The 144179-nt window shown below is 41.8% G+C and overlaps 1 protein-coding gene, 1 non-coding gene and 1 pseudogene across 4 annotated transcripts; all 3 read left to right on the top strand.

Annotated features, from left to right (window-relative positions):
• Nucleotides 1-44417: 44417 nt before the first annotated feature.
• Nucleotides 44418-45975, top strand: LOC109025164 (thioredoxin-like; annotated as a pseudogene).
• A 7429-nt stretch (nt 45976-53404) lies between these two features.
• Nucleotides 53405-53508, top strand: LOC115932402 (small nucleolar RNA U13). The gene has a single exon (XR_004068686.1). It is a non-coding gene; the product is annotated as a small nucleolar RNA U13 (small nucleolar RNA).
• Nucleotides 53509-73549: 20041 nt separating this feature from the next.
• On the top strand, nt 73550-143959 carry CTTNBP2NL (CTTNBP2 N-terminal like). Of its 3 annotated transcripts, none has more exons than XM_055354959.2 (6): nt 73550-74042; nt 94614-94737; nt 98555-98662; nt 131741-131971; nt 137253-137360; nt 138728-143959. In XM_055354959.2, the coding sequence occupies exons 3-6, from the start codon at nt 98564-98566 to the stop codon at nt 140207-140209; spliced, it is 1920 nt and encodes a 639-aa protein (XP_055210934.1). In that variant the 5' UTR covers nt 73550-74042; nt 94614-94737; nt 98555-98563; the 3' UTR covers nt 140210-143959. The 3 variants fall into 3 exon arrangements, with proteins under 3 accessions (XP_055210934.1, XP_030857966.1, XP_030857970.1); XM_031002106.3 differs by lacking the exon at nt 73550-74042 and adding an exon at nt 78546-78694; XM_031002110.3 differs by lacking the exon at nt 73550-74042 and adding an exon at nt 78679-79007.
• Nucleotides 143960-144179: the final 220 nt, after the last annotated feature.

The following is a 144179-nucleotide window of genomic DNA, read 5'->3' as shown; positions in this document are numbered from 1 at the left end:
AGAGTGTTGGTCTGAATTTATTAAGTAATTTCTCAGCTTAAAATATATCTTTCCAGGCTGCTGTCTGACAACATTTACCTCTAATGGAATTTTATCCACTCTTGATCACTAAACTAAGCACACTCCTATCCCAGAGTGCAGATTCCTGAGCTCTTCCTATTCGGCTCTCAGTTAGGTAGGTTTCAGACACACTAGCCGTGCCCCTGCCTTTCAAAACCACTTGGAGCTCTAAGTGCCCAGCTATTCTCTATATCCGAGGGTGCCAGCACGCCATTACACCACATGTACATGGATGCCACTGAACTTACGAACATGTTAATAACATCCACATTCAGCACTCGCCAGAGGCGGAACCAGGAAATGTCTCAGAGAAGGTTCTTTCTTCCTGCCAAATCTCCATCAGCTCCCAAGCTACCCCAAATAAACATACTTTTTAAAACAAAACCATAGTTGACTGTACAAAGTAACTACAAGACCAGTTCTGTTGCCTGCCTCCTCTTTTCTCAACCAATTGTCATCTGTAAGCCCCTCCTTGGAGAAATGTTGGCACTGTCCTTGGGTCATTTTGAATTCTAGTTTCAATCAGTCAATTAAACAACACATCTATAAAGAGCAGCTGCTTTGTACAAAGTTGAAATTAAGTGAGGGAATGAAGAGGCTGTCAGCTTATGTCTTTCCCAGATCCATCCTCTTTCTGTGGCCTTGGGCCTAGTTGGTTCCAGGACTCATCCTAACCAGGGCAAGAAGCCGTTTCAGCAACACAAGCCCAGCACTTGTTGGGGCCTGGCATGGGTCATAATACTCTAAGCCCAGAGTCCAGGCCTTGTTACAACTCTGAATGTCAGTGTCCCCTACCCTGTAATACACAGAAGATAGTATAACACACTGGTCAAAAAATCTTCATCGTGGAATCAGACAGGGTTGGAATCCAAGTTCTGCTACTTACTAGCTGCGTGGCCTTGGAAAGGTTGCTTAACTACTCTCTGCTTCAGTTTCCTTATCTCTATAACGATGATAATATTATGCCTGCTTCATAGGGTTATTTTCAGAAATAAAATTCTAGATGTAAAAATGCGTAAAATAATGCCTAGATATTCTTAAATAATGAACCATTAATCATAATTAACAAAAAGTCATTATTAGTTATCATTATTAAATGCTTCCTACCACTTTATTGTTTGGCTGGCAGTGTACCCTTAGCTTCTTGTCTTCTAATTAGACATACCAGTCCCTCTGTGTCTATAAACCATTTACTGCCTGGTGACTGGAGAGAGGCTCAGGAAGTGGCTGCCCAGGCTGGATATGCCCAACACTTGCCTCCAAATATGGCTCTTCTCCTGGTACTGCTTTGAGGATGCAAGAACACTTTCAGCTCTCAAGAGGTTTGCATTTCTGGAACTGAAGGTAAAACTGCCCACCCTGCCTTCTTCCTGAAAGACTGCCAGGAGTCCCCTCTTCGTGGCTAGGCCAAAAGCTCCCTAGTGGCAAGTGTAGAACCAGGGCAAAAGGAATTGAAGGTCTTAGTGGAAAGTGAAACTGGTTTCAATAGCCAATCTTAGAATGGAAGTTTAAAGCAACAGTTCATCAGAATAATCATAAAAGTGCCAAAAAAAAAACTAGTAAGAAACAAGAAATCTGAGGCAAAATATAAGTGAATGAAAACCATAAGGCCAGGTTAAGAAGCCAAGTATAGAACTGAAACTTTGAGAGTATTCCTATTAAAAATGTTGTCTTGTTCTGGAACATATGTTCTGTTTGAACATACCCGTTCTCTGTTCTAAGAATATACTGACGAAATAGATGGAAATCGCAGGTGCATGTGCTGGCAAATGTTTATTGGTGTTCCTTTTTATCTGGACTCAAGACAGTACCCAACCTTCTGTTTGACAACATCACCTCAAACATGTTACAATTAATTATACAACTTTTCTTCACATCACATTTTAACTTGGAAAGACGTGGGAGACATCTTTGTTTCTTAAGGAGATTTGCAAATTAATCTAAACTCACTGAAAATACATTTACAAACTCACAGTGGGTTAGTTATATGTATTCTAACCTCGTTCTCATTTTTCAACTTCAAAGGATGGTTTTCTAACTGTGTGTCTGAAGTCTAGAGGATATTTTGAGTCATTTGAGAGATGAAATAAACTATACATTTATTTGTTTACTTTATACTTTGGATTTTTAAATAAGCGTAAAGAATATGACAATTTAAAATGTTTCTTCTATGTCTTCAACCCTGATTAAAGCAATGGAGTGAAAGAATGTTCCTACATGTCAAGACAAGCACTCAGGCAGTGGGTGGAAGGCAGGACTCTGTGCTGGGCATGTCAGTGAGCAAGCCTGACCTGGGAGTCCGTGTTAGGGCTATCACATCCAACAGTTAATAAGTAAAACTACAGAAACAACAGAGAGCATGAGGACAGGTAAGAAGGTCAAATGCAAACTTGTCAGAGCTGAAAATAAACCTAGGATTAATTATAAGTGAATTAAACCTACCAGCTCAAATGAAGTAGCCAATTTTGCATTTGACATGTATATTTGTTAGTATCATTTTTATAGGTGTGTGTGCAAAGAGAACTTATTCTATTTGTACTTTGTCAACTTTCATAGGAGACTTCCTATTCTTTAAAAAAAAAAACAGTATTTTAAAAATTCATGTGATATTTCTTGTCGGTAGGGTTGGTTTTGCAAGTCATACCCCTGGGAAGTTGTTTTCAAATCTTGATCTGCATCAGAATTACTGGGAGTCTCTGAGGCAGGAGGGCCAGGTGTCTGCATTTTGTACACATTTCTCAGTTGAGTCTAAGGACCAGTAACGCTTAAAAACCATCACCCTAGAAAACAGCTCTGTCTTCCTCTACAGCACGTGAGCTACATGACTAATTGCTACTTAGTGCTTTTATTCTCTCACTTCTCTCTTTCATTTCTACTTAGGAACTCATTAGAACATAAGGAAAGTTACCTGGTTATTAGGAAGAACCTCCTTGAGATGTTATCCCTACCTTCCAGTTACTTACCAGGAGAACCTAGTAGGAAGACAAAGCATAGACATGGAAGTTCATTACTAATATAAGCAACCTGGGATGGGGTAAGGGTGGGAATGTTCTGTTGGCACATATCTAGAAGTTTAGACAAGCAAAAGATAGGGGTACTGTGACTGGAGATGACTTTGTAATAAAAATGAGTCTTGGGAGTGCTAAAGGATGGGTAGGGTGTACTGAGACAAGTACTTGGAGGAGTGTTGCCGGGTGAGAGAAGGCTGCAACTTGAGGTTGCCGAGCAATTATCAGGGTTCCTCTTTGCTGTGATAATATGCTAACTAAAATTGCCTTCAGCTTCCACAGGCACTATCTAGTTAATGCTCAAAAAGGAGGAATTTTTAAAAAATGAGTCCATAAAATTTAGTACCAACTTAATTTTTATTCATTGTGAATCAATGCAGAAACCAGAATAGACCTAACACATCGTTGTTGAGTGTGTTTTGGAATCACGACACATTCTTGGCTGGAATCAGAAAGGTGTTAAAACTAAAGAGAAGGTCCCAGGTCTGCAATTCCACTTGTGCTTGCACTTCTGCCCTTGGCATCTTCTAATAGGAACATCTCCAGGAACAGGAAGTCAGCAAAACCCATTAATGGGTATAGGGTAAAGCTGCAGGGCATATATACAGTACCACCCTGGACCTGGGTAACCAGGACCTCTGCCCTTGGCTCCACAGTTTAGAGACCCCTGTGGTCCACCCCTCTTCCCTCTTATCCCTTCCTCAAGGGTTATGAGTCCACAGGTGAAGAGACATGCCCTCCAAGAGCCTATGAACTCCCTTGTGGATGACACTCTGGGTACTTGGGACACTGGAATTCCCTGCCCTTCACAGGCCACTTCCACAGGTCCATATTTCCAAGGGCAGTCAGTGCCAAAAATATGCGCACCCCTCATACCCACTTGTACAAACATAGCTTGGACAAGTGGGTAAAGGCCTTAAAGGATGGATGGGTGAGAGCTGAAGTCAGCAAGGGAAAGGGCTAGGAGATGGGCTGGAGGGACCTCAATTTCCACCCTTCCCTGGACCATAGTAAAAATATTAAGGAGGTCACCAAAAATCCCAACCCCTTGGGATTTGTGACAGCCCCTTTCTATTTCCTGTCCAAAAGTCAAATATTAGGGGGCCATACCCTACATCCTATGTTTCCATGGGGAAAGGGGCATGCCACTTCATTCCCAGGGAAAGAACAGTAAAACTCTCTCCATCCTCTCTCCACTCCCTCTGGTTCTCCCCAAAGGAGAAGAAATGACCTATCTGATTGGCGAAGTTGGAGAAATGTTTGTGAATGCATAACTCAGCCCTTCCTGCGTCTTATAGACCCTACCTGCCTGTAGCCATCACCTTTTCTCCTCCATGTGGGGATTAGGTCCATGCAGGGATTAGAGGGAGGCTCAAAACTTTTCCATTCTGTGAATGATATATTTGTAGATCCAATTCAGGGAGGATGAAGTAGAAAGCCTGTATGTGGCCACAGATCTGACAGCAATCGTAGCTGTCTCCAGCTGCAGACTCAGCGTCATCTTCTGCATGTGGAAATGGACCAGCAGCTCCACAATGCCAAGTCTGAGATAAGCCACGAGGGTTTTGATGGAGAATAAGACAGTAGTAAGTGAGAAGGGGAAGGAGACAGGAAATGTCTTATCAGTTTAGGAGGGAAAATAACTAGAACAAGGGATGATGAACCATGGGGAACAAACTGTAAAGGGCATTCGAGGGCAGTTGAAAGAAATAGCTTTGTCTGGATAGAGTAGAGGAAAAGGGGATTGAAAGGGAGATAGTAGGTAGGGGACATAGCATTAGTGGAATTTAAGTAGGCCGTGAAGCAAAGGATTTTTAGGTACAAGAGAACCTAAAAGGGCTCTGGAAAATGCAGATAACGTGCATAGGAGTAAAGGCCTGGAATCTAGTGATCTTAAGGGCCAAGAATGACTGCAGGATGTAAAAGTTAATCTATGTTAAGCTTGGTCAAACTGAATCTAATGAATGACTAAGTTGAATGCACATAATATACCTATTTCTATCTGTGCATGCCTTGAAACCTGGAGCTCCTCTCACTATAAGGAAGGAGTTTGTACAATGAATAGCTGATTGAACAGAAGCATGCTTTTGAACCTGGATGAAACCACAGTGCAGAGCTCAGTCACAATTTCAAAATTAAAGTTAAAAATGACAACAACTCTCCAAGTTTCTGTAGCTGGAGGTGATGGAGGTGGCCATTGGGGCTGCCAATTACTGCCAGATGTCCTGTTCTTTTATGCATACTTTTAGTTATCTAAATTAAATGATGGTTTGGCAGGGAGAGATTATTTCATTTTGTGCTGGAGTTTCCTGTCCGTACCTTGGTTTAATTGAAGACACCATGGGCTGTCATATAACTAATACTGGAGTTCATCATACTACACATTTGGGATGGTATGAACCCAAAGCTAGAGACAAATTAATATACAAAGGCTTGGATGATGTAAAAATGGAAAACAAGGAGAAATAGCTAATAGTTATTTCAAGAGAAGAAAATTTAGATGAAAAAAAGACACAGAAACAGAAGCAGGAAGATTTTTTTAGTTGGAAAGAAAGAAGGAAGGGAGGAGGATGAAGTAGAAAGGAGGCAAGGAGGAAGGGAAGCAAATGATTGGGTAGATAAACAAGGAATAGAGAAACGAAAGGAGAAAATAAATGTTCTGTAAGTAAAAATATACGCATGAAACAAGGGTATTTTCGCCATTTCATTCAACCTCTTTGTGGTTGTTTTGTTTTTCAAAGCAGCAGGGAACATCAAACAGCTGTTTTTATAGCTTCTGTCACTTTGTCAAAGCCGGCCTGCACACTCTGACTGCCAGGCACACCCAGACAGCATGCTAGTGGCAAGGCGCTCTGGTGAGCAGATGGGCCAAGCCTGCAGCCACACAGAAAGGTCGTGCTGATGCCCATCAGGCCCCTCAGGGCTAGAGCCGAAACCAAGACCCTGCGAACCTGCTGGAGAGAGATAAGCAAACACTCAAGGCAGCATTTCTCTTCCAGATTAAAAAAAAAGAAGAAGAAAGAAAGAAAGAAAAAAAGAAAGAATTTGCCTGGAGATAATCCTCACTCAGTGCAAGCAGCAAAAAACTCAATGTCAGATGACATGAACTTAGGCCCCAACTCTGCCATTTCTGACCTATGTGGCCTCAGGCTGTTTGTTTCGCCTCTGAAAGTCTCAGTTTCCCCATTTATGGAATAAGGATAATACTTCACAGGGTTTTCACAAGGATTAAACAAGGTAATAATATGGCTCACAGCCTAGAAAATAAAGGCCGGTGGTCATTATTTTAAAAACTCATGTTTGGAAAAAAGAAACCAACAAATATAGATGATAGACAGATGGAGGGAGGGTGAGAGATTAGATAGATAGGTTGACTGACTGATAGACAGGTGACAGATACATAGATGAAGGAGATCCAGGAAAGTCTTTCAAATAAATTTTTGGTTTCTGATAAATGTAAGAAGGGTCTTCTACTCTCTTCCTCTCCTCCCATTCCTGCCAGTAGCAGCCAGGCCTCTTGGAAATCACAAAGGTGACTCTCCTTTCCAAGTCCCTTCCCAAACAAGCCCTCCAGTAGCACTGCTCATGGGGAAACACTGCCACGTCCAACAGAGGTCTTTATCAGAAGCCCTCAAGGAAGGGGCTTCCTCCCCTAGTGGTCTGTTCCCTCCTAAGAGTTATTGCACTACTTCATGATGTATCTGTGATGGGATGGGAGCAGGGGACACATAGAGATAAACAGTAGGAAGAAGAAGAGATGCGATCTCAAAAGCACCAGCATGAGAAGGCAAGAGCAGCATGTCTGTCTCTCCCCCCACAAGCTGGTGAGGTCGAGGGCATGGTCAAAGGTCAAGGAGGATGTGCCTGGAAGAGGGCCCTTTCCTCACAAGACCACAGCTTACCCAAGTGCCTCTTTACAGGGCTCCTGCCAGCTCACCAGCACCATCATCTTTATCATTATCTTCCCAGAGCAGAAGATTCCAGAAGACAAATGAGCCTTTTCTGCAGGGCCTGGAGAAGCACGCAGTGTCTACCTCCTCACTGGGCACTTGGCTTGCCAGTCTGAAAGCATGGCCCTTGGCCTGGCCTCTTTGAGACACTTAGATGATAAACAGAGCCTGCTCTCACCACCACCTGCACCTGGGGCCACCCCAAACACTTACCCAGGAGCACGATGATTAAAATTATAAATCAAGTTAACAAACTGTTAAGAAAAATATACTCTACCCTCCTACCTTGATAAATATACCTTCATAAGCCTGGAAAGTTTAAATTTAGAATTTCCAGGCTCCTGGGAGCTTGCACTGGCAAATGGAGCTATGGAGAAAGATGACTTCCCACCCCCAGGCTGCCCCCCACCTCTTCCCACACTGGGCTCTGTCTTGCCCTTGAGGGACCTCACACACATGTGGACACCCAGCCCGCATGTCCAAGCTCTGTCCACAACCCCAGTGGGACAGTCCATTCTCTAAAGGAAGTACTGAGAAGAAGCTTACACAGACTCAGGAGCAGGTGTGGAGCCATTTGGCAGGGAATTGCAGGTTCTCAGGTACCTGAAGTATGGTGTAGAAAGAAGGTCACCGTCCTTGGGTGGGTGTATCCTCCTGGCCTTAAGGATTTATTGCCCTTTGGGGAGGAATATGGCTGGAAGGGGATTACAGCGGGCAGATCCAAAGCAGAGGTCCCTATGTCCAGATCCTTGCTGTCAGCATCCTCATCAACATCATGCCCTACACCCAATAGCATGCTCATTCCCATCCCAGGCAGTGTAGAGAACATTACCATTGGATTTGCTGCCTGCTTGGGCCCTTGCTACACCCTTCCAGCCACAGTTTTACCAGCTTCAGCCAGGAACTCGAGTTTCTCAAGCCCGAAGCCCTTTTGGGAAGAGACTGCAGGGGCAGAGAGAGGAGAGCCAGGCTGGAGACTGAGGCAGGTTTGAGTGGAGTGATGACTCCTGGGGCGGGTCCCATTGTTAAGGAGGCCCCCCACCAGATTTAATGGAGCGTTTCTGCTGTTCTTTTCACAGTGTTGTGGCTCTTAATAGGCTCCCCTGGCGGGCCGTTCAGAGCCCACGCTGCCTCTGAGCAGCTGCTGTGCTGAGTGAGAGAGCAAGCGGCTCGTTTGCAGACCACGTGCCTGTCGCCTTCTTAGGAAGCCATCACGGCACGTCCTGGAACAGGCTCCCGAGGAGGCATCACAGTTTAGCGTAATTCGTCAACTTCACAGCTGCTGCTTGGGAGGGAGGGGGCCAAAGAAGCCAGCGCCAAGCCACTCAGGAATCTCAGTAGCATTCCCCAGGCCCGCAGAGAGAAGGTAAGCCCCAGCAGGAGTGGGCAGAGCTTCCAACGTGCTGCTAGCTTCACCTCCAGCCCTGGCCAAGATCTCTACTTTCCCTGAGGGTGCCAGCAGACTGGAAACTGAGGGAAACAGCTGGGTCTTCAGGGTCAGAGAGAGTGGATTCAAGCCTCCTCATCATCCATAATCTATGTTGTAACAAGCTTCCGGTGATTCTGATGCACACTAAAGTTTGAGAACACCTGGTCAAGCCTCCCCCATCCCCATCCCAGTGGTCTCCCCATTTCTCCACCTTGGCCTCTCCCTAGGATTACCCTGACCTCCTGACAATCTAGCAACTAAAAAGTCAGCGCCTGGCACAAGAGCAACCTCCAGGACCTTGCTCCAGCTGCCTCCATTCTGTTTGGTCAGTGCCCATTATTATACCATATGAGGTCTGCCTATCCCATGGGGTTGTTGTGGGCATTAAATAAATAATGCCTGTAGGGTGCAAAACAGAACACCTGGCATAAAGAAAGCACTTGACTGGTGGAAGATACTTTGATGTTATTTTAGGGGTCTCTTACTTTCTTTGCAACCTCTGGATGCACAGTTCTGCCCTGGGCCAATTTCCCCTTTCTTGTCTTCCTTCCCTCTGCTGCAAAGAGCCAGCCTGCTTGCTGGCTTCCAGTGGTCACCAGAGCCTCCTCAGCCTAACCCACCTAGGAACATCACAGCATCTCTGTTTTCCACCCCATCCACCCTATTCCAAAAGAAAACATGTAACCTCAAAAAGTTAATTTTTTTGGATTTGTTTTTTTTGTTGTTTTTTTTTTTTTTGAGATAGGGTCTCACTCTGTTGCCTTGGCTGGAGTACAGTGGCACAATCATGGCTCCCTGCAGCCTCCATTTCCATCACCCGGGCTCAGGTGATCCTCCCACCTCAGCCTCCTAGGTAGCTGGAACTACAGGTGCACACCACCACACCCAGCTAATTTTTTGTAGAGATGGAGTTTCACCATGTTGCCCAGGCTGGTCTTGAAATCCTGGGCTTAAGCAATCCATCTGCCTTGGCTTGCCAAAGTACTGAGATTACAGGTGTGAGCCACCATGCCCAGCCTGGTTGTTTTTTTAATAGATTGTTTTTTAGAGCAGTTTTAGGTTCACTGCAAAATTGAGCAGAAAGTACAGAGTTCTCATGTATTCCCTTGTCTCCACACAAGCACAGCCTTCCTCACTATTGTTTTAATCAATCAACCTACATTGACACATCATTATCACCCAGAGTCCATAGTTTATATTAGGGTTCACTCTTGGGGTTGCAGATTCTATGGGTTTTGACAAATGTAGAATGGCATGCATCCACCATTATAGTACCATGGAGAGTAGTTTCACTACCCTGAAAATCTCATGCTCTGCCTGTTCATCCTTCCCTTACCCCAAACCCTGGCAACCACCCATTCTTTTACTGTCTCCATAGTTTGGCCTTTTACAGACTGTCATTCAGTTGGAATCACACAGTATGTAACTTTTTCAGATGGCTTCATTCAGTTAGTAATATACATTTAAGATTCCTTTACATCTTTTTATGGCTTGCTAGCTCATTTATTTTTAGCACTGAATAATATTCCATTGTCTGAGTGTACCCATGTATTCATTCACCTAATGAAGGATATTTTGGTTGCTTCTAAGTTTTGGCAATTATGAATAAAACTGCTATAAACATTCGTGTGCATGCTTTTGTGTGGACACAATTTTCAACTCAGTTGGGTAAATACCAATGAGTACAATTGCTGAATCATATGGTTAAGAGTATGTTCAGTTTTCTAAGAAATCACCAAACTGTCTTCCAAAATGGCTGTACCATTTTGCATTCCCACTAGCAATGAATGAGAGTTCCTGTTGCTCCACATCCTCAGCAGTATATGATGTGGTCAATGTTCTGGATTTTGGCCATTCTACTAGGTATACGCAGTAGTGCAGCTCATCATTTTAATTTGCAATTCCCTAATGACATATGCTGTTGAGCATCTTTTCATACGCTTACTTGTCATTTGTACATCTTCCTTGCTGAGGTGCCTGTGTGGGTCTTTTGCCCATATTTGCTTTCCGATTGTTGAACTTTAAGAGTTCTTTGTATATTTTGGATCACTGTCCTTTATCAGAAATATCTTTTGCAAATATTTCTCAGTCTATGACTTGCTTTCTCATTATCTTAAGGTTCATTGATTTCTAATGTTTTTTTCTCTTCTGTTTTGTTTTAGTAGCAAAGAGACAAAGGGAAAAATAAGAAATATTTCGTAAAAGTGAATGTTACAAGCACTCTAAAAGGCCTCACAGTGGAAGTTCTCCTGAGGTCTAGGGAGAGAGTGCAAATGTCTTTCACAAGTCCCCCAACTCCTGTCCTTCATTTCCATTCATCCACACCTTGATTAAAAGCTCCATCCTTAGATAAGGAACTCCCCAGGCAAACTTCCTCAAAACAGTTTTTTGTTCCAATAGACAAATGATTAGCATTTCTCAACACCTTCGGGCCCACTGGCCTCTCTGAGAATCTAATCAAAGCCACAGGCCCATCCCCATTAAAATGCGTATAGACACATAAGCCCACACTCTTACATGCCCTCTCAGGGTGTTCACAGACTTCCCGAAGCCCATCCAACATTTGGTGCCACCAAATTAAGGGACCCTGCTGGAGAAGAATAAAAGAAAGAACAGAGCTGCTAACAGGCAATCAGGCAGGGCACTAAGGAGCAAAGTTAAAGGCATTCTCTTTTCAAAGAAAAACCCAAATTCACAATTTCTGATCTTCAAAGCCCCTGAGACCACTCTCTTGTCAGCGCCTTGCTCTTTTGAGATTTGGGGAGGACACAAAGAAATGCAGTCCTCCTCCCGCTGCAGCAGCACCGCCCCCTCAGCTCTGCCCCACAAGCCCCCCTAGTGGGCCATCAGTGGGCTTGCTGTCTGGGGCCTTCGTGGTTGACACAGGAGGCAGGTTAGGGCTAGGGCAAGGTGAGTAAAAAACTCATGGTGCAAAATGTAAGGGGACACTCACTCTCTGGGCTCTGCAGAGAAGTCCATCTAGGAGACATTTGGCCAGTAGCCTTCACCATCTATGGAAACAGTCAGCTGCCAGGAGGGTAGAAAACTTTGGCCCAACCAAGATAGAGTTGGTTTGTACCAACCACAGCCACCTCAAAGCAAAGCTCTCTGGCATTTCACCAGGTCTCAGACCACCTCTGGTGACCTTTGAAAGTGAGGACAGTCCAGCTCCCACATGGGAAAGAGAGCAGGGACCTAGTTATCACTTGACATGGAGCCCCAGAGAAGCTGGCTGGGAGCCCTGAGGAGAGGGTCTTTCTCCATCCCCCTCCTGGGGTGGTGGCAGTCACGCTTGCTGGAGTGGCTCCTTCCCTGTGGTGAGATGAAGGGACCACCTCCAGGAGGTCTGAGTGTGGACGCTGGGGCCTGGTCTTCACACACAGTCCTCTTTCTCTTCAGCACCATTCACATGCAGCCTCCATGAGCTCACCCAAGTCCTTCCCATGGCTCCTGGGCATTCACACCACCCCTTTCCGTCTAGAAATAGATTCCACTGCCCCACAATCTTCAGCTCTGGGCTCCCTCCCTCTCCTCCCCTCTCCCCATCTGTCAGCTGCCTGAGGCTTCTCCAGTCTCCCCAGGCCTGGAAATACCAGCCCACCAGAGGAGGGGCAGAGCCCACCCACCCACCTTCTGCCCCAACCCTGTGGCTGCGGTGGCTGAGGATCGGGGAGGGAAGTGTTGTAGAACAGACAGTAACTGAGAATGGCAGGGGAAAGGATCATCAACAGCTACTCAGGTGCGAAGCTGGTGAGCCCTGGAAAGTTAAATGGGGTGTGAAATTCATCCTTCCATGTCTTCCAGAAGTGGGAGTCTTCACATGCTGGGTGCCCCAGCCCAGTCAGCCAAGGAGGCAGAACAGGTGAGGCCGGCAAATCCTCACTTAGGGTGAGACTCCCCCTTCCTCTACCACGCACCTCTTTGTTCTCCTAACCTTCGCCCCATTACCCAACTTCATCCCATTCACCTGTCACTATTGTTATGTCAGGCCTTGGAAAAGACTGATGCTGAGGTCACTGGAGGAGATGGGGGAGCACACATGTGCCCCCCCTACACACACACGCAGACACACGAGTAACCTAGAACTTGAAGGGTTTTTTCCTAACCCCCATCCCTTAAGGAAGGCGGTTTTAGGATTTTCAGAATTTTCAGGGATGGGAGAGTGAAGGCAATGAGCCTACACAAAAGTTGTTCTATGAATGATGAGACTATAAATAATTTAAAGTCTTCTTAACAAGGACTTGTTGTGCCATGGAAGGCTTGAGGAAGACAGGACAGGAGTCCAGAAGTCAGCTATGTGACTTCATGATTCTCTGTCGCTCCTCACTTGGAGGCATCTCACGGTATGTCTTGCCTTCCTGGACCTCTGGTTCATGACATAAATATTTATTGAGCATCTTCATTGTGACAGGAATTGTGCTAAGTATTGGAGATCAAACTAATAATAGCTACATGCTTTTTATGTATGGGCATAAAAGTTCCACGTGTTCTAAGCACTTTGCTTATGTTATCTCACTTAATTCTCACAATAACCCTAGGAGGTAGACACTTTACGGATGAGGACTCTGAGGCACAGAGAAATTAAGTAAAATGCCCATAGTCACCCAGCTAGAAAGTGGTGGAACAGGGTTCGGACCCAAGTTGTCTGATCTTAGACCATGCTCTTTACCACTATTGTATACTCCCTCTCAGACAAAAACAGACACACTCCTTGCTTCATGGACCTCACAGTCTAGTGCAAAGTATGCCCCAGGGGCCAAATCGGGTCCACTGCCTGTTTTTGTAAAGAAAGCTTTATTGGAACACAGCCACACTTGTTTGTTTACCTATTATCTATGTCTGCTTTCATACTACAATGGCAGAATTCAGTGGTTGTGACAAAAACTGTATGGTCCACAAATCTCTAAAATATTTGCAATATGGCCTTTTGTAGAAAAACTTTGCAACTCCTGATCTAGTGGAATAGAACCGTCTTGCCTTTCCCTGGGACATCAGGAGGACACGTGAGGTGATGGTAGAGACATCTTGAGCTCATTAGTCTGAGGAGTCCCAGTGAAACACAGCCAGAGTATGCCCAGCCTATTCATCCAACTACCATTCCACCTCCAGGATGGCCAGCCAGGATGTCTCGGGAGCAGCCTGCTCCTAATTGTTCCCACTATCACTCAGTGCCTAAGCCCAGGGGAGAAACACCAGGCATTGGCTGGCAAGAGTCATAGCTAGCTACAGTCAGAGGATCCACCTAAAAGAGGGAATCAATACATTCTCTGGGACCCAGACACTGCAGGCAGCTTGGGAGACGGTGAACTCTGCCTCCACCCAGTGGGTTGCTCATTGATCTACCTAATCATTCAACATTCAATAAGCATTCACTATGGGCCAGGTCCAGAGTGAGTGCTGTGCTCACAGGGAGTCATGCTACGGATATGGCTCAGACAAAATCACACATTGGACAAGGATTAGACAAAAAACACCATACTATTCCTCCTAATTCTCGATGCTATGCTTTGATGTTCTCCCAGGGTTTGCATCTTTGCAAGGAAGGCCTCCAAATTTAGGTCTCAGGTGGTACACAGGAGAGGATCAAATTTGAGTAAAGCTGCCCCACTACTTTTCTCGCTTCCAAGGCAAGCTTCCAGCTTTTTCCAAACCTACCCCATTAGATTGCAGAGCAGCTCTCTCAGCAAATATTACAAATAGATATGGAAATATATATTTCCATATATATTTTTCCACATATATATTCCATATATATAGTGTACAATAAGCCCCAGATTATTCTATTCAGCCATGATTAAATGGCAGCTAATGAAAAAAACATTCAGAACAAACATGAAGTAAAGAAGCTGTTGACATAAGTGCTTTGAAGATGTGAAACCTCAGGCTAGCATGGGACTTTGCTTAGACAGATGAAAAAGGTGAGAACATATTTACATATCTGATACAAAATTTAGGCTAAATGCATATTTTTTCTGTATCTTGTCATTGTTGAGTTTCCATCTAGGTCTATTTCTAAAAAAAATGCAAATAACTTTTCTACAGTATTGAATGGTTTAAGAGCTCTAAGATGTGTTGACTTATTAACTAGTAGACCACTGAAGTTTGCTATAGGAGACAACATGTGTAAAAATATTTGCTGTAGAAAATTGTTCCCTGAAAGTAGCTAAGCTGTGTTTATCAAAGCAGGTTAAATTTTCTCACCAGCCTTGCCATCATTAATCTACTGACTACGACCTCCCTGGTCTTGTTATAATTCAACCAGTGAAAACGACTCGGCAGAGCCTCTTAAAATTAGGAGCATGACTAAAGGCATTCCTTCCCTAAAAATGGGTTATTTTGAAAGTAAAATAAACAAGTGTTTCTAACAGATTAACTTTAAAACACCACGTAAAATCTCGATTTTCCATGACAGGGGAATTCTCATGTAAGGAGGTTTAATGAGACTCTGCCTAAAGAATTTTCCCTTTCTAGCGCCAACACATTGGCAGATCTTTAGGTCACCAGGGTATATTTCTAGAGGCCCAGCTGCTGCTCATTCCTCCTACTTCATTCCAATTCTGAGAAAAATACACAAAGTGCATCTTTTCCACAAGCCACTAGCCAGAATCCTCATTACCTTTCCTGGAGCTCATCACCACAGAAGACTCTGGGAAAACTGGCAGGGAGGCTGGAGCATGGAGAAGCTCCTGGGAGGACTCTCGCTGTTCTCTGACCTAGCCCAGAGCCTTCCTGAGCCAGAGACCTGGGACTGGAGAAGTAATTTGCTTTTTAATATATTTCTCCCCTCAAACAGGATCAGAGAAGTGGTGATGGCTGTTGCTGAAAGCTTTATGGGTTAGACACAAACATTAATGGAATGACAGCTGGAAAGAGACAAATATAACATTATTATGCCAGGCGTCTCTCAGGGGAGCTGGTTAGATGGCCACAGCAAGCATACCAGAAAACCATGTGGTGGCATCCATCAGTGGCCTCCCAGGCCAGGCATGTCCAAACTAGAATGAATGACTTCTTCCGGATATATCCTGCACACATTCCAAGAAAAAGCAGGGACATGCTGAAGGTGTGGCTTGCATGGCCCAAGAAAAGATGCAGAGGAGGGCTAGGTTTTGAATAATCAATTGCTCAGGTGAAAACAGCTGAAACTGTTCTCAGTTTCTGGGAGAGGCTAAACTGGGAAGTAGCTATGTACCAGAGAGGCATCAAATCCTCATCTATTCTCAGGCGCTAAAAGACACCCAGGCATCCCAGGGGCAGCCCACCACCTCCCTTCCCACAGAGAAAACACCCAACTCAAGACAAAAACCCCCAGGGGGGAAGTGTCTTCCTCCCACCCCTTGCTTTTCCCTTCCTTTCTGTGTTTTGCACCATCTTAGCTGCTGCCTATCTCTCCTTTTCTTCCTCTCCCCTTCACTCCTTCCACTTTCCTTCTCCTCAACACCCCCCTGACTCCCTCTCTATTCCTTTAGTCTGGTGACCTCTGCCTGTTCACCAGAGGCTTCAAATGCTCACAGACAGGAGTTTCTCCCAAACTCAGGAGAAAAAGATGTTTCTCAGTAGACAGACTTGCTAGTGAAAAGAGCCAACACCATGAGGAAGCCCAGGGCTGAATCAGGGGGTCTTTCTCAGCCTTGACCTCTTCTTTGCACCTCTACCTTGTTGGGAAGGCTGCAAGATACAGTGTCAGGACACGGGCTTTTAAGACAGAGACACTGAGGCTTGAATCCTGGCTCTAATATTTACAAACCGTGTGGTCCTGGACAAGTGACTCTACCTCCCTGGCCTCAGTTTCTTTATCTGTAAGAGTGAGAATAATACCTATCTCAGAGTTGTTACAAGGATTAAAAGAGTTAATGTAGATAAAGTGTTATGGCCTATGACTGGCGATCAATAAAGTGAGCCCAGCCCTTTTCCTTCCCTCTTCTTTCTGTGATTCAAAAGTGTGGTCCCCTAATTTTTCATGACTTCCTTGGAGAAATGGCCCAGAAGACTGGTGTTTGGATCCATCCATATCACACCCCACTCCTCGCCCACATCACAGGACAAGTCAGTATCTCCAGGGTGTTCTGTGTCTTCTACCAGACCTCTGCTAGGCCAGGCCAGAAGGCTATGGTTAAAAGTCAAGTGTGATCAAACACTGGGAGCAGCCGCGTACCATGAGAACAGAACTCTGGGTGGCTCACATGATCAACAAGGCTTCCCAGGTCCTGTTAACAATTGATCCAATTTCACCTCCCTTTTTTAGTCCTGGTGTAGCTCAGCCCTCAAGCAGTCACTTTTAAGACAGCCAGCCCCGGGCTCTTCTGATGGCCCCCGGTGCTGGATATTGCCACCCAGTACCTATTTTGAGATATGGCTACTCCTCCACGAATGGGCTCTTCTTCCTGCAAGGAGTCTTTCCCCTGACACCCACTCATGCACACGTATGTGCAGTCAGACCACCGCATATTATCCAGTGGCATCTGCTCTCCATCCTTGAGAAAATGCAGGGACTATATGGAGCCCTCCCAAAAAAAATCCCTAACTGTGCACACAGAAAGTTTTCTAGAATGAAAGCCGTAAATGGTGCAGTGGCCATTTATGGCTGTAATCCCAACACTTCGGGAGGCCAAGGTGGGAGGATCATTTGTGCCCAGGAGTTTGAGACCAGCCTGGGCAACATAGTGAGACTCCATCTCTATTAAAAAAAAAGTTAGGCTGGACTCAGTGCTTCACACCTGCAATCCCAGCACTTTGGGAGGCCAAGGCCAGTGGATTACTTGAGCCCTGAGCAACATGGTAAAACCCCATCTCTACAAAAAATAGGGAAATTAGCCAGGCATGGTGGCACACACCTGTAGACTCAGCTACTTGAGAGGCTGAGGCAGGAGGAATGCTTGAGCCTGAGAGGAAGAGGTTGCAATGAGCCAGGATGGTGCCACAGTACTCCAGCCTTGGTGACAGAGTGAGACCCTGTCTCAAAAATAAAACATAAATAAAAATAAAATAAAAATTAGCTGGGCATGGTGGTACATGCCTGTAGTCCTAGCTACTCAGGAAGCTGAGGCAAGAGGCTCACTTGAGCTTAGGTGTTCGAGGCTGCAATGAGCTGTAATTACACCACTGTATTTCAACCTGGGCAACAGAGAGAGACCCCATCTCAAAAAAAAAAAAAGCTGTAGTAACAACCAGTATCATTTTGAATAACCAGTAGCATCTTGAAATTTGAAACATTTTATCCATTTAAACTCTGTCAGAGTAGGCCAACTGCTGTAAAGAATGACCTGCAGATTTCAGTGGCTTACCATAATGAAAGTATTTCTGGTTTTCATCACAATTCAATATAGGTAGGTAGAAAGGAGAGGAAACTCTGTCCCTCACAGACATCAGGGACCCAGGCTCCTTCATCTGTGGCATTGCCATCCCCCTAAGTCTTCCTTAAAGTCGGAGCCTCTACGTCTTTTTCTCACAGTGCATAGACCAGGAAAGAGAGAGCAGAAGATCCCGGGGGATGTTTCTATGAGCCAGGCCTGGAAATGGGGAACATCAATTCCACCCACATTCATTTGCCAGAACTTAGTCACACGCTTACTTAATCCTGAGGGAGACTGGGTGCTTGGAACAAAGGAGACCACATTTGGTAAACAGGTAGTACTGCACTGTCTTTGCTATAAAACCATTAGATGAGTATTTTTCCACAGAGCAGGAAACTATGGCTTGACTCACCCAAGACACCACTGTTAGTAAATGGACTTGAACCCAAGTCTTGAACCCAAATCTTCTAGCTCTGATGCATTCTTTAATTCATGCAGAATTTCTTCCTCCTGTGGGTACATGTTGCTGAGCAAGTTACTGAGTCTTAAGAATGACCAGGCCCTGCCATGTCATCTCCTTTTCTCTTTACCTCCAGGCATTTGAATAGCCAAAGAGAAACATCACTAAATACCTCCCTTCCACTCGCTCCCAAACAACCCTTCCTTCTCCTGCATTATAGGAGTGGGATCCAGCCCTCTCCTACTGACATAGCCATGAAAATAAAGATGCTTGAGCACATCTGCATCTTTGATCCTGTTCTCATCCTTGGCTTAGAAGAGCTCACAGTCTAATGAGATACACAGAAATGTTAGAAAAGCTGTAACTAGTCTTGATTAGACAATAACAGAGGCCTCTACAGTGTTGTACAGGAACACTCTGAGCAAGAAATTGATTTATTTAGAGAGTCAGAGGAAGTTACTGAGAACAGGTAATGTTTGTCCTGGGCCATGAGTCGGGAATAGCCTAACAGACAAGACAAGTGAGGCACCAGAGCCCAGGGAAGAGCATTTGCACAGAAACAAACAGGGGAAATGAGATGTTCAGGTAAGTCCTTGACAAGGAGAATCCCGGAAGGCTCCATCCAAGGCCCCTTCTTACCTCCTGGTTCTTTTGGAAGCCTGGGAAGATGGGAGACCTTGAAGAAGGTCATAGTCTGGACAGATTCCCAAGGTATTATGATACAAAACCAAAGGATAATATCTCCACGTGGGGCCCAACACCTGCAGTAGAGTTAGCTGTCACTTACACAACACTAATATTTAGAGGCACTTTTACACATTATCTTATTTCACTCCTTTTTTTGCAGAAAAGGAAAGCAAATCTTAGACAAGTTAAGTTACTTGGCTAGCAGGCCACAGGACTTAGAACTCAACCCCAGATCCTGGACTCTAAAACCCAGGGATTTTCCACTGGGACTTTTGTCCATAGGACAGGAAGGGGTACTATAGGGAGGGCAACCACAGGGGACTTTTCAGGGTCCCTGTCAGGGTCCTTCCTAAAATGGATAGCTTATTTCAATTCTTTTTCCTTCCCTCCTCACACACGGAGTCAAGAGCTAATCCTGAGAATCTGCTTCTAGAGAGATTTCCTCATCTATCTCCCCGACCTAAGGAATAAACAGATCTCCAGAGAGCCCTAGCTTTCCCATTCCCAGGTCATCTACAGTTCCTCTGCCTTATCCTGATCATTCTTCCAGAAAGCCACCAGAAGACAGAAGAACAAGAACAGAAGCAGAACCCGACACGGAAGACAGCTTCGTCTTCCCCACAGTCTGTGAACCACACAGGCCCCCTTGTGACCTCCACAGAAGAGCACCGGAGCAGAAACAACTTTCTCTGCAGTGTCAACTCCACTTCCTCCCACCCCAGTGCCGAGGGCCCCTCCATTTCTCTTTCTCCTAATCCTGCTGTTCTTTATTTTCTTTCAAATCAGAATTAGATCAAGAGAGCAAAGACTGATGATGCTGTTTTTGATGAGGTTCTCTGACCTCTCTGGAAGGTGACCAGGAAGGAAGTATCCCTTCTGAAGTTGATCGGGGTTCTTCTCTTCCTCTGCCAGAGAACAGCCGCTAGGGGAGAACATTGGTGGTCACGAGAACCTGGTGCTCCTCCCACGGAACCTGAGGGCTGGGCATGGTGGGAACTGCTAAATACAGCTAGAGGCACAGATTCTCCTAGGAGTAAGCAAATGTTCCAGGGTAGAGGCTACTTTCTTTCTCTCTTTTTTTTTTTTTTTGAGATGGAGTCTTGCTCTGTCACCCAGGCTGGAGTGCAGTGGTGCAATCTCGGCTCACTGCAACCTCCGCCTCCCGAGTTCAAGCGATTCTCCTGCCTCAGCCTCCCGAATAGCTGGGATTATAGGCATGCACCACCACATCCAGCTAATTTTTGTATTTTTAATAGAGACAGAATTCACCATGTTGGCCAGGCTGGTCTCGAACTACTGACCTCAGGCCATCCACCTGCCTCGGTCACCCAAAGTGCTGGGATTACAGGCATGAGCCACTGTGCCCAGCCGAGGCTACTTTCTATCTTTGTTCACATATAGGAGCAGCCAGATGTTCCAAATCAAAAAAGGGGATATAGTCTACTCAAGGGAATTTTTTTCTCATTTATTATATTTGTTTATATGCAAATCCCTATAAAGGTATACAAATTAAATCACATGAAGTTATCTGTTAATTGAATCACATTTACTCAAAAGAATAATGCTATACATAGATGTAGGACTCCCCCCAAATCCAGTGTGTAGTGCTGCCAGGGGTACTAAAGAACATAATCCTTTCTGTAATCTTTTCTTCCCTGCAATGGTTCACAAAGAAAGAAACAGGAGGAATGTGGTGTTCAAAACTGAATAAGGAGATTTTGGAGCAGGGCTCCTCAGACAGCGCCTAGGAGAGGAAAGAATCTAGAACCTTCTTAACTGTGTTGAAAAAAATCCCACCATTACATGCCTCCCTGATTGTATTTATCACATTATATTGTAAAACTTTTCCCACTTGTTTTTTGTATACACCAGGAGTTCTCTGAGGCCGAAGTCTTCACTGTGTTCATCTTTGAATCCCCTGCGCCTAATGCAGTGCCTCACAAGGAGCTCAGTAAACACTTGTTAAGTGATTCTTCTATGAACTGGTAGACTGTAAGCTATGCCAACCAGGAACTAATGCTCTCTAAACCCTTTCAGGTCTCAACTTTTAAATTTGTTTTGTTTCCTTGATTTCAAAGTAAAATTTCTGTTTTAAAAAATCCAGGCCAGGCACAGCACAGTGGCTCACATCTGTAATCCCAGCACTTTGGGAAGCTGAGGCTTGGTTGCATCACAGAGGGATTTTGTCCATGCCTACGTATAGTGCCTATGTGTAATGAAAGTGAGATCAAGGTTCATTTTAAGGATAGATGAAGACTCCACAAGAAAAAAACTGTTAAGTCTCATGCAAAAACTCTTAATAGAAACAGAATAAACAGTGTGCAATTAAGCCCCAGGCTATAGAAATGTTAAGGGTCATTCAACACTGAGGAGCCAGAAAACCAGTCTAAGAGTGGAGATATGTCAAAAAAAAAAAAGAGAGTGTGAAACAGTTGGGCCAGGAAGATCTGGCATCAACCTGCTAAGCTGAATGTCCATCAAAAGAGTCCCTAGAAATTCATCACAGGAATCTTTTATAGATGCAGCCAATTGTGCTGTAGCATCTATCTCCAGGGTGTCTTAGGGGCAACACAGATCAAGTGGAAGACCATCATGGCTGCCTTTTGCTGACCGTAGGGATCTCTCACAGACTCTTCTTTGCTTGTGACTTGCAAGTTCGACCCCTGATAAACCCAGAAGAGGGACTCACACACAATGAGTTTGATGACCTTAGGGAGTTAAGAAGGACATGAGTGCTATCTGGGCAAATAAGGGAAAGCAGCTGGTTCCCTTTAGTTATTTACTACAGTTCTGTCCCATTTGCAGGAATAAACAGATCTTCCTCACCAGAGAACTCAACAAAACACTTATAGAGCACTTTCTATATATTAGACACAGTGGATACAACCATGTATTAATTAGTGCAGGCTTAACTTTGGTAACAAACACCAAAAGTTTGGTGACTGAAAACACAAGAAGTTGGTTTATTTTTCATGTGACAGCCCGGGGAGAATGCTTCAATCCTCCACAATCCTCCACAGAAGCCTCCAAGTCCACTGTGGCTATCACCAGCCCTTTGGGCCTTGTCGTCAACTGCAGAAAGCCACAGAAGGGGAAAGGGAACACAGAGGGGCTCATTCATTCGCACCACCGCACTCCAGCCTGGGCGACAGCAAGACCCTGTCTCAAAAAGAAAAAAAAATCATTAAACAAATAATTTCCAAGAGCAATAAGATTTTTTTTAACCCTCCCAAGTTCAAGCGATTCTCATGCCTCAGCCTCCCAAGTAGCTGGAATTACAGGTGTGTGCCACCACACCAGCTAATTTCAGTATTTTTGGTAGAGATGGGGTTTCACTGTGTTGGACAAGCTAGTCTCAAACTGCTGACTTCAAGTGATCCGCCCACCGTGGCCTCCCAAAGTGCAGGGATTACAGGCATAAGCCACTGCGCCGGGTCAGCAATAAGACATTTAAGGGAAATAAAACTGTCACGTGAAAGAAAGGTCCAGGGTCAGAGGACTCACTTTAGCAGAGAGGCTGGAAAAGCCCTTTCTAAAACCCAGCAAAAGAGAAGGAGCAGCCATTCAAACACAGGGGGAGGCTTGTGCCAGGCAGCAAGTCCCGAGTCCTAGAAGCAGGAATGGGCTTGGCACGTCTGAGGGTCAGCTGGAAGGCCAGCATGGCTCATGCCCTGTGGGAAGAGGAGTAGCCTGAGATGAGATCAGAGAGATCGAGGGATCTACACCACAAAGGGAGAGCTGGGGTAAGGTCATTCAGTCACTCTGCAAACATTTATTGAGCACCAACAAGTCCAGAGACTGAAGATACCACAGTGAAGATAAATCCCCAGGACATGGGCATGGGCAAGGACTTCATGTCTAAAACACCAAAAGCAATGGCAACAAAAGCCAAAATTGACAAATGGGATCTAATTAAACTAAAGAGCTTCTGCACAGCAAAAGAAACTACCATCAGAGTGAACAGGCAACCTAGAAAATGGGAGAAAATTTTCACAACCTACTCATCTGACAAACGGCTAATATCCAGAATCTACAATGAACTCAAACAAATTTACAAGAAAAAACAAACAACCCCATTAAAAAGTGGGCAAAGGGCATGAACAGACACTTCTCAAAAGAAGACATTTATGCAGCCAAAAAACACATGAAAAAATGCTCACCATCACTGGCCGTCAGAGAAATGCAAATCAAAACCACTATGAGATACCATCTCACACCAGTTAGAATGGCAATCATTAAAAAGTCAGGAAACAACAGGTGCTGGAGAGGATGTGGAGAAATAGGAACACTTTTACACTATTGGTGGGACTGTTAACTAGTTCAACCATTGTGGAAGTCAGTGTGGCGATTCCTCAGGGATCTAGAACTAGAAATACCATTTGACCCAGCCATCCCATTACTGGGTATATACCCAAAGGACTATAAATCATGCTGCTATAAAGACACATGCACACGTATGTTTATTGTGGCACTATTCACAATAGCAAAGACTTGGAACCAACCCAAATGTCCAACAATGATAGACTGGATTAAGAAAATGTGGCACATATACACCGTGGAATACTATGCAGCCATAAGAAATGATGAGTTCATGTCCTTTGTAGGGACATGGATGAAATTGGAAATCATCATTCTCAGTAAACTGTCGCAAGAACAAAAAACCAAACACCGCATATTCTCACTCATAGGTGGGAATTGAACAATGAGAACACATGGACACAGGAAGGGGAACATCACACTCTGGGGACTGTTGTGGGGGAGGGGAGGGGTGAGGGATAGCATTAGGAGATATACCTAATGCTAAATGACGAGTTAATGGGTGCAGCACACCAGCATAGCACAGGTATACATATGTAACTAACCTGCACATTGTGCACATGTACCCTAAAACTTAAAGTATAATAATAATAAAATAAAAAATAAATAAATAAATAAATAAATAAAAAGAAGATAAATCCCACGCTGGTAGAGCTCACAATTGCCAAGGAGACATAAAGTCAACAAATAAATGAATAAATAAACCATATCGCATCAGATACTGGTAAGAGCTCTAAAGGAGAAAAAGCAGGATAAGAGAGTCAATTGCTATTGTAAATGGGATGGAAGGCGAGTCCTCTGGTGAGGTGAGCCAAGACTTGGAGGGAGAGACGGAACAAGCCACATGCATACCCGAGGGAGCAGTATTCCAGAGAGCCCTCAAGGTCGCCAGACAAAGCACGGGATGCCGAGTTACATTCGAAATTCAGGTGAACAAATATTGCATGGAGCATACTTATACTAAGAATTCTTCATTGTTTCTCTGAAATTCAATTTTGACGGGGCATTCTGTATTTTTATTTGCTAAATCTGGCAACCATTGGAGAGAGGGAACAAAAAGTATGAAGACTCTGAGGCAAGAACATGCGTGGCACATTCAAAGCACAGCATGGAGGCTCCTGTGGGGCATGTAGTAGGAGGGGAGGCTGGAGAGGGAGGCAGAGGCTTGAGCACACAGGGTCACATGGCCCTTGATAAGGACTTTGGATTTCATTCTCAGTGGGATGGGGAGCCTGGAAGAGTTTGAGCAGCTCTGTGAAGGACAGCAACAGAAGACACAGGGTTGCTACCTTAATCATCCCCCTCCAGAAGGGCCATATGGAGAAGTTGGAAGTGCAGGCTTATTCCACATCCAAGCATCCCACTGCGCTACACCTGCCACCATGTAGCATAGAGATGGGAACTGAGGAGTTCCAACTCGAATAGGTACCTCATTCCATGAGCAGTGATCTGGGGCACGCTCTCTCGACTCGCTTTTCTGTCATTCTGCTTGAGGTATCTTTGAATCAGCAGGGATCAGAGAGTTAATCAGAGTGTCCAAGGCTCCAGGCACCACTATTTCATCATCCTCTAGGGAAAGTGCCATTAATGCCGCTGCCCACTGGCCTCTGGCCACAGCCGTGGAGCCCACTGGCACCAGCCTCCATGGAAATCTATGCCACTGCTTATCTCCATTCAAAATGGGGCAGAGAAAGTTTCCATCCTGGGAGAAAGTTGCCTTAGATGACCCTCCTCCTCTTCCCTTGACCTGACTCCTTTTCTGTCAAGTCTAGGGTTGTGATCATGGGAAAGAAGGGACCGGGTTTCCTTTGGTCTAGCTACTGCCATTGACTCTTTCGCCTCTTGTCAGCAGTCCTGTGACTACAGCCTCGGCTCCTGGTGCTCCAGCTGTCGGCTTTAATAAACAACAAGAGTAAATACAGGCAGATGCTGCCTGTTCCCAGGATGCTCTGTAAAGCTTGTCACACACAGCTTGAAAAGCAACATTTTCTGGGATTGATTTAGGACATGTGACTCTATAAGCATCCAGATTCCTGCTGAAAGGGGACAAGGAAAGAGCTGGGGCAAGAAGGTGCTTCCCTTAAATAAATGAAGGAAGGAGATTTCTTTGTGACTTCTTAACACACTCTAGACCTCAGTTTCCAATAGCAGCATCTGATTCCAATTCCAGTGGTTGAATGATCCCCTATAAAAACTGATTTAGGTACTGACATAAGAGCCATAGATCTACCTAGAAGGGATTCTCCAGTGATTTGTCTCTGTCCTTGGCTTTGTCCTGTAAAATATCTACTTCAGCAGCTTAAATTCAACCATGACAGTTAGGTTCACAGAAAACCCAAAACTAAGACGTAGTGTGATGTAGGGGGAAAGTGCTGAGCCATCTAAGCAACCTTGGGTGATTTGCTGAACCACTCTGAGCTGCAGTTTCTGCATGTGTAAAATGGAAATAATAAATCTTGCTTCTATAGCTTGCCCTGAGGATTAACCAAGAGGCCCTTGTCAAAATCTGGCACAAAGGACTCACTCAAGAGGTCATAGTTTCCTTCCCTCAGTTTTGTCATCTGCAAAACAGGGGCAGTAGAATTACAAATGTCGTTAGAACCTGAAACCCAACTGACTCTCAAAGGGAAGACTTAGTTGTTGGATAACTACCACAGGCTAGAATACTAGATCAGAATCAAGGCAATGAACATTAATAAGCCATGCAGTTAAAAACTAACAATAGCATGGAGAATGCAAGCTCGATAACAATTCCAATGAAAAAGACCCAAGAGTTTCAATTAGCCACGAGCTCAGTTTGAAACAAGAATGGGACACATTTACCATGAGAAGCTGTGTAACTATATATTACATCGTAATAATAGTTAACATATATTGAACACATACTATGTCCCAAGTGATACTCTAAGTACTGTACTCGACTCATTTAATAACCCCAATAATCCTATGAGATGCTACTTTTATCACCAGTTTACAGGTGTGCCAAACTGAAGCAAAGAGAAGTAAATTGCCTGTATTCACAGAGTTTGTGAATAGCAGAGCTAGGACTGAATAGCTTCACTCTGTGCATGGTTCACCTGGAGCTACTGGGTTAGTTCTGAGTACCATGCTAGGTACAGCCATACTTTCCCTACCCTGGTGTCACCCCTGCCTTCAACTGTTCTAAGCCAACAGGCTGAGGAGGATGTTAGGGATGGCACTGCTTGTGATTAAGCCACCGACCTAGGCCCAGGTTCTAAAGGCCAAGCCAAGACTTCAAGATGCCCACATTGTTCTCCATATCATCTCGCTGCAAGGTACTCTGTGCCTCAAGGAAGGACTCTGGGTGCCCTTATTGCCTCTAAATTGTCACTTAACTCTTCCCACCTCCTCTTGCACACAATCTATTCAAATGATCCCCATAAGTTAATGGCTACCTGCCATAAAAAAAGATACAAAAGAATGAGTCAAAGGATATTTCTTTGAAGTCTCATATTTTCTCCTAAAAATTCATGTAAATTTTGTACTCTACTCTACACCATAACTGGGTTGGTTTTAATATTAAAATAATATTTTAAGCAACTTAGCACTGAATAAAATTGATGCTCTAGTGTGATGAACAACAATTTTCCTGCAGCTGATAGAAACCCTGGCACACTGCTACATGTCCCCATTTGAAAAGCTCAGAATTACAGATGCATATTTCATAACATGGAAAGATGTCCAAGGCATATCATTAAGCAATAAAAGCAGGTTACCAAACAGTACGGTTCTGTTTTTGTATACATTTTGGAAGGCTATATATGTATACCAAAATATTAACAGAGGATATCTCTGGGCTGTAGGAATCGGAGATTTTTATTTTTCTCTTTTTCCTTCTCATATCATTTAATCTTTCTACAATGAGCATACGTATTGTTTGTGGAGGTAGAATATAAGGTTTTGTGATGATGGATTTCTTTGGGGAGGATGTGGTTAGTTTTGCTTCGTAAGATTTAAGAGTTCATGGCTGCCTGAATTGTGCAGATGCCTACTTTAACAAACTACACCTTTCACATCCTGAGACCCTCTGAAGCAGGGAACCAAACCACAAGAAAACGTCATACACAAGAATGTCATCAGGCATCCTCCCTGGCTCCCCATCTTGTTGCTTTGTTAACTCTGCCAGTTGTGACCTCAAATTCCTGGGATATTCACACAAATCCCTCTCACCTCCAGAGTTTTCTGTGGCACACCCCAGTGGCCAAATCCCCAACACTGCTTAATCTTTCGCCAATAGGTTTCCTGTGTGCTGCCCACACTCTCCTAGCAGCCAGCTCCAGGATTTACCAGGTTTTGCCTTTCATCTCGTCTTAACACTGACAGTTTGCATGCTTCGCGCAGACCAAAAAGTAGAAGCTTCCCCAGATTGGACTGGTCTTCCTCACACTAGATACTGCCTGAATCTTGTTGCAGCTCACTGCACATTTGGCACTTGTGGCTTGACTCTCACCTTATTCCCCCAGAGGCTGTCCCACTGCAAGTTCAGTTTCCCATCCTTCTGCCACTACCTAGACCTAAGGTCTCAATCCAGATCACCCTTCCTATCTCACTCGTGAGGTCATTAATCATAGTTAATAATTTGTTGCCTAATTATTGTGCGGCAAGCACATGCTAAGTACTTTTTATGCATTGTCTTTTAATTTTCACAGTAATACTGTAAGGTAGACTTCATAGTCCTCATTTCACAGATAAGGAAAACTGAGGCTTGAGAGCTCCAGCAAAGCCTAAGATCGCTGTTCTGATGATCTATTGCTGCGCAGTAAATCACTCCTAAACTTAGTGACTTAAAACTATTATTTTATTCTGGGGCTAACTGGGCTCAGCTGGGTGATTCTCGCCCGAGGTCATTCATGGTGTTGCAGTCAGATGGCAGCTAGGGCTGGAGCCATCTCAGTGATTTCCTCACAACGTGTCCAGTGCTTGACACTAACTATAGATGAGGACTTCAGCTTGGCTATTAGCCAAAACACCCACATGTGGCTCTCCATGGGTTCTCTCCACCTGGGTCAGTTTTGGCTTCCTCGCAGCACAGTGACTGAGTCCCAAGGGTACACAACTAAAGAGGACAAGGTGGAAGTGCATGGCACTTCTATGACCTAGCCTCACAGCACCCCTTCTGCCATCACTTACTGGCCATGTAGTCACAAAGGTCAGCCCAGGTACAAGTGGAAGGGACATAGACCCCACCACTTGATGGGATGCGTGTTACTACACTGTAAGAAGAATATGCGGGATAGGATGTATTGTGGTAGCCAACTTTGGAGAATGCAATCGGCCACAATCACACAGCTATTAAATTGGGCAGGGCCAGGATTTAAACCCAGTTCAGCCCAACTGCAAAACCTGTGCCCTTAAATCATGGCAGTACACCGCCAACAGAGATTCATAACATCTCAAGCACTGAGCCTGAGATACAAAATGCATCACATCAGGGAGTTATTAACCAACAATTCGTCCGGGAAAGGGAGGCCAAGATGTTGAGATTCCTGGAAACAATGTCATATGATTTAACAAACAGTTGAGGATATTTAGCTGGAAGATGACAAAACTAAAAAGGGACCTGACAGCTTTCTTCACATATATTAAGGGCAAGTGTAGAAAAGGGAAGATGTTGTGTATTGCAGCCTCCAGCAGACGAAAAGAGGCAGGGAGGCAGACAGGGCTATCAGCTCTCCCCACTACATCGAGTCCTCTGTTAGACAGGCATAAGGACTCAGGATCCACCAAGTGTTGGGTACCAGCTCAGAGCTTTAGGATCCATTGATTTATTTAGCTGCAGTGGGGGTCTATGTGCGAAAAGTATTCTGGCCTGCCTTGGGCAGAACGGGCCCAAGGGAGGGATGGGTCAGTCAAATCTCAGGATCACAGCAGGGTCTCAGTGCCCTGCCAGGGACAGCGTCCCCAGGGCAGGACAGCAGTTTCCTCCCCCTAACCTGCCACTTCTCCCCTACCAATGCAGTCATGCCTGGGGTAGGTGTCACAGTGATAAATTTCACTCTCTGATGGTAAAACTCCAGGGCTCCATCCCTGTCTGCCTGTTAAGCTGCAAGACCTTTCCCTGGCTCACCAGGGAAAACCTCAGAGAAAAGGGAAAAAGACTGGGTTTCCAGAACATTAAACTTCCATTGCCACTACTGCCTGCCAATCTCCCTGCTAATCACTTGGAGAAAAGAAAGCCAATGTACCTCTGAGGGAGTCAGGAATGGGGCCCTGCTCTCCACAGCAGTGCCTGCTGACAAATCCTTGTCTTTTCAGCAGGAAGAGACCTTGGAAGGTCAATTCATCTCTTCTTCTGCCCTGGACCAGACTCACTTCATGCAGTGAAAGAAGCCTGGCTGAGCCAAAGGGACAGTTTTCCCTCCATATTTGGTGACAAAAATATCAACCAGAGTTTACTCAAGAGCCAGCAAATATTTAGTACTTGCCACGTGCCAGACACCAGGCTGGTTAAATAGGCATCCAACATTCCGTCTCCAAAGTTTATAATCAGGGGCTTAAGCAACAAAGTCCAAGGAAGGGAATGGTCCTCAGATTTGAGGATATAAATGTTGAAAACCTTTCTTCTCCACCCCACTCTACCACCTCCAGCAACCCACAATGTGCACATTCTTCCTGCCTTCTTTTCTGACATGGCTAGACTAGGAAAGATTTTTATGTGCAGCAGCACACTGTTGCAACACACAGGTTCAATGAAGTTTGGCCAGCAGTGAAATATAGCAAAAAGACCATGCACTGAACATAGAGGCAAGAGCCTGGACCACAATGTGAGCCTGGACCACAGTGTGAGCCTAGACAAGTCACTCAACCTCAGTGATTTTCAGTTTCCTTATAGGAAAAGTGGGATTAATTATAACTCCTGCTTCATAAATTGTTCATCTCATTCCAGTCTCTTCAAACAAGCCTGGCTCACCATGCTGGCATACATGATTGGAGGACATTTTAGAAAACATGCACAGAAAGGGTGTAGGGAAATGGGCCTTGTTAGGCATTGTCAGTGGAAGTATAAGTTGGTGCACCCTTTGGGAAGATAGGTGACAAAGTTTCAAAGTAAACTTACTGCACTCACCCTTTTCCTCAAAATCTTTCTAGGAATTTACTTTGTATGTGAAATAATACATGCTGCAACAATGATCATCACAACATCATTTGTAATTTGTCTGTTTTTATTATACCATAGAAAAAGTACATATAATCAATATTTACATTTTAAAGAATAGCCATATATAGGCCAGTAACCATAGGCCGGGCGCGGTGGCTCACGCTGTAATCCCAACACTTTGGCCAAAGTGGGCGGATCACGAGGTCGGGAGTTCGGGAGTTCAGGAGTTCGAGACCAGCCTGACCAACATAGTGAAACCCTATCTCTACTAAAAATACAAAAATTAGCTGGGCGTAGTGGTGCTCCTGTAATCCCAGCTGCTCGAGAGGCTGAGACAGGAGAATCGCTTGAACCCAGGAGGCGGAGGTTGCAGTGAGCCGAGATCGCACCACCGTACTCCAGCCTGGGCAACAGAGCGAGACTCCATCTCAAAAAAAAAAAGAAAAAGAATAGCCATAATGGGCTGGGCTTGGTGGCTTATGCCTGTAATCCCACCACTTGGGAGGCCGAAGTGGGTAGATCACCTGAAGTCAGGAGTCAGAGACCAGCCTGGCCAACACAGTGAAACCCCATCTCTACTAAAAATACAAAAATTAGCTGGGCATGGTGGTGGGTGCATGCAATTCCAGCTATTTGGGAGGCTAAGGCAGGAGAATCTCTTGAACCCAGGAGGCAGAGGTTGCAGTCAGCCAAGACCGTGCCGTTGCACTCCAGCCTGAGCAACAAGAGCAAAACTCCATCTCAAAAAAAAAAAAAAAATACCCATAATGAAAAAAATAAGCAGTCAGTACCCAGCACCCACCTTAAGAAACAGAATGTTTAAGATACTTCAAAGCCAAGCCCTCTGCATGCTCCAAATTTTTTTTTTTTTTTTTGAGACGGAGTCTTGCTCTGTTGCCAGGCTGGAGTGCAGTGGCATGATCCCAGCTCACTGCAACCTCCACCTCCTGGGTTCAAGCAATTCCCCTCCCTCAGCCTCCCGAGTAACTGAGACTACAGGCGTGCACCACCAAACCCAGCTAATTTTTTGTATTTTAGTAGAGGCGGGGTTTCACCATGTTGGCCAGGATGGTCTTGATTTCCTGACCTCGTGATCTGCCTGCCTCGGCCTCCCAAAGTGCTGGGATTTCAGGAGTGAGCCACCGCACCCGACCCACTACCCCAATTTTGTACTAATCATTCCCTTTCTTTCCTTTATAGTTTAATCACACATCTATGTATATCTAAAAAAGAAGAAGTTTCATTGTTTCTGTTTTGATCTCTATTCAAATACGGTCGATTTGTGTACTTTTGTCCACGATTTTAGTTCTAACTTGATTTTTACTCTAATAATTTCAGTTTAATAATAATAAATTAGGTATTATTATTATTATTTTATACAATCAATATTTATTTATACATACAAACATTTACTATTTTCTTCACCATTTCTTCTTGCACTTCAAACCTCCTTCTGGGAACACGTTTCTTCTTCCTGTTATGTATCTTTATACATTTCTTTAGTGTCTCTTAGTGTCAATTGTACCAATTCTGTTTGTAAAAACATTTTTAAACTGTCCTTATTTTGCCCTCATGTTTGAGAGATAATTTTGGTGGGAGTAGAATTCTAGCATAATAGGTATTTTCACTTAACATTTCAAAGCTACCATTCCATAGTCTTCTGGCTGCTGTTGAGAAATAAGCAGTGGATTGAATTATTATAGCTTTGTAGATAATCTACCTTTTCTCTGCTGCTGTTGAGAAATAAGCAGTGGATTGAATTCTTATAGCTTTGTAGATAATCTGTCTTTTCTTTCTGACTTATTTTAGGATCCTCTCTTTATCTTTAGTGTTTTCAGTTTGTCTTTTCCTTTTTTTTAATTATACTTTAAGTTCTGGGATACATGTGCAGAATGTGCAGGTTTGTTTCAAAGGTATACACTTGCCATGGTGGTTTGCTGCACCCATCAACCCATCATCTACATAAGGTATTTCTCCTAATGCTATCCCTCCCCTGCCCCCCAACCCCCAACAGGCCCCAGTGTGTGATGTTCCCCTCCCTGTGCCCATATGTTTTCAGTGTTCAGCTCCCACTTATGAGTGAGAACATGCGGTGTTTGATTTACTGTTCCTGTGTTAGTTTACTGAGAATGATGGTTTTCAGCTTCATCCATGTCCCTGCAAAGGACATGAACTCATTCTTTTTTATGGCTGCATAGTATTCCATGGTATAGATGTGCCACATTTTCTTTATCCAGTCTGTCATTGATGGGCATTTGGTTTGGTTCCAAGTCTTTGCTATTGTGAATAGTGCTGCAATAAATGTACATGTGCATGTGTCTTTATAGTAGAATGATTTATAATCCATGTTTTCAGTTTTTCTATAAAATATGGGTTTATTTTCCTTTATCCCACTTAGGATTCACTGAGCTTGTTAGAGCTGAGGACTGTTCTTTCATTAGGACTGGATATTTTTCAGTCATTATCTTTTCAAACACTTCTCTCCCACTCTCACCATCATTCTTCGAAATTCCGATTATATGTATGCTGTATCTCCCCACTATGTCTTTTATATCTCCTAAATCTTTCATATCTTTGTCTTTCTATTGTGTTCTAGGTCATTCTTCAGAGCAACTTCCAGATCACCAATTCTCTTTTCAGCTGTGTCTAAGTTATTCTCATATTTATTGAGTTGCTAATTTCAATGATTTTTTTTCCTAAAAGTTCTATTTATTTCTTTATTATATCTAACTAGGTTACCCTCAGTCTTTTGTTTCCTCATTATACTTCCAGTACTCTCTTTTATTGCATAAACAAATTAAATATATTTATTTTTTATTCGATATTGGATAAGTAAATCAAGATCATTACAGTCTTCCAGAAACATGCTGCTCTCACTCAGGGTAATTTATTTTCTTACGCATTTGTTGAATTTTGATTGGGAAGTCCATGTCCTCTGGAACGTTATCTGTGAGAATTCTCTGAGACCAGGGTTTAAACTATGTTCTGTCTGGAAAAATGTGCTGCTGCTGTTATCGGAGCCCTAGGGACAGTACAAATCTAGGAGACTTCAAATTTTCTAATGGTGTCTAAGATTAGAAATTCTCCAAGAAAGACTTTTCTTTGTTTTTTTCTTCTATTCCATCAAGAGTCAAGTATGACAACCAAATATCTTCACCAACTCTCTTTCTCCCTCTGGGTGTGTTTTTTCTAGTTCATCTACTGAAAATTTCACCCCTCAGAGATCCCAATTTTGTATATGGATTCAACCTGCTTGATCCCTGGACTATATCTCCCATCTCTCATGTATATGACCCATATTACCACTGAAACCCAATTAGGCCCCAAGACAAAGTCTAGCTCTACAGCTCACTTATTCTTTCCATTTAATGTTTTTTTTCTTGTTTCTTATTCCCCTTGGCTGGGTGTGGTGACTCACATCTGTAATCTCAACACTAGGAAGAAGGAACGCTTGAGCTTAGGAGTTCAAGATCAGCCCAGGAAACATTGCAAGAGCTCAACTCTACAAAAATAATAACACTAGCCAGGCATGAGAGTATGCCTCTCTTTGTTATGCACCTGTAGTCACAGCTACTCAGGAGGCTGAGGTGGGAGGATCGCTTGAATCCAGGAGTTTGAGGCTGTGGTGTGCTATGAGCACACTCCAACCCGGGTGACAGAGCAAGACCCTGTCTCTAAAATAAATAAATAAATAAATAAATAAATAAATAAATAAAATTTTGTGCCAACTCAAACATGCATTCATGTATTTTTAAAGGTGGGGCAGGAATATATATATATATGTGTGTGTGTATATGTGTGTGTATTAGTCTCTCTCTCTATTTATACATACATGTATGTATATACAAACATACCATCATTTGGAGGCATACTGTCCCTGGAGGAGTTTCATAGAACATCTATTCTACTGTATTTCATGGAAAGATACATTTAGTTATATTTATTGGCAAGGGAAGATGTCAATATAAGGAGCGAATGTAAAAAAATCAAGTTATATAACAGTGTTCTCTCTGTATTATGGTTTAAGTGATGCTTTTTTTTGTCTTTGTATTTTTCCATATTGTTTTACTTTTTTGTAATGGGAATTTATTATTTTAACAAATCCCATTGTCTCAATTCTACTCATATTATTATGCAAATATACAAAACATTTATGACTTCTTTATTTCTCTGTAACATGCTTAATTGTGCTTCTGGAGTCTCCATCCTAGTGGAAAGTACAGTACTATGGAATAGGAGTCTACTGTACCAGACAAAGTATATGGGTCTCACCAGATTTGCTCCACTTGCCTCTCCCCTCAACCACATACTCAATGGATAGTCCCAGCAACTACCACCACAGCCTCATCTACTGACACTGTATCTATCTCAGCCTTCTCCATGATGAGGGCTTCAGCAGGTACTTGTGGGTCTCCCATGGCAGAAGACAAGGCTCCATTGCTCAGGTCTGACTCAACAGGACTTATGAAGGTTCAAGTTCCTCTCACCACTTCCAGACTCAGATAAAGGGTGTATTATTACCTATTGCTTTTTAACAAATTACTTCAAAACTTGTGGCTTAAGCAATAAAGATTATCTCACAGATTGAGTTGGTCAAGAATCTGGGAGTGGCTTAGCGGGATGGTTCTGGCTGAGGGTCTCTCATGAAATGGCTGTCAGGATGTTGACAAGAACTGCAATCATCTGAAGGCTTGACAGAGCCTGAAGGATCCGCTGCCAAAATGCCTCACTCTCATGGCTGTTGGCAGGAAGCTTTAGATCCTCATCATGCAGACCTCTCTATGGGCTGCTTGTGTATTCTCACAAAAGAAGCTGGCTTCTCCCAAAGCAAGGACAGTTGATCCTTAAACAGCATGGGTTTGAACCAAGAGGATAAACTTACATGTGGACTTTCTTCTGTGTCTGCCACCCCTCAGACAGCAAGACCAACCCCTCCTCTTCCTCCTCCTCCTCAGCCCACTCAAGGTGAAGATTACAAGGATGAAGACCTTTATAATGGTATACTTCCACTTAATTAATAGTAAATATATTTTCTCTTCCTTACAATTTTCTTACATATAACATACAAAATATGTGTTAATCAACTGTTTATATTAGCTATAAGGCTTCTGATTAATAACAGACTATTAGTAGTCAAGTTTTGGGAGGAATCAAAATTATACTTGCATTTTTGACTACACAGGGGTTGGCACCCCTAATCCCCACGTTGTTCAAGGGTCAGCTGTTGTTAAAGAGTAAGGAAGAAGACACAGTGCTTTTTATGACCTAATCTCTGCAATCACACAATGTCACATTCACTTTATTCTATTTGTTAGAAGCAAGTCTCTAAGACCAGCCCACACTCAAGTAGATGGGAATTAAGCTCCACCTCTTAAAGAGAGAATTATGAGAGCATTTGTGAACATATTTTAAAACTACCGTAAAGGAATATGCCTTGAGCATTGGAACTCTAACTTCTTCAGAATCCTACCATAGGGAACAGGTTATATAACCTCACAGTGTAATAGAGTTGATATACCATGGGGCAAATGACGATCACTGAAAGACAAGAAAGAAGAGAATGCAACAGAAAAATTCAAATCACCCCTCCCCACACAGACTATTTTGAGGTATGATGATCTCTCATGGCCCATCTGGAGGAAGTCCCATATGTCTGAAACCAAATGGGCTTTTTGTGAGACTATGGCTTACTTCTCCCCTTCCCTGCCTCACTTTTGTTTTTTCCCTTATTTTTGCTGTCCTAGGCCTGCACCATTCAGTAAAGCTTTAGCATATAATCTTTATCTCAAATTCTGTGTTCTCAAAACTTGACTTAAGAAGTTAATCTTGAAAATTACTAGCACTGACATAAACATGTTTTCAGATAGTTCAGTTTCTCCAGGGTAAATGTTCAGACTTCCAAATTTCCTCCCTAGACACTCCACCACTACCCTGACTTTTCCTTAATGGTAGTAGGCACATCATGGATCCTACTTCACCTTGTGGTAATGGAAGAGAACTAACCTCTGGTCCAAGCTGACGTCTGCCTGGGTTATTCATCTAGTCTGTTTCCTAGACTCTTTCATAACTGATTCTGACTTGTCAGAATGATGCATGAGCTCCCACCACTAAAAACCACAGGTTTGGTCCTTTCTTTCCAGTTGCGAAGTCCCCTGTTCAGTGAACACTTTGTTCCATCCCCAGGCCTCTGCTGGACTACAAGCTCTCCCAGCACCTCAACCAGGGCACATTAGAACTCCTAAGTTCCAGTGCACGACATTCCCAAGCCATGGAGAACAGGAGCACTGCCTCAGTCTCATCTAATTACCCATCTCCTTTCACTTTAGCTCCTGTGCTGTGTTGAGGGGAATGTAAGGCTGGAGACATTAACCCCCATGTTCTTAGCTTCCTTCATATCTATCTGAATATTTCTTTTTCTTTTTTTTTTTTTTTGAGACGGAGTTTCACTCTTGTTGCCCAGACTGGAGTGCAATGGCATAATCTTGGCTCACCGCAACCTCTGCCTCGTGGGTTCAAGCGATTCTCCTGCCTCAGCCTCCCGAGTAGCTGGGACTACAGGCATGCACCACCACACCCGGCTAATTTTGTATTTTTAGTAGAGACAGGGTTTCTCCATGTTGGTCAGGCTGGTCTCGAACTCCTGACCTCAGGTGATCTGCCCGCCTCAGCCTCCCAAAGTGCTGGGATTACAGGCATGAGCCACCGCACCTGGCCTCTATCTGAAAGTTTCTACTGTGTTCAGTGATTTGGCCTACGGGAATAAAAATGACGACACAGCACTCCGACTCCATTGTCCTTCCTCCACCTCTCCCTTCTTTCTCCATGCCCCTCAGGTGAGAAGGGGTGAGCTTCCCAAGTGACTTCCATCACACCATAGTCTGAATTATCTCTACCCTATTGTTTACAGGGAAATTCTATGATCATATTACTGGAAGGTTGCTGAATTTAGAAATTTATTTGCTTTCTACACAAAATCTTACTTTCAAGACTGTTTTGTCTTGATGGACTCAAAAACAAGAATGTGGCACTGAGATTTAAACTGAACAATAACCTCTGCGTTGAGGTGGTTGCTGCCCTTCCTAAAGCACTAAAATCTATTGCTTTCATAGGTGGAGAACCCCAGGAAAACAAAATGTACAGGATATGGATACACATCCAAAATACATTTTAAACATGCTATCTCTGTCTATTGCCTTAAGCAATTGGAGTATTTTCTCCAAAAGTACCATTATTGTCATCAATTCTTCATTGAGATCACCTCCAACTTGTCTATTAAGGATACCCTCCCCCTTCCTCCAGACCCTAGTCCCAGCTACTAAATCCCTCTTTATAGACAGCTCAGTTTGGACCCATTGTCCCAGCTTTGAACTTAGCCATTCTTCAAGCTTGTGAGTTCCAGTACTAACTCTTCTTAACCCAGGGTAAGAAAGAACTTACCCAGCCCCATTTCCTCACCTCACAAGAAAGATCAAACACAATGATGTTTTAAGACATGGAAAGAAAAGATGTATGTGAAGTCACTTTGCAAACTGTAACACACTGTACAAATATCAAGTATTATCTCATAAAAGAAGCCTTCTCAGGCAACTGTGAATGGTTCTTTTCATATTTTGAACCATAACAGTTGTCTCCAGGGTCCAGGAAAGATAAAGCTAGTGTCAGAAGGGAGGCTTAAGTCATTGAAGAAAAAGGATGAAGGAAAAGGGCCACCTGTGGAAAGTCAGTTTCAGATGCATCTTATCTGCCCAGACAACCACTGGCTTCAGGCTTCTGCTCGCAGAGCAGTATTAGAAAACACAATTTAGGGATGGCACTGAGGGAGGTCCAAGTCACCATGTTGAGATGGTGGCAAACAAGAACATCAAAACCTTCAGGCTGGCGTCTTCCGTGGCCATGGGCAGAGAGAGATCTGCTCAGGCTGCTGTCCAAATTCACTCTGTTGGGCAGAAAGGAGCTGATTTATGTCTCCAGCAGGTATGCCAGAGAAAATTCAAATTGATCAAAAATTAAATATTCATAGGACATTATTCATTAAGATTCATCTCACCGAGTGGATGAAATGAGGCAAGGGAAGAAATTAGCTTGCTTGAGAGTGTCAAAGTGATTATGTGATTAAATTGCAATTTATAATTTCTCCTTCAAAAAAAGCATTACTTCTTGATTTGTGTTTCTCCTCTTGCTGTGCCCCCTTTGTTGTCTAGGCCTGAGCCAAGGACATACAGGGTTAATCGGAGACAGGAAGGCTCCTAACACAGTGCCTGGTCTGCTTCCCCTGTCCTTCCCTATCCATCACTGACTCCGAGAGAAGGGCCTTTCCACCCAGCCTCAGGGCTCTGCTCTTGAGGCTGAGAACAGGGCTTCCAATAGCAGAGGCCAGACAAATCCCCACAGTGCCACTCAGCTGGGGGATTTTCCAGCCTCAGGCCACTGCCCCTCCTTCCTCTACAAGAAAAAAGGTACGAAGTACAATTTCCCAGTAGCTCACCAGTCATCCCTGTAGAGCATCACCGAATGGTCTATAGGGAAGTCCACCCTGGCCACCTTCCACACTTAAAGAGAAGGGAGATGTTCTTCCTGTACTCTTGGCCTCCCCTCCTGAACTTGATGTGGAGCTATGACAAGCCTCCTCCAGGCAAAGTCTGGATCAGGTGGTTGACTCTTGAAGCCCACCAGCTGAGATGCCATCCTTACCTCAAGGTCAACAAGCCAGTACCTCAGCTCCTTCCAACAAAGATCCCCAGGGAAAGTGAATATCAAAGTTCAAGAACCCAACAGGTTCAGGGCAAGAGAGTAGGTGTTCCCTTGGGTAACCCACCTCCTTCACCAACTGGCATATCCACTCTACCACACCCCCTTTCTGGGGGACTCTCAAATTCGGCTAAGCCTGAATCCAGAGAAGAACCAGGAACACTCCCAAAGGCTTGCCACCCAGAGGCCAAGCAGCTTTAATTTTCCAGCTGTGCTCTCCTGAGCCCTGAAGACCCAGAAGACACAGGGCCTGCCCTGTGCTGGGAGAGGGGAGGGGCTTGGAGGAGCAGCAAGCTCCAAATGGGGCAGCTCCACTTTCATCTGCTTTATACATGGCACTTCTGTGTATGATTTCATTTCAGGAAAAGGTTTTGCTGCTAAAAATAATTCTGAAACCACTGAATTAGATGACCTCTCACAAGCCCCTTCCAGTCCAGGAGCCTCTGATTCTCTGACTTCAATGATAGGGAAGCAAAATGACAAAGGCTCTGTTTTCTCCTATCTCTCGCTCTTAGGAGACACAATCTGTCTGTATCTCCATCTGTCTGTCTAGGATCCAGAGTATAGCTAAGGTGATATGGATGGGTATGGAGGCAGATGGCTAGCTGTGTTTATCTTCCTCTGTCACTCTATCTCCTTCCATCTTCGCCTCTTACTGTCTCTATAACTCTCTGTGTCTCTCTCTTGCTACTACCCAATAAAGATTTAGAGGCTGGTTCCAGCAGCTGAGAATGGCGATATTAATTCCAAGCTTGTTTCCAAACACCACGGAGGCCTACCCGGGTTAATTAGTTGTGCAGGCTTTTCTACAAGTAAGCCAGCCGGCAGGGTTTTTTACAGCTCTGTCACTGTGTTTATTTGTTCGTTTTCTGTTTTGTTTGGAAATACATTTATCTGACAATAAATAACATCCGCCATGACTAGAGCCAATAAAGGCAATGAACAGCCCCTTCAGGGCCTTGGGGGCCATAGTGAGAAGGCTTCAATATTGGGTCCCCCTACTCCAAGGGGCACTACCAGCCCTTGAGAAAGATGAAGAGGATGTGGGTAAAACCAGTGGGGGGAGGCTAGAAGAAGAGACAGGATCAAGGGCCGTGGACATGGCTAAAAGTGAAGAAAGGAAATGCCCACTGAGGAACAGAGCCCATAGCAAGGAGTCAGGAGCCTGAGGCTCTTGGCAAATGGCAGTAAGGGTACCCCTTTGGCATGACAGAGGGGAGGCAGAAGATTTGGCTGTGGATCCCAGTTCCAGCACATACAAGCTGTGTAACCTCAGACAAGTTGCTAACCTTCATGCCTCCATTTCCTCACCCATAAAACAAGAGTGATATTAACACCTTCTGCTCAGAGTGGTTGCAAATATATCTAGGAGACAATGAAAGTAAATGCACTATGCAAACAATAGAGATTCTCATTTTTCAGATGAAAAGTATTTCTCAGGCGTATATGGTCAAGATTCTAGGCCTCCCTGGGAAAAAATTAATCTAAAATGTTAGAGCAGGATTTGTCCTTGTGTCCAAAGGCTCTGTGCTAATGACTTCAACATGACCACACAGCTTGGCCCATTTATAAGTTGACCACAGTCTCACCAGGGCTAGTTCAGCTCTTGCACAAGCCCCAACTGGGAAGATTCCGTTAGTCTAAACAAAAAAATATTATGGGGAGTACTTCACTGTGAACCACATATACTTATTTAAGGCTTTCGGGGTAAGGGATGAGGAGAGGCGAGGAGGCAGAGGGATCACAGTACGAAACCAAGTAGGCAGAACAGAGTATCGGTAGAGAGTAGAAGCTCCGAGTTCAGCGTGCCTCTTTACATCACTTTCTGACTATAAACCTTAGAGATGCTATTTAACATTTCTATCTCAGTTTTCTCATCTGTAAAATGGGGACAGTGACGGTACCTAGCTCATTGGATTGTGGTGTGAGGAGATGAGATGAAGTATGTGACGTGCTTGGGACAGTAGATGGCACATGGAAGAGCTCAATAAACACTAAGTATCCTCAAAACACATGAAAACTACTCAAGAGACATTTCACTTGCGGGCACATGAACTTACCACCAATTGAGAGTCTCAGCGCTGAGGTTGTGCAGTGAAGGAGCGTGTCAAATGGTGGGAATTAATCAAGAAATCCTTTCAGGAGGAAGGACAACTTCAACACAGGTTAAAAGAGAAGAGACAGGATAGCACTGCCTGCAGCTGTGCATGTCCTAGCGTGTTTCCCCATTATGCTAGACCCACAGCCAAGACGAGCCAAGCAACCCCACAGAATTACCAGCAAGCCGCCAGCAGATGGAGCCAGCCACCTCCACACACTGCTGTTCAAGGCACCAGCACCCTCTAAATGGACCGGCACCCAGCCCACCTCCAGTCAGGAGCAGGACTGAGAGAGACCAAGGGAGAGTCACCCTTCACGCCCCTGTGGAGATGATAAGGGTGCTTTCCTGCCCCAGTGTGAGGGGAGAGGGAGTCCAGACTCTCCCTGATGCCTCAGAGGCACAGCTCACTGTCAGAGTCCTTGCCATCCTGGAAGCCTAGGACTGCAGCCCAGTGCCCTTGTTGTTCACCTACCCCACTGTGGGAAGGAAAAGCAGGATGCCTGATGAACTTACTTTGAGGGCTGGGACTGCACTTGAATGTAGAGGCTGGTAACCATCTGAGTCCGGGAGATTCTGAAAGCAAGAAGCCCACTACAGTAGCCCATCCGGCAGGGCTCGAAGGACCCTGGGGCAGCATGACTGGGAAGAAGATGGGGGCAGCTCTCCCTTCCCAGGTCTGTGGGGCCCTTGAAGGATTATGGGAGAGGATTCCCGCAGGCCCTGTGGCTCTGCATGGAGATGCACGGAAGTCAGTGGAAGGGCAGGAGCTGAGGGCTTGCCCAGGTACCCATGGCCAAGTCAACAAAGGGTCGTTGGGCGCCTGTACCACTGTTGAGGCTAAAGGGAGGTGCATCTGTGTGAGGGAAGGAGGGGGAAAGGGTAGTTTTCAGTGATGGAGGAGGGTGGGGTGAGATCTTCAGCATCTAACAGAGCCACAAAGAACAGGAAGGGGAAAAGGACACTCCTGTAAAGAGATCTCTTATTCTCCATCCTGCCTCTCTGCCCAAATACAGATGCTGAGGCCTCAAAGAGGGAGGAGGTGAGGCATCTTCAAGCCAGGCCCTACTTCCCCTCCACTGCTCCAAACAGCCAGGACCCAACTCTCACTTGTGCTGGAGGGAAGGGGAGAGAAGAGCTCTGAATCGAGTTTGCGATGAAAGTTTTAAAAATATAAGAGGCTGAGTCTTAATTACTGGAATGAGACTGTTATAGTAACCGAAAGTGGCTGAAAAGTTATGGAACCAGACCAAGACGTCGTTAAGGGAGCGGCTCCTCAGCAGGAAAGAGAGATCTGGCACAGCACAGCCAGGGCAGTTACTGGAAGAAATAAAATCTTTTCATGTTTATACCCCAACGAGTTGAGACTCCCCAGTGAATCAGACACACAGGAAGTACCTGGGCCTTGGACACCAGTGTCCCTGTGGTCAGAGAACCCCATGAAGGATGATGTCACGCGGAGCACAACCTCCTCTTCCCATTCAGGTGCTGTCTCACCTCCCAGGGCAAGAGAAGCAGGAGGAATGTGTCCTCCAGCTTTAATGAGGCACTTAGAAAGAGGAACAGGATGGTTTCTTCTTACCGGAATCCTCGATGGAATGCAGGCGCAGGCAGCTGAAAGAGATGGTGCAATTTGCATACTTCTGGTGGATTCCAGGAAGCATCAGCCCCATTTCACCCTAACAGCCAGTGGACTCTGCCTGGGAGGGCCAACAGCCAAAGAGAGCTTTCAGTCTCCAGGCTGAGAAAGTCAGGAGAGGAACAAGTCAGGGGACACCACCAGCCCTGGGACGGCGTGGCAGCATATCCAGAAGATCAGGAAACTGCCGCAGAGGCTTGGTCCCCTACTGGAAATTGAAAGAAAATGAAGTTTAGAAAGAGCAGAGTGGGAACTGGTTTGCAGAACAGAATGTTCCCTTGGCTTATTTTCATCTGGGGGAAAGGGAAGAACTAATACTTATTGAATGCCTGTGCTGTATCAGGCACTATGTTCATTCTTGTCTTGTTTAATCCTCCCACAACCCTGTAAGGAAAGCATTTTCTCCATTTTACAGATGAAAAAACTGAGGCAGAGTGGTTGCCTAAGGTCACATGTTGTTGGAATTTGAACTTCATGTTTGTCTGTGTGGTAGACAGACACAGAGATGCCATGCTTACATTGCCCCTTCAATAAAGGACTCACTCCCCTGCTACCAAGAATGTTGGTTTTATTTGCCCCCAGCAATTAGTTCCTTCAAGGACCACCTGAGTTTTTAAGCCACAGTCACTCTCTTCTTAAGACAGCCCCTAGCCAATGGCTGAGCAAGGTGGTAGTACAAAGGCCCATCCCTCTTCTACCAATGTGGAACTCCTCTAACAAGCAATTTTTGCTCGGAGCACCCTGTTAGACTGGCAGAGGCTTTGTCAAGTCTGCATCAGAAGCCAAGAGCTCCTCCTGGCCAAACTGCTTCCTCCCTTTTCCATTCACAGGTGATCCTCCCCTTTGCACTTCTACCTCTGTTGCAGCATCTAGTTCCAGAGAACCCAGTGGAGACTCCTAACAGCCTGACTGCAAAGCTTTCCCTTTTTCTGACACTTTATCTTCATTTTCACTTGTCCTTAGGTAACATTGCTGCAGTGCAGAGAGTGAGCTCCTTCTTGGTAGCAGGGGCTTCACCCCTTCCAGAAGAAAGCTACTGAAGGTTTAGTGATTAGGGCAGTTTCCAAAGAGTTAGTTATCCTTGATGATTATGTGCTCAATGCTCAAAGGCAGTTGCTAACATTCAGACTTTGAGGTCTAAAGTCCGAGTAAAGAGTCTACCCCCACCTTCTCCCTCTCCCTGACATCAATTCCACCCCCTTAAATTGCTACAACACAGAATTAAGATATATAGTTTTATTATTTGTTGTGCTTAATGGAAAAGCTTTAGGATTTCTGAGTTTAATTTAAAAAGCAGATGGTCATAAGCAACAAAAGAAACAAATATATAAATTGGACTTCATGAAAACTAAAAATTTTGTGCTTCAAAGTACACTATCAAGAAAGTAAAAAAATAAGCCAGCACCCATAATCCCAGCTACTCAGGAGGCTGAGGCAGAAGGATCACTTGAGCCCAGGAGCTCAAGCCCAGCCTGGGCAACACAGAAAGACCCCATCTCTAAAATAATAATAATAACAAAGAAAGTAAAAAGACAAGCCAATTAAATATGGGCAAAGAATTTGAATAAACATTTTTTCAAATAAAATATACAAATAGCCAATGTGCACATGAAAAGTTGTTCAACATCATCAGTCATTAGGGTAATGCAAATCAAAACCAGAATGACACATCACTTTATATCCACTAGCATGGCTATAATTTTTTAAATGGACAATAACAAGTGTTGAAAAGAATGTGGAGAAATCGGAACTCTCATGCATTGTTGGTAAAACTGTAAAACAGTATGGCTGCCTTGGGAAACAGTTTGGCAATTCCTCAAAAAGTTAAATAAAGAGTTACCATATGACCCAACAATTCCACTCCTAGGTGTATATCCAAGAAAACTGAAAACTTGTGTCCACATAAAAACTCATACTCAAATGTTCATAGAAGCATCATTCATTATTTCCAAAAAGTAGAAAGAACCCAAATGTTCATCAATTGATGGATGGATAAACCAAATGAAGTATATCCACACAATGGAATATTATTCAGCCACAAAGAATGAAGTACTGAAACTTGCCACAACATGGATGAACCTTGAAAACATCATGCTAAATAAAGAAGTCAGATATTAAAGCCCACATATTGTATGATACCACTTATGTTAAATTTGCCAGAATAGGCAAATCCATAGAAACAGAAAGTATATTAGTGGTTGCCTGGGGCTGGGAGGAGGGAAAAATGGAGAGTGACTGCTTAATGGGTATAAGGTTTATTTTAGGGTGGAATTAGATAGTGATGATGGTTTCACAACTTTGTGAATATAATAAAAATCACTGAAATGTGCAACTTTAAAGGGTAAATTTTATGATATGTGAGTTATATCTCAATAAAAACATTTTTAAGCTGCTGAGTTGAATATTTTACATTTCCCTAAGGAGACCAAACCACTTCAATTAAGGTGGCTTATTAAGTGACTTTTGACTGATTTCCTCCCCCCACGTCCATGGTCTTTGATAATATTAAACTGCCTATCTTTGGTCTAAGAGGCTCATATTTCAGATACTTCAGGACAGAGACTAGATTAACTAAAGTCATTGAAGCTTTCGTTTAGGGGAGAAAAGAACACAGCTAGTTGTGACCCGGTGAAAAGCCAGATGTGGCATTAAGGACAATCAGGAGAAGAGATCAGTCAACCAGAAAACAGAAATACCAGTCTGTCCTTCCTGTTAGAAAATGAGTTCAACATCAGGGCTTAGAGGACAATCCAAAAGACAAAGGTCCTCTGGCCAAAGCTTGGTCCAGCACTTTGGATCCATTTCCATCGGTTCTTACAGTCAGTCATCAGACCCCAACAGTCAAAGTGGTGAAGCAGAAGAGCAAGTTTGCTTTTCAGGAAGGCTCGGATGCTACAAGGGATAAACTTGTAGTTGACTTCTCAGCCACATGATGTGGGCCTTGCAAAATGATCAAGCCCTTCTTTCATTCCGTTGCTGAAAAGTATTCCAGCGTGGTGTTCCTCAAGGCAGATGTGGATGACTGTCAGGGTAGGATGTTTGCTTCAGAGTATGAAGAAATGCATGCCGTCTTCCAGTTTTTTAAAAAGGAATGAAAGGTGGGTGGGCTCCAGTTTTTGGAGCTAATAAGGAAAAACTTGATGCCACCATTAATAAATTGGTCTAATCATGTTTTCTGAAAACATAATGAGCCACTGGCTATTTAAAACTTGTAGTTTTTTTATTTACCAAAAAAATGAAGTATGGAGACTGTATACCCAGCTGCCATCTGATTATAAATGACAAACAAATAATATTAATTCTACCCTTTAAAACAAAAAAAAGTTATCTGGCCTTATAGGAATAATTCTATCCTGATCTGAGGCCAGTGCCTAATCCAAGTTGTCAAACTAGATTAAACCACAAACCTCAAGAAAGGATCCAAGACTATGAAGCATCACGTCTTCATAATGAACAACTGATATGGCTCATTAAGTTTATGAAATGGTCATGTCTTCTTTAAAAAAAAAAAGAACTAATGATCCACACATATATATACAACTGATTTTTGACAAAATTGCAAAGACACCTCAGTGGAGAAAGGATAACTTTTCAACAAATGGTGCTGAAGTTATTGGATATCATATCAAAAATAAAAATAAGAAGTCTCTCTGAGCATGCTCTGGCTTAAGAGGCTGGCCAAAGATTAAAAGATTAAATTAAATTAAAAATAAATAAAAATAAACTTCAATCCACACATTTTACTACATAGAAAAATTAATTCAAAATACATCATAGATCTAAATGTAAAACCTAAAACTATAAAACTTCTTAAAAAATAGAAGAAAAATTTGTGTGAACTTGAGTTTCAGGTAAAAATTTCTCAGCTAAGGCACCAAAAATACAATCCATAAAAGAAAAAAATGATAAATTGGACTTCATCAAAACTAAAAATTTTACTCTCTGAAAGACACTGCTAAAAGAATGAAAAGACAAGCCACACACTTGAAAAGACTCTTTGCAGAAGACGTTTCTGATAAAGGTCTTATGTCCAGAAAATATAGCAAACTCTAAAAATCCAACAGAAGAAAGCAACCGATTTTTCAAATGAGCTAAAGGTTTGAACTGACACTTCAACAAAGAAGATAGTTGGAAAGTAAGAACATGAAAAGATGCTCAATATAATTAGTCATTAAGGAAATGCAAATTCAAACCATAATGAGGCACCATACATACCTATTGGAATGGCTAAAATTTTTTAAATGGCCATACAAGTGTTGGCAAAAATGTGAAACAGGTGGAACTTTCATGGTACAACCACTTTGGAAGACAGTTTGGTAGTTTCTTTAAAAGTTAAACACATACGAAACATATTCCAAGGTATTTACCCAAAAGAAAAGATAGTGTAAGTTCAGAAAAGATTTGTATAAGATTCATCATAGCAACTTTATTTGTAATAGCCAAAAAATAGAAACAACCCATTTGCCCATTCATTGTAAAATGGAGAAACAAATTATGGTGTATCTATACAGTGGAGTATTATTCAGCAATTAAAAAAATGAACTATTGATATGCAGAAAAATGTGAATGAGTCTGTAATTATGCTAAGTGAAAGACTCTTGAAAAAAGGAATACATATTATATGATTCCATTTATATAAAATTTTTAGAAATACAAACAAATGTATAGTGACCGAAAGCATATCAGTGGTTGCCTGAGGCTGGGGGAAAGGGGCAAAAGTGGGTAGGAAAGACAGACGGCAAAGGGATACAAAGAAACTCCAGAGGATGATGGGTATGTTCACTGTCTTGGTTTTGGAGACGATTCTGGGGATGTGTTTTAAACTCATGAAATTGTAAACTTTATGTGTAGTTTATTGTATGTCAGTTACACCTCAATAAAGCTAGAGAGACAGAAAAAAAAAGAAAGAGACAGAGGGAGAGAATTCATGAGTAAATATACAATGTATCATTAGGCCGGGCACAGTGGCTCACACCTGTAATCCCAGCACTTTGGGAGGCCGAGGTAGGTGGATCATCTGAGGTCAGGAGTTCAAGACCATCCTGGCCAACATGGTGAAACCCCATCTCTACTAAAATACAAAAAAATTAGCAGGGCATGATGGCAAGTGCGTATAATTCCAGCTACTCAGGAGGCTGAGGCAGGAGAATCACTTGAACCCCGGGAGGCTAAAGAGCGAAACTCCATCTCAAAAAAAAAAAAAAAAAAAAAAGGCCGGGCGTGGTGGCTCACGCCTGTAATCCCAGCACGTTGGGAGGCCGAGGAGGGTGGATCACGAGGTCAGGAGATCGAGACCATCCTGGCTAACACGGTGAAACCCCGTCTCTACTAAAAATACAAAACATCAGTCGGGCATGGTGGTGGGCACCTGTAGTCCCAGCTACTTGGAAGGCTGAGGCCGGAGAATGGCGTGAACCCGGGAGGCGGAGCTTGCAGTGAGCCGAGATCACGCCACTGCACTCCAGCCTGGGCGGCAGAGCAAGAATCCGTCTCAAAAAAAAAAAAAAAAAGTCATTATAATATCCTACGAAATGGAAAAAATGTGACAGAGACTGCTGCTCAGATTCTGTCCCACCTAAAAGACGGTGTTTCAGGATGGAATGATCCCAGAAAGCCCAGTTGGCTGACACTTCCCCAGATCTTTTACACAAACTTTTCCTTTACTAGAACACCTTTCTCTCACCTTATTGCTGTTGACTATCAACATATTTTTCAAGCTCAGCTCAAATCTAAACTAATCCCTGAAGCTTTCCTTGTCTTCTCCAGGCAGAGTTAGTTTGTGGCTCAGTCTGCGCTTTCCCAGCAACTGGGAATCCAGTAATATATCCCCCTTGATAATCTAGGATGTAAGATTTGTGGTTTTGGCTGTTCCCAAAAGACCATAAAGGTCCCCCAACTTGTACTGATTTGTCATTTTACTGAGGCACAAATTTGATTCCAGCCAGCTATGAAGTCCCTACAGAGAAGCAGTAGATGAGATAGTGAGTAAGACGAGCCCCCACCTACCCCCAAGACTTCATAACCCAAAACAACTTTGTTGGCATCTACTTAACATAACAAATTTTAATTTTTCTTTTATGAAGAATGGACTGCCCACCCCACCCCCAACGAAAAAAAAAAACTATCATCTGGTGATGGAAATGATGAGTGAGTGAAACAGTCCAAAAATGGAATGGTCCTTAGCCAGAAAATAGCTTTATAAATTACTTTAATCTTGTATTAAGAATCTGGAAGGATCACTTAAAAATCTTAGTTGTACTTCACAGCATTTTATGGGGAGAAGTTATATACTACAGTGAAGCTAACTGGATTAGAAATTTGAAAAGGCTTTGGGCCTTGCCCCTCAATAATGTTAAAAGTTCCCAGTAGCTCTAGTGAGTACTCATCACATTGCATTATAATTATGTGTTTAGCTATCCATCTAGCCTAAGAAGCAGTCATCTACACCCTAGAGCTACATCATCTGGGTTCAGATCACAGTTCACCTAATAACCAACTTGAACAGGTTACTTAACTTCTAGGTGCCTAGATTTCCTCATGTTTAAAATAGTAAAATAGTACCTAACTAATCACATTAATTTTGAGTATTAAATATGGCAATACATAAAAAGCACTTAAACCAGAGTCTTACCCATCAAAAGTGATTGATAAATGCTAGTAACTAGTTTAAGAGTTTGCTCAAAGGCAGAGTTTATGTCTTAGGGAGCTTTTTTAAAATGTGTAGTTCTCCAGCGGCTTAATGCAGTGGCTTATGCACATGGTACGTGCTCAATGAGAGCTGAAAGAATGAGTGAATGAGTCAGTGATAAATGAGTTATGGCTCTGCCACTTTGTCCGTAAAGTAGAAATTGCTTTATTCTAGTATAATAGCGGCATTTTGGCTTGGCTGGTCTGGTATTCAGACATAACTAATTCTGGCCAACATTCTCACAACTATCAAATCCACTACTGCAACCAATGTGCAACTTTTGAGAAACATGGTGCTATGATTGAGAGTGAGTAAGAGGAGCAGAAAGGACTGACGGAGGGGCAAAGCTTGACCTCTGACATGGTTTGGATGTGTGTCCCCTCCAAATCTATGTTGAAATGTGGTCCCCAATGTTGGAGGTGGTTCATGGCGGAGATGTCTGGGTCATGGAGGTGGATCCCTCGCCAATGGCTTAATGCTGTCCTCACAGTAATAAGTGAGTTCTCACTTTATTAGTTCACATGAGAGCTGGTTGTTTAAAAGAGCCTGGCATCTCTCTCTTGCTCCCTCTCTCACCACGTGACATGCCTTCTGCCATAAGTAAAATCTTCCTGGGGCCTCACCAGAAGCCGAGCAGATGCCACCACCATGTTTGTACAGCCTACAGAATCATGAGCAACATAAACCTGTTTTCCTTATAAATTACCTAGTCTCGGATATTCCTTTATAGCAATGCAAAATGGACTAACACCTGTTGGCCATGGTGGAGAGATGAGGAATAGAATCTGCCAAAACTGTTCAAGAGATGCAGACAGACAGAGCTGCCTTGGTATTCAGGTAGCACCCTTGCCCCCTGAAGTCTATGTTCAACCCAGCACCCAGTGTCATCCTTTTAAAATGTAAATTGGATCATGTCACTTTCCTACAGAAAACCCTCCAGTGGCTCCTTGGCTCACTTGGAACAAAACCCAAAATCCTCCCAATGGCCTGGAAGGTCATGATCCAACCAGTGGTGCCTCTCCCCTCCCACCTCCTACCTTGCTCCTCCTTGCACTCTCCACTCTTGCCTTTCTGCTGGACGCTGGCCTTCTTGGTGTCCCTCAGACACTCCCAGGAGACTCCTGCTTGGAGTCTTTGCACTTTGCTAGTCCCTCTGCCGGGTATGCTTCTCCCCAGAAGTTCATGGCTCACTTTGCCACTTCATTTGAATATCTGCATGAATATCCGCTCCCTTCTCTGTCCACTTACCTAAAACTCCATAACTTTTGTGATTTTATCATATGCATTGCTCTAGCACCAATACCTGGCCTAGTGCCAGGTACTCAATAAATACTTGTTGATTGATGTAGGTGAATAAAACCCCAGGAATCCACTTGGTTTTTGCTTCTATCTCCCTTCCAGGGCTAAGTCCTCCCCAAGTAGAAGCTTCTCCCTAGTAGTGAACTATCTGTGTCCAAACATAACTTCTGCACCCCCAGCAAAATAAGGGAGATAAAAATGTGTTATTGAAACAAAAAGGAGCTGCTGATTGTATAATCCTCTGGTGGGGAAACTCAGGGATCTTTGGCTTGACAAAATGAGTTTGCATTAGCCATTGTTTTCAAGGAAAGGTGTAAGGTATAAGGCGTTCAAAAAACAGAACTCCTGATTACTGTGACTGTTCAACAACTTAAGTAATGGAAGGGAATGTGGCATGAAAAGAGAGAAAGAAAAGGAAAAGTCTAAATCATTCATGAGGCTCTCCCAGGGTGGGGTTCAAGAACATGCATTTTAACAAGTTCCCTGAGCGATTCTTAAGCAACCAGCTTAAGACAGGTCCTTGGAAATGGGCTTAGAGATTTAGTAAAGGATGAGTTCACACATTATGATGGGAAAGACATGAGCCATTAAAGCCAAAAAGGCCTGGGTTCAAATCCTGCCATCATTGCTTATTACGTGTGTAACCTTCTGCTATTCATACCTCTCAGATGCTGATGTTCAATTTCTAGTTACAATAGATAAATACATCTATCCTATTATACTGTTATGATGACCAAATTGAATAACATATGCAATGTGCCTGGTATACAGTAGTTATATAGATGGTAGTTTATTACTATTATTTTTATGAATTCTGTTTTCTGAGCGCTTACAACCTCCCTAGAATGTTCTGTGGCAAATTGGCATTCTTACCCCTCACCCCGCTATGTGACCTGACAGAAGTGAAAACATAGAGTCAAAAGGACCAATTCTTCTGCGAATAGGAAAATCTTCAGCCCATACCTTCCCTAGAGTTCCTCTTCTCTAGAATAGATCAAGGAACATATTTTTGCTCTTAACTACCCATTAAGCATTAATAATAAATCCTTATATTTTTAGAGTCTTCACTCTACCAAGGCTTTCACATATATTTCCATTATTACTCACTCTCAGAGGTCCAGCAAGTGGCCTGTGTGCCCACAGCACTGGGACTTAAAACTCATAAACCCTGCGAACGTTCCATTAGATGACATTCCCCATCATCAAGACCTTCCCCTCCCCAGAGACAATAGGGCTCTGGAGTAATGGTGGAGAATGAGAAGGTAGCAAAGTCAATCTCCCAAGCTTGACTCTCCATGAGAAGGTAGCGAAGTCAATCTCCCAAGCTTGACTCTCCATGAGAAGGTAGCAATCTCCCGAGCTTGACTCTACATACCGCAGGGATTATTCCATGTAAATCAGAGGGTGGCCGCAGCGCCGCGTTCCGCTCAAGGCTGCCAGCCTTCTGCGACTCCACAGCCCCACCTGCTGGAGGCTGCCTTGCACACAGCCTGACAGTCCAGAGCCCGCCCTGGACTACTGCTCTCCCTGAGTCCCAGACGCCACCCCTCTGGTAGGTACCAGTACAGGCTGGTAGCCTCAAACTTTGACTGAGAGAAGCATCTTTATTTCTTTCACAGTCTATGGTAAATCTTAATCTATTCTGTTGAAAGAACTCTTTGCTTTTTCTGAACTTCAGCTTCTCCCAAGTTGTAACCAGAGAGAGATTTCAGCTCTGGCTTTCCAGGCCCTCCTAGGGTGTTACACCACAGAATAATAAGGCACTGACCCTGCCAGACGGAAACAATTGGGACTTTGGAGAGAAAACTGCTATAAATTTCAGAACTAGGGGGATAAAAGCAGCAGCACTCCCCAGGAAACAGATAGAAAAATGAAGTCTCAGAGAATCAAAGTAAGAAGCCACAGAAATGGATTGTATTCAGCCATTCACTTGGCTGTATTAAATGAGCACCTACTATGTGGCTGATACTGTGATACATGGGTGAAACAGTCTCTGCCCTTTAAGTCTTTTCACTGGGACTTTCACTGTCACTGGGACACCACCTGTCTCCTAGCCATCTTCCTGTCAGTTTTCCTTCTGTGTTCTTGATAACCTCATTCCACTAAAAACAAATTCTTCTATATCCACAACAACCTGCAAGAACTTTCACTATACCTTCCTCCTCCTTACCGTAACTGAAGCCTGGCCTTGCCCCCAAGGACACTGGTTCCCTTGCAGCCCTCTTAAGGGAAAGCTGCTCTTCCTCCCACGAGTTCTATTTTCCAGCCAAGAAGGGGGCACTTGGGGTCAGCAGTCTCCCAGCTTCCCCTGCCAGTTCTACATGATTACTTTTCTACCTTTGTCAAAGTCCCCCTCATACCAAATGGTTCATTGCCCTCTACTTCTTCTGGCTGTCATTGACCCTGGCCCACAGTGGCTGAAGACTCCCCCATTTACCTTACACATTAACTCCCACCATCATCCTGAGACAAATTGCTGAACCCAATCCATCCCACACCCTAACCTTCCCCTAATCATTTCAAATAACCTTCTGCTCTACTTACACTTTTCAAGGCCACAATTAGACCATTACTACCACAGCTCCACTGCCTCTCAAAAAAACTTTGGATCCTTTCGTAGTTCATAAGCGTGATGACCGGGTTTTCACTTTCATGTGTAAGATATGCCTCCCTGAAACCTTGTTACAACATTGGCACATTACCCATCTGATGTGGAAAAAATGAAACTTCAATATCCCACTTGAACCACAATCCTCCCAGCTCTATTCTCTTCCTCCCACTTTACCACTCCTTGGCCTCGCTGAGTTTCAGCCCTTTAATCCCTTCGTGGCCTCACAGTTTATCTTTACTTTCCCCTCAATTCCCAGGCTTCAGTCTTTTAAAACCCAAGCTAGACCTCTGGCCAACAACTTGAATTATTTCCCGCCAGCTCCCTCAATACCCGTGCTCCCTTTTCCCTCCACTCATAAGTCCTGGAAAACCCTGACTACAGAACCCAGTTCTACAGCTGCCCACCCCCGTCCTAAACCTGGAGCTCCAAGTCCTGATACAGAAAACTGTACACTCTGCCACAGATTTGTCTTTTGAGAGGTTCATGAAGGACTATTACAAATCCACCTCATTTTCCCCACCCCTCATCAGATAGCCTGTCCTCCTGCTTCACTGAGAAAATTAAATCCAAGAACTCTCAACTTATCCCCTTCTTTCATAAGTATACTTGCATTACCCACCACATAGTCTTCTTGAACCCAGTAAAGACATCTACAAGCTGGGCACAGTGGCTCATGCCGATAATCCCCGCACTTTGGGAAGCCACTTGAGCCTAGGAGTTTGAGACCAGCCAGGGAAACATAGACTCCGTCTCTATAAAAATAGATAAATCAATAACATCTACAGTGCCTTGTCTGGGTAAGATAATGACACCCTACAAAAAATAAAAAATTAGCTGGGTCTGGTGATGCACTCTTATAGGCCCAGCTACCCAGGAAGCTGAGACGAGAGGATGTCTTGAGCCCAGGAATTTGAGGCTGCAGTGAGCCACATTCACGCCACTGCACTCCAGCCTGAGTAACAGAGCAAGGCTCTGTCTCAGAAAAAGGAAAAAAAAGCAACCTAATGCTTACATCATACTTCATGGTGAAAGAATGAATGCTTTCCCTCCCAAGATCAAAAAGAAGGCAAGGAGATAGCTGCTCTTTCTGCTTCTATTCAACAATGTATATAGCATTTCCAGTACAGAAGGGAGAGTGACAGAGATAATACAAGTTGTAAAGGAAGAAGTAAAACGTTCTATATTCACATATAACATGATTGTGCCTATAGACACTCCTAAGGAATCCACCACAAAAAAAAAAAAATATATATATATATATATATATATGAAAATGCCAGGCATGGTGGCTCATGCCTGTAATCCCACACTTTAGGAGGCTGAGGTGGGAGGATCACTTGAGCCCAAAAGTTCAAGACCAGCCTGAGCAACATAGTGAGACCCTGTCTCTACAAAAAATAAAAAATTAGCTGGTCATGGTGGTGCACATCTGTAGTCCTAGCTACTTGAGAGGCTGAGGTAGGATGATTGTTTGAGCCCAGGAGGTTAAGGCTGCAGTGAGCCGTGATCACGCCACTGCACTCCAGCCTGAGTGACAGAGCAAGACCCCATCTCAAAAAAAAAAAAAAATTTATATTTAAATTTTTAAAAAAATTCCTTTTGATTGGGCACAATGGCTCATGCCTGTAATTCCAGCACTTTAGGAGGTCAAGGCAGGCAGATTGCTTGAGCCCATGAGTTCAAGACCAGACTGGACAACATGGTGAAACCCTGTCTTTACAAAAAAAAAAACCACAAAAAAAATCAGCTGGGCATGGGGGCACGAACGTGTTGTCCCAACTACTTGGGAGCCTGAGGTGGGAGGATCATCTGAGCCCGGAGGTCGAGGCTACAGTGAGCCAAGATTGTGCCACAGTACTCCAGCCCAGGCAACAGAGTGAGAGACCCTGTCTAAAAAGACAAAAACAAAAACAAACAAACAAACAAAAATTTAAGTGAAAACTAATATGTGAATTTAACAAGGTTACCATATACAAGGTCAAATATCAAAAATAAAGTATTTCTCCATAGACTATGAATAAATAGTTGGAATTTTTTTAAAAACTTTAATACCATGTAAAAGAGCATCAAGTAAGGAAAATGTTATACACACACACACCATGTAATACTACTCAACCATAAAAAAGAAGGAAATCACGTCTTTTGCAGCAACATGGATGGAATTGGAGGTCATTATCCTAAGCGAAATAACTCAGAAACGAGAAGTCAAATACCACATGTTCTCACTTAAAAGTGGGAGCTAAACAATAAGTACACATGGACATACAGAGTAGAATAGCAGACATTGCAGACTACAAAAGGTGGAAGGGTGGGAGGGAGGGTGTATTAGTCCATTTTCACACTGCTATAAAGAACTTCCTGAGATTGAGTAATTTATAAAGGAAAAAAGTTTAATTGACTTACAGTTCCACATGGCTGAGGAGGTCTCAGGAAACTTACAATCATGACGGAAGGGGAAGTAGAGATGACTTACATGGTGGCAGGTGAGAGGGAGAACATGTGAGTGAAGGAGGAACCTGCCAAACACTTATAAAACTATCAGATCTCATGAGGACTCACTATTATGAGAACAGCATGGGGGAAACTGCCCCCGTGATCCAATCACCTCCCACCAGGTTCCTCCCTGAATACGTGGGGATTACAATTCAAGATGAGATTTGGGTGGTGACACAGAGCCAAACCAGATCAAAGGGTGAGGTCTGAAAAATTCCTTATTGGGTACAATGTGATAGGTACACTAAAAGCCCAGACTATTTTTACTACGTAATATATGCATGTAAGAAAGCTGCACTTGTACCTCCTAAATATATAAAAATAAAAATTTAAATAAAATAGCATCAGGGCTTCTAATTCTGAGCAACATGGAGTAACAGGGACCAATTAAAACTCCAGGCACAACATATGAAACAACAGCTTTCAGACATTAAGCATCAGGCAGCACAGACAGTGAATTCAGGAAACAAGCAAGGTGTGTTCTATGATTTTCGCAGTCTGTGATAGGAAAGGGTTTCCAGGCTTCAGCACAGGAAGGAGGAATGCAGGCAGAGCCCAAAAGTCTCCCTCAGTTCAGGAGAAAATGCTGGGAATCTGAGGAGGCCAAGCCAGCTAGAGTTCACCTGGCAGAGCACCAGAGCTGAGAGAGCAGCACAGAGAGAGAGCTCCAGGGATCTGTGGAAGGTCTGCAGCTGAAGGCTGATCTCCACATTCGTGTGAGGAAATTACCACAGGCTAAGAAAAATTACACCTGAAAAAAGTACAGGGAAAAATCTTCAGCGTTCACCTACTAGCCACAGTAGAAAACCTCATAATTAACAGGTCATCAGGTAGAATATTCAGAAAGGCATTGCTGTAGTAGTGGGCAATATTAGCCATACACCAAAGAATTCTGGTCATGTCTAACAAAGCAAGCCTCACAAGGACCAAACAGTTTTCAAGTAACTTAACTACATCACAGAACAACGCTCAAGAATATTAGTAAGAATACAAAGGTATTCAGTACCCAACAAGGTAAAATACATGGTATTTGGAATTCAATAAAAAATTATAAGACACACAAATAAGCAAGAAAATACAATTCGTAATGAAGAGAAAAATCAATGAGAACTAATCTAGAAATGATATGGATGATAGAATTAGTAGAAAAAGTCATTTAAGTGGTTATTAAAGCTATATTCATATGTTCAAGAAGGTAAAGGAAAGATTGAGCATGTTAAGTAAAAACATCAAAGATATTTTTAAATTACGAAACTGGCTGGCTGCGGTGGCTCATGCTTCTAATCCCAGCTCTTTGGGAGGCCGAGGTGGGTAGATCACTTGAGTCTAGGAGTTCAAGACCAGCCTGGGCAACATAGGAAGATCCCATCTGTACAAAATTTTTTTAGAAATTAGCCAGGCATGGTGGTATGCACCTGTAGTCCCAGCTAGTTGGGGATGAGGTGGGAGGATCGCTTGAGCCCGGGAAGTCAAGGCTGCAGTGAGCCAAGATTGGGCCACTGCACTCTAGCCTGGGTGACAAAATTAGACCCTGTCTCATATATAAATAAATAAAAATAAGAGGCCCAATTGAACTTGTAAAGAGAAAAATTAAAATATTTGAGATTAATAACAACACATTAGACATTGAAAAAAATTAGTGAAGTTTAAGACAGAGCAATAGAAACTATCCAAGATGAAACATGGAAAGAAGAAAGACTGAAAAAAAATGGCCAGAGCATTAGTGAGCTATGAGGCAATCAGACTCCAAAGGGGGGGAAAAAAAGAGACAGAGAGAGTGAGAAGGGAGGTCAGAAAAAAAGATATGAAGAAGTAATAACTGAAATTTTCCAACTTTTATGAAAATTAGATGTCCAGAAACCTAAGAAACTTAGTAAACCCCAGGCACAAGAAACATGAAAAACCAAAGCACATCATAGAATTGCATCAAAAACATAATATGCTTAGGAATAAATTTAACAAAATATGTGCAAAATCCATACATGAAAAACTAGAAAACATTGATGAGAGAAATTAAAGAATACCTAAATTAATTGACACATATATTTTGTCCATGGATTGGAAGACACAATATTGTTGTCCACTCTTACCAAAATGATTGATAGATTCAATAGAATTCCAGTAAAAAACCCAACATGCTTTATTTCACAGAAATTGACAAACTGATTTTAAAATTTATATGGAAGTTCAAAGGACCTAGAATATCCAACACAGTTTTGAAATAAAGAGTAACAAAGTTGGAGAACTTGTATAACCTCACTTCAAGGCTTATTATAGAGCACCCTAGATAATACAATGTAATATTAGGGTAAGGAAAGACAAATATACAAATACAACCAAATAGACCAGAAATAGACCTCATGCATGGCCAATAAGCACATGATAAGATATTTAATCATTAGCCATCAGGTAAGCAGAAATTAAAATCACAATGAAGTACTACCACACACCTACCACAATGACTACAAATTAAAAATTGTAACGATACCAAGTTTGGTGAGAAAATAGAGCATCTAGAAATCTCATATATTACTGAGGACAGTATAAAATAGTTGAATCCATATCTTGGTTATTGTAAATAGTGCTGTAATAAACATGGCAGTCCAGATATCTCTATGATGTACTAATTTCCTTTCTTATACCCAGCAATGGGATCGCTGAATCATACGGTAGTTGTATTTTTAGTTTTAGTTTTTTGAAGAATTTCCATACTGTCTTTCATAATGGCTGTATTAATTTACATTCTCACCAACTGTGTGCAAGAGTTCCCCTTTCTCCACATCTTCACCAGCATGTTATTTTTTATCTTTTTGATAATACCATTTTAATTGGGGTGAGATAATACCTCATTGTGGTTTTGACTTGCATTTACCTGATGATTAGCGATGTCAAGCATTTTTTCATATACCTGTTGGCCATTTGTATTTCTTCGTTTGAGAAGTGTCTATTCAGAACATTTGCTCACTTTTTACCTGGATCTAATTTCATTCTTCTGCATATGAATCTTCAGTTTTCCCAGCACCATTTTTTTTTTTTTTTTTTTTTTAGTTTTCTGACAGAAAAGTCTCTCTCTGTCACCCAGGCTGGAATGCAGTGGTACAACCACAGCTCACAGCAGCCTCAACTTCCCAGGCTCAAGTGATTTTCCCATCTCAGCCTTCTGGGTAGCTAGGACCATGGGCACAGACCAGCACATGTGGATAAGTTTTTTATTTTGTAGAGTCTTTCTTGCCAAGGCTGGTCTCAAACTCCTGGGCCCAGGCATTCCTCCTGCCTTAGCCTCCCAAAGTGCGGGGGTTACAGGTTTTAGCCACTGCACCTGGCCCCCAGCATTATTTATTGAAGAGATTGTCCTTTCCCCAGTGTATGTTCCTGGTGTCTTTGTCAAAAATGAGTTGGCTGTAAATGTATGGATTTATTTCTGGGTTCTCTACTCTGTTCCACTGGTGTATGTATCTGTTTTTATGCCAGTACCATGCTGTTTTGGTTACTATTGCTTTATGGTATAATTTGAAGTCAGCTTATGTGATGCCTCCAGATTTGTTATTTTTATTCAGGATTACTTTGGCTATTCAAGGTCTTTTGTGATTCCATCCAAATTTTAGGATTGTTTTTCTGTTTCTGTAAAGAATGTCATCAGCATTTTGATAGGAACTGCATATAATCTATAAGTTGCTTTGGGTAGTATGGACATTTTAAGAATACTAATTCTTCCAATCCATGAACGTGGGATATCTTTCCATTGTGTGTGTGTTTCCTCTTCAATGTCTTTCCTCAGCGTTTTATAGTTTTAATTGTAGAGATCTTTCACTTCTTTGGTTAAATTTATTCCTAAGTATTTTATTATTAATTTTTTAGCTATTGTAAATGAGATTGCTTTCTTGATGTATCCTTTTTCAGATTGTTTGCTGTTGGCATATAGAAATGCTGCTGATTTTTGTATGTTGATTTTGTGTCCTGCAACTTTACTGAATTCTTGTATTCTAACAGTTTTTTTGTGGAGTCTTTAGGACTTTCTAAATATAAGATCATGTCATCTGTAAACAGGGACAATTTTACTTCTTCCTTTCCAGTTTGAGTTCCCCTTATTTCTTTCTCCTGCCTAATTGTTCTGGCTAAGGCTTCCAGTGCTATGTTGAGTAAAAGTGGTGAAAGTGGGCATCTTTGTCTTGTTTCAGATCTTAGAGGAAAGGCTTTCAATTCAGCATGATGTTAACTATGGGTTTGTCATATATGGCCTTTATTGTTTTGAAGTATGTTTCTTCTATACCTAGTTTGTTGTAAGTTTTTATTATAAACAGATGTTGAATTTTATCAAATGCTGTTTTATGCATCTATTGAGATGATCATATGGTTTTGTTCTTTATTCTGTTGTACAATTTGGTGTATCACATTTCTTGATTTGTATATGCTGAACCATCCTTGCATCCCTGGAATAAATCCCACTTGATTCTGGTGTGTTATCTTTTTTTTTTTTTTTTTTTTGAGATGGAGTCTCGCTCTGTCGCCCAGGCTGGAGTGCAGTGGCGCGATCTCCGCTCACTGCAAGCTCCGCCTCCCGGGTTCACACCATTCTCCTGCCTCAGCCTCCCAAGTAGCTGGGACTACAGGCGCCCACCACCATGCTCGGCTAATTTTTTTGTATTTTTAGTAGAGACGGGGTTTTACCGTGTTAGCCAGGATGGTCTCAATCTCCTGACCTCGTGATCCGCCCGTCTCAGCCTCCCAAAGTGCTGGGATTACAGGCGTGAGCCACCATGCCCAGCCGTGTTATCTTTTTAATGCATTGTTGGATTATGTTTGCTAGTATTTTGTTGAGAATTTTTGCATCCATGTTCATCGGGAATATTGGCGTGTAGTTTTATTTTTGTTGTTGTTGTATCCTTATATGGTTTTTGTATTAGAGTAATGCTTATCTTATGGAATGAGTTAGAAATAATTCTCTCCTATTCATCTTTTGGAATAGTTTGGAAATAATTGGTGTTACTTTGGAGGGAGCTTTTAATACAAAGGAAATGTTCTATATCTTGAGTAGGGGCTACATGCGTGTATATACTTGTCAAAACTGCACCAGAACTGCCTGTCGGCTGCTCAGGTGGTAGCATCTGATGGTGGCATCCCTCTGGGAACTGTACATTCAAAATAGGTGCATTGGTTGTATGTAAATTACATCTCAATAAAGTTGATTTTTTAAAACGAAGTAGAAAAAATATAATTAAATTAATCCCTCTCTCCTGATTGTCCACCAACATCTCTGGAGAGTACTCCTTAATCTTCTTTATAAATTCTTCATATTTCCCTTTGAAACTCAGGGGTTACTTGATGTTCCATTCTTGATCCTCTTCTTCTCCCTCATATAACCATAATTATTTCACTCAGTATTCGTGTTATAACTACCACCTATTCGAGGATCGTTCCCAAATCTACATTTCTTGCACAGACTTTTCCCCTGAGCTCCAGATAGCTATATCCAAATGCTTAATGGAAAATCTATATCTCAAGCTCAACATGTCCAAAACTAAGACAATTACCACACATAGGCCAGAAGCAGTGGCTCATGCCTTATAGGCCAGGAGCCCAGGAGTTCAAGACCAGCCTGGGAAATATAGCACGCCCACATCTCTACAAAAAAAAAAAAAAAATTGTTTTAATTAGCCAGGCATAGTGGCATGTGCCTGTAGTCTTAGTTACTCAAGAGGCTGAGGTGGGAGGATCGCTTGAGCCCAGGAGTTCGAGGCTGCAGTGAGCTATGACTGTGCCACTCTACTCCAGCCTGGGTTACAGAGCAAGATTCTGTCTCTAAAAAAAAAAAAATTACCACACATAACTTTAAGCCTAGCTTTCATACAATATTCTTTATTTTTTTTTCTTTTTTACTTTTTCTTTTTTTCTTTTGAGATAGAGTCACACTCTGTTGCCCAGGCTAGAGTGCAGTGGTTCAATCTTGGCTCACTGCAACCTCGGCTCACTGCAACCCCCACCTCTCAGGTTCAAGTGACTCTCATGCCTCAGCCTCCCAGGTAGCTGGGATTACAGGCATGCACCACCATCCCTGGCTAATTTTTGCATTTTTAGTAGAGACAGGGTTTTGCCATATTGGCCAGGCTGGTCTCAAACTCCTGGCCACAAGTGATCCACCTGCCTCATCCTCCCAAAGTGCTGGGATTACAGGCATGAGCCATTGCGCCTTGCCCTATACAATATTCTTCATATGCATTGATGCTCTGTGGCTGACACATAGTAAACACTTTATATATTATCTGTTGAATGAATGAAATGTGAAATAACTAACAGCCAAATATGTCTTCAATTCTCTCTCACTTGCCTATATTATTAAGCACGTGACCAACATGCTTTGTGGAAATTATTTTCACAAATGTTAGTTCATTCTCTTGTTCCTTTCTCCTCCCCACTACTACCTCTACTCCCACCCCAGATGGAGAGAGGGTGAGAATGGAGTTGGCACACATCTCTGAATGGCACCTGCTCAGATTGACAGGCTTCAGTATTTCAAGATAAGAAAAGCTGCTCTCCTCTTCCCCTTCTTTCCCCCTTCCAACATCGTGGTCACCACCAGAACTGCCTGCAATTGGTATTCTGGGCAGATGTAGCCAGCTGCAAGGTGCGTTATCTGACAGTGCACCTGTCTGGAAAACCTGAAAAAGGAAAAGGAAAACTGTGTTTAGAAGGTGTATTTTTCTCTTCCCCAGGTAAGCAGGAGAAATAATAGAATTCAAATTGTAATAACCATGCAACAAAACTTCTGCACACTAGGTGTTTATCCCAGTTCATAAAAACAACTATTTTAAGGTAATGAAAAGAACTCCCTGTTGGGGAAGCAAATGGAACTACATGTTTCTGAAACAGTTTGAAAGAAAACAGCAAACTCAATGACCAGACAGCAAAAACATGTCAAGCAGATTGGCACAGTTTGCCTCACTCACAAAATTTCCCCAGACAAGGCTCCAGGAAAGGCTGGACCCCTTGAAATCATACTACACATCAGGAAACCACGTGACCTTCTATTGTCAAACCCATACAGCCTACTCAGCTTCAGTGGGGTGTAAAGGCTCCCCTTTTTTTCTATACTCAGAGCCTAAGAATGCAACTTCATTTCTGTTTCTTTAATGGTATCCTACCAACTCTGAACCTTGGGACCCTGTCCCCCAAGTCCTTTTCTTTGTTGTCTCTAAAGACAAACATACAAGCTTTTATGGTTGGAAGAATTAACTGCTAATCACTATAGGAAAATAGACATGGGAAAACAAAAGCAACAAAGACAAAAACGTTTATTTACCTAAGAGCTCTTATATACAGGGTAACCAAATGTCCCTGTTAGCCCAGGACGGTCCCAATTAACATCTATTTTCCTGGCATAATTACTAATTGCAACTGTTTCACTCTCAAAAGTATCATGTTTGGTCATAAAGTAGAATAAGTTATCCTATTTATATGGCACTTATTTTATGCCAGGCATATAGACGTTAATCTATTTGATCCTCAAAGCAATCTCATGAGCTAAGAAATGTTTTCAAAGTAATCAGACCAAAGCAGGAGAGGTTGAGTAGCTTGCCCAAGGGTACACATATATATATATATAGTTAGCATCTGAGCCAGGATTTGCCAACAGAGGCAACTGGCTTCAATATCCTTGTCCTTAACCATTGTGGTAAGCTATGATAAAGCTTTAGGAAATCAAGTGTTCTTTCATTTAATAAGTATTATTAATGCCTACTATGTGCCAGGCACCATGCTACAAACTAGGAATACAGAATGAAACAGACAGAGGACATGCCCCAAGGAAACTTTCAGTCTGAGGGAAACAAAGATACAACTAAAAGGACAAGGAGTACAGGTACAGGGTGCATTGAGAACAATTGGTATAGAGGTGGGGGTGGTATCTAATCAGGCATTAAGAGATCATAGAAAGCTTCCTGGAGGAAGTGACATCTGAGGAGAGTGCTGAAGAAAGAGTATTTTATCTAGACTGGAAGGACCAGGAAAATCTGGTTCAGGCAGAACAGCAAATCAGATGGTCCTAAGGCCAAAGAAATCACAATGAATTCACGTAGTTCAGTAGGGTTAGTGTTGCCTGGGGTCAGGGAAGGAGCAAAACTTGGAGCTAGAAATATATACAAAGGCCAGATCAAGAAGGGATCTTGCTCACTGACATGCTCACATTTGCACTTTGTCCTGAAGTTAATGGGAAGCTCATGGCTTACTAGGAACTTAAGCAGATAAGTGACCTGATCAAATTTTCACTTTACAAAAATCGTTAGTGCTGCCATGCAGAAATGGCTTGAAGAGGCAAGAGCCAGAGCAAACACAGGAAACTCAGACAGAATGCTGTTGCCAGGATCCATCAGAGGGAGGAAGCAGGCTCGAACTAAGGTGGTGACTAGAGATGCAGAAAGACTTGGTATATCAAGGAGGTAGAACAGGCAGAACTTGGTGATGGGGAAGATGTGGTGGGTGAGGGGAAAGAAGGGTCATGGATGCCAGAGAGATGTCCTATCCGAGTCTGGAGCTCAGGAGAGAGACGTGGGCAAGAGACATAAATTTGGGAATCACCCATGTAGAGATGGTAATTAAGCCAGCTGGTTAGGTGGCTTACCCAGGGGAGTCTGTAGAGTGGGAAGTGGAAGAATTTGCAAGACCAGGCACAGTGGCTCATGCCTGTAATCCCAGCACTTTGGGAGGCCAAGGTGGGAAGATCTGAGTTCGAGACCAGCTTGGACAATGTAGGGAAATCCTGTCTGTAGAAAAAATTTTTTTTTTAATTAGCTGGGCATGGGCTGGATTCAGTGGCTCACGCCTGTAATCCCAGAAATTTGGGAAACCGAGGCAAACAGATCACCTGAGGTCAGGAGTTCAAGACCAGCCTGACCAACATAGAGAAACCCCATCTCTACTAAAAATACGAAATTAGCTGGGTGTGGTGGCACATGCCTGTAATCCCAGCTACTCAGACTCGGGAGGCTGAGGCAGGAGAATCGCTTGAACCCAGGAGGCAGAGGTTGCAGTGAGCCAAGATCACACCATTGCACTCTAGCCTGGGCAACAAGAGCAAAATTCCGTCTCAAAAAAAAAAAAAAAAAAAAATTACCTGGGCATGGTCGCGTGCGTCTGTGGTCCCAGCTACTCAGGAGGCTGAAGTGAGAAGATCACTTGAGCCCAGAAGGTCGAGACTGCAGTGAGCTATGATTCCACCATTACACTCCAGCCTGAGTGACAGAGCAAGACCCGGCCTCAAAGCAAAAAAATAGAAAAAAGTAAAGAAAAGAAAAAAAGAACTGGCCACATCATCCAGTGTTAGTGTCTCTCCTCACAAGAAAATACGAAGAAAAATACTGGCCATGGGCTGGGTAGGGTGGCTCACGCCTGTAATCCCAGCACTTTGGGAGGCTGAGGTGGGTAGATCACCTGAGGTTGGGAGTTCGAGACCAGCCTGACCAACATGGAGAAACCCCATCTCTACTAAAAAAAAAAAAAAAAATATATATATATATATATATATATATATATAAAATTAGCCAGGCATGGTGGTGCATGCCTGTAATCCCAGCTACTTGGGAGGCTGAGGCAGGAGAATTGCTTGAACCCAGGAGGCAGAGGTTGCGGTGAGCCAAGATCGTGCCATTGCACTCCAGCCTGGGCAACAGTGAGACTCCGTCTCAAAAAAAAAAAAAAAAGAAAAGAAAAAGAAAAAAGGAAAAAAGAAAAAAACAGGCCACAAAGAGTTGGAACGAGCAGAGATGGGAGAGACTGAGCAAGAAAGCTTGATGTCATCATGGCCGCCAAGAGAAAAGGAAAAGATAAACAGTGTCTAAGGCTTCAGGGGGCACAAGTTCGGGGCCAGGCGTATCTACACAGTTTATTAACAAGATGGTGTTTGCAAATCTTAAGGGTGCAGTTTCACTTGCAGGCAGGAGTGAGACTGCAAAGGGAAGAGGAGAAGCTGCAAGGTGGGAACAGGGAGCAGGGAGTGTCTCAGGGAGAACTGTGCAGGAGGTGGAAGTAGAAGTCATGTCCCAGAACAGAGGCATCCAGCACCCTGCTTTTGTGTACGTGTGGTAAGAACACTTAAAATGAGATCTACCCTCTAAATAAATGTTTAAGTATACAGAACATTACTGTTGACCATAGGTATGATATCATACAGCAGATCTCTAGAGCTTATTCATCTTGCTGGACTAAAACTGTATGCATGCACATTGATTAGTAACTCCCCACCTCCCCCTCCCCTCAGCCCCTGGCATTCCACTCTTTGCTTCTATGAGTTTGACTCTTTTATTTTATTTCATTCCAACAGCCTGGGAGAGTTTGACTATTTTAGGTGCCTCATACAGGTGGAATCATGCAGTATTTATCTTTCCATAACTGGCTTATTTCACTTAGCAGCTTGTCTAAAGTTTGGTCAAGGAGAGAGTCTTTGTCACCAGTTGGCTGGGGCACAGAGAGTGAGGGGGCAGATCTGCTCTGGCTTATTCTGGAGAGATAAGCAGCAGTCAAGGCTTTGTAAATCCAGTTATCCTAAGAGCACTGAGAAGTTCTAATTGGGAAGGAAGTGATATGACATGATCAGATTGTGTTTTCTCAAAATCTACTCAGATTGCTCTACAGAGAACAGGCTGGAGGGGGCGAGAAGGAATGCTGGAAGACTAGTTAGATTGCCAGTGCTGTCGTCATGATAAGAAAATGGGCAGAACAAGGTGATGGTGGTGGTAGAAACAGACATAGAGGGATTTGAGAAATGTAAAAGGTGAAACTGACAGGACTTGGTGATAGATTGGTGGCAGGGAGAAAAAGGTATCAATAAATGGCTTGGTATCTCATTTAATCTTTACTACAACCCTGTGAAACACATTATTATTTCCTCCATGTTATGGATAAGGGATTTGAAACTCAAAGTACTTGAGCGACATGCCCAGATCACACAGCTGGTAGGTCTGGCTCTAAAGTGACGCCCCCTCCACTATGTTATACAACAGTCAAGCAGTTCTTCCTTAAAGAATGGTCTCTTTCCTCTTACACCACTGAAGGCTATGCCTAGTCAATACTTCTACTAATAGCATGGTACTTCACCTACAATATTCTCATTATCTGTTTGCCTATACAACAGGAAAATAAATAAGAATATTATCACAGAAGCTGGCCGCAGTTTAAGCCAGCTGACCTCCAAGGACAGTACAAATCAATTCCTTTGCTGAAGAAGGTGACGTCTTGGGCTTATCTGGCTATAAAAATTGAGGGCCCCTGAAGAGAGCTGAGATAAGATAGGTTAGGGCAATAAGAAATTAACTTGCTCTGCATGACAAAGTTACAGGAATTTTGAAGAAGGAACCATAGCCATTAATATAGTTTGGATGTTTGTCCCCTCCAAATCTCACGTTGAAATGTGATCTCCAATGTTGGAGGTGGGGCTTAATGGGAGGTATTTGAGTCACGAGGACGGATGCCTCATGAATTGCTTGGTGCCCTCCCCATGGTCATGACTGAAGTTTCATTCTATTAGTTACCGTGAGATCTGATCATTAAAAAGAGCCTGGACCTCCTGCTCTTCTCTCTTGCTCCCTATCTTGCCATGTGACATGCCTGCTCCCCCTTTGCCTTCCACCATTAGTAAAAGCTTCCTGAGGCCTCACCAGAAGCTGAGCAGATGCTTGTGCCACCCTTGTACGGCTTGCAGAACCGTGAGTCAAATAAACCTCTTTTCTGTGTAAATTACCCAGTCACAGGTATTCCTTTATGGCAATGCAAAATGGACAACTACAACCATCATGCTCACACTGTAACCTGTGTAACTAGAACACAGGTACTCAACATATTTTGTTGAATGAATTTGCTTTAAGAAGGGGGTTATCTCTGGAAGAGAAGATGGGAGGCAGGGTCTGGAGAGAAGCGGCGCTAGAAATTAATGAAGAAACAGGAGTGGCCGGGCACGGTGGCTCACGCCTGTAATCCCAGCACTTTGGAGGCCGAGGAGGGCAGATCATGAGGTAAAGAGATGGAGACCAGCCTGGCCAACACGGTGAAACCCCGTCTCTACTAAAAATACAAAAATTGGCTGGGTGTGGTGGCCCACATCTGTAGTCCCAGCTCGGGAGGCTGAGGCAGGAGAATCGCTTGAACCCAGGAGGCAGAGGTTGCAGTGAGCTGAGATCGCGCCACTGCCACTGCACTCCAGCCTGGGTGACAGAGACTCCATCTAAAAAAAAAGAAAAGGAAGAAAAAAAGAAAGAAAGAAACAGGACTGATGAAGTCAAATGGAATTCCTTGAAATGGGATGGTCCATGGCTTTCTACAAACAGTATTAACTGATATTAAATTTTAAATTTTCTGTTTTAAAAGAAACATTGTTATAAAACTGGACTGGAACAGAACTTTGTATTACATAAATCATGTAAATTTCCGATCAAATGTTTATACAGTTGTCTGATATACATTAAAGGCAAACTCTCTCTTGTGGGTGATATTGATGTCAGTGGTGGGCCATCTGGAGCAGCCACTGCCACTGCGCCAGCTGCTGCAGGGAGGTGAAAGTGGTGGTGGCAGAAGTAGCTGTGAGAGCAGCAATGGTGGTGGTGGGTCCCCTGTGCCCCATGTCTGGAGACAGCTGACTGCACCCCCCCCAACCCTTGCATGGCCAGGTGGGACCCACTCCCAGGCCCGGAGCTTCTGTAACTCTGGACCCTGGCACTGCATCACGGCTTTTGCGTGGCGCCCCTGCAGGAAGGGTAGGGGGAAGAGGGATAGCTGGGCCTGGGGCAGTGCTGTGCTCCAAGGGAGTCAGCATGAGCCAGGGACAAGTGGGAGCATGCCCAGAGCCCACTGTTTGGGGGCTGCCACAGTGAGGCCAGCCGAGCCACCCACTGGCAGGGGAGGAGGGTGGTTGGGCATGCAGGGGTGGGCAGAGAGGGGTCCAGTGAGGACCTGGAGCCCCCCACCCCAGACTGCAAGGAGATGCCACCGGAGCTGCGTGCATGCTCCAGGGATTGGGTGACAGCCCCGCCCTCCCAGGCACAGGACCTGGGTGTCTCTGTACTCTGCACCCTCAGGGGCCCAGGAAAGCTCCTGCTGCCTCCACAGGCTCGAGGGTGTCTGCTCCCACTGCCTGGCCTTTCCCCTCTCCTGGTGCCCACTCTGATCTCAGAGCAGGGTTGAGGCAGATTGCGGGGGGCAATGGGGTGGGGGGAGCTGAGGTGGGGTAGAGGGCAGGTTGGAGCTGGCCTGCAGGTGCCCCTTGGTGGGAGCAGCCTGGTCACCATGGATGGCAATAGGAGGCAGATAGGCTCCTGGGTGGAAGGGGGCAGGTCCCTGGTGAGGCCTCACCTTTAGGCCAGGGAGGGCCTAAAGGCTGGAGGCCAGCCTACCAGTCCCTCTGACCCTAGTGGGGACTTGTGGTGCCTTTTCCAGGCTGCCCATGGACCAATTGACATGCACTTCCTCCCCTCTGAGGCCAGTAAAAGCCCCAGGCTTAGCCAGAGCTGGACAGATGCCAGCTTAAGCTGACCTGTGAATGAGAGCAAATGTGAAACAAACTCTCAAGTACATAGTACATACTATTTTCTTCCCAAACATCCATCCCCACTTTTTCCAGTAATAGAGATAGATAGATGATAGATAGATAGATAGATGATAGATAGATAGATAGATAGATAGATAGATAGATAGATAGATGATAGATGGATGGATGATAGATAGATAGATAGATGATAGATAGATAGATAGATAGATAGATAGATAGATAGATAGATAGATAGATAGATATACAGATAACATTTGAGGCTATAACTTTTCCCTACTCTTCATCCATGTCTGCAGGCACATGACCTAGATCTAGCCAATAAAAGCAGCCTATCCCTGGCCACGATGACTGGTTCAGGGATGAACACATGGTCCAAGCAGAGCCAAGGAGATAGTGGGATCTTTCTCCCACTTCTGGAAAAGAGCAGGTGCTCTTTCCTGTTGAATATGACAAGATATGAAGCCTGAGCTACTGTGCTTATTGCCAGCTGAGGAAGAATGCCTGTCTAAAACAGAACCAACACAGAGGAAGCAAAGTTGAGAGACACAGGGATAGAAACCTGGTCCTGGCTGGGTACAGTGGCTTGCCCCTGTAATCCCAGCACTTTGGGAAGTGGAGGTGGAAGAAGCACTTCAGGCCAGGAGTTCGAGACCAACTGGGCAACATAGTAAAACTCCATCTCTACAAAAAATTCAAAAATCAGCCAGGCCTGGTGGCTCACTACCTAGGAGGCTGAGGCAGGAGGATTGCTTGAGCCCAGGAATTGGAGGCTGCAGTGAGCTATGATTACACCACTTGCTCTGTCACTCCAGCCTGAGTGACAGAGCAAGACCAGAAAGAAAGAAAGAGAGAGAGGAAGGAAGGAAAGAAGGAAGGAAGGAAGGAAGGAAGGAAGGAAGGTAGGAAGGATGGAAGGGAAGGAAGAAGAAGGAAAGAAAGAAGAAGGAAAGAAGAAAAAGAAAGAGAGAGAGAAAGGAAGGAAGGAAGGGAGAGAGAGAAAGAAAGAGAAAGGAAGGAAGGGAGGGAGGGAGGAAGGAAGGAAGGAAGGAAAAAAGAAAAGAAATGAAACCTGGTGGTCCTGGTAACATTTTTGAGAAAACTGATCAAGCCTCATCTGAGGTCAGACTATTCCTGGACTTTCCTACTGTATGCGCCAATAAAAATCCTTTTGCCATTTTGGATAACGATTTCTGTCCCTTACATCTGGAGTCCCCACGATGATGTAAGATAGGGATTTGAGTTATTTTATTTGGAAAGCATGGCTGCAGAAAGCAGGAGTACCTGGGTCCGTGAGTTATGCAAGTCTACCTCCATTCAAGACTGAGTGCCCTGAGGTCCAAAGCCTGTGTTAGTTATCACTGCAATGTTAACAGGCATTCAATGATTATTTTTAGGAATAAAATGAGGACAAGAAAAAGGCAAGTGGAAGAAAGAAAAGGGGATGGGAAATGTATAAACTCCTCCCAAGAAAGCGGGTCACCTGGTCACTTTGTTCAGGGCAGACTGGTCCTGCAGGAGCCTAGCAGGAGCCATGAAGCAGGAAATGAGGGCACAGAAGCTTCCAGCACCAGACTGTTCCAAAGGGCCATTTACCAGGAAATTGCCTAGAAATGACGGTGCAGCCATAACCGGGTCATTAGTTTCCCTACAAATATTTCTCCCTTTTGTGTGCAACAAGGACCCATTCAGCCAACTGTGTGGTGCTTCAGCTGAAATAACAGACCAGAGGAAATGTGTAATTGGCTTTCATCAAATTGAAACTGTAAGGCAGCCTAGCCAAGCTGAAGCTCTGTCTCTGGCCCTAGCACAGAAATTATTTTCTGCTTCATGTGAGGTTATATGTGGGAAAGAAGGGGGAATAGAGGGGAAAAAGAAAGAGGACCAGCCTTTGGGTCAGCTTCAGCCCTTCTGGCAAGGCTACTCAGAGCTTTGTCTTAACAGCCAACGAGGACAGAAAAGGAATCTGGCTCCAGACTTTTGGAGAGGAAGGGACCTGGGACAGAGGAAGAGAGGCAGTAAGGGGAGGGGTGGGAAGAGAGGGAAGGAGTTACTCTTTAATGAAATAACGTAACTTACAAATTAGTTTTTAAAAAATAGTTCCCAACTGATATCTTTTCCCACCAGACTATTTATGTGAAATTTACACCTCGAAATAACAAACATAACGTCAACCAGTTTGCCAACTTACCACCTGGCATATGTGATGGTAACACATTTAATAATTATTTAATAATTTTAATAATTTAATAAAATGTAATCATTATTTAATAATTTAATAGAGAAAAGTGAAAAAGAAAATTTGTGACTCACCCAAAGGGACATAAAGCATTATTCCAGGGACCTATGACTAATCTATATTTTGGGTGTGAGGGGAACTTTGTTGAATGATTTGGGAACTCTGTGGTATAGCTTATATATTTCCAGTAATTTTTTTTTTTTTGAGGAGTCTCACTATGTTGCCCAGACTGGTCTTGGACTCCTGGACTCAAACAATCCTCCTGTCCCAGCCTCTCAGGTAGCTGGGACTACAAGCACACTCCACCGTGCCCTGCTTATTTCTGGTAATTTTCTATCTGGAATTTTCTCTCATCTACTTCCAGGAATTTTCCATCTACCTTTCCTTTTAGGTCCCTTTGAGCTTTGCATTTCCCGTCCTGGCCCACCAGCTTCAGGGGAACGTGTGAGTTCCACACAGAATTACTGGAGGGAGACAGGACTCAGCTCCTCTGAAGGCCCTCCCCGGGGCCCCTGACAGCAATATTGTTGTGCAGTTCCCACAGTGCTGCTCTGGTCATGTGCTTCCCTGAGCAAATTGTCCCCAGGATCCTTTGGACTTCTGCCTTGGTGTTTTCATTGCCATCATCTCAGGTTGAGAACTCCAAAAGACCACATGACCCTGGTTTCCTGGTCCTCAGGAAGAACTGCCGAGCAGCAGCAGTAATGGAAAGAACATTGAGTCACACAGGCCTGGGCCCGAGTCCCACCTCTACCACCCACCAGCTCCATGAGGCCATGGCGGAATGGAAACAGTGTGGGACTGGAAACGGGAGGACCTCGCTGTGTGACCTCAGGCAGCTTCTCAGTTATTCCTTTCTTACACTAAAATCTCAGTTACCTCATCACTAAAATGAAGATTATGATCACCACTTTAAAGTGTTGCTGTGGGGATTAAAAGAAATCATATGCCTGGTGTGGAGTAGGCACTAATTAATTGGCTAATGTTGCTATCATATTGTTATTGTTATTATGTGACCTTGGGGAAGACACTTAACCTCTCTGAACTTGCTTTCTCTTCTGAAAAACTAGAAGTAATAAAAATTACCTCTCAGGATTGTAGCAATAATTATATATGCAAAGGTTACAAGGATTATTTATGTCACATATGTACCTGGTAGGCACCCAATGTTAGATTTCTATCCCTCTCACTTCTGGACTTCCCCTAATGCAATCTAGGATAAGAGTTTAAAGCTTCCGGCTGGGCGCGGTGGCTCACGCCTGTAATCCCAACGCTTTGGGAGGATGAGGTGGGCAGATCACTTCAGGTCAGGAGTTCGAGACTAGCCTGGCCAACATGGTGAAACCTTGTCTCTACTAAAAATACAAAAATAAATTAGCTGGGCGTGGTGGCAGGCGCCTGTAATCCCAGCTACGCAGGAGGCTGAGGCAGGAGAATCGCTTGAACCCGAGAATCGCTTGAAGCAGAGGTTACAGTGAGCCGAGACCGGCGCCATTGCACTCCAGCAACAGAGCGAGATTCCGTCTCAAAAAAAAAAAAAAAAGAGTTTAAAGCTTCCATCATGGCCAAGCTGGCCCCTACATTTTGCCAAACACCAAAGAATCTGTCTGTCCCTGAGGTGGATTTTTGAGCTGCCAGTCCTTGGAATCCCCACCTGCTGTGCTGTCAGCCCACACCCATAAAAGGAAAAACTGTGTTGGGCGGGAGGCATCAGAGGGACGGTCAGAAAGGAAGCCGACGGCTGCAGGATTCACTATTCGACACTAGGGGGCACAATAAGCTCGGGAACACTTTAGGGCCACACCCAGAAATCTCGTTTCCTGGTGCCCGAGTCTCCCCAGATAGGGCAGATCCAAGCAAGAAGAGAACGTTTAAGGACTGCCCAGAAAATCCTTCGTGGGAACAAATGATGGGAGAAAATGCAGAAATGCAGGGGGCAGTGGAGGGCACACCTTGCCTTCGGCTTCAGCCTGGTCCGGGGCTTGGAGAGCCCTCTCTGGCTTTCAGACTTCGACCTCCTCATCAACCCCGGGGAGAAGGGGTGGGGTCGGGAAGCGTGAGGAAAAGGAGATAGTGAAGACAAGCCAGAAGAAAGAAAGCATTTATTTTCATCACTTTTCCCATTCATTTCAACGTCTACATCTAGCTCACTCAGCACTCAGCATCTTAATAAGTCCCAGTCCAGTGGGCCACAGCTAGAAGGAGCCTTATGGAGTCCCAGATGTTTAGTTGGAGCCTAGGACTCAGAGAAGAGGATTGAGCAAGATCTCCCAGGTAGTTATACTTTCATGTACATCAGATCGCTTGGATACTGACAACCACCTGGTCTTGTAGACAGGAGCTATTATCTCATTTAACAAATGAGGAAACAAGTTCAGGTAAGTGCCCATAGCTCTCCTCCTAGCTACTAAGCCTTCATTGCCACCCACTATTCCCGCTTCTCTTGCTTTCCCTTGTTTTAAAATCAGTCCAGGCCGGGCGCGGTGGCTCATACCTGTAATCCCAACACTTTGGGAGGCCGAGGCAAGTGGGTCATTTGAGGTCAGGATTTCGAGACCAGCCTGGCCAACATAGTGAAACCCTGCCTTTACTGAAAATATAAAAAATTAGCCGGCAGTAGTGGCGCGTGCCTGTAATCCCAGCTACTTGGGAGGCTGAGGCCGGAGAATAGCTTGAGCCTGGGAGGCAGAGGTTGCGGTGAGCAGAGATTGGGCCACTGCACTCCAGTCTGGGCAACAGAGTGAGACCCTATCTCAATAAATAAATAAATAAAATAAGTCCAAACTTTACACATAATTCCAGGAAATTGCTACTCAGCTCCAAATACTCTATAAATCAAAATTGAAAATATTTGTTGCATTCCCCATCTTCCTAACCCACTTAGCATGATGGAGAGATGATAGAGCATAGTAATTTTGAGGGTGCACTTTGGAATCAGATCTAAGTAAATATTCTGTGTTCATCACTTATGAATTCCATGACTTTGGACCTCTTTGTGCCTCAATTTCCTCACCTGCAAAAGGGGACTGTTAATATCTATCTCGTGGAATTCTTTTAAGGGTGAAATGAGATGTCATATAAAAAATTGCATAATGCTTAGCACATAATTTGATAGCTTGATTAATGCATCTAGCATATATCATTATGTTAAATCATAGGCTGAAATGATCTTTAGGAATTATTCCACTACTTTCATGCCTTTTATCAATGAACTTAAATGGAGTTAAGTGAGAAGGTTACTTTGCCAAGTAGGTTTGTGTATCGGGTCGAATGATGTCCCCCCAAAATTCATGTGCACCCATCTCAGACTGTGAATTTATTTAGAAATAGGGTCTTTGCAGATGTCATGAGTTCAGATGAGGTCATGGTGGAATAGAGTAGGCTCTAAGTACAACATGAGTGGGGCCTTTATAAGAAGAGGAGAGGACATACAGAGACGCTGAGACATAGAGAGAAGAAGGCCATGTGAAGACGGAGGCAGGTATTGGGATGATGTAGTTACATGCCAATGATCACTGGGAACCACCAGAAGCCAGGGGAGGGAGGCATGGGATGGAGCATCTCTCAGAGCCCCCAGAAGGAGCCAACCTTGTCAACACCCTGATTTTGTTTGTTTGTTTGTTTGTTTTTTTGAGACAGAGTTTCACTCTTTGTTGCCCAGGGTGGAGTGCAGTGGCGCGATCTCAGCTTACTGCAACCTCCACCTCCTGGGTTCAAGCGATTCTCCTGCCTCAGTCTTCCGAGTAGCTGGGATTACAGGCACCCGCCACCATGCCCAGCTAATTTTTGTATTGTTAGTAGAGATGGGGTTTCACTACGTTGGCCAGGCTGGTCTAGAACTCCTGACCTCAGGTGATCCACCCACCTCAGCCTCCCAAAGTGCTAGGATTACAGGAGTGAGCCACTGCACCCGGCCAACACCCTGATTTTGTACTTCTAGCCTCAAGAACTGAGACAGAACACATTTCTGTTGTTTTAAGCCGCCCAGATAGAAACTACTATAGTTGATGACAGAATGAGAACTAGACTCCAGAGTTTTTAACCTCTAGCCTAGACCTCTTTTACTCCATTGCTGCCTCCCCAAACCAGCAATAAACATTTATGGAAATTTACTTATTTGGAAAAAAATTGACACAATCTATAATTTTTAATCACTTTAAGTTGTTGCCTGACACAATAGGCATTTAATAAATATTTTACTGTCCAGTTGATAAAATGATAGACATTAAAATGTTATATTTTGTTATACAAATCTAAGACATTGTTATGAACCATTTTTTACCTCTGCGTACACCTATGCACCAGACTCTAAATTTATTTACAAGGTTTATGTATTGAAGAATCACAAACCTCCATAACTATCTCACTGCTACAATCTGAAAGATACACGAGGTTCACAAGCCCTGCCTGTTCCCTACTTCTAGGGGTGAAAAATTAAAAGGAAAGCAATCTGAACACCCTCAAGACTCTGAATCCTACAAGGCAGGGATGTTCTCATTTTTGCTGAGTCCTTCTACACTCATTTAGGAATATGCAGAAGGGAAGCCAGGAAATCAGGGGAGTCGCCCATTGCTCTAAAGGAAGTAGGTCACAGAGCACTGCTCCCACCCAGTCAGCCAGGGAAAAGAATGAGTGGTGGTGGGTTAACAGCTACAAAGGGAATGAGGGAAAGAAAGGAGGACCTGCCGGGCATGGTGGTTTACGCCTGTCATCCCAGCCACTTTGGGAGGCCAGCGGGTGGATCACCTGAGGTCAGGAGTTTGAGACCAGCCTGGCCAACATGGCAAAACCCATCTCTACTAAAAATATAAAAATTAGCTGGGCACAGTGACAGGCGCCTATAATCCCAGCTACTCGGGAAGCTGAGGCAGGAGAATCACTTGAACCCAGAAGGCGGAGGTTGTAGTGAGAGATTGCGCCATTGCACTCCAGTCTGGGAGACAGAGCGAGACTCCATCTCGATAAAAAAAAAAAAAAAAAGAAAGAAAAGAAAAACAAGGGAGGAGCTGATTCACTAGAACAACTCTTAGAGTGACTCAGAAGCCAGCAGAAAATAGCTTGTTCTCCCACATCTGCTTCATTGTCAGGCGATGAGGCACTTCCTCATTGCATACCCATAGGCAGAGCGAAAGGGAGGAGGAGGAAATGGGATTTTTCAAGTTCCTTTGCCTGCTCCAGCACCTAACACTCTGTATTTGTAATCATTTCAGAAATTTTGTTTCAAGTCAGTATTTATTGAGTACCTACTCTGTGCCTGGCCCTTCATCTTAGCTTTCAGATTGTCAGTTTTCAGAACACAAGGCATAATGCCTTTCTGAAGTTCAGTATATCCTGCATCATTACTCCAGATTCACTTACACTGCTATCGAGCACCTTCACTCATAGTCTTGCTATCCTTCATATATAGAGATGACCCTCCCAAGCCTAAAATCAACAGGGGGAGGCATAGAGCTGTCCTTCTGGCTCTAATGTTTGCTTTACCATCATCCACGCCCATTCTTAGTCCAGCATGTGAGAGCCAGTGTGAAGTGAGCAGAATATGGCATAAGTATGGAGTCATACATCCTTACTGGAAATTCTTTACCATTTACTAGCTCTATGACTTTATTTGACTTCTCTGAATCTCTATCTTCTCATCTGTAAATTGGACACAGTGATGTCTATCCTACACTGTAGGATAGATTTCTCATATAGCACTGAAAATGACATCAAATACCATTAAATGAAAGTACATGGCACAGTGATAACATGATAAATACTTGTTTACTTCTTTCAGACTATAATCGCACAGACTGATCACATCCCTCAGTCAGACTGTAAACTGCATGAGGCAGGCTGCATCTGCCTTGGGGACTGGCTGCCTAGGCAAGCACTAGGTCCCTAATGCTGTCTTGCGAATTATAATTGCTAAGTTTAGGGATAATGTATTAAGTGTACTACATTATTTATGCATTATGAATATTCGTCTCAAATATTTATTATATTGTATTTAAAATAATGTGGTTATTATAAATGTAACCAGCTGAATCAATCTGTGAGCTGACAGCCATTCTGTGGAAAAGGAATTCAGAAGCTTTGACCTTAGGTAGGGATACAACTAGTTATACATCCACTCCCCTCTCTGAGTTATTTGGTCCTGCCTAAGACTTGCTGCCACCAAGATCTGCATTCCTGTGTTCACAAGGCAGACATTCCTTGCATCCTCTGTACTCTCCATTGTTTCAACTTCACTGCAAACACCATTCCCCACAATATAATGAGGCCAAGGACAGAAAAAAGTCGCCTCAGCTGGCAAGCATAGGGTGGAAAAACCTGCCACACAAATTTGCAATTATTTGACTTCCGCCTGGAAGGCAGGTCGGCTGGGTTTATGTCCCCCAAAGTCAGTATGCTCTTCTGTACAAAATGTGGTTGAGAGAAGGGTGATCTCCAGGTGTTTCATCTTTGCACCCTTGCTTCCAGCACCACGCCCACAGGCGCTTCCAGAAAAAAGAAAAAAAAAAGGGAGCAAGGAAGCCAGGTTTTTCAACAACGAATTCATTCTAATGCAGACACCAAAGCCCACTTCATTTATTCACATTCTGGATAAAATCCCAATCGATTAGGCCACCAGAGCCCTCCATTCCTAAACTCCCCGTACAGTCAGGGAAAAGCACGAAGCACTAGTCACGGTCCTGCCCAGAAACCACGCAGAGGTGGAAAGTTGCAGACCCCGAGCCGGGAGGGGCGCCAGCCCACCCTGAAGCCCAGGACCCAGGAGGGCGCTTCCTCCCGGAAGTGACGCGAGCTCAATCCCAGCCTTGCTCTTCCCAAACAAAAGGGATCTTGGGGCCCCGGGAGGAGCCTGAATGACTTTGGAGAAGCCCCGCCTCCAGCCGGCGCGGATTGGGGCCGAGGCTAGAGAAGCAAGGAGGCGATTGGCGCTGGTGAATGCCAATGCCCCCGCCGGGCGGCTGAGGGGGCGGAGCCTCAGCCGCTGTAGATGGGGAGTGGAGGCGGAGGGGAGCGGAGCCCGGAGCGTCGTGGAAAGGTAGGAGCAAGTATCCCTGGGGCTTGGTGATGGCTGGGAGGCCGGGTTCTCAAGAGCAAAGCAAGGATAGGGGCACCGGTAGCCTCCCGCCGCCGTCCCAACGGCCTCTGGGCCCATCCCCTGAGGGGGCGGGGCCGTCTCCTCCACCTCCCGGTATTCCCCGAGGAGGCGGCTCCTCATCCTTCGAGGGTCCTCACAGCTACTTTTTGTCCCTCGTCGATTTCCAGCTCCTCAGAAGGGGCTTCCCTCTGACACCACTCATTCAAAGGCGCCTCCCACCCCGCACCTCAGCGTTGGCGGAGAGGACTCACAGGTACCGATTCTCTAGGCTGCCGCCCCCAACCCCGTTTTGTACCCCCGGAAGGCCAGACATCCCTCCCTACACCTGTCCCTGCTCGCCAGGGTGGGACTGGAGCTGCTTTCCTCCGTAAGATAAAATTGGTGTTTCCCAAAGAGGAGGGATGGGGCGAAGCAAAAATCAAAGACCGACCTAGACAGCCAGCTTTACGGAGGAAGCGGCTTCTCCCACTTAAGTTCTTCCCATCCCCCATTCTCTGATGCTCAGTCTTCCTCCCGCAGCCCCTCGCATCCTCTGGCCTCTTGTGAGGAGTCGAGAGCTCTCCTGTTTTGGGACTTCTTTGGACTGTGAAAGAGGGAGAACTAGGACCTCCTCTCCTTCACCCTTTGTACCTTCCTTCTACTTTCTGTTCCTTCTGGGAGAACCCAGCCTCTAAGGGTTTCTTAGGTTTGAATTGCGTTTCATTTTTCCTTTTCCACCCTATTTCCTCCCTGAGAACTTGATGAAAAGCCATCTTATATTTCACAGTGAGGTGGGCGTGTTGGATATCTGCAGAGTTGGCTTTGTGTGGGCAGGAATGCAGTATATGTTGCTTGACAGTCAATGAATAACACCATGTTTTCAAATGAAACAGTATACATAAGTAAATAAATAGCGGTGGATTAGGAATGAGTATATCCCAGTCTAGGGTGGGCTGGTCCATTGCTCAGGGAGACTGCAGTTAACCTTGAAGGTATACTGCAGGTTGAAACAAAAGACAGGAAGTGTTTGAAGAAAATTCAGGGTCAGTCATCTAGGTTTATGATTAATCTAGTCCTGTGTCCTTTGGTAACTCTCTAACCCCTTTTTTATAGTGTCCTCCCCGCCCCCAGGAAACATTCATATATATTTTGATTGGTTTTACGATCATCTATCAAAATTTAGAGGATGAAAAGTAAGAACAATTTTTAAATCTCAGAGATAAGAGTAAATAAAGGCAAGGTATTCTAGCTATTCATGTTTACCAAAAAGTGCCTCTCTAGTGTGCTCCTAAAGGTTTTGTCAAGTGGCCTTCATTTCAGCAGGTGCAAAGTGTTGATTTTTGACCTTATGTTAATGTCGTTGAATCCCCAGTAATCATCTATTGCTAGCGCTTTTATATATTAAAATTTACCATATTTTTAGCATAGTTTCTTTTGCTTCCAATCTCAAGTCTACCTCCCCACTGTCAGCTATAGCCAAAGCTGATGGCAATAAAATGCAAGGAGTTGGAATCACAGAGGGTGATTGTAATGATTGTTGTCTTTTACCTTTTTGATTAGACTTTCTGAAGGTAGACTTCCTAAAGATAATTATTTTTGAATAGGTAGGTTTGAAGGTTTCAGAGCCACTCAGTGCTCACAGGTCTTCTCAGTGATTGTTTCCAAATCTCCAGTAAGAAAGTACAAAGAAGAAACTGGAGGGTGTCTTTAGCAAACGCAATGTGTGCTGCAATAGAAGGGTAAGACGTGAGCTCCCAGCAATAACAACAGAAAAAACTAAAAGCAGAACAGAAAATCCCAAAAAGATAAGTTGTATTATATCAACAGAGAACAGAAAATAAACTAAGGTAAGAGACTAAGCAAACCAAAGTTGTGATTGCCGAGGTTTAATAGGAAAAAGCAAATAATATTCTTTTATTATTTAGCACAGTAAGCAAGATCTGTTTGTTACACTTTTGGGTCTTGAAAATCTTTCCTTTAAGCTTTTCAACACCTGTTTGGTCATGCTAGATGAAGAAAAGCATAGTATGCAGAGGATATATGTCTGATCTCTCTCCTTGAATTATAAATTCTTTGAGGGCAGATAGTAGTATTTTTTGTTTTTCATCTTTGTATCTTTCACAGTTCGTAGTATATAGTATGACTTAATGAGTGTTTGTTTAACTTAGTTTGAAGCTGTCACCTTAGGGTAGACTGAAAGGCAATGTACTGATTAGATTTGGCACAATTTGTTAGTATAAACGGCCTACTTGTTGTCTTCATTTAATTTGATTTTCCCCATCTTCTGTCTTATGAAATTCCAGTGTCTTAAGTGACTAAAATTTTGAATTTCTTATAAAGAAATATCTGTGAGGCAGGGTGTGGTGGCTCATCCCTGTAATCCTTGCTACTTGGGAGGCTGAGGCAGGAGGATTGCTTGAGCCCAGGTGTTTGAGGTTACAGTGAGCTATGATCATGCCACTGCCCTCTCCAGCCTGGGCAGCAGAAAGAGACCCTGTCTCTTAAAAAAAAAAAAAAAAAAAGTTAAAAAAATATATATATAATCTGCTAGTTAGAAAATACTATTTTATTGTCATGAAATTTGAACCAGACTTAAGAACGTAATGAGTGCTAATCATTTTAGGATTTTATTGTTCTAAATATCTGACCTGATAGGAATGAAGTGAATTTAGGAGAGCTCACTAGGGACTGATTGCTGATTTTTGTTCAAGAATAGTTTCTGAGGCCAGGCTTGGTGGCTCACATCTGTAAACCCAGCACTTTGGGAAGCTGAGGCGGGTGGATCACGAGGTCAGGAGTTCAAGACCAGCCTGGCCAACATGATAAAACCCAGTCTTTATCAAAAATGTAAAAAATTAGCTGGGTGTGGTGGCATGCACCTGTAATCCTAGCTACTCAGGAGGCTGAGGCAGCAGAATTGCTTGAACCCGGGAGGCAGAGTTTGCAGTGAGCTGAGATTGCACCACTGCGCCCTGGCCTGGGAAACAAAGTGAGACTCTGTCTCAAAAAAAAAAAAAAAAAAGAATAGTTTCTGAGTGTTTGGTTTTGACAAGTTACTGATCTACTTTGGGACTTTTAAAATGGATTTTTAGTTGATTTTGTGTTTTTAAAGTAACACTAAAAATAGGAATGGAGCACAGAACAGCCTTGGGTCCTTAAGTGTAATTATACAGGCTGATTATTGATTGTGGTGGGCATAATACAATCAGTCTTCTCTGGATTTGTATCTTGGCAGAATCACATTTGCAGTGCTACCAGTTGATTTGCAGCGTAGGATTTGAATTCTTGGTTTTTCTGAGTGGAGCAGAATGGTGTTTCTTGGGGGTTTCCATCTAACTGGTGTTTGACATCATGAAGCAGGAAGCAGAGATATGCTTCTAGAGGAAATTTGTTCAGTCTATGCTGGTTGGCCCCAGGAGTGGCTTATTAGCATGTTTTCTAAAGGCCATTTTAAAATTTCTGAATATTTGGCCGAGCACGGTGGCTCACGCCTGTAATCCCAGCACGTTGGGACATTGAGGCAGGCAGATCACCTGAGATCAGGAGTTTGAGACCAGCCTGGCCAACATGGTGAAACCCCTTCTCTACTAAAAATACAAAAACTAGCCAGGCATGGTGGTGGTCACCTGTAATCGCAGCTACTCGGGAGGCTGAGGCAGGAGAATGGCTTAAACCCGGGAGGCGGAGGTTGCAGTGAGCCGAGATCACGCCATTGCACTCCAGCCTGGGCAACAAGAGAGAAACTTCATCTCAAAAAATAAAAAATTAACAAAATTAAAATTTCTGAATATTTGCTGCTAATAACTAAAATTTAAATTTTCCAAAGTTCAATTTAAAGCCTTTTAGTGAGAAAATGGCTTATTTATTATCAGCCTGGAGAATGTAATTATTTACAACACAGACTTTAAAGGCAAACCTAGGTTCAAATCCCAACTGTGCTACTGTTCACTGTGTGATCCAGGGCAAGAGAAAAATTTTCTGTCTTCACCGTAGCTCAGTCTGTTTCCTCAGCTGTGGGATAGAAATAATTTGGAGAGGTTTCTTTAAGGATTACACGAATAGGCCAGGTGCGGAGGCTCACACCTGTAATCACAGCACTTTTGGAGGCCGAAGCGGGTGGATCGCTTGAGGCCAGGAGCTCGAGACCAGCCTGGCCAACATGGCAAAACTCTGTCTCTACTAAAAATACAAAAATTGCCAGGTGCAGTGGCTCACCTGTAATCCCAGCACTTTGGGAGGCCAAGGCAGGCAGATCACCTAAGGTCAGGAGTTTGAGACTAGCCTGACCAACATGGAGAAACCCCATCTCTACTAAAAATACAAAATTAACAGGGTGTGGTGGCACATGCCTGTAATCCCAGCTACTCCAGAGGCTGAGGCAGGAGAATGGCTTTAACCCGGGAGACGGAGGTTGCAGTGAGCCAAGATCATGCCATTGCACTCCAGCCTGGGCAACAAGAGCGAAACTCCGTCTCAAAGAAAAAAAAAAATACAAAAATTAACCAGGCATGGTGGCACGTGCCTGTAGTCCCAGCTACTCAGGAAGCTGAGGCATGAGAATTTGCCTGAACCCAGGAGGTGGAGGTTGTAGTGAGCTAAGATTGTGTCACTGCACTCCAGCCTGGGTGACACAGCAAGACTCTGTCACCAAAAAAAAAAAAAAAAAAAAAGGATTACATGAATATACACACATACACGTGCGCATATCACAAAGCAAGGTACCCAGGATATAAGAAGCACTTAGTAATTGACAGGTATTATTATTAGCACTTGGCATGTGAGTTAAAGAATTTAATATTAAACATTATTTTACTCCTTCAGCATTTTAGCAAAGGTGAAGACTTAGTGTTGGATTTTAGTTATTGATTGGTTTTGTTTTAAATTTTTCAACATATGGCTAAGTCCTGAATAGAGGGAAACAAAGCTTGTTTGCATATGTCATGATCTCAAGTATCTGAGCCAAAGATTTTTAGGAGAGTGTGTATCTGTCTTGGAGTGTGTGTATTTAATAATTTTGTCATGCAGATTATCTTTCTTGAGTTTTTTGGTCCAAGGAAAAAAGAAAGGCAAGGGATTCAGCTGGCCGATGTCTTCTTTCTGAATTGTCAGTTGCTCCACTCTAAGCTCTATTATCTTTAAGTAGCACCATCCTGAATGTCATATAAATGGTTTTGTAGATACTGTGATTACCATGCAGAGTTATACCTTCTGTGAAATTTAAGGGACTTTTAATGGTAATTTTGATTAAAAGTGGTTTTTACCTTACTTTTGAAGACAGCCTCCCCCACTGTCCCCAAAGTAAGGAGCGATGATAGGAACAACCAAAACTGGAGTGAGAAGAAAACATGGATAGGGGAGTTGAGTAGAGGTGGGGGAACATGAAGGGCGGGAGTTTGTGGGTTGAAGAAAACAAGACTACAAAGAGGCATTGAACTAGGTAATGCAATACGCTGTAATATGGCTCATCTTTGCCAGTTATTTCCAAACTCTACATTTCAGGTACAGAGCCAGAACTTCCAATCTAAATGTGTCATTTGCTGTTTAATGAATCCTTTCTGATTTCTGGAGCCACAAAGAATATAGTTCTCAATTGTTACTGAATTTAAAGAATGCAACCCTTAATTGTTACTGAGTTTAATAGAAACAAGAAAGGAAAATAGGAAAGCACAGGATGATGGGGTGGGTCTACAGACAAAGACTCCTGACCGTGAGCTTCGGGAGCATCTGCGTAGATTCTTTGTGCAAAACTGCCGGGAAAGGCTAGGCTGAAGCTGAAGTGTGCTCTGGGTCTACCCACCATAGAAAGGTGAGAGCCAGGCCGGGCATGGTGACTCACGCCTGTAATACCAGCACTTTGGGAGGCTGAGGCAGGTGGATCATCTGAGGCTGGGAGTTCAAGACCAGCCTGACCAACATGGAGAAACCCCGTCTCTACTAAAAATACAAAATTAGCCAGGCATGTTAGCACATGCCTGTAATCCCAGCTACTCGGGAGGCCAAGACAGGAGAATCGTTTGAACCCAGAAGGCGGAGGTTGTGGTGAGCCAAGATCGTGCCATTGCACTCCAGGCTGGGCAACAACAGTGAAACTCCATCTCAAAAAAAAGAAAAGTGAGAGCCAGGGAAGGAGAACAGAAAGGAGAAGCAGGGATAACTTGTTTTAACACGAGATAAGAATTGTAAGTTATAATGGAGAGAAGGATGAAGGATAACTGACAGGTAAGTTATAGGAAAAAGAAAGAAGCACAAACTGGGTTTTTTGTTGGAGAATGGGGGCTCCAGGGAGGCCCTCATTACTTGGTTTCTGCTAAATAGTCCTTTCTGTTACAGCAGGTGCTACAGAAGTAACAACAGAACCAATCTAGTTCTTAACTGACTTAATGTTTGAGGGTATAACAATGATCTGGTCTAGCCCTATATATCAGTTTCATCTTGTTGCCTGTTGTCCTTAAATTGAGGGCACAGAATAAATTTCCTTAAAAGGCTCTATCCCCAAAGACTTCATCACTTCTAAACCCTTAGCCATCACCACACTAACAGACTCTTAACACGTTCCTCTTGGGGGTCAAATAACTTCTCATTCAGCCTGTCTCATATCACAGTCATCATTTCCCCAGTAAACCCAGTTCCATTTCTAACATCCCTGTTTTTGCTAATGGAATCATCATTCTAGTCACCCAGTCTCAAAACCTCAGCTGATCTGGGATTATTTCCCCTCTTACCTCCCTAAATGAAAATCCATCATTTACTGTAAGTAAATTCTTAAATAACTAAGTAAATTCTTTTTAATGTCTCTTTTGTCAGTCTCTTCCATTCTAATTGCTACCATCCTAGTTCATACATTTTTGCCTCATACCTATGCTGTTAAATTTTTTTCCCGACTACTCTTTCTGTTTCCATTTTCTCTTCAGTCAAGTCAGCCCTGTATTGTAAGCATTAACTTTCCTAAAGCTATGCTTTTGTTATGATTTTCACCAGGTTAAAAATGTTGAGTGGCTTCCCATTTTCTAAAAGGTAAAGTCCAGTTGTGTTGGCTGAGATTGAAAGTGCTGTACATTTCTTTCCAACCAGCATTTTTTCAGTATCTGTTTGAACCAGAGACTGCTAGTGCTAAGTGTGATCAAGTTGAATAGACAGAGTAGTTGTTCAGATGAGTTCAGAGTCTTGTGAGACAGAAGACAGATATGTAAACAGATGAATTGATGTAATAGAATGTGATAACTGCTCTTGAATTACGAATGTAGATACATATCCATTATGCATTTAATTTAATGTAAAAAATAGCTGTGATATTTTCAGGAAACCCATTTCTCAGTCATCACAAGTTAAAGTTGTGACTTGATTAAAACCTGTTAAAATTCAGTGGAAGCAAAGGTATGCGTTTACCTGTATGCTAAAGGCACAAAAAACTAATCTAAGCAGAAAGCTGGCCTTTTCTTTTCCCAAGTATTGTGCAGATACAATTGGCTTGAACATGTCTCTAAACTGACTTTCCCAGGAACTGGCCAGGCCATCTCTTTCTTTATGGAGCAGATCAACCTGCCAGAAGTCAGAAGTAAACTTGTTTTGGTTTGTAAATTAGACACATGAATGATAGACAATGATGACCCATTGGAAAAGGAAAACTTCATTATCCTTGCAGATGAAACCAAAAAGTATGCTCTTTAAGGATGAGAAATGAGAAGCTGACCAGTCACTAACTCATTTAAACCATGCAGCATCCTGTTACAGTATGTATTGTTATGTCCATTTTATAGCTAAAGAACTGAAGTTCAAAGGTTAAATGGATCAAAGAGCAAGTGGCAGAGCCAGGATGCAAACTCAGCTCTGTCAGATTCCAAAATCCATGTGCTTTCCACTGTAACACACTGTCTCCCAGCAGAATTACTGTCCCTGAAGAACCATAGAACAACAATTGCCAGGCTTGTTGTTGGAAATATTCAACTGATACTCAATTGTTAAACTTTTTTTAAGTCAGTTATCTGTCTTAGAAGACAGAACAACATCACGAGTTTTATTTCTGCTAGAGGATTATTTGAAGTTTTTTTTGCAGTTCAGATAAAGTCAGGTTATGGGCATCGCTAAAACACAGATTCCTTAACTGTTTGATGGTTAATCCTTCATACCATACTCTGGAGTTTCTCCGCAGTGTGGAATCTTAGTGGAATAAATGACGTCATCATCCTACATTAGCATTTGAAGGGTTTGCATTCCAGGCTGCCTCTAGAATTGTGGCCCATGAATCATCTTACTGAAAATAATCAATCTACATGTTATTGTTCCCTTGTGGTATTTTACAAGTTATGGTGGCATTATTTCAGAAAAGCAAAAATTTAGGGGACTGATGGACAGATAGACAATAGAGACGGTCAGATACATATTTGATTGAAATCATGTTACAATTTCATTTAAATGAAATAAAGCCATCTAACAAATTATATAGAAATGATTCAGCCAGGTGCAGTGGCTCACGCCTGTAATTCCAGCACTTTGGGAGGCCGAGGTGGGCGGGTCACCTGAGGTCAGGAGTGCCAGACCAGCCTGACCAAAATGGAGGAACCCCATCTCTACTAAAAAGACAAAATTAGCCAGGCATGGTGGCACAAGCCTGTAATCCCAGCTACTTGGGAGTCTGAGGCAGGAGAATCTCTTGAACCAGGAGGTGGAGGTTGCGGTGACCCGAGGTTGCGCCATTGCACTCCAGGCTGGGCAACAAGAGCAAAACTCCATCTCAAAAAAAACAAAAAAAATGTAATGATTCAGTTTCCTGGTAATAATATTCTGATGTTAAAAGACATATCTTTTTTAAAATGTTCAATGATAAAAAATTTATTAATATAAAAGTTGTTATTCATTTTCATTAACATCCATTCCAGTAGCTTAACTAATGTAGTTCTAGTTTGGCCTTGTCTCAGATGAGAATACCTGAGATGGTGTAAACAGATATCCAGGTAGACAGACCTTTTGTTCTTGTTTTGAGACAGAGTCTTGCTCTGTCTCCCAGGCTGTAGTGCAGTGGTGCAATCTCAGCTCACTGCAACCTCCACCTCCCGGGTTCAAGCGATTCTCTTTCCTCAGCCACCTGAGAAGCTGGGATCACAGGTGTGCGCCACCACGCCCGGCTAATTTTTGTATTTTTAGTAGAGATGGGGTTTCACCATGTTGGCCAGGCTGGTCTTGAACTATGGATCTCAGGTGATCTGCCTGCCTCGGCATTCCAAAGTGCTGGGATTACATGCGTGAGCCGCTGCACCCAGCCCAGACCTGTTTTTAATAGCTTTGCACTAATGTTCTCATTTGAGGGAAGAGATATCTGAATGTTTGTGGGCATAAGGCTACTTCCTTCTTTTCTTCAATATACATATAAATCTTGCTGACATCATATATGAGAGACAGAGAAAGAGACGTGTACACACACACACTTACACATTCACACACTCACACTCACAGAGAGATATAGCAGAGTTGCATGAGTCTTAGAACTAAACAAAACAAAAACCTGATACCTATTATGTTGTCCCAGAAAGTGAATTAAACTGGATCTTAAAAAGACATGTATGCGGCCGGGCGCAGTGGCTCACGCCTGTAATCCCAGCACTTTGGGAGGCCGAGGCAGGTGGATCACGAGGTCAGGGGTTCGAGACCAGCCTGACCAACATGGTGAAACCCTGTCTCTACTAAAAATAGAAAAATTAGCTGGGCGTGGTGGTGGGCACCTGTAATCCCAGCTACTCAGGAGGCTGAGGCAGGAGAATTGCTTGAACCTGGGAGGCGGAGGTTGCAGTGAGCCGAGATCGCGCCATTGCACTCCAGCCTGGGTGACAAAGCGAGACTCTGTTTCAAAAAAAAAAAACGTGTGCTAGACCTAGTTCTATTTAACTGTATTCACATTAACAACTCTGGCCTCAGTACTCATCTGTAGAATGAGAGTGCTGAATTAGATTATTGCTGAGGCTCCTTCCAGCTTTGTGAATCGTTGTTTAGCTGAGGTTTTTCCACCATACAATTCCTAAGGCTGATAAAATGAGAGGATCAGATGTAAGCAGTGGTTACCAAGGGAGTCTCTGGAGTCAATTTACCTGGGTTCACATCCCATTTCTACCACATACTAGCTGTGAGGCTTTGAGCAAGTTTTTTAGCCTCTATGCCTCAGGTTTCTCATCTGTTAAATGAGGAGGATGATGATAATGATGAATTTGTTGGGGATGGTTATAGCATATCGCCTAAGGTTGTTGTGAAGACTGAATTAGTTAATACCTGTACATGTCAAGTACTTAGAACACTGTCTGGCATACATTAATGTTTAGCTCAATAAATGTTTATCTTTTTTTCATTATTACTATTATTGTTTAAATTCTTCTTAGAAAACTGCTATAGAACTCTGAAGTGGTGGTGATTATTGCTGATAGTATATCATAATTAGTTTCTCTATTAAGCATAGATCCAGATAATCTGGTAACCTGGAATCTGCTTTAATGTAAATAGAGCACTATGTATTTGAATAGAGTACTACAGTGTTATAAATGTTGACCCTAAAAAATACTAGCTTAATTATAGAGCTGATCTCTTGAGGCCTGCTTCAAAGTCTATGTTGGCAGTATTGAATAAACAAGCATCTTGATCCCTTGGCACCATTGTAATTTCTTTGTAAGTGCACTATTCATATTATATTTCAGGATAACTCAAAACATCTTTCCTCGTGGGATCCTGAAATTGATTTTCTCTAAAAATGTTCCCAAACCATTCTGTTTCATATAATGCTGTCTATAGTGTGGCTGGGAAAAAACAGACTGATAAGGCAAAATAAGGCATTCTGAGAAATACTATGTTGTAGTGCTGTCATGGTAAGAGGAAGGCTTAGATCCCCCTTACCTACAATTCGATTAGATCCAGTTGTTCTAATCATCTGTCAAAGTAGTAAGTGGTTAACATGTTGTGTGAGTTTGCTAGGGCTGCTATAACAAAGTACCACAGATGGGGTGGCTTAAAAAATAGAAATTTATTTTTTCACAATTCTGGAGCCTAGAAGTCTGAGATCAATGTGTGGGCAAGATTGGTTTCTTCTGAGGCGTCTCTCCTTGGCTTATAAAGATGGCTGTCTTCACATTGTCTTAACTCTGACCCGTCTATATCTCTATTTCCTCTTCTTATAAAACACCAGTCATATTGGATTAGAGCCCACCCTAATGACCTCATTTTAACTTAATTATCTCTTTAGAGATCCTGTTTCCAAAATCAGTCACATTTTGAGGTACTGGGGCTTAGGACTTCAACATATGAATTTTGGGAGGTACAAGTCAGCCTGTGTTATGTGTATTTAACACATGTATTATAGTAATCCAGATATTCCAGTAATATCTTTCACCTTCATCTGAGAGAAGCTTGATTTGAGATATATACTGTTTAATATTGGAATTGAATAAAATGAGATTAGTTATTATACCTTGATTTTAGAACTTTTGTAAATAGTAACAAAAACGGCTTTCTTTTTTCTTTCTTTCTTTTTTTTTTTTTTTTTTTTTGAGACAGGGTCTCGCTGTATTGCCCAGGCTGGAGTGCAGTGATGTAATCTTGCCTCACTGCAACCTCCACCACCCGGGCTCACACAATTCTCCTGCCTCAGCCTACCAAGTAGCTGGGACTACAGGCACACATGCCACCATGCCTGGCTAATTTTTGCATTTTTTGTAGGGACAGGATTTTGCCATGTTGTCCAGGCTGGTCTCAAACTTCTGAGCTCAGGTGATTTGCCGGCCTCAGCCTCCCAAAGTGTTGGGATTACAGGTGTGAGCCACGCCCTTCAAAAACAGCTTTCTTTAACAAATGTACAAAAGATCTGCTTTCTTAATCAGAAAATTACTTTCTTTCTTTTTTTTTTTTAATTTTTTTTAATTTTTTTTTTTTTTTTTTTTTTGCTGTTGCCCAGGCTGGCCTTGAGCGCCTGGCCTCAATTGATCCTCCTGCTTTGGCCTCCCAAAGTGCTGAGATGACAGGCATAAGCCACTGCACCCAGCCAAAAAATTATTTTCTAGTGGCACATTGACATGTTTTACTTCCTAGCCTAACCCTTAAATGCCAAAGAGGAATGAAAGGGACCATTTAGAATGTTGTCACTCTTTTATCCCAAATGAATAAATAATCCTTCTGAAAAATTAGAATCTTAAATCTTTTGAGATAGTCAAGGTAGTGTGTCAACACCTTCTACCTCCGATATGAGGTTGTTTTGTATACATTTTAATTTTTTTTTTAAGGAGCAACCCTATTAACTGAAGCTTTGAATGCATTTTTTAAAATAGCAGTGCATTTCTGTTCATATTCAGATTTAGTATTTGTAAATGTGGCAAGTTTCTTTTTTATTATTATTTCATGTATACTGGGTTTTTAAGAAAAGTACATGATCTAGTGGGAAACTATCAAAAACACCCATTTCACATGTCCATCTTGGCTCTTTGAGTTTTAAGAATTTACTGGCCTCCTATATTTTGGCTTGGCTTATATGTATTGAAAGAGTATTTACGGGCCGGGCGTGGTGGCTCACACCTATAATCCCAGCACTTTGGGAGGCTGAGGTGGGCGAATCACTTGAGGTCAGGAGTTCAAGACCAGCCTGGCCAACATGGTGAGACCCCCGTCTCTACTAAAAATATAAAAACTAGCCAGGCGTGGTAGCACGCACCTGTAGTCCCAGCTACTTAGGAGGCTGAGGCAGGGGAATTGCTTAAACTGCAGAGGCAGAGGTTGCAGTGAGCCAAGGTTGTGCCACTGCACTCCAGCCTGGGCAACCAAGCGAGACTCTGTCTCAAAAAAAAAAAAAAAAAAAGGAGTCTTTACATAATTGGAGTCAATTTCCTTTATAACTTTGCTCGCTAATCACTAATCAGTTTGCTCACCAATACTAAAAACTCACTGAATGACCTTAATCTGAGTCATTTGTAGTCCAAATATAAATTTCTTAAATTTGATAGCTGAGTATAAATTTCTTAAGTTCGATATCTGAGTATATAATTAAAAAGTGATTTTTATCCAGCGTTGCAAGAATGCTCTCCTAGGTAAAATTACTGATTAAAAAAAATTAGTCCAGTTGATTTATTTAAATAGATCTATATAGATTTTTTTGAGGCATTTCTATGTCAGGAGCTATCTAAGCCTCATCTAAAAATGTTGTTTTCCTACCTTATGTGGAAAAACCTACCACCTGGAAAGAAATAAAGCCTCAGTTCTATGTAGATATCCTCACACCCAGATAATAGACAGACAAACATCTTGCTTGTACTCCACCCTGCCCTGCCCTGTCCTGCCCTGTCCTACTGCTTACATGGCTATAGAAGCTGTTTAGGGTGTTTCTTTTTCCGCCATTCAGTCTCTATATGGTAAAATGGCAGCCGCAATGCTTGTTATCTTATAGAATTAAGTCAGAATTCCAGAGCAGAAACTGGGACTTCTTCAAGAAAGAAGAAGCATAACCGAAACCAGAATAAGTGGAGCTCGGATAGTATCCAGAGAGGGGAAAATATCAGAATAAAATGAGCAGAGCCACACCAACATACTTCTAGGCAAAATCAGTACTACAGTTAAGGAGGCACAGTGGGGTAGTTGGGGGGATGCAGTTTTTGATACCCATAACTTCTGACTGTTGGCACAAGAAAGTTCATCTAGAAAAGACTCATGCTGTCCTGGCTATTGGGCTAAGATTTCATGGTGGGATGAAACCTGTGAATAGACCAAATGGTATGCTGGGCAGGCTCATTTGAAATCACTTATTGATAACATAAAAATAAGTGTAGGCCAGGCACGGAGGCTCACACCTGTAATCCCAGCACTTTGGGAGGCCAAGGCGGGGGGATCACATGAGGTCAGGAGTTTGAGACCAGCCTGACCAACATGGAGAAACCCCGTCTCTACTAAAAATATAAAATCAGCTAGGCATGGTGGCGCATGCCTATAATCTCAGCTACTCAGAAGGCTGAGGTGGGAGAATAGCTTGAATCCTGGAGGCGAAGGTTGCGGTGATCAAGATCGTGCCATTGCACTCCAGCCTGGGCAATGACAGCGAAACTCCATCTCAAAAAAAAAAAAAAAAGTGTTATACTTAGCCCTTAAATGGGTTTATTTTTCCAGGCTTTTAAAATATCTTTTTTAAAAATAAATATCTTTATCTTTTTTATTGTATATATTTATATGTGTATTTTTTATTGAGAAAACTATAAAGCTTAATATAGCTATAGCTGGCTATGCCACAGTGTATGATAATGTATCCAGACAATTTGTCTACAAGTGGTTTTTATTTCAGATTTATAGACTGTAGCATTCCTTAGAAATATCTATGTCTAAACTCTAAGGAAAGTTGGGTCTTGGAAGGAATTAGCTGAGCATTTAGTTGAAATGATCTTGCCCTTCAGAGTTACTGATGATGAAAATGACAAGTGACAGCTTACTTAGAAGATAAGTAGGGAATGAGTCCATAGACTTAGAAATATCTGTGTCTAAACTCTAAGGTAATTTGGGTCTTGGAAGGAATGAGCTGAGCATCTAGTTGAACTGATCTTGTCCTTCAGAGTCACTGATGATGAAGATGACAAGTGACAGCTTACTTAGAAAATAAGTAGGGAATGAGTCTATAGACACAATGTGGCATACCAAAAATCTGTCAATTTTTCTGATAATGAATATGGGGCTAGAAATACCCTTTTTCTGAATATCCTTGGCCACATAATTCTGCCCATATATTGGGCAGAAATTGCTGGAACAGCTTATGCAGTGGTTTGTGTATATGTTGTTGGGTCTATATTCTTGACTGTATAACAGATTCATACTTCCTGTCCTAACTTGAGAGATCTGTAATTAGTTTAATTACTGATTCTTGTTTTAATGAAGCAACCAAGGACTTACTGCAGCATTATTTCTTCCTTTGACACTGTCCCCATTTGACTGTTAGGTTTCAGCAACTCAAATGGGCTTTCAGACTTAGTGCCTTAAAATAAAAGGCAAAGATTACATTTTATCAAATAAAATTTAAAGCCTATCATTTTTAATAAAATTTGCTGGGTCTAATACACTGTTAGGAAATCATAAACAAAAAATTACATATAATTTAACATTTAACATCTGATCATAAATGTGAAAAATATATACAGCTATAGCTGTCTATACCACAGTGTATGATAATGTATCCACGCAATTTGTCTACAAGTGGTTTTTATTTCAGATCTATAGACTGTGGGGATGTGTAATCAGCCTTTATAGACAAAGTCGAGATGCTAAGAGGCTGATTTGTTTGTTTATGGATTGTTGGGAGGTGAGGAGATGAGAATTTTCCTTATATGAATTTGGCAGTTTAAAAATTTCCGTTGTAATTAGGATTTTTTTTTTTTTTGAGATGGAGTCTCGCTCTGTCGCCCAGGCTAGAGTGCAGTGGCACAATCTCGGCTCACTACAAGCTCTACCTCCTGTGCTCTACCTCCTGGGTTCACACCATTCTCCTGCCTTAGCCTCGTGAGTAGCTGGGACCACAGGCACCCGCCACCACACCCGGCTAAATCTAAGTGCATTGTGCTTAAGTCATGGTGATTCAAGCAAATAGGTTTTTGTCATTTCAGGAAGAGAAAAGTCAGAAGTTAAAATGGCAGTGGACATCTTAAAGTAGAAAAGATCTCAAAAGCCTCTACCTTCCCTTATTTTAGTTGCAAAAGGGAAGTCAGATTCCTGGTATTTTTCATATATTATTCAACTTCAACTTGAAGAACTGGCTATTTTCTTCTTTCTTGTCATTATCAACCTACAGCTGTCAGACCTCATCAGCGATGACAGTTGACATTAATGGGATTTACCAAGTTGTTTATAGTATAATCACATGAACAATAAATTTCTCCTTATTTTGCAGCATTGGACACATTTCCACCATGCTAATGGCATTTTAAATATATTTGGCAATTTTCCCAATTTTTTACTGAAGAAAACTGTAAGTTTATACTTGAGGACTGAAGTGTGACTCTGCCGATTATCAGGTCAGTATCACCCCTGCCTCCAAGAATATCACTGCTATCCTAAAACCTAATGCAGTTTTACTGTCATTCTTTTATATTTCAGGCAAAAATTTATTGCAGTGTCTATATATTGAGATTCAAATGCATAGAACAGAAGGAACTGTTAAATGTTAATACTTATAAATGGTGGTTATTGGAATATGCAAAAACAGATCTCTTGGTTCTTACATTACACAGCAGTGGCCTTTCTTTCCTCCTGTGTAATATTTATATTGTGTTCATGTAGACACTAAGCTGAGTTGGTACCTATTTTTTTTTTTTTTTTTGACACAGAGTCTCACTGTGTCAACCAGGCTAGAGTACAGTGGCGTGATTTCGGCTCACTGCCATCTCCATCTCCCAGGTTCAAGCGATTCTCCTGCCTCAGCCTCCCGAGTAGCTGGGACTACAGGTGTGCACCACCACATCTGGCTAATTTTTTTGTATTTTAAGTAGAGACAGGGTTTCACCATGTTGGCCAGGCTGGTCTTAAACTCCTGACCTCAAGTGATCCGCCCACCTCCACCTCCCGAAGTGCTGGGATGGCATTACAGGTGTGGGTAACCATGCCTAGCCGAGTTGGGACATATTAGTGAAATGTTCCAGTTATTAACATTTGTGTGCAGAAGTGATTTATAAACACAGAGATAATAAAAGAATTCTTCTTTGTCATTGACAAGGAATAGAACTTTTTCTTGCCTAGGCTGGACTGTTTTGTAATTAAAGTGACTCTGAAGATTGTTTTAATTTTACTCTTTTATAAGGATGTATATTTATCATAACAGATCAAAGACTTTTTGTTTCATTTTACATATTGAACACTTTAAGTACAATATAATTTAGTTCTTTGTATATGTACCTCTTATTTTTATTTTATTAGAATCTAACAAATAATACTTGATTTTTACTTAGAAGCTTAAACTAGAACCAAGAAGGACTTCCCAATTGCAAAAGGGCAACTGAAGTTATTTCCGAGGTCATCGATCTTGGCTGTCTGCAGTTTTTGGTAGTGCCTTTCTTAAATTCTTTTGAAAAATGAGACAGGATAATAGTTACTAATAATGAAACCAGGTATCAGCAATGTGGTAAGATGTTCTACATTTATTAACTTAATCTTCATAGCAGCCCTATGAGTTAAATATCATCATCCCCCTTTCACAAATTAGAAAACGGAGTCAGATAACTTGCCCAGTCACACAACTAGGAAGATGCAGATGTGGCATCTGACTACCAAGCTACATGTTCTTTCCAATATAACCTCTAATAAAGTGTAGCTTTATTAGGTTTGTTAGAATTTTTTTGTTTAGTTTTGTTTTAGTTTTTATTTTTATTTTTAAAATAAATGTTATCAGATATATCCCTGATACTAAAGTGAACGTCATTTACTAGTTGCTGAAATTCACTTATTAGAAAATAGAGGCTGGGCGTGGTGGCTCACACCTTTAATCTCAGCACTTTGGGAGGCCGAGGCGGGCGGATCACCTGAGGTCAGGAGTTGGAGACCAGCTTGGCCAACATGGTAAAACCCCATCTCTACTAAAAATACAAAAATTAGCTGGGCATGGTGGCATGTGCCTGTAATCCCAGCTACTTGGGAGGCTGAGGCAGGAGAATCGCTGGAACCCGGGAGGTGGAGGTTGCAGTGAGCCAAGACTGCACCATTGCTCTCCAGCCTGGGCAACAAGAGCAAAACTCTGTCTCAAAAAAATAAAGAAAGAAAAAGAAAAAGAAAAAAAGGCCAGGTGTGGTGGCTCACACCTGTAATCCTAGCACTTTGGGAGACTGAGGTGGGCGGATCACCTGAGGTCAGGAGTTCAAGACCAGCCTTGCCAACATGGTGAAACCCTGTCTCTACTAAAATACAAAACTTAGCCAGGCATGATGGTGGTTGCCTGTAATCCCAGCTACTCAGAGGCTGAGACTGGAGAAGTACTTGAACCTGGGAGACGGTGGTTGCAGCGAGCTGAAATCACCCCACTGCATTCCAGCCTGGGCAACTGAGTGAGACTCCGTCTCAAAAAAAGAAAATTAGCAGTTAGAGCTGAGGTTACATCGAAGATGTTTTACTATGCTTTAAAAGCCTTGGACAGCATGTCCTGGAACACAATCTAACAACAAAGTGAAGTATGCATTTTATACATGTTCACTTAAAAGCAGTAGCTCTGGAAGGAATCAATTCTTTTTTTGTGTGCCCCCCAAAATTAAAAAGAGTGATAAATTACTGGAGGATGTGTGAACTGGTCATGTTATGATTCACTTTCCATAAGAGTGGCAATTTGAAAATAAAAGTGGAGAGAGAAATATTTGTTCTACTTTGGAAATTATAAAATATATCTTACCATACACACTGGTCAGAAGGCTCTTCCAAGATTGTACAGCAGTCTAACTTGTATCTTTATGTGGTTTGTGAGAATTAGTGTTGTAGAAAGGATTAAGTTTGTCATGCAATTTGCCATTTAACATACTTTGGAACATGCAGATTCTCAGAGAAATGTGAACTTACCAAGTCAGATAAATTCAGTTTTTGATAGCCTAGCCAATTAAGATGTTTAAACAGGCCTGGCACAGTGGCTCATGCCTGTAATCCCAGCACTTTGAAGGCTAAGGTGGGAGGATCACTTGAGCCCAGGAGTTTGAGTCCAGTCTGGGCAACACAGGGAGACCTCATTTCTACAAACAATAAAAAGTAAATTAACCAGGCGTGGTGGCGTGTATCAGTGATCCTAGCTACTTGGGAGGCTGAGGCAGGAGAATCGCTTGAGCCTAGGAGGTTGAGGCTGCAGTGAGCCGTGTTTGCACCACTACACTCCAGCCTGGGTGACAGAGCAAGACCCTGTCTTAAAACCAAAAAAAAAATAAAAAAAGATGTTTAAACACTATACTTTGAGAATTCATTTAAAAGTAAGTTTGCATATAGTTGAATTAAGTCTATTTTACTATACAAGATATAAATATTGTGTTAGCTATTGTCTGTGAAAGCAGACAATTTAAAAGAAAAATTTCTCCCATACTCCCACCAAACTTTATCTCTTTTCCCAAATTTTATTTTAACCAATTGAAGAGGGATATCAGAATGTTTTATATACAGTTTTGGAAATTGGTTATCTAAAACTGGGAAATCTTTTGATGGTCTATCAATTTTTCAGAGAAATAGTATTCATTATAACACAATTTTACCTGAAAAATCAGTGGCTAATTCTTGTTTGGTTTTTTTTTTGAGACAGAGTCTCACTCTGTCACCCAGGCTGGAGTACAGTGGCGTGGTCTCGGCTCACTGCAATCTTTGCCTCCCGCATTCAAGTGATTCCCCTGCCTCAGCCTCCCGAGTAGCTGGGACTACAGGCGTGCCCCACCATGCCTGGCTAATGTTTTGTATTTCGGTAGAGACAGGGTTTTACCATGTTGGCCGGGATGGTCTCCATCTCCTGACTTCGTGGTCCGCCCACCTCAGCCTCCCAAACTGCTGGGATTACAGGCATGAGCCACTGCGCCCAGCCCTAGCGGCTAATTCTTTCTGAGATTTCCTAGGATATTTGTTTGTAAACATGTCTGGAGGAAATATGATGAAAAATTGATCTTTGTGAGTGGTAGTGAAATCAATAATTAAAGTGAATTTTACTTTCTGTTGTTGCTCAGTTTGTGATTAACATCAGAAAACATATTTCTATTTAATTTCAACTATTTCCTTTATTAAGGCATTTGATACTATAATTGCTCTTATCTCTCACTTTATTTTTTCTTTAATTGTATCAAATTAACTATGTCTTTGGAGATTGTCTGATTGTTACCTTTGTTTCAGGCTTTCAAGATGAATCTGGAAAAACTCAGCAAGCCTGAACTCCTGACACTATTTAGTATTCTTGAAGGAGAGCTTGAAGCAAGGGACCTTGTTATAGAAGCCTTAAAGGTATGTTAAAAGAAAAAAAAAAAGAGAGAGAGGTCATCATACATTTTGAAAGTCATTCATTAGTTTTAATTTATTTAACTAAGGTATTTCTGTAGTTTCCATTGAAATTAAATGGAGGACATACTGATACTTGCTATAGGTAGCCACCTACATTGTGTGTTATTAGGGACACTGGTGAAACCTTTCTGTTTTCAAAATAGTTCCCTTAGTTTCTCGATCTGATGTCTAGACCTTGAACTTCATCCTTTTTTTTTTTTTGAGATGGAGTGTCACTCTGTCGCCAGGCTGGAGTGCAGTGGCGCTATCTCGGCTCACCGCAACTTCTGCCTCCTGCATTCAAGTTCCTGCCCCAGCCTCCTGAGTAGCTGGGACTGCAGGCACACACCACCATGCCCAGCTAATTTTTGTATTTTTAGTAGAGACAGGGTTTCACCATGTTGGCCAGGATGGTCTTGATCTCTTGACCTGGTGATCCGCCCCCGCTTAGCCTTCCAAAGTGCTGAAATTACAGGTGTGAGCCACCGCGCCCAGCAGAATTTCATTCTTTTAGTTTAGTGGCCCTTAGCTGTTTTTGAACGCTGACCCCTTTGAGACTTGATAAGAGCAACTTCCTAATAAATGTATATACATCCATATATCAAAATTTGAAATATAATATCTGGGAGATCAAGGATCCCATGAAAACATCCACGGATTCCCTGGACCCCAGATTAAGAATTCTTACTTTTGGTAGTTTTAGCCCATTTCTAATTCTCACTGCTAATTGCCTATTGTTATTCTCACTTCTTTGCCCCATTTATCATCTGTCTCAATCCCTTCATAATTAGGATAGAAGTGGAGGTGACAGCTGCCTCTAATGGAAAAATCAGAGGATGACCTCGTTTTCTCTTTTATAGTTTTACGAAGATAACCTGTCTGCTTTTCGGCCTTAGAAACTGTACAAACCTGTAGTGCTTTATGTGTCTATTTACTAATCACTGTGTCCTCAGCACCCAGCATAGTGCCAGGCATGTAGATGCTCAGTAAATGTTTGTTGAACAAATGAAATGATTGTACCATTGTGGTGTGTTACTTTAAAAGATTACTATAATACTTCTAAGTGGATGTTGTGAATTACTAAATTTTAAAGCCTCTTCTTATGTGCTCTGCAGCACATACTGCCTTCTGGTTTTAATGTTAACAGATGCTTAGATGCTTTTTGCACATGTTTTCCTAAAATATATTTTTTTCTTCATGAATCCAATTTTGGTTACTATAGGCAGTTCTGATAAGTTGAGAGAGAAGCTTGAGAAGCAAGAGCTAAAATTAAGGGAGCATTTTGATATAAGATACCATTCAGAATCAGGCACAAGTGTTGTATTTAGTCTGCATATGGTCTGTAGGTGATAAAATTATTCTGAGGCTTAACTCTGTGCAGTTTAGGTGAAATGAATAGCTTCACCAGAAGTGACATATCTTTAAACAGTCTATTGTTAGATAAAATAGGGGGCAGCTGGGATTAAAATTGTTTCAATCCTTTGAGAAAAGTAACTGCCATAGCATTCTTTAAACTGAAGTATCATTTTATTTATGGAGTTTTGGGGGGTTTTTTGTTGTTATTTGTTTTGGTTCTCCAATGTATCAGGATTTTACTGCATTATTTGTATCGTTTTTGCTTAACAATAAACACCTGTTGGACTTTATGAACTACTATGGTAACTTACCAGTTTTCTTCCTTTTAATATTGGTTCTTAATTGATGCTTAGTGGGTTGAAAAGGTTTTGGTCTTTGTTCTAAATAGCTATGATTTGTTTTTCTTTTCTGTTTTGTCTCCAGTAAAAAAAGCTTATCTTTTTATTTTCTCCCTAGCTTCAAAATAGATTTTTGTCTGGACATAAAATCTATTCTTTAATCTTATATCTCTAAACAAAACATATGGCTTACTGTCACTTCTTTGGCAAGGCTTGAGTTTCTTTCAGGATATGTTGTAAAGTTCCCATAGGCTGTAAGTTGACCTTACCTATAGAGTTAGAATTGTAAAAGAGCTACATTCCTATTCCAAAATTTCTGCAAAGTGCCAGATTGCAGCTATACTCTTCTAGAGCCCCCCATAATTATGTTCTTTTTCTTCCCAGAATCCTCCTCACTCACTCTCTATTGCAGCCAAGACATGTTTGGCATAGAACCAGGGAAAGCCAATAGAAAATAATGTAACACATTATTCAGTGTCTTGTATATTTCAAATCTAATTGTTACGGAGGGGACCTATGCTATATTTGGTCCTAATTAAATTTTATTTAAAGTGGTTTTCTGTTTTAGAAGGAATCATGTCAGAAAAAAAAAAAACTTCTTTATGAACGTCTTTCCCTTTTATTACTTTAATTTCATGAATAAGAACGCCAAAGGAATACCCTCTACAATGAAAGCAAATTACATTGCTCATGAACTGTCTGGGGGAAGCAGAGAGTGGAACCACATAGTTCAGCAGGAAAGCCTCAGTTCATTAATTTCAAGCAAATCTAGTAAATGGCTTCCTACCATAGGCCGTGATTGCTTCAGAGGAGAATAAAGGAAGGTTAATCAATGGCCATTTAAAAAAATCTGAAAAATAGATTTGACTGCTAATAAAATTTAGATTAAATAGTTTATTTCTGAATATTCCACATCGGGTATATTACATCTGCACATCTTAGATCTGATGCAAAGCCACACTAAATGGCTTCTGTGACTAAATAGAATCCACCTTGCATTTATTGGTATTGCTTTATTTTAAAGCATTCTTTAAATCATCTATACAATGATAAATGGTGAAATATTACAGCTTTCCTGTGTGATTAACTTAAGGAGTCTTGAATTCGTTTCCACTGATGCCTCAATCATAAAACAGGTATATCCTCTTTTAAAACCGAGGATAGAACTTTGTTGTGTTTGGCCAAATGCTGTTGCAAAATCCCCCAAGCAAGAAGATTTACAGGCAAAAATGTTGTAGACATGACAAAGTTAGAAGTATATTTAGAGTATGAGATTATGTAATACATCGTTCTATAGGTTTAACTGTTGTGAGTTTTTTCAGCCACAAAGGGTTAAAATGAAAAAATCTAAATGTTATGTCTTTGTTGAAACAAATAATTTACTGTCACTGAAAATATTATTGAAAAAATAATCATAAGGATCTAATGACAGTGCCAAAATATAGAAAACAAAATAAAAGTTACCATGGAAGGTGCTGTGGCTTAAGAACATCACAGCTATGATCATATAGTGGTTAGTACTCTGTGTTGTGCCTGCAGCAACCTCAGTTTGTATCCAAGTTGTGGCACCAAAAATTAAAAAAAAAATAACAATGCAAGTTCACTATAAGTCCATAGCCTAACATCTGCCTTTGGTCACGGCCTTGTACTTATTATGGAAGCAGATTATTATAAAGACTGGTCTGAAATGAAAAACGTAAAATTGAACTTAGCAATCACCATACATACTAATAAGCCTGTGAAGAGAGTTTGCATTTTTTAAAAAAATCGGATATTAGCTTGCTTGATAACAGATCTTTGAAAGTCTTAAACGGACTCAAGTTGAAACATTCTTTGGCACCCATAAGCCTGGACCTAACAATTCTTTGGCCAAAAATGATCCCATTTTAATAGATGGTTTTTAGGAAGAGCTTTTAAGATTGGGATGGGTGGTTTCGATCATTGATAAAGATCACATGAACACATGAACATAAGCTATAACTGACAGAAGTCCAATTTCTGTCTAGTTCCCAACTGGGATATTAGGGTGGAAACAGAACTTTATTTAGGTTACTGAGTTATAAGGTTTTTATATTTACAGTATTCATAACCTTTATTATAAAACATGTTAATGAATTAATCAGTGACCATTTGTGGCCACATTTTAATATGTTTTTTAGAGTTGGAGTGGCTTTTTTTTTTTTTTTTTTGAGATGAAGTCTCGCTCTGTTGCCCAGACTGGAGTGCAATGGCATGATTTCAGCTCACTGCAGCCTCCGCCTCCTGAGTTCAAGTGATTCTCCTGTCTCAGCCTCTGAGTAGCTGGGATTACAGGCGTGCGCCACCACACCCAGCTAATTTTTTAATACTTATATAGAGATGGGGTTTTACCGTATTGGCCAGGCTGGTCTTGAACTCCTGACTCCTGATCTACCCACCTCAGCCTCCCAAAGTGCTGGGATTACATGCGTGGGCCACCTCACCCAGCCTGGAGTGGCTATTTTTATTCCTATGCTCTGTTTCTTTTTCTGGAGACAGAGTCTTACTCTGTCGCCTAGGCTAGAGTGCAGTGGCTGGAGTGAGCAGCTCACTGCAGCCTCAACCTGCTGGACTTCAGTAATCCTCCCACCTCAGCCTCCTGAGTAACTGGGACTACAGGGGCATGCCACTATACCTGGCTAAGTTTTGTATTTTTTGTAGAGACAGGGTTTTGCCATGTTACCCAGGCTGGTTTCGAACTCCTGCTCAAGCAGTTCTGCTGTCCCAGCCTCCCAAAGTGCTGGGATTACAGGCATGAGCCACCGTGCTGGCCTATTCCTGCTCTCTCTGAGTAAAGTTCATACATGGATTCCTGATTTTTCAAAAAAGAAACATAAAGATAATTACTAGGCACTCTTCAAAACCATCAACCAGAACATTCAATTAAGTGTAGCTGTTAGGAATGTGAGCTTTCAAGTGAGACAGACTTTAGGGTTTGAGCTCTGCCGCTCAATTGTAGTGTGATCTTAGACAAATTATTTTACCTTGTGAGTTTTATTGGTAAAATGTTATGGTTATTATGAGGACCAAATGAGATAGCAAATGCTAATTGAAGTGCTCAGTGCTCATTTACTGTTGGTTATTATTATTAGAACAGAGGTTCAAAATCCATCCATCCATTTAGGAACAAAGATACATTCCATAAAGCAAGAAATACTAATAAGGCCAGGCACTGTGGCTTATCCCTGTAATCCCAGCACTTTGGGAGGCCGAGGCAGGAGGCATTATGTTGCCAAGGCTAGACTCGGACTCCTAGCCTGAAGTGCTGAGAGTTTGAGTCTAGCCTTGGCAACATAATGAGACCCCCATTTCTTTTTTTTTTTTTTTTTTTTTTTTTTTTTGAGACGGAGTTGCCTAGGCTGGAGTGCAGTGGCACAATCTCGGCTCACTGCAACCTCCGCCTCCCGGGTTCAAGCGATTCTCCTGCCTCAGCCTCCCAAGTAGCTGGGACTGCAGGTGTGCGCCACCACGCCTGGCTAGTTTTTTTGTATTTTTAGTAGAGATGGGGTTTCACCATGTTGGCCAGGCTGGTCTTGAACTCCTGACCTCGTAATCTACCTGCCTCGGCCTCCCAAAGTGCTGGGATTACAGGCATGAGCCACTGTGCCCGGCAAGACCCCCATTTCTACAAAAAAAAAAAAAAAAAAGGAGAAGAAGAAAGAAATACTGATAATATGCTGTCCTTCGTAAGGAAAATGACAGTTCTTCTCAATTAAATCTTTGTTGTTATTAGTGGCACTTGGACATTATCTTGTTTTTCTTATGGGAATTGACAGTTTTGAGGTCAGCAAAGGTTAAGGGTGTACTCTGGTGCATGGAACAGATGTTTTAATTCCTTCTCTTTATAATGAAAACAGGAAATACAGGGATAATGCAGAAGCCTTCGTAGCAGATTTTTTTTCATTGATTTGTTTATTATTCCATTGTTTGATGCAGCTTATTTTGTTTTTTTAAAACAGCTTTATTGAAGTATAATTGACATGATAAACTGTATTATTTGATATATGCATACTGATGTTTTGATATGTGTTTCCCCAAGAAACCATTATCACAATCAAGACAACAAACATATCCATTGCTCCCCAAAATTTTTATGCCCCTTAGTGACCTCTCCTGCTCAACTTTCCCCACTACTCTCTGCCCCTTACCCCAAACCACTGATCTGCTTTCTGTCATCAGAAATTAGTTTACATTTTCTGAAATTTTATATAAGTGGAATCATATGGAATATACTCTATTTTTTCCTGGCTTCTTTCACTCAGCATAATTACTTTGAGATTTATTCATGTTGTTGTGTATATTGATAGCTCATTTCTTCTTTGTTACTTAATAGTGTTGGCATTATATGTATATACCACGGTTTTGTTTTATCCACTTATCTGTTGATAAACATTTGTATTGTTTCTAATTTGGGACTTTATAATTAAAGTTGCTGTGAACATTCATGTACAAGGCTTTGTGTGGATATATGCTTTCATTTCTTTTGAATAAATAGCTAGAAATTGAATGGCTATATCATATGATAGATGTGTATTTAATTTTTAAGAATCTGCCCAAGTGTTTTGCAAAGCGATTGTACCATTTTACATTCCACAGATATATCCAGTTGCTGCACATCCTCACCAAACTTGGTATAGCCAATCTTTTTCATTTTAGCCATCCTTATAGGTGTGTAATATCTCATTATAGTTACAATTTGCATATTATTGTTGGCTGATGTTAAGTATCATTTCATGTGCTTATTTGCTAATTTGCTCTCTGTATTGTTTTTTTGTTTTTGTATTTTTTTATTTTAGAGATGGGATCTCACTTTGTTGCCCAAGCTGGAGTACAGTGGTGTAATCATGGCTCACTGCAGCCTCAACCTCTTGGACTCCAGCAATCCTCCAGTCTCAGCCTCCCCAGTAGCTGCAACTACAGGCACACACCAGCATGCCTGGCTAATTTTTAAAATTTTTAGTAGAAATGAGGTCTCACCATGTTGCTCAGGCTGGTCTCAAACTCCTCACCCTAAACGATCTTCCCGCCTTGGCTTCCCAAAGTGTTGGGATTGTAGGCATAGTCACCAACCTGGCCTGTGTTGTTTTCTTTGGTGCAAGCAGTATCTGTTAAAATCTTTTGCCCATTTTTTTTAAGTTATTTGCTTTCTCATTATTTAGTTTTGAGAGTTTCTTATATATCTGGATGCAAGTCCTTTATCAAATATATGCCTTGCAAATATTTTCTCCCAGTCTGTGACTTATTTCATTCTCTTAACTCTATTTTTTTTACAGTTAAGATACTTAACTGTTATAGTTAATAATAATGTATTGTATACTTCAGAAATCACTGAGAGTAGATTTTTAATGTTCTCACTACACAAAAATGATAAGTATGTGAGATCATACATATGTTAATTAGCTCGATTTTGCCGTTCCACAGCGTATACATATTTCAAAACATCATGTGGCACACTATAAATATTTCCAATTTTTTATCAATTAAAAAATAAATTTTAAATAAATAAAAACCCAGCCATAATCTAGACCAGGAAAAAAAAATGCATCTTTTATAGACAGGAAAAAAGAAAAGATACTTAAGTGTATCTCATTTCATTCTCTTAACTGTATCTTAAGAAAAGATACTTAACCTTGTCTCATTTCATTCTCTTAACTGTATCTTTTGAAGAGCAAAAGTTTTTCATTTCCATGAAGTCCAATTTATCAATTTTTTTTGTTTTGTTTTTTGAGACGGAGTCTCGCTGTGTCGCCAAGGCTGGAGTGCAATGACGCGATCTCGGCTCACTGCATCCTTTGGCTCCCGGGTTCAAGTGATTCTCCTGCCTCCGCCTCCCAAGTAGCTGGGATTACAGGCACATGCCATCATACCCGGCTAATTTTTTGTGTCTAGTAGAGACAGGATTTCACCATGTTGGTCGGGCTGGTCTTGGACTCCTGACCTCAGGTGACCCACTCACCTCAGCCTCCCAAAGTGCTGGGATTACAGGCATGAGCCGCCGTGCCCGGCCTATCAATTTTTCTTTTATGGATTTTGTTTTTAATGTTATATCTAGGAAATCTTTGCCTAAACCAAGGTCAGAAAGGTTTTCTCCTGTTTTTTTGTTTTTGTTTTTGTTTTTTGTTTTTCTTATAAGTCTCATAGTTTTAAGTTTTACACTTAGGTCTATGATATATCTTTAGTTAATGTTGTTATATAGTACAACGCATGGATCCATTTTTTGTTTTTTTGCATATAGATGTCCAGTAGTTCTAGCACCAATTGTTGAGATTATCCTTCCTCTTTAGAATGGTCTTTGCACCTTTGTCAGTCGGTTATTCATATATTCATGTGTTTATTTCTAGACCCTCTGTTCTGTTCTTTTGATCTATTTGTCTACCTTGATGCCAGTACCACACTGTTTTGGTTATTGTGGCCTTGTGGTAACTTAAAATCAATTAGTGTTAGTCCTCCAACTTGTATTCTTTTTGAAACTTGCTTTACTTATTTATGGTCCTTTGCATTTCCATATGAATAGAATCAGCTTGCCAATTTCCCTAAAAATCCTGTTGGGATTTTGACTGGGATTGTATTGAATCTAGAGATCAATTTGGGGAGAATTCATATCTTAACAACATTGTGTTTTTCGATCCATGAATATGCTATATCTCATCATTTATTTAGGTTGTCTTTAATTTCTCTCAGCAGTGCTTTGTAGCTTTTAGTGTATAGCTTTTTCACATTTTTTTGGTCAGATTTACCCTAAGTGTTTCACACTTTTGATGATACTATAAATGGTATTGGGTTTTGTTGTTGTTGTTGTTGTTTTGGTTTGGTTTGTTTTTTTGAGACAGGGTCTGACTCTGTCACCCAGGTTGAGTGTAGTGGCATGATCATGGCTCACTGCAGCCTCCAAGCCCCAGGCTCAAGTGATCCTCCTGCCTTAGCCTCCCAAGTAGCTAGGACTACAGGCACACACCACCACGCCCAGGTAAATTTTTTTTTTTTTTTTTTGTAGAGAGATAGGATCTCACTGTGTTGCCCAGGTTGGTCTCAAACTCCTGGCCTGGACCCAAGTGATCCTCCCACCTCACCCTCCCAAAGTGCTGGGATTACAAGCGTGAGCCACTGCACCCAGCCAGTATTGTTTGTTAAATGTTAATTTCTGATTGTTTATTGCTGTTTTACAGAAATAAAATTGGCCAGGTGCGGTGGCTTACACCTGTAATCCCAGCACTTTGGGAGGCTGAGGCAGGCAGATCACCTGAGGTCAGGAGTTCAAGACCAGCCTGATTAACGTGGTGAAACCCCGTCTCTACTAAAAGTACAAAAATTAGCCGGGCGAGGTGGCACACGCCTGTAGTCCCAGCCACTCAGGAGGCTGAGATAGGAGAATCACTTGAACCTGGGAGGCAAAGGTTGCAGTGAGCTGAGATCGCGCCACCACACTCCAACCTGGGCGGCAGAGCAAGACTCCATGCCCATCAAAAAAAGAAATAAAATTGATTTTTGTATACATTGATTTTATATCCTGCAACCATGCTAAAAACTCACTTATTAATTCCAGTAGCTTTTAAAATAAATTTCATGGGGGCCCACGACGGTGGCTCATGCCTATAATCCCAGTATTTTGGGAGGCCTTGGTGGTGGATCATTCAAGTCCAGGAGTTCAAGACCAGCATGGGCAACATGGTGAAACCCCTTGTCTAAAAAAAAAAAAAAAAAAAAAAAAAAAATTAGCTGGATATGGTAGCGTGCATCTGTAACCCCGGCTGCTAGGGAGGCTGAGGTAGGAGACTTGATTGAATTAATGAGATTAAGGCTGCAATGAGCTATAATTGCACCACTGCACTCCAACTTGGGAGACAGAATGAGACCCTGGCTCAATCAATCAGTCAGTCGTTTCCATTGGATTTTCTACAGACAATTATGTCTGCAAATAAGGACAGTTTTATTTCTTTCTAATCTGGATGCTGTGTGTGTGTGTGTGTGTGTGTGTGTGTGTGTGTGTGTGTGTGTGTGTGTCTTACTACATTGGCTAGAACTTCAGTACAATGTCAAGTAGAAATGATGGGGATATCTGTGTCTTCTTCCCAGAAAGCCTTCAGTCTGTCAAGTTGTTAGCCGTAGGTTTTTTGCAAATGCTGTTTATCAGATTAAGGAAATTTGTATTTTTAATTTGCAGGGAACTTTTATTAGGAATGGATGCTGGATTTTGTCATGCTTTTTCTGTACCCATTAAAAGCATAAAAATTTTTATGTCCTTGTAGTGTGTCTGAAGTATTGTGTGAAAGAGAGCTTCATCCCCTTTTTTATTGACCTTCTCGGAGATCAAGTAGAGTGATGTGGAGTAGCTTTTTCAGATTTATTCTGCTGCTTTTTAGAAACTAAATTCTGTAATTTAATTTTTAAAAATTTGCTGTGCTGGGCACAGTGGCTCACACCTGTAATCCTAGAACTTTAGGAGGTCAAGGCAGGAGGATCACTTGAAGCCAGGAGTTGAAGACCAGCTTGGGCAATATAGCAAGACCCCATCTCTAAAAAAAAGAAAAAAGAAAAGAAAGTAAAATTTTGCTGAGTAGAGTCCAGTAATTAAATCATTTTCCCTACGGCAAAACTTTTTTTTTTTTTTTTTTTTTTTGAGACAGAGTCTTGCCCTTTACTGAGGTTGGAGTGCAATGGCATGATCTCGGCTCACTGCTACCTCTGCCTCCTGGATTCAAATGATTCTCCTGCCTCAGCCTCCTGAGTAACTGGGATTCAGTTGCCCACCACCACACCCAGCTAATTTTGTATTTTTACTATAGACGAGGTTTCACCATATTGGCCAGACTGGTCTCAAACTCCTGACCTCAAGTGATCTGCCCACTTCAGCCTCCCAAAGTTCTGGGATTACAGGGTTGAGCCACCGCACCTGGCCTCCCCATGGCAAACCTTAATAGTAATTTAAAAATCATAAACATTTCAACAGAAGAAACAATACCTCTACTGCTTTTATGAACTCCTCTCCTTTAAAGCAGCTTTCCTTTGTCTTTTATTAGTTTTAATATTTTATTGGCTTCTTATGATCATTTTTCCAAAGACAAAAATACAAAGTGTGCATTTTTATACCTGATAGAATATTATTACCCCTTTCCCAGGAATAACAGAAATAATCTATTTGAAACAATCTTAAAGGCTCCTTTTATGGTAAACCATTTAAATTGATTTTTAGTGGATCACTTAGGAAATAGACATCAAAATGTACCATTCCTTTAGTATTTTTCCGAAGGCATTTTTTCTCGTTAATCTGGGAGCACAAGAAGATTGATTTTAAAGGGGATTGTGTTTATAGGTGACATCCCCTATATTCTGAATGCTGCTCCAGAGTCAGTTGTTGAAGAATAAGTAAACATAGTATTGCTTCTCCGTTTTACTTTTGGGTAAAAAAATTCAGGGTAGGTTTCTTTTACTGAATTTACTAATCTCAGGACACCTACTGAGGAGAGTTGCTGTAGTTGACATGATTTTACATAAAAATCCATTTACGAAACATTTTGTATAAGTTAACTTCCAATTACCCCTCAGACAACCCATGATAACATAGTTATATTGATCTAGCAATTAAGTCTTCAGAAAAAGTAAATCCTGCTGGGTGTGGTGGCTCATGCCTATAATCCCAGCACTTTGGGAGGCCGAGGCAAGTGGATCATGAGGTCAGGAGATCGAGACCATCCTGGCTGACACGGTGAAACCCCGTCTCTATTAAAAATACAAAAAAAATTAGCCAGACATGGTGGCATGCACCTGTAGTCCCAGCTACTTGGGAGGCTGAGGCAGGAGAATCCCTTGAACCCAGGAGGCAGAGGTTGCAGTGAGCCGAGATCGCGCCACTGCACCCCAGCCTGGGGGACAGAGCAAGACTCTGTCTCAAAAAAAAAAAAAAAATGTAAATCCTTTATTAGTAGCTACATGAATTGGGTGGTATATCCACATGATGGAACATTATGAAGCCATTTTAAAATAAGATGCATATGAAGAACGTTTGATGACATAGTAGTGTTCCTAGGACAAAAATATATCCTTTAATCTCAATTATAAGCATTTATATATATATGTATACACACACACACACTCACACACATACACACACATAAAAGACTCAAGCAAATACATTGAAATTTGTAGTTTGAGTGTTAATAGTGGTTGGCCCTAGGTGGTAGAATCATATGCATATTTTAATTTTTTCTTCAGAACTTCTGCTTTATATCTTAGTTACTTTTATTTCAGAAATGTTGATTTTTTTAAGTAACAATAATCTTGTACAACACATTTTTTTCTCAACTCTCAGTTTATTAACATTCTTGCCCAAAGAAGATACTTTAGCCTTCTATTATTCACTTTGTAGGAAAATAAATTAGAGCTAATCAGACCTACAGTTAAATTCTTCTTTTTTGGTTGTTCCTGATATTAAGTTAATATTATTTCTTTCCAACCCACCTGAAATAACTCAACTGTCTCTGCCTAAAAAACCAACCTAAATTTCCAAACTATCCAGTAAAAAGATTGCAGAGTTTGGGGGAAGAAAAAAGAAGACTTGAATAAAGACCTTTTTATCATACCACAGTCTAAAGAGTTGTCTTTTAAACATTTTTGAAATAAATTTCACATTTCACCACAATCCAGGACACATATACACACCCATATACGTATATTAACTAAAACCAAAATTTCACTAGAATTTACTTTGTGTTTTACTATACTATAATATTTATACTATACCATACTGTACTGTAATATTTTCTGTTATACTTCATTTTTCTTTAAATGCTGATTATGACCCCACTAGACTAGTTTTATGATCCACTAATGAGCTGTGATCCAAAGTTTGAAAAACATTAGTCTAAAGCACTTCCTTTAATTTCTTAATTTGTTTTATAGTGGCAAGATTTCACTTTGTTTCATCTTGCCAGATCCTGAGACTGGAAATAAGATTTATTTAGGTATGTTTCTTATAAAATTCTAAAAGAATTTTGCTAAGCTATGGAATCAGAAGCTAATCCCAAAGTTTATTTCTTTAACAAGAACTAGCATTGTATATAGCCCTCTATGGTTTTCAGAGTGTTTCTGTGTGTGATATGTTGTTGAATTCTCTGTACCCTTGTGAAGTTGATATTTTATATGCAGATCCTGGAGCTCATCTCTTGTAGTTTAACATATTATTTTCAGATTAACTGTGCTCAGCTAAATGAACTATGGGATATGACCATAAGAGATAAAATGTGTTTCATTACAAACTGTACCTGTAAAGGTGAGGAAAAACTGGCACTCTCCTATATTGTTGTCCTCAACTGGTTAAGGAGAGTTTGGCAATATCTATCAAATTTAAAAATGCAGAGCCAGGCATGGTGGCACTTGCCTATAGTCCCAGCTACTTGGGAGGCTGAAGCAGGAGGATCACTTGAGGTCAGAAGTTCCAGGCTATAATGCAAAATGATTTTGCCTGTGAATAGCTATTGTACTCCAGCCTGGGCAATATAGCAAGACCTTACCTCTTTCTTAAAAAAATGCATGTATCTAGAAGAAATTTCACTTCTAGAAGTTTCTGCTACAGATGTCCTTAGGCCTTTACAATACAGATGTTCTTAGAGCTAATCTTTACCCAATGAAGTATAGTGTAAAGATACCCATTGCAGCATAATTCATAGAAACAAAATGCTAGAAACAATTTAGTGTCTCTTATTAGGGTTCTGGTCAAGTAAATTATGGTGTGATTGTAGAATAAAATACTGTGAAACTAATAAAATGAAAGTTCTTTATATATAATAAAGAAAGAAAGTCACAGAGCACTGTACTAAATTCTTTAAAAAAGGCAGTATTAAGTTGCCACTGGTGAAGCCAGAAATACATCTCACAAAGCCTCTTCCTTCCTTTTAGCTTGGTTCTCTTGAGAATAGTAGGAACTCCTCTAATAATCTGTTCTAGGAAGAGCATGAAATTAGTAAGAGGGAAGTGCCAGATTCAGTGGTAGAGTACTCTAGCAGAAAAGAGCCAAAAGGTACACGACAGGCTATTCATATGTGTTGGTTGTTCATAAATTGGCTATTTATTTAAAAAAGGACTGCATTCTTAAGCGATTAAATATCTTTGCTCCATTCAGAAAAACATCAAACCCCATATATAAAAGCTAGCTCTTTTCTTTCTTTTCTTTTCTTTTCTCTTTCTTTTTTGAGACAGGGTCTCACTCTGTCGCCCATGCTGGAGTGCAGTGGCATGATCTCAGCTCACTGCAACCTCCGCCTCCTGGGCTCAGGTGATCTTCCCACCTCAGCCTCTTAAGTAGCTGGGACTATAGGCTTGCACCACCACACCCACCTGGCTAATTTGTTGTTGTTGTACTTTTTTGTAGAGATGGGGTTTTGCCATTTTGCCCAGGCTGGTCTCGAACTCCTGACCTCAAGTGATCCACCCGCCTCGGCCTTCCAGAGTGCTGGGATTACAGGCGTGAGCCACCACACCAGGCCATAGCTAGCTTTTTTTTTTTTTTTTTTTTTTTTTTTGAGACAGAGTCTGACTCTGTTGCCCAGGCTGGAGTGCAGTGGCGTGATCTCGGCTCACTGCAACCCCTTCCTCCTGGATTCAAGTGATTCTCCTGCCTCAGCCTCCCTAATAGCTGGGACTGCAGGTGCGTGCCACCTTGTCCAGCTAATTTTTTTGTATTTTTAGTAGAGACTAAAATACATGTTAGTAGAGACTAAAATACATGTTTCACCATGTTGGCCAGGATTGTCTCCATCGCTTGACCTCGTGATCTGCCTGCCTCTGCCTCCCAAAGTGCTGGGATTACAGGCATGAGCCACTGTGCCCGGCCAGCTAGCTCTTAAAAATTATTGTCTGGCATCAGCTGTTTGCTGTATAACTTTTTATCATGTCATCATTCATATTACAAATTGTGGCATTTAGGGGTTCAAGAATGAAGATGCCAGAAGAATAAGCAAATTTCTCGTTTGATGTCTTCCTGTGGGTTTTGTGTTTTGTTTTGTTGTTGTAGTTTTAATATTTTTCAAGAAAGAGGAAATTCAGTTTATAAAACAGTACCTATTTAGAGAACATACAGTTTTCCAGCAGTTACGGAGGGGCTTCAGAAAAGATTACAGCAGTGAGGAATTTCATTGCATTTATTCAGCCTGTAACTAAAACAAATAAAAAAGGGAAATAGCTTATTCCTATTTTGACTTCCTCTTATTGTGTCTTCCTTGCATGTGTTAGCCTTGTGATTTGAGATTAATCAGGGGTTATTTCTAGTTGTCCCCATAAAGAGAAGAGAAGCAAAGGAAGACAAAGAGGTTGCTTCTAAAACTAAAACATATCATTTAGTATTCCAGTTTAGCCAGTTGTAAGAATAATTTGGAAGATAGGAGAAAACCATCTTGTATGTTTGCTGAAAATCTTTATGGAAAGGAGGCATTTTTAGAATGAACTGGGAGTTTTATTATGCGAAATTGTTTTGTTAGAAAAGCATAGTAATATAATATTCTACAAAACAGTTCTCTCACATATGCACAAGTTAGCTTATTGCAGCATTGTTTAATACAGTATTGGAAACTGTAAGCAACATAAATGTTCATCACTAAGTTCCATCAATGGCTGCATAAACTGGTGCATCCTTAGTATGGAATATTATATAATTTTTTTAATGAGAAAGAAAGCTATGTACTGACTTAGATCTCTCAGACAGTGAAAACAAATTGCAAAACAGTTTTACACAATAATAATATCTATGTAATTAGGTTTTATACACACAGACACCACACACATGCAAATGTATATATATTCTTGGAAATGGAGGCTGGGCACACAGGATCACTTGAGGCCAGAAGTTTGAGACCAGCCTGGGAAACAAAGCAAGACCCTGTCTCTACAAAAAATAAAAAACTTAAATTAGAAAAAGAAATGGTCTGGAAGGATACCTAACATACTAAGAACTTTTAGGGAGGAAAGTGAAAGGGGGTTACGGTCAGGAAGAGTTTCAGCTTTATCTATATATTTTGAATTTTTTTTTTTTTTTTTTTTTGAGACAGAGTCTCACTCTTTCACCCAGGCTGGAGTGCAGTGGCATGATCTCAGCTCACTGCAAGTTCTGCCTCCCGGGTTCACGCCATTCTCCTGCCTCAGCCTCCCGAGTAGCTGGGACTACAGGCGCCCGCCACCACGCCCGGCTAATTTTTTGTATTTTTAGTAGAGACAGGGTTTCACCATGGTCTCGATCTCCTGACTTCATGATCCGCCTGCCTTGGCCTCCCAAAGTGCTGGGATTACAGGCGTGAGCCACCGCGCCAGGCCTATAGTTTGAATTTTTATGAGAAAATACTTACTGATGATGGAATTAAAATAAAAATTTTGTAAGAAATATAATATGCACAATGGGATGTCAAGGAAACCGGATTCATTGGTAGAAATGAGTATATGATTGTATTATTATTAAGTCTGTGTTCTTACTGATTGGAAATGTCTAGAGATTTTTTTCATCCATTTAATAAGACATTCTTTTCTTATACTACCCTATTCTAAGAGTAATGCCACTTGTACTCTTGATCTTATCTTTACCCTGTTTCTTCATGACCATACTCCATCAGTTACACCTTGCCTTCTCGCTTAGTGCCCCAGTTTCTTCTTTTAATACTACTACTTATCTTTGGCTAAAGCCTGTTTGAAACTTTCCATTCTATATTTAAAAAAAAAAAAAAAACCTTCTCAATCTTGCCGTCCTTCTAAGTTACCACCCTAGTTCTCTTTCTCTCTTTACACTGAAATATTTAATTAAATATTTCTCATTCCTCATTACTCATTTGCCTTTTGTTTCTACTACTCTAATGAAATTTTACGTTTTGAAGTTAAAAGTAACCTCTAATGGCCTCTTTAATTAGATGACCTAACTCAGCATTCAACAGTGTTGACCATCCTCCTTGTTAAACTTCTTTCCTTGGCTTCTGTGATATTCTTGTCCTGGTCCTTCTCAGACTCCTTTGTGTTTTTTTCTTCCATATTCCTCTTAAATCTGATATCTTCTGTGACTAGATAAAATGTCCCTTCCTGTAGCTCCCATCGCATACTGTTCAAAATCTACTATAGCGCTTTTCATAACTGTATTGAAATAGCATTGTCTCTTGCCCTGTAGACTTTTAAGATCCTAAAGGGTAGAAGCCAAAATGTTATTATTCATTTTTGTGTGGGGGTGTGTGTGTGTGTGTATGTGCGTGTGTGCGTGCGTTTTGTTCTAAAACTCCCCGTGGCTGGGCGCGGTGGCTGACGCCTGTAATCCCAGCACTTTGGGAGGCCAAGGTGGGTGGATTACTTGAGGTCAGGAGTTTGAGACCAGCCTGGCCAAAATGGCAAAACCCTGTCTCTACTAAAATACAACAATTAACCAGGCACAATGGTGCACGCCTGTAATCCCAGTACTCGGAGGCTGAGGCAGGAGAATGGCTTAAACCCGGGAGGCACAGGTTGCAATGAGCCAAGATTGTGCCACTGCACTGCAGCTCAGGCGACAGAGCAAGACTCCATCTCAAAAAACAAACCAACATAATAATAATAAAATTCCCTGTATCCTCAGTTTCTCCTCCCATTCCCTTCTTGGTCTCCATAAGCAACTATTCTTAATACATTTTTTATTTGTATATATTCTTGTAAAATATATTGCCTTGTGTGTATCAATTTGCATAAATGGTATTGTGCTATCTAGCTCGTTCTGTTTCTTACTTTTTATAATTACTGTGCCTTTGCAGTCCATCATGTTGCCATGACTGCACATGATCTGTTGCTTCTATCTGCTGTGTCATACTCCATAATATACACTTATTTTACTGAGTCTCCTATGTGGCTTTTTTTTTTTTTTTTAAGAGACGGGGTCTTGCCATGTTGCCCAGGCTAGTCCCGAACTCCTGGGCTCAGGCAATCTTTACGCCTTGGCCTCCCAAAGTGCTGGCCTCCCAAAGGCCACCATGCCTGGCCTCCTGTGTGACTTCGTGTCTACACCTAGCATTGCACAGTGGTACATAGAATATGTTAGCTGAGTGAATAATACATAAACAGATATTTCCTGATACTTTGTTCTTAGCCCTGTCACATCGTAACCTATTTACTCTCTTCCTCAGTGGGTGATTTCATCAGTTTTATTGGTTTCTATGGGTTGTTAACACCCAGATTTGTTATTCTCTTATACCTAGACCCATATATCCAAGTGCCTTTTTGACTTATGCACCTAAATATCCCGTATCACAGTCTCAGCATCCTTCCCTAAAAGCTTGTGTGTTCTGCCTTTGTTGTCTGTTTTGGTTAATGGCATCACCAACCATCCACTCACCCAACCTAAATACTTCAAAGTATCTGTGTGTCTTCCCTCTTTGTGTCTAATCAGGTGCTAAAACCTGTTGGCTCTTCTCCAGAATACCCCTTAAATGTGGTTTTTCTCTCCCTCTTATATTTTGACTTTAGATCCAAATGGTCTCTGGATCTAGCCTCCTACCTGACACTCTGCTACTCATCTTATATCCTAGATTTGTAACCTAACCATCATTAGTATCAAGTTGATCTTGTTGTTTTTCTCTTTAAAAACTTCTTGTGACTCCTTGCTGCCTAAAAAATTAAGCTTAAAGACATTACATTCAAGACATTTACAGACTGGCTGGAACCCAGTCTCATTTCCTGCCAGTCCACTAGCTATAAATCTGACCTCTGTAGCCAAATTACGCATTTCCATTCTTCCATAACCTTGCTTGAACTGTTCCCTTGTTTGGAATACTGTTTTCCTTTCCTTCTTCTTCATGCATAGAACCCTTCACATAAAAAGTATGTCCAGGCTGGGTGCAGTGGCTCATGCTGGTAATCCCAGCACTTTGGGAGGCCGAGGCGGGTGGATCATCTGAGGTCAGGAGTTCGAGACTAGCTTGGCCAACATGGCAAAACCCCATCTCTACTAAAAATATAAAAATTAGCCACACGTGGTGGCACGCACCTGTAATCCCAGCTACTCTGGAGGCTGAGGCAGGAGAATCACTTGAACCCAGGAGGCAGAGATTGTAGCAAGCCGAGATCACACCATTGCACTCCAGCCTGGGCAACAGAGCAAGACTCTGTCTCAAAAAAAAAAAAAAAAGAAAGAAAGAAGTGTACCCAATAAATGTTCATAGAATTGAATCATACGTAACATGGTTTCTTTTTCTGTTGTCTACACTAGATTAGTGATAATAGGAGAATTTATATATTTGTGCTGATAAGCATCACAGATTATAGGGATTTGTTTACTTTCTTTATGTTTATTATTATTATTTTTTTCACTAAATGTAAGCTCCTCAGGGGGCAGGTCCTTAATCTTATTTGCCACTATATCCCAGGTATCTGGACCCAAGTAAGTACTTCATAAGTATTTGTCATACAGGAGAATGATTTCAGGCCCTGTAAGTCTACCTTGAATGTATTCAAGGCTCAAAATAGATTGCTAATTATTAATTCATATTTCTCAGAAAAGAAACTTAACTTTAGTAATATAATTTCATAACTTTTACTGTTGTTGATAATTTCCATTCAGTGACATTATTTACATCTTACCCTGTACTAAGAAGGAACAATTTGTTCTTCAGGCAGGAAATCATTGCATTGTGTTTGTTCTTTATTGGTAGTGAAGGATACCACATAATTGGAATATGTCCTTTTGCTCACTATTTTGTATTCATCTAAAGAAAAAATCGTTTGGAAATTATTTCCTATTACTTCTTAATTTTCAACTGACATTTAATCTTGGTATCCTTTCCTATCAAATTGGGGTGTGATTATCTGCATTCCCTGACTGGTCAGTAAGGGGAACTTTCAGTATCAGATAAAATAGTTCAGTATGAAAAAAAATAGCTTGTCTTTCTTCATCTGGATACATACTAAAATATTATTTCCCAGACTTTTTAGCTAAGAACCTTTATGGTCATCTGTCTCAATTACACAGATTCTCTATCTTTCAGAATGTATTGACTGATCCTCCATTTCTCCTGTGATTTTTTTTTTTTTTTTTGAGATTTGCTTTTTTTTTGTCCTGTTTTATTGTTGCTTGTTGGTTTGTTTGTTTGGCTTTCACAAAATCTTTATCATCCCCCTTTGTCTGTTTACTTTCCAAAGTGGTAACTTTGAGTTCTTTAACCTTTAAAATGTCTTTTTCAGGCTCTTGTCCATCCTTTTCTGTGAATATCTGTCATAGGACAAATGACTGACATCTTCACCCCAGACCTAGAAATCATTAAAGGAGGAAGGTGCCAAAACAGAGTCTTAGAGGCCTAGAATAGAGCCAGTTTTCCTATTCCTTATGGGATTAAAATGGAAAAGAGGGTCTTGGTTATTCTATTCTTATCTGGTGACATTTAAAGTTTCCATATGGTGTTGCCATCCTTCAGAATGAAAAGAAGAGCTCATGTCACCAAAGATCACTCCTGTTCTTCTTATCCATCCATATCCCAATCCTCTTTAGCACACTTCTTTTTTTTCTTAGAGACAGGTCTCACTGTGCTGCCCAGGCTGGTCTCACATGTCTGGCCTCAAGTGATCTTCCTCCTTCAGCCTGCCAAGTAACTGGAATTATAGGCACGAGCCACTGTGCCTGGCTCCCTTTAGTACACTTTTTTTTTTAACTTTTATTTTAAGTTCAGGGGTACATATGCAGGTTTATTATATAGGTAAACTAATGTCGTGGGGGGTTGTGGTACAGATTATTTCATCACCCCTAGTACCCTGTAGTTATTTTTTCTGGTCTTCTCCCTCATCCCACCCTCCACTGTCAAATAGTCCCCAGTGTCTGTCGTTCCTCTCTTTATGTCCATGTGTTCTCATCATTTAGCTCCAGCTTATAAGTGAGAACGTGTGGTATTTGGTTCCTGCATTTGGTAAGGATGATGGCTTCTAGCTCCATCCATGTTTCTGCAAAGGACATGATCTCATTCTTTTTTATGGCTGTGTAGTATTCCATGGTGTATATGTACCACATTTTCTTTATTCAGTCTACCACTGTAGGCACTTAGGTTGATTCTGTGTCTTTGCTATTGAGAATAGTGCTGCAGTGGATATTCACGTGCATGTCTTTATGGTAGAATGACTTATATTCCTTTGGGTATATATTGAGTAATGGGATTACTGGTAGTTCTGTTTTTAGGTCTTTGAGGAATTGCCAGACTACTTTCCACAATGGTTGAACCAGTTTACACTCCCACTAATAGTGTATAAGTGTTCCCTTTTCTCAACAACCTCACCAACATTTCTTATTTTTTGACTTTTTAATAATAGCCATTCTGACTGGTATGACATGGTATCTCATTGTGGTTTTGATTTGCATTTCTCTAATGATCAGTGATATTGAGCATTTAAAAATATGCTTGTTGGCCACATGTATGTTTTCTGTTGAACAGTGTCTATTCATGTCCTTTGCCCACTTTTTAATAGAATTGCTTGGTTTTTTTTCTTGTAAAGTTGTTTGAGTTCCTTTGGGTTTTTTTTGTTTGTTTTTGTTTTTGTTTTGAGACAGTCTCACTCTGTCGCCCAGGCTGGAGTGCAGTGGTGCCATCTTGGCTCACTGCAACCTCCGCCTCCTGGGTTCAAGCGATTCTCCTGCCTCAGCCTCCCAAGTAGCTGGGACTACAGGTGCCCACCAGCACACCCAGCTAATTTTTTGTATTTTTAGTAGAGACAGGGTTTCACCGTGTTAGCCAGGATGGTCTCGATCTCCTGAGCTTGTGATCCACCTGCCTCAGCCTCCCAAAGTGCTGGGATTGCAGGCGTGAGCCACCACACCCGGCCGAGTTCCTTCCTTATAGATGCTGGATATTAGATGTTTGTCAGATGCATAGTTTGCAAATATTTTCTCTCATTCTGTACGTTGTCTGTTTACTCTGTTGATAGTTTCTTTTGCTGTGCAGAAGCCCTTAAGTAATTAGATCCCATTTATCAATTTTTGCTTCTGTTGCAATTGCATTTGGTGTCTTTGTCATGAAATCTTTGCCAGTTCCCATGTCCAGAATGGTATTGTCTAGGTTGTCTTCCAGGGTTTTTATAGTTTTTGGGTTTTACATTTAAGTCTGTAATCCATCTCGAGTTAATTTTTGTATGTGGTGTAAGGAAAAGGTCCAGTTTTAATTTTCTGCATATGTTAGCCAGTTATCCCAGCAACATTTATTGAATAAGGAGTCCTTTCCCCCATTGTTTTTGTCAGCTTTGTTGAAGATCAATTGGTTGTAGGTGTGTTGCCTTATTTCTGGGCTCTCTATTCTGTTCCATTGGTCTATGTGTTTGTTTTTGTACCAGTACCATGCTGTTTTGATTACTGTAGCCCTGTAGTACAGTTCAAAGTTGGGCAGTGTGATACCTCCAGCTTTGTTCTATTGCTTAGGATTGCCTTGGCTGTTCAGGCTCTTTTTTGGTTCTGTATGAATTTTAAAATAGTTTCTTCTAGTTCTGTGAAGAATGTCATTGGTAGTTTGATGGGAATAGCATTGAACCTGTAAATTGCTTTGGTCAGTATGGCCATTTTAATGATATTGATTCTACCAGTTCATGAGCATGGAGTGTTTTTCCATTTGTTTGTGTCATCTCTGATTTTTTTGAGCAGTGTTTTGTAATTCTCACTGTAGAGATCTTTCACCTCCCTGGTTAGTTGTATTCCTAGCTATTTTATTCTATGTGTGGCGACTGTGAATGGGATTACGTTCCTGATTTGGCTCTCAGCCTGGCTGTTGTTGGTGTGTAGGAATGCTAGTGATTTTTGTATGTTGATTTTGTATCCTAGACTTTGCTAAAGTTGTTTATCAGCTGAAGGAGTTTTTGGGCTGAGCCCATGGGGTTTTTCTGTATTCTATATTTCTATATCTATTCTAGATATAGAATCATGTCATCTGCAAACAGGAATAGTTTGACTTCCTCTTTTCTTATTTGGATGCCCTTTATTTATTTCTCTTGCCTGATTGCCCTGGCCAGGACTTCCAATAGGAGTGGTGAGAGAGGGCATCCTTGTCTTTTGCCAGCTTTCAAGGGGAATGCTTCCAGCTTTTGCATATTCAGTATGATGTTGGCTGTGGGTTTGTTGTATACTTCTGTTATGAACAGAAGATAAAGGCAGTCTTAGGTTGGGATTACTTGGACCTAACAGTTGCAGTGGTCACCTTTAGCATGCACGATTTCACCATATATTTGTGCCTTATTGCAGTGATGACCATTGCCAGGTTGTATTCAAAATTATCACTAAACACCCTGCAATGCAATGATAGCCCACCCTTTACTTTTTAGTCTTGACATTTTTACTCTCTCCCCATTTTGTTCTCTAGAGAAGAATGATCCTTCCTTAATTTGAGTCCCAATCTATCTATTTGACTGCTGGTTGAAACCGAATAACTAGCTGGCTACTTCTTTCTACGTAAGGCTACAGTGACAGCCGAAATTGCTGCCTTTCCATCTGCCGACTTGTGACATAGGGCTTGTTCTTTGTCTTAATATGTTACTTAGATATTCTATTCCACCTTCTGTCATTAGGATGTATGATTACACTGTCCTTGCTTCTGTTTGCCTGCCCTGGCATCCTGCTCTCACCATGGTGGGGGTCTTAAAGTATTACTGTCCCCTTTTTCATTCTGCCCTGTCTCTTTTCACACCCCACCTCCACTTCCCCCACAAATTTCTTATTCCTGTTACTTGATAACTTCTAAATATGAATAGTTTCTACTTCTTAACCAAGATAAGGCCCTCTTCCCAGGACCTCACTTTTGAGCAGCTTGTTTCTTGGCATGTTTCTGTGTAATATCAGTCTGTTTATAATTTAAGAAACTTGCTTCAAATAAATTTTTAGAGTTAAGACCCATCTCACAGTTACGCAGCTTCAGATCTCTCTCCCATAGAGTACCTTAACTAGAGGAAATGAAGATATCCTTTCACATCTTGTTTACTGAGGTCTTTTAAAATATATTAACCTTGAAGTTTTTGGCACTGTCTGTTAATGGTGAGTGAAAGAGGCCAGCACATCTCCAATAAAGGTTTTTCAAGTTCATAGGGTTAACTTTAAGTATCACACACAGCTATAATCTGTAGGCTGGGTTTCACTGTGTAATACTTCAGAGACAGTTTTGGGTTGTGTGGGCCCCCTACCCGAACCCTGCCAACCTCATGGTGTTTCCTGTAATTCATTAAATTGCCGATTGCTCCATTTATCTGCCAGAACCCACCCACTTCCAGGGTTTGCCTTTTCCTTCCTATTCCTTGTGAATGTAAAGTCTAAGTCTTAGAAAATTCCAATCTCAAATAAATTGTACTTGGTGTTCCTCTAAACATTAATGATATTGTTTAGAAAACATTTAAACAGAGAGTCTATTTGTTCATTGCTGATGTTAGGCCTTATACTTGTCTAGCAAATTTTAAGCTCCTTAAGGGCAGTGGACTACATCTTACATAGTCACATCTCTGTTCCCATGTCATTACTCATGTTGCTTATAATATACAGTACCCAGCAAACATTAAGTATTCAAACCATTCAAAGCCTGGGCCCTGCAAATCATGCACAAGTCCAGAAAACTTTCCCAGATTTCTCCAATAGTATTTTGGTTGTTTAACCCTGATAACACAGAGATGTGTTGTGTTGTTTGTTTTTTGCTACGTTGTGTATATTTGATGTTAGACCAAACCTCTCCTGGTTTATCGACTTTATAACATTTGTTAGTTTAAAATAAACAATAATACCGATTACTTATCATTTCTGTTAGAATTTGCATGTTTATTAATTGTTTAAAATGATAGATTCAGGATTCAGATTTCTTGCATTCTTCATTCCATTCTAGTGTTTCTCAAACTTTTTGGACAGTAACACATATTAAAAAGTAGACTTTGCATTGTGACCCAGGGTACACACCTATATTCTTATGCTAGAAGAAAAGTTCCTCAAAATGCATCTTCTAACATTCAGTGCTCTGCAGTGTTTTTTATTCTGTTTTGTTTCATTTTTAAGTTACTGATCAAGACCTACTAAATTGAAATTCATTCCTACAAAGTCCTGGGGATGTATTTCTGTATTACTCAATCAGCTAACATAGTCAGCACTTAACTATATATAACACTTATTGTTCTTCACTACTTAATTAGCTTTGTGACCTTGGGAAAGTCACGTGTTTGATATTCAGTTTTTCTATAAAATGAAGATAATAGTGATGTTTACTTCATGGGGAATGCTGTTAGGAATAGATTAGATATGTAAAAAGCACACTGTTTCGCAGGCAATAAACGCTCGAGTGTTAACGTCTCTGTAGTTTTTGCTGTCATTATTGTTAAAAATACTTTGATTTGACCTTCCTATCTGTTTTGGAAATACTGTATGTAAAACATATACTACATATAACTTGTTTCCTTATAACTTTTATTATATATATTTACATTTTACATTGTTTAACTGGTGGTATAATTTGGATATAGTGAAATGCACAGATCTTAAACATTTCAATTCAGTGTGTTTTTACAGATGCACACGTCCACATAACCCACACTCCTATCAAGACACAGAACATTCTTATCACACCAGGATCTTGTGCCCCTTCCCAGTCAATCATCCCCCTGTCCCCAGAGGAAACCACTCTTCTGATTTTTTGTTCACCATAGTTCGGTTTTGTTTATTCCACAACTTCATCTAAACAAAGTCACACGGAACATACTCTTTTATGCCTGGCCTCTTTTTTTTGTTCAGTATGATGTTCAGGTTCATCAGTGTCACTGTATGTATCAGCACTTTGTTCCTTTTTATTGCTGTCTAGTATTCCATTTTATAAATGCACCACATTCTGTTTATTCTCCTGTTGATCGATATCTGATTATTTCTAGTTTGGGGCTATTATGAATAAAGCTGCTATAGCAACTTTATTGTATGAAACTCTTTTGTAGAAATGTGTTTTCATATCTTTTGGATTAATATTTAGTACTTACAAGTAGAATTACAGGTAGGATTTGTCTAACTTTATGAGAAATTTCCAGATCAGTTTCCAAAGTAACTGTACTATTTTATACTCTCACTAGCAATGTGTGAGTGTTCTACTTACTCTACGTTCCTTCCAACATTTGATGTTGTCAGTCTGTCATATTAGCCATTCTAGTGGCTGTATAGTGGTATCTTTTTATTTTTTTAACTTACACCTCCCTGATCCCTAATGACTTAGGCACTTCTTCATATGCTTTTGCCTATTGCAGTTTTCTCTTTAGGTCTGTGATGCATTTTTATTTTTGTATATGGTATAAGGTATGCATCTTCTCATTGTATTTTCAGAAATGTATGGTCTCCTGAAAAAAGAGATTAGGATCTAATGTATCATTTAAAATAATACTTTTTTCAACTGGAACAAATGTACCACTTTGGTGATGATACTGATAATGGGGGCGGCTGTGCCTGTGTGGGGCAGGGGATATATGAGAGATCTCTGTACCTTCTGCTGCATTTTGCAGTGAACCCAAAAGTGCTCTAAAAAATAATGTTTTTTGGTTTTTGTTTTATTTTGTTTTGAGACAGTGTCTCACTCTGTCGCCCAGGCTGGAGTGCAGTGGCACGATCTCAGCTCACTGCAGCCTCTGCCTCCCAGGTTCAAGCAATTCTCCTGCCTCAGCCTCCCAAGTGGGGACTACAGGCATGTGCCGCCATGCCTGGCTAATTTTTATATTTTTAGTAGAAACAGAGTTTCACCATGTTGGCCAGACTGGTCTCAAACTCCTGACTTCAGGTGATCTTCCCGCCTCGGCCAAAAATAAATTATTTTTAAATTATACTTTAAAATTCTTAATTTATATTCAGAGCATTCTCCCTTTATCAGTTCATTAATCTGTTCAGTACTTGTTGAATTCCTAAACACATTTTCTTCCCCACCTCAAAAAGTTACTCTTGTGGACTCAGTCCAGAATGTACATATAACTTGTTTCAACCACCTACCTACACTGAACAAGTAAGAACAAAAAGAAAAAAAATCTCAACACATTTGATTTCAGTTTCATTAGAACATTTCACAGGACTCTGGAATTTGAATGTTGAAGCAGCTACATTATTCTGTTTACTCATATTCTTTTTTTTTTCTTTTAAGAGAGTCTCGCTCTGTCGCCCAGGCTGGAGTGCAGTGGAGCAATCTCAGCTCTCTATAACCTCTGCCTCCCAGGTTCAAGCAATTCTCCTGCCTCAGCCTCCCAAGTAGCTGGGATTACAGGCGCCCACCACGACACCCAGCTAATTTTTGTATTTTTAGTAGAGACGGGGTTTCACCATGTTGGCCAGGCTGCTCTCGAACTTCTGACCTCAGGTGATCACCTGCCTCGGCCTCTCAAAGTGCTGGTATTACAGACATGAGCCACTGCGCCCAGCCTGTTTACTCATATTCTTATGCTATCAGCAAGCAGCCTGTGGGCTAGAAGTGCCACACTTATACCTATTTATACTAAACTATTTTTAGTCTTGAATAGAATTTAGTACACTTTAGTCAAATAATAATAAATGGTCATCTGTCCTTATGTAAATAATTGCTTTTATAAATATTTATGGTTGCAGGTTGACTCCAGAGGGAATATTTGAAGTTCATTCTATTTCACAGTTAGTTAAAATATTTTTGAGACAGAGTCTCACTCTATCACTGAGGCTGGAGTGCAGTGGTGCGATCTTGGCTCACTGCAACCTTTCCCTCCCAGGTTCAAGTGATTCTCGTGCCTCAGCCTCCTGAGTAGCTGGGATTACAGGCGTGCGCCACCATGCCCAACTAATTTTTGTATTTTTAGTAGAAATGGGGTTTCACCATGTTGGCCAGGCTGGTCTTGAGCTCCTCACCTGAAGTGATCTGCCCACCTTGGCCTCCCAAAGTGCTGGGATTACAGGTGTGAGTCACCACACCTGGCTAATTTTTGTATTTTCAGTAGAGATGGGGTTGCACCACATTGGCCAGGCTGTTCTTGAACTCCTGACCTCAAGTGATCTGCCTGCCTTGGCCTCCCAAAGTGCTGGTATTATAGCTGTGAGCCACTGCACCTGGCATGAAATATTTTTAAATCATAACAATTTTCTCTCTTTACTGTCATGTTAAATTTTTGTACTGTTTTCCAAAAAACAAAGTTTAATTTAAATGTGGCTAAATCAGCTCTTTTATTAGTATCAAACATTAAAATCTAGTTCTCGTTCAGCAATTATAAAGGAACTTCCAGAACAAGGGTTTTCTTATAATATTGTTGTCATCTTTATCCAGAATGTTTGCTTTATTTCCAGTTGCTCAGGTTGCTATAAACTACTTATAGTTTATCTATAGTGTGAATTACTTGACAATAAATAGATTCAGTGTGCATGTGATAATGATTCCTTTTAACATGCTTTTGGTAGCATTAACCAAATACTTGGAATCATATTGTTGTTCTGGTCCCTGGCATGAAGTATTCGGATTTCTTTGAAGACCTATGATGTTCACATTGCTGATTACTTTTTAAAATATCACTTCAGAATTGTCTCTTTAGTGGCAAAAATACATCCTAATCCAGTTATGGTACCAGCCTGAGTCTTGAAAATAAAACCTTATAGTTGAATATAAACTTCCAATTAAATGAGCCTTAATTCTTCACCATTGGATTTTGAACGATTTTTCATGTTGGTGCCAAAGAATAAAAAGAAATTGATTTCCTACTTTAAGATTGGAATATACACACACACTATACTGGGAAGTGGGGAGGAGATGACTACTTCATATTTCCTTTTGAAGTTAGGAATAACACAGCTGAAACTTTTGGAGAGCAAGTATGGCCGACTCTAAGAAGATTATGTGATTTGATTTTAAGCTTTCAGTAGTGGTGTGTTTCATTCAGCCTGTGATAATAAAAATAAATGAGTAATAGATGACTAGTGTGCTCTGGCTGCTGTGATAATACCCTCTATTATTGAATCTGTCTAACCAGCCAGTTATTTTTCTGCTGTCTGAAATTAAAGACCATCATGTTTTCTGACAATGTAGGAATTTCTGTTCAGTTAAAGTGTGTGTTGTTATTGAATTAAAAATAATAAAATTGAATTTACTTTATTTTTATTACTAAACCCCCCCCAAACTCAAATCTAAGATCATTTAAAATTTCTTATAAAATAACTGAAATATCATTAATATATTACAACTCAGCTTTGATAGTTTTGAATATAGGTGTTTGGTCTTTAAATTTTGACCCGAGATATAAATGATAGTGGTAGCACATCTAGTCATTGACCTTGTAGCCAGCCTCCAAGGTGGCTCCCAGTGATCTCTACCCCCTGATATTCACACCCTTGGGTAGTCTGCCCCCAAATTTACCAGAGTTGGTCTGTGTGACTGATAGAATACATCAGAAATGATGTGTCACTTCCAAGATTAGGTTATAAAAGACATTGGGACTTCCATCTTGGTCTCTGTCTCTTTTATGGGGCTGAGGGTCACTTGCTGTGTGGGAAGCTGGCACTTGTAAGGAGCCAAGGCCTACGCCAACAGTCATGTGAGTAAGTAAGCATGGAAGTGGGTCCACCAGTCCCAGTCATGGCTTCAGATGACTACAGCCCTGACCAACAGTTTGATTGCAACCTCATGAGACCCTGAGCCAGAACCACCCAGCTAAGCCCCTCCCAGATTCCTGACCCTCCAAAACTGTGAGATTTTTTTTTAATGTTTATTATTTAGGCTGCCTACTTTGGGGGTGATTGGTATGCAGGAATAGATCATCATTACACACCCCCATTAAATCTCTTCATTCTTCAAATCTTAATATCTGTTTTGGGTTTTTTTTAATTATTTATACTGTTAAACCTGTAATCCATATAGTTCACCTGACTGAATCATTAAGCTGATTGAAAAATACCATATTCTGTCTCCCATGTTCCAGTCCAGTGTTTGATATAATAAATATAGACTTTGAATTCACCTTTCCTATATTTGACCCCATATTAGAATGTACTTAAGAGAATTGCTCTCTGACAAGGAGTCTTCTTTAGGTTATTCCACAGATCCTTTTCCTTTACAGGCAAAGCCTCCTGTATTATACAACTTGTAATTACTATGCAAGTGATTATGGAATTACTATGAAGTACTACAAGAGAAAGCAGACAGCCAAACAACTGTTCTCAGGCTGAGACCTCACCAGAGAAGCTCTTTGTCTATTACTCATAACTCTGTGGTGCTTATTAATTATACAGGGTAATCACAGTGTGGGTTTTAAAAGTCATATTTTGGGGATTAGTTAACTATATACTACTCAAACCAGAGAGACAGCTTCTCAGCAGATCTGATGTCAAGGTCATGAATTGTAGTCCCAGCTCCTACTCCTCCATCCCACTTTCTCCATGGTGCTCTGAAAAGGAAAAGGTTGTTAAAAGTATTTGGGTTTACTTTTTCTATTTCCTTTTTTGCCCTACTAAACCAACAGTACCAATAATTATTCCTTTACCGTCACTAACCATACTGAAATGGCTATCATGAATAAGAAATGTGACAGTTAGAAAAGTAGTATTTCAGCTGCATAAAGAGATTATTTTTTCTTTTGCTTCTTTTTCTAAACTTTTCTATTTTTCTAAACATGGCCTAAAAAAGTGGAAAAAAAAAAAAAACATAGCTGGGTGAGGTGGTATGTGCCTTTAGTCCCAGCTACTCAAGAGGCTGAGGTGGAAGGATCACTTGAGCCCAGGAGGTCAAGGCTGCAGTGAGCTGTGATCACACCATTACACTGCAGCCTGATTGACAGAGCCAGACCCTGTATCAAAAAAAAAAGAAAAAAGAAAAAAAAAATTTGATACTTTCAGTGAGTTACAGGTAATCGATTTCAGGTTTTTATAGCTGAATTTAAAGAAACATGGTAAAAGGGAAACATTGATGAGTCCCATGTTGTTTGGCACTGTTGCTTTTAAAATACAACTAGCTTTTTGGTTTTACTTTCAGTATGTTTTATTTATTTATGTATTTTTAGAAACAGGTTCTTCTTCTGTTAACCAGGCTGGAATGTAGTGGTATAATCAGAGCTCATAGCAGCCTAGATCCTAGGCTCAACCAATCCTCCTGCTTCAGCATCCCAAGTAGCTGGGGCTACAGGCACATGCCGTCATGCCCAGCTAATTTTTTGTTTTTTATAGAGACAAGGTCTCCCTATTTTGCCCAGTTTGGTCTTAAACTCCTGGGCTCAAGTGATTCTCCTGCCTCTGCCTCCCAAAGTGCTGGGATTACAGACATGAGATGCTGCGGCCGGCCATTCACCATGTTTTAAAATAAGAAGAAGAATGGCTGGTTCTGGAGCTGATCTTTTCTTTCTCCATCCTAAATGGACTGGAGGTTATTTTGAAATTTTACTGTGAATTTCCTTTTTAACTTGGAGCTGAAAAAAGTAGGGTTTCAGCCGGGCTCAGTGGCTCACGCCTGTAATCCCAGCACTTTGGGAGGCCAAGGCGGGTGGATCACGAGGTCGGGAGATCGAGACCATCCTGGCTAACATGGTGAAACCCCGTCTCTATTAAAAATACAAAAATTAGCCAGGCGTGGTGGTGGGCACCTGTAGTCCCAGCTACTTGGGAGGCTGAGGCAGGAGAATGGCGTGAACCCGAGAGGTGGAGCTTGCAGTGAGCCAAGATTGTGCCACTGCTCTCCCGCCTGGGCGACAGAGCGAGACTCCATCTCAAAAAAAAAAAAAAAAAAAGTAGAGTTTTATCTTAGACTCTGTGTTTTATACCTCCCCCACTTTTAATTCACACACACACACACACACACACACACACACACAATAAGGCTAGAAAGATAGTTATTAGTAACTTAAGGAAATGGATTTCTCTCTTCATATTTCCAGTATACAAATAGCATCCAAATACTCCAGTAATGTCATAAAGTAAGATGGCTGCAGTCAAGCCAGAAGTAAAACCCAGAATTTCTAACTGCTTTGAACATTTGCCAGCTGATGAGAACGTAAAATTTTACCATAAGGCTAAGTGATTCCTGGGGCCTAAATTGGACAGTCAATGAAGAAGAAATCTTCAGATTTTCAGCACTGAAATACTTCTGTGTTAAAAAAAACCCCATGTTTGCTTTATTTTCTTAAACATTCCTTTAAATTAAAGCATAGCCAATGAATTGCAAATTTCCCTTTCTTTTTAAACAGGCTACTATTCGTGGATGGCAGTGCTAAGAAAACATGACTACTGATTAAATAGTTTTTTAAAATGGATAAATAATAGTAGTTTTCATAACCAGATTTAATTTGAAAGCTTAAATTATATAGTACTTTGCTGTGACTTTTTAGTTTCTTCAACCCTGTGTTAACACTTCATTTTTCATTGTAAAATATCTCAAGAAACTTAAATATCTGTGTAATAAGTAAAAAGTAATGTACATGTAATGTATGATGCTCATATGGAGTTCTTCAAGCTCTTCCTACAGAGATAAGGAAAGAGGGAAGCCTAGGAATATCTTTCCACCCACTTCCTGATCCTTATACTCCCAACTGGGTACCCAGGGCTAACGCCCTTGACCAGACTCCAAGCACCAGCTTGCATCCCTTTCTTACATGCTCATCCCCAAGGCTCATCAAGCCTTGAAAGAGACAGAAAAGAGAATGGAAAGTAACAACCAGAGAGACAAGAAGAGGGGGTGGAATTTGGCAGCAGGTGGAAGAGGTTTTGTCTGCATGTCTGGTTATGAAGTGCCTCCATCCTCCTTGACCCGTCAACAACTGAGTAATGGTTCATATGTACAGATCACAAGTAGTCCTAGATTGTAATGTGATCCTGCTTATATTTTGCATACTTTATATATCTGCTGGCATTTTGTTAGGTCTCTAAATATATAAACTCATAAAATTATCATACTTAACATGTTTTAGAAATGCTAGTGCCATAACATGGAAAAAAATAAGATGTACCTGCTGGTAATATAAGCATTCATAAGCAGATATAAGCAGATATAAGCAGAGTCAGTAAGCACAGAGGTTAAGGACACAGACTTTGGGGCCAGGCTGCCTGGGTTTAAATCCCAATTCAGACAGCTTGCTAGATGAGTAACCAGGAATAGTTTTCTCATCAGCAAAATCGAGATGATAGCACTACCTTACAGGGTTGTAAATTTTAAACAAGTTAATCTGACTATAAATATTTAAAACAATGTCTAATACATAGTGCTTTATAAGTATTTTTTCTTGTTAATATACCATGCCACCTTTCTAATGCTGTTTCTTTAGATGGCTCAATCTGACTTGTAATTAGTAGGTTACATTTATACTAATACCACAACCTTTAATGTATAACCACTGGATAGCAAATCCCCCTTCCTCAGTAGTTTTAAAAAGCAAGATGCTTATTTTTTTTCCTCTTTCCCAGGCCCAACACAGAGATACTTTCATTGAAGAACGCTATGGAAAATATAACATCAGTGATCCTTTAATGGCTCTACAGAGAGATTTTGAAACACTGAAGGAGAAAAATGATGGCGAAAAGCAGCCAGTCTGCACAAACCCACTCTCTATTCTTAAGGTTGTGATGAAGCAGTGCAAGAATATGCAGGAGCGCATGCTGTCCCAGCTGGCTGCTGCTGAGAGCAGGCACCGAAAGGTAGGTTCACCTCAGTTGATGTGTAAATCTTTGTGAAGTCTTTATAAATTATGCCTGATACTTTCTTGTCAGCTGCCAGTTTTTCACAGTAATTCAATTGGGACATCTCACGGGTATCAAAAAGCCCCTTAGTTTATGTAAGAGCCAGGAGATAGAAAAGAAAACACAGCTTATTGCAAATGTTAAGTTTAGAGAACGTGCCAGACACGTTATTTAAGACAGCATTTCTTCTTGATATGTCACTCCAAAACACTTTGTATGTTTTTTCAGTTCTTGATCATTCAAACTTTGGGGTTTGGCCAAGCTTGTAGCTGACGGGAGTGTTCTCTATTTGCTTACTTAAGAGATAAATAAAAAGATTAACAGGTATTTGAGGCATGCTGTATCCAAGGGAGAGAAAGAATTTACCTGAGGATAAACACAAGCCAATAGATTATTTTCATTTATTCCTATTATTCCTAGTTTTGAGTTTCATTGCATTTTGTTGCTCATGAAACCATAAACAGTCCCTGGGTTTATTTACCTTAAAGGTATTCTACTCTATTAGTGAGGTGTGTGTGTGTGTGTGTGTGTGTGTGTGTGTGTGTGTTTCCATATTTAACAAGCCCTAAAATAGGAAGGCAAACCTTACAGTTATTTACAGTATTTACCTTAAAGCTGTTCTACCCTATTAGTAAAGAGTGTGTGTGTGTGTGTTTCCATTTCTAACAAGCCCTAAGAAGGCAAACCTGTGCTTTCCTCTGCTTCATCTTACTGGAATTCTAGTGCTTGTGAATTTATTCACCAACTTGTCATCTTGTCATTTACTCCTCAAATTTGGCCTGTAAAAGATGCTTGGCTACAATCTTCATTTTTAAAACACTGTCAGTTTAGATTTATGCCAGCAAGGCAGTTGTCAGTGCATTTGGTAGGAAACATTTTCATCTGAAAAATAGGGTTAGCAGCTGCAAAATTTGGTGGACCTTACTTTTATGGTTACCAGCATTAGAGCCATCTGCTTAAATTGCATCTGATACATTTTCTAGGCTCTGGATCTTGCCCGTGATCTTTTCTTTCCCTTTACAGAAGCCAAATGAAAGGCCAGAGTGGAACTTCTTAACCATGGATAGGCCTCAGATGTTCCACAGTCCCCCAGAAAATAGACAGAATGTTCAGAGTTTGTGCATTTTTGTAGGAAATGTATTTTTTCCATAGCTTTAATCAGATTCTCCAAGTTACCCAAGACCCAAAAATGTTTATAAACCTCTGGTTAGAATGAAGTAATCTGAAAACATTTACACTCCAATTTAAAAGGTATCAGTGGGTGGGAGTTAGTTGCCTAAATTGGGTGGAGGGGGGGCTTTTACATAATCCTCTAAAAATCTTCACAACATTCTTGTTTAATAGGCAGGCTTTATTTCCACTTCATCCATGAGGTGACTGAGTTGTGTTGAAGCTAGTTGGGCTAGCTTTCATGCCCATGAAAGGTGTACTAGGGACAGTTTGTGTCTCTAGGTGATTGGAGAGAGGAAGAAGTTAAAAATAATTCAAAATTTCTTAATACTATATTGCAGTGCTAAATGTTTTAAGTGAATATTAAATTTTTGAAACAAAGTACCTATCTATTCTTTTTTTTTTTTTTTTTTTGAGGTGAAGTCTCACTCTGTCACCCAGGCTGGAGTGCAGTGGTACAATCTTGGCTCACTGCAACCACTGCCTCCCAGGTTCAAGTTTAAGTGGTTTATCAAAGTAGAAGACTGACTTTGTTAGAAATCAAACAGCACCTAGAGGCTTATAATTAGGGTGCTCATAGTCTCAGCTTATGCCTGTCACCTTGGCTTAGTTATTAACCATATTCCCTTTGACTGTCAGAAATGTTCTGGTTTGAATAATAAATTACATGGTCATTGTACTTACAATGAAAAACAGAGTTTTCTATTCCACCTCTTCTCATTCCCCATCCTCCCCAGTATTCACAGGCAACCAGTTTTTTCTTTTAGCCATTCACTTTGGTAGCTAACCTCCATATTTCTAAATACTGCACTGTTCTCTCTTGCTTTATCAATTTTAGACATTTATATTACTTTCTTTTATATAGGTGCAGATTTAGTTATCTTACACCCCGCCTCCCTTTCCTCTCCTTAACCCTTACCCAGAACAAATTTAATCCTCTTTTCCCACCACCATTCTCTGTCACATCTACTATTCCCAAATCCTGGGCCTGTCACACTCAAGAAATAGTGTGACAGGCTCAGGATTTGGGAATAGTAGATGTGACAGAGGCCAGATGCTGATGGTCTGTGTGCAGGAATCAGGGTGAAGGGACAAATAATTCTGAAAATACAGGCTTTGAAGGCCAGACACAGTGACTCATGCCTGTAATCCCAGCACTTTGGGAGGCCAAGACAGGCAGATCACTTGAGGTCAGGAGTTCGAGGCCAGGCCAGCCAACATGGTGAAACCCCATCTCTGCTAAAAATAGAAAAATTAGCCAGGCATGGTGGCGTTCCTGTAATCCCAGCTACTCGGGAGGCTGAGGCAGGAGAATAGCTTGAGCCCAGGAGGTGGAGGTTGCAGTGAGCTGAGATCACACCACTGTAATCCAGCTTGGGTGACAGAGCAAGACTCTGTCTCAAAAAAAAAAAAAAAACACAAAACAAACAAACAAAAAAACAGGCTTTGAGCCAGTTCTCCTGTTTTCTATTCTACATTTCACCTCTCCTCTGCAGTACCTGCCACCTCCAGGTTCCATCTCTTTGGGGCTCTGCAAGGCAAAACAGCTTCCCTCCTTCAAACTAAAGTAGTTACCACAACTCCAGCCTCTTTTCTTCTTCAAAATATTATTAAAATTTCTTCTCTGCTAGAGTCTCTCTCATTTGTGGGGTTTTAGTCTTTTTATTCCATTTCTGTAATTTTTGAGGACTCCCGAAAGGGAGAAGATAAGACTTACCACTTTTGGCCAAAAGCATGTCTTTCTATTAAATTGAAAAATTAGACTAAAAAAAGGAAATGTGCCAAAATTTTTTTCTTTCATTTATTTTGAGAGACAGGGTCTTGCTGTGTTGCATGGGCGGGAGTACAGTGGATATTAACAGGTGCGATCATAGCACCCTATAGCCTGGAACTCTTGGGCTCCAGTGATCCACCTCAGCCTCCCTAGTATCTGGGACTACAAGCATACACCACAGCACCAGTCTCTTTTTTTTTTTTTTTGAGACAGAGTTTCACTCTTGTTGCTCAGGCTGGAGTGCAATGGCACAATCTTGGCTCACCACAACCTCCACCTACTGGGTTCAAGCGATTCTCCTGCCTCAGCCTCCCGAGTAGCTGGGATTACAGGCATGTGCCACCATGCCTGGCTAATTTTGTATTTTTAGTAGAGACAGGGTTTCTCCATGTTGGTCAGGCTGGTCTCGAACTCCCAACCTCAGGTGATCCACCTGCTTTGGCCTCCCAAAGTGCTGAGATTACAGGCATGAGCCACTCCTGGCCTCTTTTTTTTTTTTTTTTTTTGAGACAAACTCTCACTCCGTTGCCTGGGCTGGAGTGCAACGGCATAATCATGGCTCACTGCAACCTCGACCTCCCTGGGCTGAGGTGATCCTTCCACCTCAGCCTCCTGAGTAGCTGGGACTACATGCACACCTCACCATGCCTGGCTAATTTTTGTATTTTTTTGTAGAAATGGGGTTTTGGGTTGGGCACAGTGGGTCACACCTGTAATCCCATCACTTTGGGAAGCTGAGGCAGAAGGACCACTTGAGTCCAGGTGTTTGAGACCAGCCTGGGCAACATGGCGACACCCCATTTCTACAAAAAATCAGCAGGCCATAGTGGTGTATGCCTGTAGTCTCAGCTGCTCAGGAGGCTGAGGTGGGAGGATCACTTGAGCCTAGGAGGCAAAGATTGCAGTGAGCCAAGATGATGCCACTGCATTTCAGCTTGGGTGAGAGTAAGACCCTGTCTCCCCAAAAGGAAGGAAGGGGGAGGGGGAGGGGGAGGGAGAGGGAGAAAGAAATGGCTGGTCTCAAACTCCTGGGCTCAAGCAATCCTCCTGCCTCTGCCTCCCAAAAGTGCTGGGATTACAGGCATGAGCTCATTTTTATTTTTATAGACAGGTTTCGTGTCCCAGAAAATTTACTCTCTTCACTCATAAAAATTTTTAGTGAGAAGACTAAGAAATGGCCTTTGGGACAAGAGTGCTCTACCCTGGAGGTCTGGGCCAAGGCACTTCTGAAGCATGAGCAGAAGCTACTAAGCAATCAGAATATTTGCAGTTGTAGATGGATTATGTGAAAAATGTCTCTTTAAATTTGTATTCTTGGCCATGTGTGATGGTTCACACCTGTAATCCCAGCATTTTGGGAGGCTGAGGCGGATGGATCACTTGAGCCCAGGAGTTCGAGACCAGCCTGGGCAAGATGGCAAAACCCCATCTCTACAAAAAATACTAAAATCAGCTGGGCGTGGTGGCGCACACCTGTAGTCCCAGCTACTCGGGAGGCTGAGAGGTGGGAGAATTGCTTGAGCTCGGGAGGCTGAGGCAGCAGTGAGCCATGATTGCACAACTACAGTCCAGCCTGGGTGACAAAGCAAGACCCTGTCTCGAAAAATAAATATATTTGTCTTCTCCTTAAAATTGGGCTTAATCCTTTGGCACCAGGATAAGTGAAATAGGGGTAGGCAAGTTAAATAAAAGGGCTTATGAAAAATCTCCATTTAAGGTCTGTATATTTGAGCCTTTTTACATGCAGTAGGAAGTCAAGAGAGTCTATCCACCTCTTATCTAACTATATAAAAATGTATATTATTAGTTAAACAAGGCACACTTAGAATGTCACCTATTTGAAATGTTGAATTTCAGGCTCCTTCTTTGGTGCCTCTGGTGATTTGAGCATTGAGAAGAAAATCTCAGGTTTCAGGTTTCTGTGGTCCTGTCTTGCTCCATCACCTACACCTGGCCCCTAGTAACACCAAACTGCCTGCAGTTTCTTGGAATTTCTGTTAATTCTCGACACCTCCTCAACCACTCTAGCTAATTAGTTGCTCTCTTCTCTCTGTTTGCATATCATTCTCTACATACTTCAAGTAAAGTAAGTATCTTACTGTTTAACACAGAGCTTTCATGTCTTTCACTGTAAGGCAGTGTGCTCCTTGATAGCCCTTGCTGGGTTTCATTTATTCATTTGTTTGTTTGATCTCTGGAACTATCTAAGGTGCCTGATATGGCACTTATTATTGGTTGTATTAATAAATGTGACTCCTTGATATTTGAAAATAAAATTTAAAAAATTCTTTAAAGGTGATCCTAGACCTTGAGGAAGAAAGGCAGCGGCATGCACAGGATACGGCTGAAGGAGATGATGTCACCTACATGCTAGAGAAGGAAAGAGAGAGGCTGACTCAACAGGTAATTAAGGTAGAGGGATTCACAGTAGCATCTGCCTGGAACTGCATTTCCCAAAGATTATTCTGCAGGATGCCAACTGGTGTTGTTCAGAAAAGGGGCTTTGTGGTCAAATAAGTTTAGGAACTACTGGATTAAGCAAAGTTAAACAGGTTTCTAACTGTGTTAGGATCTTTAGTATGCAGAAGCACATTGTGAGTCTTCAAGAACAAGATAGGGTATTCTGTGTTTAGCAAATCCATGGTTTTATAAAATCTTTTATTGGCATAGATCCCTCACTGTGGGATTATTATTGTTCCGTAGAACACTCTTTGGGGAATGGTAACTTAGTGCTTGTAGCTCTCAAACTTTTGACTTAGAACCCCCAGTAAGAAGTGACATTTTATGTCACAACCCAGTATATGTAGACATACACAGTTACGCCTGAAACAAAAATCTCATGAAATCATATATAACCCCTACTGCTACAGTGCACATTGATGCTTTCTGTTTATATACTTTTTTTAAATTCTAGTCGTGGCTCAGTTTGTTTCCCCATCCATTAATGGATCTCAGAGTTTGAAAAACACTGAGTTTCTTCAACCCTTTCCCTCTCACGCAGAGTCTCTGCCTCAAATAGGGTTGGGAAGACAATTAAAACAGACTATATTTGTGTAAAAAATATGATTCAGGCTGGGCACAGTGGTTCACGCCTGTAATCCCAGCACTTTTGGAGGCCTAGGTGGGCGGATCACCTAAGGTCAGGAGTTTGAGACCAGCCTGACCAACATGGAGAAACCCTGTCTCTACTAAAAATACAAAATTAAGCGGGTGTGGTGGCGCGTGACTGATCCCAGCTACTCGGGAGGCTGAGGCAGGAGAATCGTTTGAACCCAGGAGGCGGAGGTTGCAGTGAGCCAATATTGCACCATTGCACTCCAGCCTGGGAGACAAGAGTGAAACTCAGTCTCCAAAAAAAAAGTGTGATTCAAATGCAAGTATTTGTGTTTGTTTGTTTCTGAGACCCAAGAAAATTATTGCTGAAACTTTAAAATGTTTGTTTTCAGCAACATTCATCACAAAATGTGGTTGATACAGCTTTCTGTTATCTTGTTTTGATTGGTTCTGATGCTCTCCACGTACGTGAAACACAAAGATACATCATATTCCCACTAATCACAGTACGGGAACTAGAAGTGCCTCCCAAATCATCAAAGAAAGATTAAATCATAGTGTGTGCATTTTTTGTGTTAGGTGTTCTAAAATTTCAGAAATACTTGATCTGAGCACTGTGATGTGCATGTTAATCCTGTATACCAGAGAACAGCTAACGAAGACAGTCTACTTGATCATAGTTTGTCAGTATGTCTCTCTTTTCTTTTTTTTTCTAGTTGGAATTTGAAAAATCCCAAGTGAAAAAGTTTGAAAAAGAACAGAAGAAGCTCTCTAGTCAGCTGGAAGAGGAGCGCTCCCGCCACAAGCAGCTCTCATCCATGCTAGTGCTTGAGTGCAAGAAAGCCACCAACAAGGCAGCCGAGGAAGGACAGAAGGCAGGAGAGCTGAGCCTGAAATTGGAGAAGGAGAAGAGCCGGGTGAGTAAACTGGAAGAAGAGTTGGCAGCTGAGAGAAAGAGAGGCTTGCAGACTGAGGCCCAGGTAGAGAAGCAGTTGTCAGAGTTTGACATCGAAAGGGAACAACTGAGAGCAAAACTGAACCGAGAAGAGAACCGGACCAAAACCCTGAAAGAAGAAATGGAAAGTTTAAAGAAGATAGTGAAGGACCTAGAGGCTTCCCACCAGCACAGTAGCCCTAATGAGCAATTGAAGAAACCAGTAACCGTGTCCAAAGGCACAGCAACTGAGCCTCTCATGCTAATGTCTGTGTTTTGCCAAACAGAGAGTTTTCCAGCAGAAAGAACCCATGGGAGCAACATAGCCAAGATGACAAACACTGGGCTGCCTGGTCCTGCCACTCCTGCTTACTCATATGCAAAAACCAATGGCCATTGTGACCCAGAGATACAAACTACCAGGGAGCTGACTGCAGGCAACAATGTAGAAAACCAAGTGCCTCCACGGGAAAAATCTGTGGCATTGGCCCAAGAGAAACCAGTGGAGAATGGTGGGTGTCCTGTGGGGATTGAGACTCCAGTCCCAATGCCCAGTCCCCTCCCTTCCAGTGGGAGCTCACTGTCTCCCAGCAGCACTGCCTCCTCCTCTCTAACATCCTCTCCTTGCTCTTCGCCGGTACTCACTAAGCGTTTATTGGGGTCATCAGCTAGCAGCCCTGGCTACCAGTCATCCTACCAAGTAGGGATCAACCAACGGTTCCATGCAGCTCGCCACAAATTTCAGTCCCAAGCAGATCAGGACCAACAAGCCAGTGGCCTACAGAGCCCTCCATCCAGGGATTTATCCCCCACCCTCATAGACAACTCTGCCGCCAAGCAGCTGGCCCGAAACACAGTCACTCAGGTGCTCTCCAGATTCACTAGCCAACAAGGGCCAATCAAGCCAGTCTCTCCCAACAGCTCTCCCTTTGGCACAGACTATCGAAATCTGGCCAACACTGCCAATCCAAGAGGTGACACAAGCCATTCACCTACTCCGGGGAAAGTGTCCAGTCCCGTGAGCCCCCTGTCTCCAGGAATCAAGTCCCCAACCATCCCCAGAGCTGAGAGAGGAAACCCTCCACCCATCCCACCCAAGAAACCTGGCCTCACCCCTTCTCCATCTGCTACCACTCCATTGACCAAAACTCATTCCCAGGCAGCCTCTTTGACCACCGCAGAAGACCTTGCCAGCAGCTGCTCTTCCAATACTGTTGTAGCAAATGGTAAGGATGTTGAGTTACTTTTGCCTACCAGCAGCTAGTCCCTAGGAGGGAGTCTCCACGTTTGACATTCCATCAGATTTCGTCCAAAAGCTCAGTCAGACTTCTGAGTCAGATTATGTTATTTATTTTGATAGTAGCTGAAACCATCTGTATAATACATTTAGTATATTTCACCATTTTGTATTTTTTTAAGTAGAAACTGAGTAGTTTGGATTTTTATGGCTCACATCTTTTTACTGAAGCCAGAAAGGCACCTCAAAGATGTCTCAAGCTCAGCAGTCACCGTCATGTTGTGATGAAGAAAGCGAATCACCAGGTGGTGATTTGCTATCTATTTGAGAACTAGAATCACTCAACACTCATTTTGAATTATGCAGAAGTGGTTCATGCAGATTTTTATTCCAGATGAACATGTTTTAAAAGTGCCTGAAATATGACTGCCATATGAATGTGATTCTGCAGCAAAAAACACAAAAGAGATCATTTAATTACAGAAAATGAGATCCTCTGCGAATTCTGAATGTTAAAAACCAACACTGCTTTTAATCCTCTTTTAATGTTTTAATACAAGCTTTGTGTTCTGAAACAAGGCTGCATAAGTAGAATGGGAATTCCTCTAAAGGTGGGTGTGAACTCACCACAAGTTGAGCTTTATAGAGCCCTTGAGAAACCCTCCTGAGCACTAAGCAGTTGGGGTGCTGATTTTCTTGTACTTTTGAAAAATTAAGTCACTCCCAGTTTCCTGCATAAGTTCTTGAACAGAATGAAATCACATCTCCATTCAAAAAATGTCTCAAGCATCTACTGTTGTGTAAGGAACTTCTGATTCTGATTGCTGTTACTTGAATAGGAAATGGTTACTCATTCTGTATAAAAGTTTTGCAAGAGAATGAATTTTTTATTCTGTAATCAAAAAGCAATAACTTGAAATTCACTCTTTGTAATATTATAGGTCAGAATTATACAAGTTTTACCAAATTGTTACACTTATTCTCCAAGCTGCCAGAACCTGGTATCTGTATCTGTAAAACCAAATTAACTTTTGCTTAAATGGGAAGTATACATATATCTGTATAGATACATTACCCCTTTACATGTTTAACATACACACACTTAAACACATAAATATTAGTGTGATTATATCTTTGGAGTTTGCAATATAGCATAAAGGACAAGTAGAACTGCACATTAAGATTACCTACCGAAGCAACTAGATGTGGCTGGGATGCAATCAAAGGAGGAATTTTGTCCACAGGAAGGTGAGGAAATTCCAAATGAAGCCCAGATCTTCAGTATCATAAAAAGGCAGAGCAGAGCTGGCCAGGCACAGTGGCTCATGCCTGTAATCTTATCACTTTGGGAGGCTGAGATGGGAGGATCGCTTGAGACCAGGTGTTCAAGACCAGCCTCATCAACATAGTGAGACCCCATCTCTATTAAAAAAATAAATAGGCAGAGCTAAACTAACCCCAGTGTCACAAAACTCAACTGGTCATATAAATGAATGAAACAGGCCTCTCACACAAGCGATGTAAAACAGCTGGGAGCAGTGGGAGCTGTGGCAAACTAAAGTGCCCAAGCCGCATTTAAAAAGGGCATCTGTTCAGCTCCATCTGCTTGCTGCAGTGCAAGAATGCTAAACCAGGATTACCAGTTCTTCACGTTTTTTGAAATCCAAATTTTCATGAGAAACATTCTCATTTTTAAATATCAAGAACTGATTTTAAAATGTTTAAATGATGCTGGTTAAACAAACACTTCTGCAGCTGTTTAGCTTGCAAGCTGCCAAGTTGCAACCTCTTTCATTCTAGAAAGTTCTGTCATTTTCATCATAGCAAGTCTATGCGGACAAAAGCCTCCAAACTTTCCAACTGTGTAGGCCAGTACAGCCGGCAAGGTTCATAGAATATAATGGCTATCCCCCTCTGCCAAATAAGACTATCCACAACCCAGCTCAGACACAGTGGTTATATGATTTTGTGTCCATACAGGAGAGGCCTTGGTGTCTTCACATACATTCTCTGAGCCAACATCTATCCAGCAGCCCTGACCTCCTGCTATAATTTAAGTCTATTTCCTTTTAATCTAATAAGAGCTGATAGTAAAAAGGCAGGTGATGGAAATCAGTGTGTAAATCACAATGGAGTATATTGGCAACTCCACAGCTTATAGTTTGATAAAGGCAAATACATGAAAAATAAAAATGCTACTAATGCCCCAAGGTGTCTATCAAAATGATGTAGGGGGTATCTTAAACTGTCCAAGGCAATCATGCATTGAACTTTATTCCTACGCAGAGCCAAAACGAATAGTGTTGATAAAATAGCTAAACTTTCTAAACTGGAGAGGAGGCTACAGTGCCAGAGAGTTATTGTCTCTTTTGCTTTAAATGGTAATCTTAAAAGTTGCATTGTGCTCTTCCTTTGTTTTGGGATAGATATATATAGAGAGAGATACTATAAGGAAGTTTATTTCTTAGGAAGTGCACTGAATAATGTATTTCTTTTACAGTGTAGTATGGGGGTGGGGATATGCGAAAGAAATGTGTATTTTTGCTAGTTGCCTACCTTCTGAGATAAATAAGCACAATCTTGCAATGGATCCAATAACCCAGTTAGGTATTATAGATTAGTATTTAAGTTTGCTGTAGATTGTGTGTGTGTGTGCTAAGTAAAAGTTCCATGATTCACAATTTTAGTATTAACCCATGTTGCAAAAGCTGTTACTGGCCAACAGATTGTAATGATGTGTACCATATAACACAAGCATTAACTAGGCATTAACGTTTGTAAAGCCAAATATACCATGCAGAAGTCTTCATTTTTATAGCAGACTACATTAAAACAAGTTAAATCTTGCTGTTTGGGGGGAAAATAGTCTTGTTTGTACAAAGTGAAAAATGGCACAATTTGGGCATATTTTGTTGGGAAGAGGGGGTGGTGTAGAGGGAGCACTTGACTGTGGCTTTGACAAAACAAATGAAGTCAATGAACCATCCAGGTTAGACTCCGTAAGGAAGTAAGACATTGATTTTCTTTAGAGTCTTAGAGCTGAAAAAAGCCTTTACAATAATCCAGTCTGTGATTTTTTAAACCTTTTGGTGGTTCTGGACCTTTTTGAGAATCTTAGAAAAGCCATGGAGTTTATCCCTAGAAAAATGAATATGCCTATATGCAAAATTTGGTTGATGGCTTCATGGGATCCAAAGACCCTGAAGCCATCCATGGCTCGTATTTCTGCTTAAGAAAGCATAATCTTGTTCTGCTCTCTCATTTTACAAATGATTAATGCATCCCTTTTCAACTACTCCAGCGCTGTTGCTGCTGCAATGTTAGCAAATGCAAGCCAGACAGAAACACTTGAAAATCCTTTGATGTATAAAAAATGTTCAAACAGTGTGGATGTTTATGTATCTGAAGTTTTCAGCATTTAAGCACATTAATGATCATTTCAACAAATAACTAGCATATCCAGTTTCCCTTAATAGCCTGTCAGCAGTGCTGCCTTGTCAATTTGTGTGTGTGTATGTGTGTGTGTGTGAATTCATAAGGAGTGCTTCTGATGCTTAGTCCTTGAAATGGAACTTCAACTGTCTTTCAAAACACTGGCTTCAAAATAGGATGTGTTTTCCTAATGAATCGGAAGTGGGCAATGAGCATTGTTCCACAGGAATAATTTTTAATTTAATTTCTATAAAACTAGTTGAGAAATGAGAGCCTGTCCACCCACCATTTGTGTATCAGTGGCCAATTCATTAGTAAAAATAAAGGAGGAGAAAGGAGACTGGAGTAGTGGTTCTCAAACTTTACTGTGCGTAAGTATAACCTGGGAAGCCTGCTAAAATAAAGACTTCTAGAGATTGGATCCTCAGACTAGCTGATGCAGCTAGTCTGTTTTGAGAAACAGTCCTTCGTAGCCCTTACCTGTTCTTTCACAACAACTTGCTATTTGCCTCTGACCTAAGGAAATGTCTTAAGCTCCTGAAACTGGTTTGGCAGAATGTCAGTG

Source organism: Gorilla gorilla, chromosome 1 (assembly GCF_029281585.2).
Source record: "Gorilla gorilla gorilla isolate KB3781 chromosome 1, NHGRI_mGorGor1-v2.1_pri, whole genome shotgun sequence".
Lineage (NCBI taxonomy): Eukaryota > Metazoa > Chordata > Mammalia > Primates > Hominidae > Gorilla > Gorilla gorilla.
This window is presented reverse-complemented; position numbering and strand designations above follow the sequence as displayed.

Bases quoted from the DNA above. Each gene is read 5' to 3' on its own strand.
- CTTNBP2NL (XM_055354959.2), top strand. From the start codon at position 98,564: ATGAATCTGGAAAAACTCAGCAAGCCTGAACTCCTGACACTATTTAGT. The intron at 131,972-137,252 runs GTAGGTTCACCT...AATTCTTTAAAG, and splicing joins CTGAGAGCAGGCACCGAAAG to GTGATCCTAGACCTTGAGGA. The intron at 137,361-138,727 runs GTAATTAAGGTA...TTTTTTTTCTAG, and splicing joins GAGAGAGGCTGACTCAACAG to TTGGAATTTGAAAAATCCCA.